The 144,179-nt window shown below is 40.7% G+C and overlaps 1 protein-coding gene across 1 annotated transcript; it reads left to right on the forward strand.

Annotated features, from left to right (window-relative positions):
- The first annotated feature begins 43,397 nt into the window (after nucleotides 1–43,397).
- Nucleotides 43,398–102,887, forward strand: LOC144589758 (uncharacterized). The gene is made up of 14 exons (XM_078394856.1): nucleotides 43,398–43,437; nucleotides 47,184–47,285; nucleotides 52,725–52,826; nucleotides 73,737–73,796; nucleotides 75,663–75,722; nucleotides 77,285–77,344; nucleotides 79,374–79,433; nucleotides 86,275–86,334; nucleotides 89,928–90,041; nucleotides 92,752–92,865; nucleotides 94,779–94,904; nucleotides 96,529–96,662; nucleotides 102,531–102,701; nucleotides 102,831–102,887. Exons 1-14 carry the CDS (start codon nucleotides 43,398–43,400, stop codon nucleotides 102,885–102,887), a joined length of 1,260 nt encoding a protein of 419 aa, XP_078250982.1.
- Nucleotides 102,888–144,179: the final 41,292 nt, after the last annotated feature.

Genomic DNA, 144,179 nt, shown 5'->3' on the forward strand with positions numbered 1-144,179 from the left:
AGTTCAATACAATTGTGATAATTCCGTGCAAAACTGACAAAGGAATTTAAATGCAAAAATATTTCATAATTCCAAACAACTCCAAATATTATCCACACAATTATTAATGTAATCCTTGGCTAACATTTCTTCTTGTCAGTTTAATTTACACTGTTACACTTTACATGCTTTATGACACGATAAGTGTTTAATTTACCTTCCATTTCCATTGCAATATCTATTGATGTCACATCTTCATTTCATTCTCAGAACCAAGCACAACCGCCACTGCATCGACTACATCCGCCACTAGCAGCGAAACAACAGGTACTAGGATAATGCAGCACCAGCATTCACTGATCAGACATTAAAATGATACAATATTTACCTACACATGTGACAAACAACGGTTGATGCTTGATCAAGTCATTAGCCAATCTTTCTCAAAGAGACCAATCTATCAGTCACTTCGAAGTTATTTGCTGAGAATTGTTGAACAATTCTAGAGAAACAACAGAGTGTGGTCAGGAGAATATTGCAAGAGAAAAATTAGTCACTTGAAAAAGAAAAATATTTTGTCAGTTTACGTTCTTCTGTATGTATAATTTCTAATATTATACAGAGTTGCAACTGGGATATAATATTGTGGCCTAACGCTTTGATGTCATTTCTAAAAACATTCATTAGTATAATCACCTCGTTTAATTTAAATAGAAATGTCTTGCAAATAGTCAAATAAACCAAAAATAAGTCAGGCAATTTATATTTTGTATTATCATTGATGCTTCTATGTTCGGAAAATAGTAGTATATATAATGCCCCAGTCATCAATTACATGACTGCAAGATGCTAACATGCATCAATAGATAAAAAGAAACAAATAATTAAAGTCAGTTTTGACTTCCATGGACATTTTACAAGTGTAGACATGAGAGTGCTGCATGTATTTTAACTGAGATTTCTCTGCATATTTGATTCCTCCACTATAAACATTCTGTACATTCACCCTATCTATTCCCATTTGATTTTATTACACCTCCACAAGATAAAACATCAGCCTCCTTTCATCCAAGAAATAAAATCCAAGACTGGACTTTGGCATATACAATATTTTAGTTATTTATACTGCCCACATTCTATCTTCTGGCCTTGATTAACAACAGCAAAATGAAACAAACCATGTTCAAAATATCTATGGGTATTAGGAAGATTTAATGTCGAGTGTAAATAAATCATAGGCAGCGGATTGATAAAAAACTGGCCAACTAATTCAGGTAACTAATTGTTGCAGAATTTAAAATCTGACAGCAAATGCTCAATCAAAATAGCATGTAAAAATCCAATATTTTCAGTTGAAGTATACGACATGAAACTTTGTGCCATAACATGATGACAGTTTGGTGCACAACACAGTGATAACAATTCTGCCTTATGAAATGAAAGGTGTCCAATTTCCTTGAAATATCCATTGATGTCTCAACTTAATTTCATCCACAGAACCAAGCACAACAACTGCCACTACATCGACTACTAGCAGCGAAACAACAGGTACTAGATAATGCAGTACCAGCATTCACTGATCAGACTTTAAAAACATACATTACTTATCACCAAAAGTGACAAACAGTAGATGTTTCTTGATCAAACAATGTTCCTCAAAGAGGCCAAACCATCGGTTCATTCAGTACTAAAACTGTTCATGATTCTTAAGATTCATTAGAACTCCCAAAATTACCCACCCAATTTTTTGTTGAATTCATTGTTCACACATTTCTTGTAGTCAGTTTAAATTTCACTACCACACTTTACCTACTTTAGGAATCATAGTCCAATTTTCTTTCAATATCCATTGATGTCACTTCTTCATTTCATTCTCAGAACCAAGCACATCTGCCACTGCATCGACTGCAGCTGCCACCAGCAGCGAAACAACAGGTACGAGGATAATGCAGCACCAACATTCACTGATCTGAACGGAATATGCGTGTACAAGTTGAATACATTCAGTTGACGACTACTACATTAAAAATTGATCAATACAATTGTGATAATTCCGTGCAAAACAGACAAAGGAATTTACATGCCAAAATGTTTCTTGATTCCAAACAACTCCAAATGTTATCCACACAATTATTAATGTAATCCTTGGCTCACATTTCTTCTCGTCAGTTTAATTTACACTGCTACACTTTACACGCTTTATGACACAAAAAGTGTCCAATTTACCTTCCATTTCCATTGCAATATCTATTGATGTCACATCTTCATTTCATTCACAGAACTAAGCACAACTGCCACTGCATCGACTACGTCCGCTACTAGTAGCGAAACAACAGGTACTAGGATAATGCAGCACCAGCATTCACTGGTTTGACTTTAAATGATACAATATTTACCAACACATGTGACAAACAACAGTTGATGCTTGATCAAGTCATTAGCCAATCTTTCTCAAAGAGACCAATCGATCAATCACTTCGAAGTTATTTGCAGAGAATTGTTGAACAATTCTAGAGAAACACTGTTCATTATACTTAAGATGCATTAGAACTCCCAAAATTACCCACCCAATTATTTGTTGAATTCATTGTTCACATTTCTTGTCGTCAGTTTAATTATCACTACCCCACTTTACCTGCTTTATGAATCAAAAATAGTCCAATTTTCTTTCAATATCCATTGATGTCACATCTTCATTTCATTCTCAGAACCAAGCACAACAACTGCCACTGCATCGACTACATCTGCCACCAGCAGCGAAACAACAGGTACTAGGAGAATGCAGCACCAACATTCACTGATCTGAACGGAATATGCGTGTACAAGTTGAATACTTTCAGTTGACGACTACTACATTAAAAATAGTTCAATACAATTGTGATAATTCCGTGCAAAACTGACAAAGGAATTTAAATGCAAAAATATTTCATAATTCCAAACAACTCCAAATATTATCCACATAATTATTAATGTAATCCTTGGCTAACATTTCTTCTTGTCAGTTTAATTTACACTGTTACACTTTACATGCTTTATGACACGATAAGTGTTTAATTTACCATCCATTTCCATTGCAATATCTATTGATGTCACATCTTCATTTCATTCTCAGAACCAAGCACAACCGCCACTGCATCGACTACATCCGCCACTAGCAGCGAAACAACAGGTACTAGGATAATGCAGCACCAGCATTCACTGATCAGACATTAAAATGATACAATATTTACCAACACATGTGACAAACAACGGTTGATGCTTGATCAAGTCATTAGCCAATCTTTCTCAAAGAGACCAATCTATCAGTCACTTCGAAGTTATTTGCTGAGAATTGTTGAACAATTCTAGAGAAACAACAGAGTGTGGTCAGGAGAATATTGCAAGAGAAAAATAAGTCACTTGAAAAAGAAAAATATTTTGTCAGTTTACGTTCTTCTGTATGTATAATTTCTAATATTATACAGAGTTGCAACTGGGATATAATATTGTGGCCTAACGCTTTGATGTCATTTCTAAAAACATTCATTAGTATAAGCACCTCGTTTAATTTAAATAGAAATGTCTTGCAAATAGTCAAATAAGCCAAAAATAAGTCAGGCAATTTATATTTTGTATTATCATTGATGCTTCTATGTTCGGAAAATAGTAGTATATATAATGCCCCAGTCATCAATTACATGACTGCAAGATGCTAACATGCATCAATAGATAAAAAGAAACAAATAATTAAAGTCAGTTTTGACTTCCATGGACATTTTACAAGTGTAGACATGAGAGTGCTGCATGTATTTTAACTGAGATTTCTCTGCATATTTGATTCCTCCACTATAAACATTCTGTACATTCACCCTATCTATTCCCATTTGATTTTATTACACCTCCACAAGATAAAACTTCAGCCTCCTTTCATCCAAGAAATAAAATCCAAGACTGGACTTTGGCATATACAATATTTTAGTTATTTATACTGCCCACATTCTATCTTCTGGCCTTGATTAACAACAGCAAAATGAAACAAACCATGTTCAAAATATCTATGGGTATTAGGAAGATTTAATGTCGAGTGTAAATAAATCATAGGCAGCGGATTGATAAAAAACTGGCCAACTAATTCAGGTAACTAATTGTTGCAGAATTTAAAATCTGACAGCAAATGCTCAATCAAAATAGCATGTAAAAATCCAATATTTTCAGTTGAAGTATACGACATGAAACTTTGTGCCATAACATGATGACAGTTTGGTGCACAACACAGTGATAACAATTCTGCCTTATGAAATGAAAGGTGTCCAATTTCCTTGAAATATCCATTGATGTCTCAACTTAATTTCATCCACAGAACCAAGCACAACAACTGCCACTACATCGACTACTAGCAGCGAAACAACAGGTACTAGATAATGCAGTACCAGCATTCACTGATCAGACTTTAAAAACATACATTACTTATCACCAAAAGTGACAAACAGTAGATGTTTCTTGATCAAACAATGTTCCTCAAAGAGGCCAAACCATCGGTTCATTCAGTACTAAAACTGTTCATGATTCTTAAGATTCATTGGAACTCCCAAAATTACCCACCCAATTTTTTGTTGAATTCATTGTTCACACATTTCTTGTAGTCAGTTTAAATTTCACTACCACACTTTACCTACTTTAGGAATCATAGTCCAATTTTCTTTCAATATCCATTGATGTCACTTCTTCATTTCATTCTCAGAACCAAGCACATCTGCCACTGCATCGACTGCAGCTGCCACCAGCAGCGAAACAACAGGTACGAGGATAATGCAGCACCAACATTCACTGATCTGAACGGAATATGCGTGTACAAGTTGAATACATTCAGTTGACGACTACTACATTAAAAATTGATCAATACAATTGTGATAATTCCGTGCAAAACAGACAAAGGAATTTACATGCCAAAATGTTTCTTGATTCCAAACAACTCCAAATGTTATCCACACAATTATTAATGTAATCCTTGGCTCACATTTCTTCTCGTCAGTTTAATTTACACTGCTACACTTTACACGCTTTATGACACAAAAAGTGTCCAATTTACCTTCCATTTCCATTGCAATATCTATTGATGTCACATCTTCATTTCATTCACAGAACTAAGCACAACTGCCACTGCATCGACTACGTCCGCTACTAGTAGCGAAACAACAGGTACTAGGATAATGCAGCACCAGCATTCACTGGTTTGACTTTAAATGATACAATATTTACCAACACATGTGACAAACAACAGTTGATGCTTGATCAAGTCATTAGCCAATCTTTCTCAAAGAGACCAATCGATCAATCACTTCGAAGTTATTTGCAGAGAATTGTTGAACAATTCTAGAGAAACACTGTTCATTATACTTAAGATGCATTAGAACTCCCAAAATTACCCACCCAATTATTTGTTGAATTCATTGTTCACATTTCTTGTCGTCAGTTTAATTATCACTACCCCACTTTACCTGCTTTATGAATCAAAAATAGTCCAATTTTCTTTCAATATCCATTGATGTCACATCTTCATTTCATTCTCAGAACCAAGCACAACAACTGCCACTGCATCGACTACATCTGCCACCAGCAGCGAAACAACAGGTACTAGGAGAATGCAGCACCAACATTCACTGATCTGAACGGAATATGCGTGTACAAGTTGAATACTTTCAGTTGACGACTACTACATTAAAAATAGTTCAATACAATTGTGATAATTCCGTGCAAAACTGACAAAGGAATTTAAATGCAAAAATATTTCATAATTCCAAACAACTCCAAATATTATCCACATAATTATTAATGTAATCCTTGGCTAACATTTCTTCTTGTCAGTTTAATTTACACTGTTACACTTTACATGCTTTATGACACGATAAGTGTTTAATTTACCATCCATTTCCATTGCAATATCTATTGATGTCACATCTTCATTTCATTCTCAGAACCAAGCACAACCGCCACTGCATCGACTACATCCGCCACTAGCAGCGAAACAACAGGTACTAGGATAATGCAGCACCAGCATTCACTGATCAGACATTAAAATGATACAATATTTACCAACACATGTGACAAACAACGGTTGATGCTTGATCAAGTCATTAGCCAATCTTTCTCAAAGAGACCAATCTATCAGTCACTTCGAAGTTATTTGCTGAGAATTGTTGAACAATTCTAGAGAAACAACAGAGTGTGGTCAGGAGAATATTGCAAGAGAAAAATAAGTCACTTGAAAAAGAAAAATATTTTGTCAGTTTACGTTCTTCTGTATGTATAATTTCTAATATTATACAGAGTTGCAACTGGGATATAATATTGTGGCCTAACGCTTTGATGTCATTTCTAAAAACATTCATTAGTATAAGCACCTCGTTTAATTTAAATAGAAATGTCTTGCAAATAGTCAAATAAGCCAAAAATAAGTCAGGCAATTTATATTTTGTATTATCATTGATGCTTCTATGTTCGGAAAATAGTAGTATATATAATGCCCCAGTCATCAATTACATGACTGCAAGATGCTAACATGCATCAATAGATAAAAAGAAACAAATAATTAAAGTCAGTTTTGACTTCCATGGACATTTTACAAGTGTAGACATGAGAGTGCTGCATGTATTTTAACTGAGATTTCTCTGCATATTTGATTCCTCCACTATAAACATTCTGTACATTCACCCTATCTATTCCCATTTGATTTTATTACACCTCCACAAGATAAAACTTCAGCCTCCTTTCATCCAAGAAATAAAATCCAAGACTGGACTTTGGCATATACAATATTTTAGTTATTTATACTGCCCACATTCTATCTTCTGGCCTTGATTAACAACAGCAAAATGAAACAAACCATGTTCAAAATATCTATGGGTATTAGGAAGATTTAATGTCGAGTGTAAATAAATCATAGGCAGCGGATTGATAAAAAACTGGCCAACTAATTCAGGTAACTAATTGTTGCAGAATTTAAAATCTGACAGCAAATGCTCAATCAAAATAGCATGTAAAAATCCAATATTTTCAGTTGAAGTATACGACATGAAACTTTGTGCCATAACATGATGACAGTTTGGTGCACAACACAGTGATAACAATTCTGCCTTATGAAATGAAAGGTGTCCAATTTCCTTGAAATATCCATTGATGTCTCAACTTAATTTCATCCACAGAACCAAGCACAACAACTGCCACTACATCGACTACTAGCAGCGAAACAACAGGTACTAGATAATGCAGTACCAGCATTCACTGATCAGACTTTAAAAACATACATTACTTATCACCAAAAGTGACAAACAGTAGATGTTTCTTGATCAAACAATGTTCCTCAAAGAGGCCAAACCATCGGTTCATTCAGTACTAAAACTGTTCATGATTCTTAAGATTCATTGGAACTCCCAAAATTACCCACCCAATTTTTTGTTGAATTCATTGTTCACACATTTCTTGTAGTCAGTTTAAATTTCACTACCACACTTTACCTACTTTAGGAATCATAGTCCAATTTTCTTTCAATATCCATTGATGTCACTTCTTCATTTCATTCTCAGAACCAAGCACATCTGCCACTGCATCGACTGCAGCTGCCACCAGCAGCGAAACAACAGGTACGAGGATAATGCAGCACCAACATTCACTGATCTGAACGGAATATGCGTGTACAAGTTGAATACATTCAGTTGACGACTACTACATTAAAAATTGATCAATACAATTGTGATAATTCCGTGCAAAACAGACAAAGGAATTTACATGCCAAAATGTTTCTTGATTCCAAACAACTCCAAATGTTATCCACACAATTATTAATGTAATCCTTGGCTCACATTTCTTCTCGTCAGTTTAATTTACACTGCTACACTTTACACGCTTTATGACACAAAAAGTGTCCAATTTACCTTCCATTTCCATTGCAATATCTATTGATGTCACATCTTCATTTCATTCACAGAACTAAGCACAACTGCCACTGCATCGACCAGGTCCGCTACTAGTAGCGAAACAACAGGTACTAGGATAATGCAGCACCAGCATTCACTGGTTTGACTTTAAATGATACAATATTTACCAACACATGTGACAAACAACAGTTGATGCTTGATCAAGTCATTAGCCAATCTTTCTCAAAGAGACCAATCGATCAATCACTTCGAAGTTATTTGCAGAGAATTGTTGAACAATTCTAGAGAAACACTGTTCATTATACTTAAGATGCATTAGAACTCCCAAAATTACCCACCCAATTATTTGTTGAATTCATTGTTCACATTTCTTGTCGTCAGTTTAATTATCACTACCCCACTTTACCTGCTTTATGAATCAAAAATAGTCCAATTTTCTTTCAATATCCATTGATGTCACATCTTCATTTCATTCTCAGAACCAAGCACAACAACTGCCACTGCATCGACTACATCTGCCACCAGCAGCGAAACAACAGGTACTAGGAGAATGCAGCACCAACATTCACTGATCTGAACGGAATATGCGTGTACAAGTTGAATACTTTCAGTTGACGACTACTACATTAAAAATAGTTCAATACAATTGTGATAATTCCGTGCAAAACTGACAAAGGAATTTAAATGCAAAAATATTTCATAATTCCAAACAACTCCAAATATTATCCACATAATTATTAATGTAATCCTTGGCTAACATTTCTTCTTGTCAGTTTAATTTACACTGTTACACTTTACATGCTTTATGACACGATAAGTGTTTAATTTACCATCCATTTCCATTGCAATATCTATTGATGTCACATCTTCATTTCATTCTCAGAACCAAGCACAACCGCCACTGCATCGACTACATCCGCCACTAGCAGCGAAACAACAGGTACTAGGATAATGCAGCACCAGCATTCACTGATCAGACATTAAAATGATACAATATTTACCTACACATGTGACAAACAACGGTTGATGCTTGATCAAGTCATTAGCCAATCTTTCTCAAAGAGACCAATCTATCAGTCACTTCGAAGTTATTTGCTGAGAATTGTTGAACAATTCTAGAGAAACAACAGAGTGTGGTCAGGAGAATATTGCAAGAGAAAAATAAGTCACTTGAAAAAGAAAAATATTTTGTCAGTTTACGTTCTTCTGTATGTATAATTTCTAATATTATACAGAGTTGCAACTGGGATATAATATTGTGGCCTAACGCTTTGATGTCATTTCTAAAAACATTCATTAGTATAAGCACCTCGTTTAATTTAAATAGAAATGTCTTGCAAATAGTCAAATAAGCCAAAAATAAGTCAGGCAATTTATATTTTGTATTATCATTGATGCTTCTATGTTCGGAAAATAGTAGTATATATAATGCCCCAGTCATCAATTACATGACTGCAAGATGCTAACATGCATCAATAGATAAAAAGAAACAAATAATTAAAGTCAGTTTTGACTTCCATGGACATTTTACAAGTGTAGACATGAGAGTGCTGCATGTATTTTAACTGAGATTTCTCTGCATAGTTGATTCCTCCACTATAAACATTCTGTACATTCACCCTATCTATTCCCATTTGATTTTATTACACCTCCACAAGATAAACCTTCAGCCTCCTTTCATCCAAGAAATAAAATCCAAGACTGGACTTTTGCATATACATTATTTTAGTTATTTATACTGCCCACATTCTATCTTCTGGCCTTGATTAACAACAGCAAAATGAAACAAAACAAGGTTAAAAATATCTATGGGTATTAGGAAGATTTAATGTCGAGTGCAAATAAATCATAGGCAGCGGATTGATAAAAAACTGGCCAACTAATTCAGGTAACTAATTGTTGCAGAATTTTAAATCTAACAGCAAATGCTCAATCAAAATAGCATGTAAAAATCCAATATTTTCAGTTGAAGTATACGACATGAAACTTTGTGCCATAACATGATGACAGTTTGGTGCACAACACACTGATAACAATTCTGCCTTATGAAATAAAAGGTGTCCAATTTCCTTGAAATATCCATTGATGTCTCAACTTAATTTCATCCACAGAACCAAGCACAACAACTGCCACTACATCGACTACTAGCAGCGAAACAACAGGTACTAGATAATGCAGCACCAGCATTCACTGATCAGACTTTAAAAACATACATAACTTATCACCAAAAGTGACAAACAGTAGATGTTTCTTGATCAAACAATGTTCCTCAAAGTGGCCAAACCATCGGTTCATTTGGTACCAAAACTGTTCATGATTCTAAAGATTCATTAGAACTCCCAAAATTACTCACCCAATTTTTTGTTGAATTCATTGTTCACACATTTCTTGTAGTCAGTTTAAATTTCACTACCCCACCTTACCTGCTTTAGGAATCAAAAATAGTCCAATTTTCTTTCAATATCCATTGATGTCACTTCTTCATTTCATTCTCAGAACCAAGCACAACTGCCACTGCATCGACTACAGCTGCCACCAGCAGCGAAACAACAGGTACGAGGATAATGCAGCACCAACATTCACTGATCTGAACGGAATATGCGTGTACAAGTTGAATACTTTCAGTTGACGACTACTACATTAAAAATTGATCAATACAATTGTGATAATTCCGTGCAAAACTGACAAAGGAATTTACATGCCAAAATGTTTCTTGATTCCAAACAACTCCAAATGTTATCCACACAATTATTAATGTAATCCTTGGCTCACATTTATTCTCATCAGTTTAATTTACACTGCTACACTTTACATGCTTTATGACACAATAAGTGTCCAATTTACCTTCCATTTCCATTGCAATATCTATTGATGTCACATCTTCATTTCATTCACAGAACCAAGCACAACTGCCACTGCATCGACTACATCCGCCACTAGTAGCGAAACAACAGGTACTAGGATAATGCAGCACCAGCATTCACTGGTTTGACTTTAAATGATACAATATTTACCATCACATGTGACAAACAACAGTTGATGCTTGATCAAGTCATTAGCCAATCTTTCTCAAAGAGACCAATCGATCAGTCACTTCGATGTTATTTGCTGAGAATTGTTGAACAATTCTAGAGAAACACTGTTCATTATACTTAAGATGCATTAGAACTCCCAAAATTACCCACCCAATTATTTGTTGAATTCATTGTTCACATTTCTTGTCGTCAGTTTAATTATCATTACCCCACTTTACCTGCTTTATGAATCAAAAATAGTCAATTTTTCTTTCAATATCCATTGATGTCACATCTTCATTTCATTCTCAGAACGAAGCACAACAACTGCCACTGCATCGACTACATCTGCCACCAGCAGCGAAACAACAGGTACTAGGAGAATGCAGCACCAACATTCACTGATCTGAACGGAATATGCGTGTACAAGTTGAATACTTTCAGTTGACGACTACTACATTAAAAATAGTTCAATACAATTGTGATAATTCCGTGCAAAACTGACAAAGGAATTTAAATGCAAAAATATTTCATAATTCCAAACAACTCCAAATATTATCCACACAATTATTAATGTAATCCTTGGCTAACATTACTTCTTGTCAGTTTAATTTACACTGTTACTCTTTACATGTTTTATGACACGATAAGTGTTTAATTTACCTTCCATTTCCATTGCAATATCTATTGATGTCACATCTTCATTTCATTATCAGAACCAAGCACAACCGCCACTGCATCGACTACATCCACCACTAGCAGCGAAACAACAGGTACTAGGATAATGCAGCACCAGCATTCACTGATCCGACATTAAAATGATACAATATTTACCAACACATGTGACAAAAAACGGTTGATGCTTGATCAAGTCATTAGCCAATCTTTCTCAAAGAGACCAATCTATCAGTCACTTCGAAGTTATTTGCTGAGAATTGTTGAACAATTCTAGAGAAACAACAGAGTGTGGTCAGGAGAATATTGCAAGAGAAAAATAAGTCACTTGAAAAAGAAAAATATTTTGTCAGTTTACGTTCTTCTGTATGTATAATTTCTAATATTATACAGAGTTGCAACTGGGATATAATATTGTGGCCTAACGCTTTGATGTCATTTCTAAAAACATTCATTAGTATAATCACCTCGTTTAATTTAAATAGAAATGTCTTGCAAATAGTCAAATAAGCCAAAAATAAGTCAGGCAATTTATATTTTGTATTATCATTGATGCTTCTATGTTCGGAAAATAGTAGTATATATAATGCCCCAGTCATCAATTACATGACTGCAAGATGCTAACATGCATCAATAGATAAAAAGAAACAAATAATTAAAGTCAGTTTTGACTTCAATGGACATTTTACAAGTGTAGACATGAGAGTGCTGCATGTATTTTAACTGAGATTTCTCTGCATAGTTGATTCCTCCACTATAAACATTCTGTACATTCACCCTATCTATTCCCATTTGATTTTATTACACCTCCACAAGATAAACCTTCAGCCTCCTTTCATCCAAGAAATAAAATCCAAGACTGGACTTTTGCATATACAATATTTTAGTTATTTATACTGCCCACATTCTATCTTCTGGCCTTGATTAACAACAGCAAAATGAAACAAACCATGTTCAAAATATCTATGGGTATTAGGAAGATTTAATGTCGAGTGTAAATAAATCATAGGCAGCGGATTGATAAAAAAACTGGCCAACTAATTCAGGTAACTAATTGTTGCAGAATTTTAAATCTAACAGCAAATGCTCAATCAAAATAGTATGTAAAAATCCAATATTTTCAGTTGAAGTATACGACATGAAACGTTGAGCCATAACATGATGACAGTTTGGTGCACAACACAGTGATAACAATTCTGCCTTATGAAATAAAAGGTGTCCAATTTCCTTGAAATATCCATTGATGTCTCAACTTAATTTCATCCACAGAACCAAGCACAACAACTGCCACTACATCGACTGCTAGCAGCGAAACAACAGGTACTAGATAATGCAGCACCAGCATTCACTGATCAGACTTTAAAAACATACATTACTTATCACCAAAAGTGACAAACAGTAGATGTTTCTTGATCAAACAATGTTCCTCAAAGAGGCCAAACCATCGGTTCATTCGGTACCAAAACTGTTCATGATTCTTAAGATTCATTACAACTCCCAAAATTACCCACCCAATTTTTTGTTGAATTCATTTTTCACACATTTCTTGTAGTCAGTTTAAATTTCACTACCCCACTTTACCTGCTTTAGGAATCAAAAATAGTCCAATTTTCTTTCAATATCCATTGATGTCACTTCTTCATTTCATTCTCAGAACCAAGCACAACTGCCACTGCATCGACTACAGCTGCCACCAGCAACGAAACAACAGGTACGAGGATAATGCAGCACCAACATTCACTGATATGAACGGAATATGCGTGTACAAGTTGAATACTTTCAGTTGACGACTACTACATTAAAAATTGATCAATACAATTGTGATAATTCCGTGCAAAACTGACAAAGGAATTTACATGCCAAAATGTTTCTTGATTCCAAACAACTCCAAATGTTATCCACACAATTATTAATGTAATCCTTGGCTCACATTTCTTCTCGTCAGTTTAATTTACACTGCTACACTTTACATGCTTTATGACACGATAAGTGTTTAATTTACCTTCCATTTCCATTGCAATATCTATTGATGTCACATCTTCATTTCATTCTCAGAACCAAGCACAACCGCCACTGCATCGACTACATCCGCCACTAGCAGCGAAACAACAGGTACTAGGATAATGCAGCACCAGCATTCACTGAGAAGACATTAAAATGATACAATATTTACCAACACATGTGACAAACAACGGTTGATGCTTGATCAAGTCATTAGCCAATCTTTCACAAAGAGACCAATCTATCAGTCACTTCGAAGTTATTTGCAGAGAATTGTTGAACAATTCTAGAGAAACAACAGAGTGTGGTCAGGAGAATATTGCAAGAGTGAAATAAGTCACTTGAAAAAGAAAAATATTTTGTCAGTTTACGTTCTTCTGTATGTATAATTTCTAATATTATACAGAGTTGCAACTGGGATATAATATTGTGGCCTAACGCTTTGATGTCATTTCTAAAAACATTCATTAGTATAATCACCTCGTTTAATTTAAATAGAAATGTCTTGCAAATAGTCAAATTAGCCAAAAATAAGTCAGGCAATTTATATTTTGTATTATCATTGATGCTTCTATGTTCGGAAAATAGTAGTATATATAATGCCCCAGTCATCAATTACATGACTGCAAGATGCTAACATGCATCAATAGATAAAAAGAAACAAATAATTAAAGTCAGTTTTGACTTCCATGGACATTTTACAAGTGTAGACATGAGAGTGCTGCATGTATTTTAACTGAGATTTCTCTGCATAGTTGATTCCTCCACTATAAATATTCTGTACATTCACCCTATCTATTCCCATTTGATTTTATTACACCTCCACAAGATAAACCTTCTGCCTCCTTTCATCCAAGAAATAAAATCCAAGACTGGACTTTTGCATATACAATATTTTAGTTATTTATACTGCCTACATTCTATCTTCTGGCCTTGATTAACAACAGCAAAATGAAACAAACCATGTTCAAAATATCTATGGGTATTAGGAAGATTTAATGTCGAGTGTAAATAAATCATAGGCAGCGGATTGATAAAAAACTGGCCAACTAATTCAGGTAACTAATTGTTGCAGAATTTAAAATCTAACAGCAAATGCTCAATCAAAATAGCATGTAAAAATCCAATATTTTCAGTTGAAGTATACGACATGAAACTTTGTGCCATAACATGATGACAGTTTGGTGCACAACACAGTGATAACAATTCTGCCTTATGAAATAAAAGGTGTCCAATTTCCTTGAAATATCCATTGATGTCTCAACTTAATTTCATCCACAGAACCAAGCACAACAATTGCCACTACATCGACTACTAGCAGCGAAACAACAGGTACTAGATAATGCAGCACCAGCATTCACTGATCAGACTTTAAAAACATACATTACTTATCACCAAAAGTGACAAACAGTAGATGTTTCTTGATCAAACAATGTTCCTCAAAGAGGCCAAACCATCGGTTCATTCGGTACCAAAACTGTTCATGATTCTTAAGATTTATTAGAACTCCCAAAATTACCCACCCAATTTTTTGTTGAATTCATTGTTCACACATTTCTTGTAGTCAGTTTAAATTTCACTACCCCACTTTACCTGCTTTTGGAATCAAAAATAGTCCAATTTTCTTTCAATATCCATTGATGTCACTTCTTCATTTCATTCTCAGAACCAAGCACAACTGCCACTGCATCGACTACAGCTGCCACCAGCAGCGAAACAACAGGTACGAGGATAATGCAGCTCCAACATTCACTGATCTGAACGGAATATGCGTGTACAAGTTGAATACTTTCAGTTGACGACTACTACATTAAAAATAGTTCAATACAATTGTGATAATTCCGTGCAAAACTGACAAAGGAATTTAAATGCAAAAATATTTCATAATTCCAAACAACTCCAAATATTATCCACACAATTATTAATGTAATCCTTGGCTAACATTTCTTCTTGTCAGTTTAATTTACACTGTTACACTTTACATGCTTTATGACACGATAAGTGTTTAATTTACCTTCCATTTCCATTGCAATATCTATTGATGTCACATCTTCATTTCATTCTCAGAACCAAGCACAACCGCCATTGCATCGACTACATTCGCCACTAGCAGCGAAACAACAGGTACTAGGATAATGCAGCACCAGCATTCACTGATCAGACATTAAAATGATACAATATTTACCAACACATGTGACAAAAAACGGTTGATGCTTGATCAAGATATTAGCTAATCTTTCTCAACGGGACCAATCTATCAGTCACTTCGAAGTTATTTGCTGAGAATTGTTGACCAATTCAAGAGAAACAACAGAGTGTGTTCTGGAGAATATTGCAAGAGAAAAATAAGTCACTTGAAAAATAAAAATATTTTGTCAGTTTACGTTTTTCTGTATGTATAATTTCAACCTAGTGAACCTACGCTGCACGCCCTCAATAGCAAGAATATCCTTCCTCAAATTTGGAGACCAAAACTGCACACAGTACTCCAGGTGCGGTCTCACCAGGGCCCGGTACAACTGTAGAAGGACCTCTTTGCTCCTATACTGAACTCCTCTTGTTGCGAAGGCCAACATTCCATTGGCTTTCTTCACTGCCTGCTGTACCTGCATGCTTCCTTTCAGTGACTGATGCACTAGGACACCCAGATCTCGTTGAACATCCCCTCTTCCTAACTTGACACTATTCAGATAATAATCTGCTTTTCTATTCTTACTTCCAAAGTGAATAACCTCACACTTATCTACATTAAACTGCATCTGCCATGTATCCGCCCACTCACACAACCTGTCCAAGTCACCCTGCAGCTTATTGCATCTTCCTCACAATTCACACTACCCCCCAGCTTAGTATCATCTGCAAATTTGCTAATGGTACTTTTAATCCCTTCATCTAAGTCATTAATGTATATCGTAAATAGCTGGGGTCCCAGCACCGAACCTTGCGGTACCCCACTGGTCACTGCCTGCCATTCCGAAAGGGACCCATTTATCCCCACTCTTTGCTTTCTGTCTGTCAACCAATTTTCTATCCATGTCAGTACCCTACCCCCAATACCATGTGCTCTAATTTTGCCCACTAATCTCCGATGTGGGACCTTGTAAAAGGCTTTCTGAAAGTCGAGGTACACCACATCCACTGACTCTCCCCTGTCAATTTTCCTAGTTACATCCTCAAAAAATTCCAGTAGATTTGTCAAGCATGATTTCCCCTTCGTAAATCCATGCTGACTCGGAATGATCCTGTTACCGCTATCCAAATGCTCAGCAATTTCGTCTTTTATAATTGACTCCAGCATCTGCCCCACCACTGATGTCAGACTAACTGGTCTATATTTACCCGTTTTCTCTTTCCCTCCTTTCTTAAAAAATGGGATAACTTTTGCTATCCTCCAATCCACAGGAACTGATCCTGAATCTATAGAACATTGAAAAATGATCTCCAATGCTTCCACTATTTCTAGAGCCACCTCCTTAACTGTGGCCTGGGATGCAGAACATCAGGCCTTGGGGATTTATCAGCCTTCAGTCCCATCAGTCTACCCAAAACCATTTCCTGCCTAATGTGGATTTCCTTCAGTTCCTCCATCATCCTAGGTTCTCCGGCCCCTAGAACATTTGGGAGATTGTGTGTATCCTCCTCAGTAAACACAGATCCAAAGTAACGGTTTAACTCGTCTGCCATTTATTTGTTCCCCATAATAAATTCCCCTGCTTCTGTCTTCAAGGGACCCACATTTGCCTTGACTATTTTTTTCCTCTTCATGTACCTAAAAAAACTTTTGCTATCCTCCTTTATATTATTGGCTAGTTTACCCTCGTACCTCATCTTTTCTCCCCGTATTGCCTTTTTAGTTAACTTTTGTTGCTCTTTAAAATAGTCCCAATCCTCTGCCTCACCAGCACGAACCACCTTCGACGTCCTACTTTTCAGTCTTTTTCCTAACTCTCTAAACTCCCGCTGTAGCACCTCCTTCCTCTTCCGCCCGACGTCATTCGTGCCCATGAGCACAACGACTTCAGGTTGATCGCCTTCCCTCACTAGGATTTTCTGAAGCCGGTCCGTGATGTGCTGAACCCTGGCACCAGGGAGGCAACAGACCATCCTCAAGTCCCACCTGCTGCCACAGAATCTTCTGTCCATCCCTCGGACGATGGAGTCACCCACCACTAAGGCTCTTCCTGACTTCAGTCTCCCCTGTCGAGTATCCTTGACAACAGGTCCGCCACTCGAACTGGAAACGTCTTCAGCCCCGACAGTTCCCAAGAGGGTATACCTGTTTGCAATAGGCACAGCCACTGGGGTCTCCTGTAGTCCACGTCCACTCCCTCCTGAAACAGTATCATTGATGCTTCTATGTTCGGAAAATAGTAGTATATATAATGCCCCAGTCATCAATTACATGACTGCAAGATGTTAACATGCATCAATAGATAAAAAGAAACAAATAATTAAAGTCAGTTTTGACTTCCATGGACATTTTACAAGTGTAGACATGAGAGTGCTGCATGTATTTTAACTGAGATTTCTCTGCATAGTTGATTCCTCCACTATAAACATTCTGTACATTCACCCTATCTATTCCCATTTAATTTTATTACACCTCCACAAAATAAACCTTCAGCCTCCTTTCGTCCAAGAAATAAAATCCAAGACTGGACTTTTGCATATACAATATTTTAGTTATTTATACTGCCCACATTCTACCTTCTGGCCTTGAATAACAACATTAAAATGAAACAAACCAAGTTCAAAATATCTATGGGTATTAGAAAGATTTAATGTCCAGTACAAAAAAAATAATAGGCAGCAGACTGATAAAAAAATGGCCAATTAATTTAGGTAACTAATTGTTGTGGAAATTTAAAATCTAACAGCAAATGCTCAATCAAAATTGCATTTAAAAATCCAATATTTTCAGTTGATGTATACGACAAAGAGGTCCTTCTACAGTTGTACAGGGCCCTGGTGACACCGCACCTGGAGTACTGTGTGCAGTTTTGGTCTCCAAATTTGAGGAAGGATATTCTTGCTATTGAGGGCGTGCAGCGTAGGTTCACTAGGTTAATTCCCGGAATGGCGGGACTGTCGTATGTTGAAAGGCTGGAGCAATTAGGCTTGTATACACTGGAATTTAGAAGGATGAGGGGGGATCTTATTGAAACATATAAGATAATTAGGGGATTGGACACATTTGAGGCAGGAAACATGTTCCCAATGTTGGGGGAGTACAGAACAAGGGGCCACAGTTTAAGAATAAGGGGTAGGCCATTTAGAACTGAGATGAGGAAGAACTTTTTTAGTCAGAGAGTGGTGAAGGTGTGGAATTCTCTGCCTCAGAAGGCAGTGGAGGCCAGTTCGTTGGATGCTTTCAAGAGAGAGCTGGATAGAGCTCTTAAGGATAGCGGAGTGAGGGGCTTTGGGGAGAAGGCAGGAACGGGGTACTGATTGAGAGTGATCAGCCATGATCGCATTGAATGGCGGTGCTGGCTCGAAGGGCTGAATGGCCTACTCCTGCACCTATAGTCTATTGTCTATTGTCTATTGACATGAAACTTTGTGCAATAACATGATGACAGTTTGGTGCACAACACAGTGATAACAATTCTGCCTTATGAAATAAAAGGTGTCCAATTTCCTTGAAATATCCATTGATGTCTCATCTTTATTTCATCCACAGAACCAAGCACAACAACTGCCACTACATCGAATACTAGCAGCGAAACAACAGGTACCATATAAAGCAGCACCGGCATTCACTGATCAGACTTTAAAAACATACATTACTTATCACCAAAAGTGACAAACAGTAGATGATGCATGATCAAACAATGTTACTCAAAGAGTCCAAACCATCGGTTCATTCGGTACCAAAACTGTTCATTATTCTTAAGATTCATTAGAACTCCAAAAATTACCCACCCAATTATTTATTGAATTCATTGTTCACACATTTCTTGTCGTCAGTTTAATTTTCACTACCCCACTTTACCTGCTTTATGAATCAAAAATAGTCCAATTTTCTTACAATATCCATTGATGTCACATCTTCATTTCATTCTCAGAACTTAGCACAACAACTGCCACTGCATCGACTACATCTGCCACCAGCAGCGAAACAACAGGTACGAGGATAATGCAGCACCAACAATCACTGATCTGAACGGAATATGCGTGTACAATTTCAATATTTTCAGTTGACGACTACTACATTAAAAATTGTTCAATACAATTGTGATAATTCCGTGCAAAACTGACAAAGGAATTTACATGCCAAAATATTTCATGATTCCAAACAACTCCAAATGTTATCCACACAATTATTAATGTAATCCTCGGCTAACATTTCTTCTCGTCAGTTTAATTTAACCGCTACACTTTACATGCTTTATGACACAATAAGTGTCCAATTTACCTTCCATTTCCATTGCAATATCTATTGCTGTCACATCTTCATTTCATTCTCAAAACCAAGCACAACTGCCACTGCATCGACTACGTCCCCCACTAGCAGCGAAACAACAGGTACTAGGATAATGCAGCACCAGCATTCACTGATCAGAATTTAAATGATACAATATTTACCAACACATGTGACAAACAACAATTGATGCTTGATCAAGTCATTAGCCAATCTTTCTCAAAGAGACCAATCTATCAGTCAGTTCGAAGTTATTTGCTGAGAATTGTTGAACAATGCGAGAGAAACAACAGAATGTGGTCAGGAGAATATTGCAAGAGAAAAATAAGTCACTTGAAAAAGAAAAATATTTTGTCAGTTTACGTTCTTCTGTATGTATAATTTCTAGTATTATACAGAGTTGCAACTGGGATATAATATTGTGGCCTAACGCTTTGATGTCATTTCTAAAAACATTCATTAGTATAATCACCTCGTTTAATTTAAATAGAAATGTCGTGCAAATAGTCACATAAGCCAAAAATAAGTCAGGCAATTTTTAATTTATATTTTGTATTATCATTGATGCTTCTATGTTCGGAAAATAGTAGTATATATAATGCCCCAGTCATCAATTACATGACTGCAAGATGCTAACATGCATCAATAGATAAAAAGAAACAAATAATTAAAGTCAGTTTTGACTTCCATGGACATTTTACAAGTGTAGAGATGAGAGTGCTGCATGTATTTTCATATCATATCATATCATATATATACAGCCGTAAACAGGCCTTTTCGGCCCACCAAGTCCGTGCCGCCCAGCGATCCCCGTACTATCCTACACCCACTAGGGACAATTTTTTTTTACATTTACCCAGCCAATTAACCTACATACCTGTACGTCTTTTAACTGAGATTTCTCTGCATATTTGATTCCTCCACTATAAACATTCTGTACATTCACCCTATCTATTCCCATTTGATTTTATTACACCTCCACAAGATAAACCTTCAGCCTCCTTTCATCCAAGAAATAAAATCGAAGACTGGACTTTTGCATATACAATATTTTAGTTATTTATACTGCCTACATTCTACCTTCTGGCCTTGAATAACAACAGCAAAATGAAACAAACCAAGTTCAAAATATCTATGGGTATTAGAAAGATTTATTGTCCAGTGTAAATAAATTATAGGCAGCGGATTGATTAAAAAAATGGCCAATTAATTCTGGTAACTAATTGTTGCAGAATTTAAAATCTAACAGCAAATGCTCAATCAAAATAGCATGTAAAAATCCAATATTTTCAGTTGAAGTATACGACATGAAACTTTGTGCAATAACATGTTGACAGTTGCACAACACAGTGATAACAATTCTGCCTTATGAAATAAAAGGTGTCCAATTTCCTTGAAATATCCATTGATGTCTCATCTTAATTTCATCCACAGAACCAAGCACAACAACTGCCGCTACATCGACTACTAGCAGCGAAACAACAGGTACCAGATAATGCAGCACCAGCATTCACTGATCAGACTTTAAAAACATACATTACTTATCACCAAATGTGACAAACAGTATATGATTCTTGATCAAACAATGTTCCTCAAAGAGGCCAAACCATCGGTTCATTCGGTACCGAAACTGTTCATGATTCTTAAGATTCATTAGACCTCCAAAAATTACCCAACCTATTTTTTGTTGAAATCATTGTTCACACATTTCTTGTCGTCAGTTTATTTTTCACTACCCCACTTTACCTGCTTTATGAATCAAGAATAGTCCAATTTTCTTTCAATATCCATTGATGTCACATCTTCATTTCATTCTCAGAACCAAGCACAACAACTGCCACTGCATCGACTACATCTCCCACCAGCAGCGAAACAACAGGTACGAGGATAATGCTGCACCATCATTCACTGATCAAAACGGAATCTGCGTGTACAAATTCAATATTTTCAGTTGACGACTACTACTTTCAAAATTGTTCAATACAATTGTGATTATTTCGTGCAAAACTGACAAAGGAATTTACATGCAAATATATTTCATGATTCCAAACAAACCCAAATGTTATCCACACAATTATTAATGTAATCCTTGGCTAACATTTCTTCACGTCAGTTTAATTTACACTGCTACACTTTACATGCTTTATGACACAATAAGTGTCCAATTTACCTTCCATTTCCATTGCAATATCCATTGCTGTCACATCTTCATTTCATTCACAGAACCAAGCACAACTGCCACTGCATCGACTACGTCCGCCACTAGCAGCGAAACAACAGGTACTAGGATAATGCAGCACCAGCATTCACTGATCAGACTTTAAATGACAATATACAATAGACAATAGACAATAGGTGCAGGAGGAAGCCATTCGGCCATTCGAGCCAGCACCGCCATTCAATGTGATCATGGCTGATCATTCTCAATCAGTACCCCGTTCCTGCCTTCTCCCCATACCCCCTGACTCCACTATCCTTAAGAGCTCTATCCAGCTCTCTCTTGAATGCATTCAGAGAATTGGCCTCCACTGCCTTCTGAGGCAGAGAATTTCACAGATTCACAACTCTTTGACTGAAAAAGTTTTTCCTCATCTTAGTATTTCCCAACACATGTGACAAACAACAGTTGATGCTTGATGAAGTCATTAGCCAATCTTTCTCAAAGAGACCAATCGATCAGTCACTTCGAAGTTATTTGCTGAGAATTGTTGAACAATTCTAGAGAAACACTGTTCATTATTCTTAAGATGCATTAGAACTCCCAAAATTCCACACCCAATTATTTGTTGAATTCATTGTTCACACATTTCTTGTCTTCAGTTTAATTTTCATTACCCCACTATACCTGCTTTATGAATAAAAAATAGTCCAATTTTCTTTCAATATCCATTGATGTCACATCTTCATTTCATTCTCAGAACCTAGCACAACTGCCACTGCATCGACTACATCTGCCACCAGCAGCGAAACAACAGGTACGAGGATAATGCAGCACAAACATTCACTGATCTGAACGGAATATGCGTGTACAATTTCAATATTTTCAGTTGACGACTACTACATTCAATATTGTTCAATACAATTGTGATAATTCCGTGCAAAACTGACATAGGAATTTACATGCAAAAATATTTCATGATTCCAAACAACTCCAAATGTTATCCACACAATTATTAATGTAATTCTCAGAACCAAACACAACTGCCACTGCATCGACTACGTCCGCCACTAGCAGCGAAACAACAGGTACTTGGATAAGGCAGCACCAGCATTCACTGATCAGACTTTAAAAAGATACAATATTTACCAACACATGTGACAAACAACAGTTGATGCTTGATCAAGATATTAGCTAATCGTTCTCAAAGGGACCAATCTATCGGTCAGTTCGAAGTTATTTGCTGAGAAATGTTGACCAATTCAAGAGAAACAACAGAGAGTGTTCTGGAGAATATTGCAAGAGAAAAATAAGAAACTTGAAAAATAAAAATATTTTGTCAGTTTACTTTCTTATGTATGTATGATTTCTAATATTATACAGAGTTGCAACTGGGATATAATATTGTGGCCTAACACTTTGATGTCATTTCTAAAAACATTCACTTATATATGCACTTCGTTAATTTAAATAGAATCATCGTGCAAATAGTCAAATAAGGCAAAAATAAGTCTGGCAATTTTACATTTATACTTTGTATTATCATTGATGCTTCTATGTTTGGAAAATCGTAGTATATAAACTGCCCCAGTGTTCAATTACATGACTGCAAGATGCTAACATGCATCAATAGATAAAAATAAACAAATAATTAAAGTCAGTTTTGTCTTCCATGGACATTTTACAAGTGGAGACATGAGAGTGCTGCATGTATTTTAACTGAGATTTCTCTGCATATTTGATTCCCCCACTATAAACTTTCTGTACATTCACCCTATCTATTCCCATTTGATTTTATTACACCTCCACAAGATAAACCTTCAGCCTCCTTTCGTCCAAGACATAAAATCCAAGACTGGACTTTTGCATATACAATATTTTAGTTATTTATACTGCCCACATTCTACCTTGTGGCCTTGAATAACAACGGCAAAATGAAACAAACCAAGTTCAAAATATCTATGGGTATTAGAAAGATTTAATGTCCAGTACAAATAAATTATAGGCAGCGGATTGATTAAAAAAATGGCCAATTAATTCTGGTAACTAATGGTTTGCAGAATTTAAAATCTAACAGCAAATGCTCAAATAAAATAGCATGTAATAATCCCATATTTTCAGATGAAGTATACGACATGAAGCTTTGTGCAATAACATGATGACAGTTTGGTGTACAACACAGTGATAACAATTCTGCCTTATGAAATAAAAGGTGTCCAATTTCCTTGAAATTTCCACTGAGGTATCATCTTCATTTCATCCACAGAACCAAGCACAACAACTGCCACTACATCGACTACTAGCAGCGAAACAACAGGTACCAGAAAATGCAGCACCAGCATTCACTGATCAGACTTTAAAAACATACATTACTTATCACCAAAAGTGACAAACAGTAGATGATGCTTGATCAAACAATGTTCCTCCAAGAGGCCAAACCATCGGTTCATTCGGTAACAAATCTGTTCATGATTCTTAAGATTTATTGGAACTCCAAAAATTACCCACCTTTTTTTTGTTGAATTCATTGTTCACACATTTCTTGTCGTCAGTTTAATTTTCACTACCCCACTTTACCTTCTTTATGAATCAAAAATAGTCCAATTTTCTTTCAATATCCATTCATGTCACATCTTCATTTCATTCTCAGAACCAAGCACAACAACTGCCACTGCATCGACTACATCTGCCACCAGCAGCGAAACAACAGGTACGAGGATAATGCAGCACCAACATTCAATGATCTGAACGGAATCTGCGTGTACAAATTTAACATTTTCCGTTGACGACTACTACATTAAAAATTGATCAATACAATTGTGATAATTCCATGTAAAACTGACAAAGGAATTTACATGCCAAAATGTTTCATGATTCCAAACGACTCCAAATGTTATCCACACAATTATTAATGTAATCCTTGGCTAACATTTCTTCTAGTCAGTTTAATTTACACTGCTACACTTTACATGCTTCAATGACACAATAAGTGTTTAATTTACCTTCCATTTCCATTGCAATATCTATTGATGTCACATCTTCATTTCATTCTCAGAACCAAGCACAACTGCCACTGCATCGACTACGTCTGCCACTAGCAGCGAAACAACAGGTACTAGGATAATGTAGCACCAGCATTCACTGATCAGACATTAAAATGATACAATATTTACCAACACATGTGACAAACAGTTGATGCTTGATCAAGTCATTAGCCAATCTTTCTCAAAGAGACCAATCTATCATTCACTTCGAAAGTATTTGCTGAGAATTGTTGAACAATTCGAGAGAAAAAACAGAGTGTGGTCAGGAGAATATTGCAAGAGAAAAATAAGTAACTTGAAAAAGAAAAATATTTTGACAGTTTACGTTCTTCTGTATGTATAATTTCTAGTATTATACAGAGTTGCAACTGGGATATAATATTGTGGCCTAACGCTTTGATGTCATTTCTAAAAACATTCATTAGTATAATCGCCTCGTTTAATTTAAATAGAAATGTCGTGCAAATAGTCAAATAAGCCAAAAATAAGTAAGGAAATTTTTCAATTTATATTTTGTATTATCATTGATGCTTCTATGTTCGGAAAATCGTAGTATATAAACTGCCTCAGTCATCAATTACATGACTGCAAGATGCTAACATGCATCAATAGATAAAAATAAACAAATAATTAAAGTCAGTTTTGTCTTCCATGGACATTTTACAAGTGGAGACATGAGAGTGCTGCATGTATTTTAACTGAGATTTCTCTGCATATTTGATATCCCCACTATAAACTTTCTGTACATTCACCCTATCTATTCCCATTTGATTTTATTACACCTCCACAAGATAAACCTTCAGCCTCCTTTCGTCCAAGACATAAAATCCAAGACTGGACTTTTGCATATACAATATTTTAGTTATTTATACTGCCCACATTCTACCTTCTGGCCTTGAATAACAACAGCAAAATGAAACAAACCAAGTTCAAAATATCTATGGGTATTAGAAAGATTTAATGTCCAGTACAAATAAATTATAGGCAGCGGATTGATTAAAAAAATGGCCAATTAATTCTGGTAACTAATGGTTTGCAGAATTTTAAATCTAACAGCAAATGCTCAAATAAAATAGCATGTAATAATCCCATATTTTCAGATGAAGTATACGACATGAAGCTTTGTGCAATAACATGATGACAGTTTGGTGTACAACACAGTGATAACAATTCTGCCTTATGAAATAAAAGGTGTCCAATTTCCTTGAAATTTCCACTGAGGTATCATCTTCATTTCATCCACAGAACCAAGCACAACAACTGCCACTACATCGACTACTAGCAGCGAAACAACAGGTACCAGAAAATGCAGCACCAGCATTCACTGATCAGACTTTAAAAACATACATTACTTATCACCAAAAGTGACAAACAGTAGATGATGCTTGATCAAACAATGTTCCTCCAAGAGACCAAACCATCAGTTCATTCGGTAACAATTCTGTTCATGATTCTTAAGATTTATTGGAACTCCAAAAATTACCCACCTTTTTTTTGTTGAATTCATTGTTCACACATTTCTTGTCGTCAGTTTAATTTTCACTACCCCACTTTACCTTCTTTATGAATCAAAAATAGTCCAATTTTCTTTCAATATCCATTCATGTCACATCTTCATTTCATTCTCAGAACCAAGCACAACAACTGCCACTGCATCGACTACATCTGCCACCAGCAGCGAAACAACAGGTACGAGGATAATGCAGCACCAACATTCACTGATCTGAACGGAATCTGCGTGTACAAATTTAACATTTTCCGTAGACGACTGCTACATTAAAAATTGATCAATACAATTGTGATAATTCCATGTAAAACTGACAAAGGAATTTACATGCCAAAATGTTTCATGATTCCAAACGACTCCAAATGTTATCCACACAATTATTAATGTAATCCTTGGCTAACATTTCTTCTCGTCAGTTTAATTTACACTGCTACACTTTACATTGTTAATGACACAATAAGTTTACAATTTACCTTCCATTTCCATTGCAATATCTATTGATGTCACATCTTCATTTCATTCTCAGAACCAAGCACAACTGCCACTGCATCGACTACGTCCGCCACTAGCAGCGAAACAACAGGTACTGGGATAAGGCAACACCAGCATTCACTGATCAGACTTTAAAAAGATACAATATTTACCAACACATGTGACAAACAACAGTTGATGCTTGATCAAGATATTAGCTAATCGTTCTCAAAGGGACCAATCTATCGGTCAGTTCGAAGTTATTTGCTGAGAAATGTTGACCAATTCAAGAGAAACAACAGAGAGTGTTCTGGAGAATATTGCAAGAGAAAAATAAGAAACTTGAAAAAGAAAAATATTTTGTCAGTTTACTTTCTTATGTATGTATGATTTCTAATATTATACAGAGTTGCAACTGGGATATAATATTGTGGCCTAACACTTTAATGTAATTTCTAAAAACATTCACTTATATATGCACTTCGTTAATTTAAATAGAATCATCGTGCAAATAGTCAAATAAGGCAAAAATAAGTCTGCCAATTTTACATTTATACTTTGTATTATCATTGATGCTTCTATGTTTGGAAAATCGTAGTATATAAACTGCCCCAGTCATCAATTACATGACTGCAAGATGCTAACATGCATCAATAGATAAAAATAAACAAATAATTAAAGTCAGTTTTGTCTTCCATGGACATTTTACAAGTGGAGACATGAGAGTGCTGCATGTATTTTAACTGAGATTTCTCTGCATATTTGATTCCCCCACTATAAACTTTCTGTACATTCACCCTATCTATTCCCATTTGATTTTATTACACCTCCACAAGATAAACCTTCAGCCTCCTTTCGTCCAAGACATAAAATCCAAGACTGGACTTTTGCATATACAATATTTTAGTTATTTATACTGCCCACATTCTACCTTCTGGCCTTGAATAACAACAGCAAAATGAAACAAACCAAGTTCAAAATATCTATGGGTATTAGAAAGATTTAATGTCCAGTACAAATAAATTATAGGCAGCGGATTGATTAAAAAAATGGCCAATTAATTCTGGTAACTAATGGTTTGCAGAATTTTAAATCTAACAGCAAATGCTCAAATAAAATAGCATGTAATAATCCCATATTTTCAGATGAAGTATACGACATGAAGCTTTGTGCAATAACATGTTGACAGTTCGGTGCACAACACAGTGATAACAATTCTGCCTTATGAAATAAAAGTTGTCCAATTTCCTTGAAATATCCATTGATGTCTCATCTTCATTCCATCCACAGAACCAAGCACAACAACTGCCACTACATCGACTACTAGCAGCGAAACAACAGGTACCAGAAAATGCAGCACCAGCATTCACTGATCAGACTTTAAAAACATACATTACTTATCACCAAAAGTGACAAACAGTAGATGATGCTTGATCAAACAATGTTCCTCCAAGAGGCCAAACCATCGGTTCATTCGGTAACAAATCTGTTCATGATTCTTAAGATTTATTGGAACTCCAAAAATTACCCACCTTTTTTTTGTTGAATTCATTGTTCACACATTTCTTGTCGTCAGTTTAATTTTCACTACCCCACTTTACCTTCTTTATGAATCAAAAATAGTCCAATTTTCTTTCAATATCCATTCATGTCACATCTTCATTTCATTCTCAGAACCAAGCACAACAACTGCCACTGCATCGACTACATCTGCCACCAGCAGCGAAACAACAGGTACGAGGATAATGCAGCACCAACATTCACTGATCTGAACGGAATCTGCGTGTACAAATTTAACATTTTCCATTGACAACTACTACATTAAAAATTGATCAAAACAATTGTGATAATTCCATGTAAAACTGACAAAGGAATTTACATGCCAAAATGTTTCATGATTCCAAACGACTCCAAATGTTATCCACACAATTATTAATGTAATCCTTGGCTAACATTTCTTCTAGTCAGTTTAATTTACACTGCTACACTTTACATGCTTCAATGACACAATAAGTGTTTAATTTACCTTCCATTTCCATTGCAATATCTATTGATGTCACATCTTCATTTCATTCTCAGAACCAAGCACAACTGCCACTGCATCGACTACGTCTGCCACTAGCAGCGAAACAACAGGTACTAGGATAATGCAGCATCAGCATTAACTGATCAGACATTAAAATGATACAATATTTACCAACACATGTGACAAACAGTTGATGCTTGATCAAGTCATTAGCCAATCTTTCTCAAAGAGACTAATCTATCAGTCACTTCGAAGTTATTTGCTGAGAAATGTTGAACAATTCTAGAGAATCAACAGAGTGTGGTCAGGAGAATATTGCAAGAGAAAAATAAGTAACTTGAAAAAGAAAAATATTTTGACAGTTTACGTTCTTCTGTATGTATAATTTCTAGTATTATACAGAGTTGCAACTGGGATATAATATTGTGGCCTAACGCTTTGATGTCATTTCTAAAAACATTCATTAGTATAATCGCCTCGTTTATTTTAAATAGAAATGTCGTGCAAATAGTCAAATAAGCCAAAAATAAGTCAGGCAATTTTTCAATTTATATTTTGTATTATCATTGATGCTTCTATGTTTGGAAAATAGTAGTATATATAATGCCCCAGTCATCAATTACATGACTGCAAGATGCTAAAATGCATCAATAGATAAAAATAAACAAATAATTAAAGTCAGTTTTGTCTTCCATGGACATTTTACAAGTGGAGACATGAGAGTGCTGCATGTATTTTACCTGAGATTTCTCTGCATATTTGATTCCCCCACTATAAACTTTCTGTACATTCACCCTATCTATTCCCATTTGATTTTATTACACCTCCACAAGATAAACCTTCAGCCTCCTTTCGTCCAAGACATAAAATCCAAGACTGGACTTTTGCATATACAATATTTTAGTTATTTATACTGCCCACATTCTACCTTCTGGCCTTGAATAACAACAGCAAAATGAAACAAACCAAGTTCAAAATATCTATGGGTATTAGAAAGATTTAATGTCCAGTACAAATAAATTATAGGCAGCGGATTGATTAAAAAAATGGCCAATTAATTCTGGTAACTAATGGTTTGCAGAATTTTAAATCTAACAGCAAATGCTCAAATAAAATAGCATGTAATAATCCCATATTTTCAGATGAAGTATACGACATGAAGCTTTGTGCAATAACATGTTGACAGTTCGGTGCACAACACAGTGATAACAATTCTGCCTTATGAAATAAAAGGTGTCCAATTTCCTTGAAATATCCATTGATGTCTCATCTTCATTCCATCCACAGAACCAAGCACAACAACTGCCACTACATCGACTACTAGCAGCGAAACAACAGGTACCAGAAAATGCAGCACCAGCATTCACTGATCAGACTTTAAAAACATACATTACTTATCACCAAAAGTGACAAACAGTAGATGATGCTTGATCAAACAATGTTCCTCCAAGAGGCCAAACCATCGGTTCATTCGGTAACAAATCTGTTCATGATTCTTAAGATTTATTGGAACTCCAACAATTACCCACCTTTTTTTTGTTGAATTCATTGTTCACACATTTCTTGTCGTCAGTTTAATTTTCACTACCCCACTTTACCTTCTTTATGAATCAAAAATAGTCCAATTTTCTTTCAATATCCATTCATGTCACATCTTCATTTCATTCTCAGAACCAAGCACAACAACTGCCACTGCATCGACTACATCTGCCACCAGCAGCGAAACAACAGGTACGAGGATAATGCAGCACCAACATTCACTGATCTGAACGGAATCTGCGTGTACAAATTTAACATTTTCCGTTGACGACTACTACATTAAAAATTGATCAATACAATTGTGATAATTCCATGTAAAACTGACAAAGGAATTTACATGCCAAAATGTTTCATGATTCCAAACGACTCCAAATGTTATCCACACAATTATTAATGTAATCCTTGGCTAACATTTCTTCTCGTCAGTCTAATTTACACTGCTACACTTTACATTGTTTATGACACAATAAGTGTACAATTTACCTTCCATTTCCATTGCAATATCTATTGATGTCACATCTTCATTTCATTCTCAGAACCAAGCACAACTGCCACTGCATCGACTACGTCCACCACTAGCAGCGAAACAACAGGTACTTGGATAAGGCAACACCAGCATTCACTGATCAGACTTTAAAAAGATACAATATTTACCAACACATGTGACAAACAACAGTTGATGCTTGATCAAGATATTAGCTAATCGTTCTCAAAGGGACCAATCTATCGGTCAGTTCGAAGTTATTTGCTGAGAAATGTTGACCAATTCAAGAGAAACAACAGAGTGTTCTGGAGAATATTGCAAGAGAAAAATAAGAAACTTGAAAAAGAAAAATATTTTGTCAGTTTACTTTCTTATGTATGTATGATTTCTAATATTATGCAGAGTTGCAACTGGGATATAATATTGTGGCCTAACCTTTAATGTAATTTCTAAACACATTCACTTATATATGCACTTCGTTAATTTAAATAGAATCATCGTGCAAATAGTCAAATAAGGCAAAAATAAGTCTGGCAATTTTACATTTATACTTTGTATTATCATTGATGCTTCTATGTTTGGAAAATCGTAGTATATAAACTGCCCCAGTCATCAATTACATGACTGCAAGATGCTAACATGCATCAATAGATAAAAATAAACAAATAATTAAAGTCAGTTTTGTCTTCCATGGACATTTTACAAGTGGAGACATGAGAGTGCTGCATGTATTTTAACTGAGATTTCTCTGCATATTTGATTCCCCCACTATAAACTTTCTGTACATTCACCCTATCTATTCCCATTTGATTTTATTACACCTCCACAAGATAAACCTTCAGCCTCCTTTCATCCAAGACATAAAATCCAAGACTGGACTTTTGCATATACAATATTTTAGTTATTTATACTGCCCACATTCTACCTTCTGGCCTTGAATAACAACAGCAAAATGAAACAAACCAAGTTCAAAATATCTATGGGTATTAGAAAGATTTAATGTCCAGTACAAATAAATTATAGGCAGCGGATTGATTAAAAAAATGGCCAATTAATTCTGGTAACTAATGGTTTGCAGAATTTTAAATCTAACAGCAAATGCTCAAATAAAATAGCATGTAATAATCCCATATTTTCAGATGAAGTATACGACATGAAGCTTTGTGCAATAACATGTTGACAGTTCGGTGCACAACACAGTGATAACAATTCTGCTTTATGAAATAAAAGGTGTCCAATTTCCTTGAAATATCCATTGATGTCTCATCTTCATTCCATCCACAGAACCAAGCACAACAACTGCCACTACATCGACTACTCGCAGCGAAACAACAGGTACCAGAAAATGCAGCACCAGCATTCACTGATCAGACATTACTTATCACCAAAAGTGACAAACAGTAGATGATGCTTGATCAAACAATGTTTCTCAAAGAGGCCAAACTATTGGTTCATTCGGTACCAAAACTATTCATGATTCTTACGATGCATTAGAACTCCAAAAATTACCCACCCAATTATTTGTTGAATTCATTGTTCACATTTCTTTTCATCAGTTTAATTTTCACTTCCACACTTTACCTGCATTATGAATCAAAAATAGTCCAATTTTCTTTCAATATCCATTGATGTCACATCTTCATTTCATTCTCAGAACCTAGCACAACAACTGCCACTGCATCGACTACATCTGCCACCAGCAGCGAAACAACAGGTACTAGGATAATGCAGTACCAACATTCACTGATCTGAACGGAATATGCGTGCACAAGTTCAATATTTTCAGTTGACGACTACTACATTAAAAATTGATCAATACAATTGTGATAATTCCATGTAAAACTGACAAAGGAATTTACATGCCAAAATGTTTCATGATTCCAAACGACTCCAAATGTTATCCACACAATTATTAATGTAATCCTTGGCTAACATTTCTTCTCGTCAGTCTAATTTACACTGCTACACTTTACATTGTTTATGACACAATAAGTGTACAATTTACCTTCCATTTCCATTGCAATATCTATTGATGTCACATCTTCATTTCATTCTCAGAACCAAGCACAACTGCCACTGCATCGACTACGTCCACCACTAGCAGCGAAACAACAGGTACTTGGATAAGGCAACACCAGCATTCACTGATCAGACTTTAAAAAGATACAATATTTACCAACACATGTGACAAACAACAGTTGATGCTTGATCAAGATATTAGCTAATCGTTCTCAAAGGGACCAATCTATCGGTCAGTTCGAAGTTATTTGCTGAGAAATGTTGACCAATTCAAGAGAAACAACAGAGAGTGTTCTGGAGAATATTGCAAGAGAAAAATAAGAAACTTGAAAAAGAAAAATATTTTGTCAGTTTACTTTCTTATGTATGTATGATTTCTAATATTATGCAGAGTTGCAACTGGGATATAATATTGTGGCCTAACCTTTAATGTAATTTCTAAACACATTCACTTATATATGCACTTCGTTAATTTAAATAGAATCATCGTGCAAATAGTCAAATAAGGCAAAAATAAGTCTGGCAATTTTACATTTACACTTTGTATTATCATTGATGCTTCTATGTTTGGAAAATCGTAGTATATAAACTGCCCCAGTCATCAATTACATGACTGCAAGATGCTAACATGCATCAATAGATAAAAATAAACAAATAATTAAAGTCAGTTTTGTCTTCCATGGACATTTTACAAGTGGAGACATGAGAGTGCTGCATGTATTTTAACTGAGATTTCTCTGCATATTTGATTCCCCCACTATAAACTTTCTGTACATTCACCCTATCTATTCCCATTTGATTTTATTACACCTCCACAAGATAAACCTTCAGCCTCCTTTCATCCAAGACATAAAATCCAAGACTGGACTTTTGCATATACAATATTTTAGTTATTTATACTGCCCACATTCTACCTTCTGGCCTTGAATAACAACAGCAAAATGAAACAAACCAAGTTCAAAATATCTATGGGTATTAGAAAGATTTAATGTCCAGTACAAATAAATTATAGGCAGCGGATTGATTAAAAAAATGGCCAATTAATTCTGGTAACTAATGGTTTGCAGAATTTTAAATCTAACAGCAAATGCTCAAATAAAATAGCATGTAATAATCCCATATTTTCAGATGAAGTATACGACATGAAGCTTTGTGCAATAACATGTTGACAGTTCGGTGCACAACACAGTGATAACAATTCTGCTTTATGAAATAAAAGGTGTCCAATTTCCTTGAAATATCCATTGATGTCTCATCTTCATTCCATCCACAGAACCAAGCACAACAACTGCCACTACATCGACTACTCGCAGCGAAACAACAGGTACCAGAAAATGCAGCACCAGCATTCACTGATCAGACATTACTTATCACCAAAAGTGACAAACAGTAGATGATGCTTGATCAAACAATGTTTCTCAAAGAGGCCAAACCATTGGTTCATTCGGTACCAAAACTATTCATGATTCTTACGATGCATTAGAACTCCAAAAATTACCCACCCAATTATTTGTTGAATTCATTGTTCACATTTCTTTTCATCAGTTTAATTTTCACTTCCACACTTTACCTGCATTATGAATCAAAAATAGTCCAATTTTCTTTCAATATCCATTGATGTCACATCTTCATTTCATTCTCAGAACCTAGCACAACAACTGCCACTGCATCGACTACATCTGCCACCAGCAGCGAAACAACAGGTACTAGGATAATGCAGTACCAACATTCACTGATCTGAACGGAATATGCGTGCACAAGTTCAATATTTTCAGTTGACGACTACTACATTAAAAATTGATCAATACAATTGTGATAATTCCATGTAAAACTGACAAAGGAATTTACATGCCAAAATGTTTCATGATTCCAAACGACTCCAAATGTTATCCACACAATTATTAATGTAATCCTTGGCTAACATTTCTTCTCGTCAGTCTAATTTACACTGCTACACTTTACATTGTTTATGACACAATAAGTGTACAATTTACCTTCCATTTCCATTGCAATATCTATTGATGTCACATCTTCATTTCATTCTCAGAACCAAGCACAACTGCCACTGCATCGACTACGTCCACCACTAGCAGCGAAACAACAGGTACTTGGATAAGGCAACACCAGCATTCACTGATCAGACTTTAAAAAGATACAATATTTACCAACACATGTGACAAACAACAGTTGATGCTTGATCAAGATATTAGCTAATCGTTCTCAAAGGGACCAATCTATCGGTCAGTTCGAAGTTATTTGCTGAGAAATGTTGACCAATTCAAGAGAAACAACAGAGTGTTCTGGAGAATATTGCAAGAGAAAAATAAGAAACTTGAAAAAGAAAAATATTTTGTCAGTTTACTTTCTTATGTATGTATGATTTCTAATATTATGCAGAGTTGCAACTGGGATATAATATTGTGGCCTAACCTTTAATGTAATTTCTAAACACATTCACTTATATATGCACTTCGTTAATTTAAATAGAATCATCGTGCAAATAGTCAAATAAGGCAAAAATAAGTCTGGCAATTTTACATTTATACTTTGTATTATCATTGATGCTTCTATGTTTGGAAAATCGTAGTATATAAACTGCCCCAGTCATCAATTACATGACTGCAAGATGCTAACATGCATCAATAGATAAAAATAAACAAATAATTAAGTCAGTTTTGTCTTCCATGGACATTTTACAAGTGGAGACATGAGAGTGCTGCATGTATTTTAACTGAGATTTCTCTGCATATTTGATTCCCCCACTATAAACTTTCTGTACATTCACCCTATCTATTCCCATTTGATTTTATTACACCTCCACAAGATAAACCTTCAGCCTCCTTTCATCCAAGACATAAAATCCAAGACTGGACTTTTGCATATACAATATTTTAGTTATTTATACTGCCCACATTCTACCTTCTGGCCTTGAATAACAACAGCAAAATGAAACAAACCAAGTTCAAAATATCTATGGGTATTAGAAAGATTTAATGTCCAGTACAAATAAATTATAGGCAGCGGATTGATTAAAAAAATGGCCAATTAATTCTGGTAACTAATGGTTTGCAGAATTTTAAATCTAACAGCAAATGCTCAAATAAAATAGCATGTAATAATCCCATATTTTCAGATGAAGTATACGACATGAAGCTTTGTGCAATAACATGTTGACAGTTCGGTGCACAACACAGTGATAACAATTCTGCTTTATGAAATAAAAGGTGTCCAATTTCCTTGAAATATCCATTGATGTCTCATCTTCATTCCATCCACAGAACCAAGCACAACAACTGCCACTACATCGACTACTCGCAGCGAAACAACAGGTACCAGAAAATGCAGCACCAGCATTCACTGATCAGACATTACTTATCACCAAAAGTGACAAACAGTAGATGATGCTTGATCAAACAATGTTTCTCAAAGAGGCCAAACCATTGGTTCATTCGGTACCAAAACTATTCATGATTCTTACGATGCATTAGAACTCCAAAAATTACCCACCCAATTATTTGTTGAATTCATTGTTCACATTTCTTTTCATCAGTTTAATTTTCACTTCCACACTTTACCTGCATTATGAATCAAAAATAGTCCAATTTTCTTTCAATATCCATTGATGTCACATCTTCATTTCATTCTCAGAACCTAGCACAACAACTGCCACTGCATCGACTACATCTGCCACCAGCAGCGAAACAACAGGTACTAGGATAATGCAGTACCAACATTCACTGATCTGAACGGAATATGCGTGCACAAGTTCAATATTTTCAGTTGACGACTACTACATTAAAAATTGATCAATACAATTGTGATAATTCCGTGCAAAACTGAAAAAGGAATTTACATGCCAAAATGTTTCTTGATTCCAAACAACTCCAAATGTTATCCACACAATTATTAATGTAATCCTTGGCTCACATTTCTTCTCGTCTGTTTAATTTACACTGCTACACTTTACATGCTTTATGACACAATAAGTGTCCAATTTACCTTCCATTGCAATATCTATTGATGTCACATCTTCATTTCATTCTCAGAACCAAGCACAACTGCCACTGCATCGACTACGTCCGCCACTAGCAGTCTAGTGTAAATAAATTATAGGCAGCGGATTGATTAAAAAATGGCCAAATAATCCAGATAACTAATTGTTGCAGAATTTTAAACCTAACAGCAAATGCTCAATCAAAATAGCATGAAAAAAGCCAATATTTTCAGTTGAAGTATACGACATGAAACTTTGTCCAATAACATGATGACAGTTTGGTGCACAACACAGTGATAACAATTCTGCCTTATGAAATAAAAGGTCCAATTTCCTTGAAATATCCATTGATGTCTCATCTTCATTTCATCCACAGAACCAAGCACCACAACTGCCACTACATCGACTACTAGCAGCGAAACAACAGGTACCAGATAATGCAGCACCAGCATTCACTGATCAGACTTTAAAAACATACATTACTTATCACCAAAAGTGACAAACAGTAGATGTATCTTGATCAAACAATGTTCATCAAAGAGGCCAAACCATCGGTTCATTCAGTACCAAAACTATTCATGATTCTTACGATGCATTAGAACTCCAAAAATTACCCACCCAATTATTTGTTGAATTCATTGTTCACATTTCTTTTCATCAATTTAATTTTCACTTCCGCACTTTACCTGCATTATGAATAAAAAATAGTCAAATTTTCTTTCAATGTCCATTGATGTCACATCTTCATTTCATTCTTAGAACCTAGCACAACAACTGCCACTGCATCGACTACATCTGCCACCAGCAGCGAAACAACAGTTACAAGGATAATGCAGCACCAACATTAACTGATCTCAATAGTTGACGACTACTATATTAAAAATTGTTCAATACAATTGTGATAATTCCCTGCAAAACTGACAAAGGAATTTACATGCAAAAATATTTCATGATTCCAAACAACTCCAAATGTTATCCACATAATTATTAATGTAATCCTTGGCTAACATTTCTTCTCGTCAGTTTAACATATCACCAAGTGTAGACATGAGAGTGCTGCATGTATTTTAACTGAGATTTCTCTGCATAGTTGATTCCTCCACTATAAACATTCTGTACATTCACCCTATCTATTCCCATTTGATTTTATTACACCTCCACAAGATAAACCTTCAGCCTCCTTTCGTACAAGAAATAAAATCCAAGACTGGACTTTTGCATATACAAATTTTAGTTATTTATACTGCCCACATTCTATCTCCTCGCCTTGATTAACAACAGCAAAATGAACCAAACCATTTTCAAAATATCTATGGGTTATAGAAAGATTTAATGTCTAGTGTAAATAAATTATAGGCAGCGGATTGATTAAAAAAATGGGAAATTAATTCTGGTAACTAATTGTTGCAGAATTTTAAATCTAACAGCAAATGTTCAATCAAAATAGCATGTAAAAATCCGATATTTTCAGTTGAAGTATACGACATGAAACTTTGTGCAATAACATGTTGACAGTTCGGTGCACAACACAGTGATAACAATTCTGCCTTATGAAATAAAAGGTGTCCAATTTCCTTGAAATATCCATTGATGTCTCATCTTCATTTCATCCACAGAACCAAGTACAACAACTGCCACTACATCGACTACTAGCAGCGAAACAACAGGTACCAGATAATGCTTGATCAAACAATGTTTCTCAAAGAGGCCAAACCATCGGTTCATTCGGTACCAAAACTGTTCACTATTCTTAAGATTCATTAGAACTCCCAAAATTACCCACCCAATTATTTGTTGAATTCAATGTTCACACATTTCTTGTCGTCAGTTTAATTTTCACTACCCCACTTTACCTGCTTTATGAATCAAAAATAGTCCAATTTTCTTTCAATATACATTGATGTCACATCTTCATTACATTCTCAGAACCTAGCACAAGAACTGCCACTGCATCGACTACATCTGTCACCAGCAGCGAAACAACAGGTACGAGGATAATGCAGCACCAACATTCACTGATCTGAACGGAATATGCGTGTACAAATTCAATATTTTAAGTTGACGACTACTACATTAAAAATTGTTCAATACAATTGTGATAATTCCATGCAAAACTGACAAATGAATTTACATGCAAATATATTTCATGATTCCAAAGAACTCCAAATGTTATCCACACAATTATTAATGTAATCCTTGGCTAACATTTCTTCTCGTCTGTTTAATTTACACTGCTACACTTTACATGCTTTAAGACACAACAAGTGTCCAATTTACCTTCCATTTCCATTGCACTATCTATTGATGTCACATCTTCATTTCATTCTCAGAACCAAGCACAACTGCCACTGCATCAACTACATCCGCCACTAGCAGCGTATCAACAGGTACTAGGATAAGGCAGCGCCAGCATTCACTGATCAGACTTTAAAATGATACAATATTTACCAACACATGTGACAAACAACAGTTGATGCTTGATCAAGTCATTAGCCAATCTTTCTCAAAGAAACCAATCGATCAGTCACTTCGAAGTTATTTGCTGAGAATTGTTGAACAATTCTAGAGAAACACTGTTCATTATTCTTAAGATGCATTAGAACTCCCAAAATTACCCACCCAATTATTTGTTGAATTCATTGTTCACATTCCTTGTCGTCAGTTTAATTATCGCTACCCCACTTTACCTGCTTTATGAATCAAAAATAGTCCAATTTTCTTTCAATATCCATTGAAGTCACATCTTCATTTAATTCTCAGAACCAAGCACAACTGCCACTGCATCGACTACATCTGCCACCAGCAGCGAAACAACAGGTACGAGCATAATGCAGCACCAGCATTCACAGACATTAAATGATACAATATTTACCAACACATGTGACAAACAACAGTTGATGCTTGATCAAGTCATTAGCCAATCTTTCTCAAAGAGACCAATCTATCAGTCACTTCGAAGTTATTTGCTGAGAATTGTTGAACAATTCTAGAGAAACAACAGAGTGTGGTCAGGAGAATATTGCAAGAGAAAAATAAGTCACTTGAAGAAGAAAAATATTTTGTCAGTTTACTTTCTTTTGTATGTACAATTTCTAATATTATAGAGTTGCAACTAAGATTTAATATTGTGGCCGAACACTTTGATGTCAGTTCTAAAATTTTCACTGATATAAGCAGCTCGTTAATTTAAATAGAAATATCGTGCAAATAGTCAAATAAGGCAAAAATAAGTCAGGCAATTTTTAATTTATACTTTGTATTATCATTGATGCTTCTACGTTCGGAAAATAGTAGTATATATAATGCCCCAGTCATCAATTACATGACTGCAAGATGCTAACATGCATCAATAGATAAAAATAAACAAATAATTAAAGTCAGTTTTGACTTCCATGGACATTTTACAAGTGTAGACATGAGAGTGCTGCATGTATTTTAACTGAGATTTCTCTGCATTTGATGCATAATGTAGAGTCAAAGGTAAGAACAGGGCAGTATTTGTGAGGCTCTCATTGATTAAATTTTAAAAAAAACTATTCCGTCACTAAAGAACAGGATCCCAGGTTAGGATGTTGTAACTGATAGAGTCTATTTTCAGACTCATGTTATCCAAGATATAAAGTCCAAGCCTGCTCAACTATTACATATATTTCTGCTGCTCATAGGGGCTACATCCTCAAATTGATTGTAGTTTTGTCCAAAGTCTTTGCTTGAATAACAAAGCTCTCATGAAATTATCCAGGAACAAAATATCTGTGGGAATTAGAAAGAGTTATTGTCTCGGGAGGAGTTGGCTGCGCCTAACGGCTGCGGCTCTCTGGCAGTCTGTTGTCTTTTTTTCTTTTTTTTTGTTTGTGTCGGTGTTGGGATGGTTTTTGTTTCTGTTTTTGGCTGTGTATGTGTGGTGGGGGTGTGTGGTGGGGGTGTGGGGTGGGGTGGGGGGGTGGGGCGGGGGGAAACCTTTATTTTATTAGGTCTCTTCCCCGGGGCGCGGCTCGGCTGCGGGCCTTAACATTGCCGGCGCAGCTCGGCTGCGGGACGTTTCAGTGCCCGGTGCGGCTCGGCTGCGGGCCTTAACATTGCCGGCGCAGCTCGGCTGCGGGACGTTTCAGTGCCCGGTGCGGCTCGGCTGCGGGCCTTAACATTGCCAGCGCAGCTCGGCCGCGGGACGTTTCAGTGCCCGGTGCGGCTCGGCCGCTGGACTTAACATCGCCCGGTGCGGCCGCGGGACGTTTCAGTGCCCGGTGCGGCTCGGCCGCGGGACGTTTCAGTGCCCGGTGCGGCTCGGCCGCTGGACTTAACATCGCCCGGTGTGGCCGCGGGATGTTTCAGTGCTCGGTATGGCCGCGGGACGTTTCAGTGCCCGGTGCGGCTCGGCCGCGGGACGTTTCAATGCCCGGTGCGGCTTGGCCGCTGGACTTAACATCGCCCGGTGTGGCCGCGGGACGTTTCAGTGCCCGGTGCGGCTTGGCCGCTGGACTTAACATCGTCAGCGCTGTTCGGCCGCGGGACGTTTCAGTGCCCGGTGCGGCTCGGCCGTTGGACTTAACATCGCCCGGTGTGGCCGCGGGACGTTTCGGTGCCCGGGGCGGCTCGGCCGGGGGGCCTTCCATCCCCTTGCGGGGGCTGTGTGTGTCGGTTGCCTCGGTAGGGGTCGAGCTGCCTGTCCGTGGGTGCGGGGGGAAGAGAGGGGAAGTTTTGTTGCCTCCATCACAGTGAGGGGGTGTTTGGAGTCACTGTGATGGATGTTTGTGTTGGGGTCGGGTGTCCTGTGTTCTTTTCTTTTTGCTGTATTTTGTGTGACTGCTGAAATTTCGCTCGGTGTTGTGCCGAGTGACAATAAAGTGTTGTTATGTTATGTTAATGCAAAATTATTATATTCAGTGTATTGCTCAGAAATGGCCAATGAATACAGGTAAATAAAGGAGGCTGAATTAGCAAATGCTCAATCAAAACTGCATGCACAAATTCAGTATTTTCAGTTGATGACTACGACATGAAACCGTGCAATAACATGGTGACAATTCTGTGCATTACAGTAAACAATTCTATGCCAAACTTTTCCATTATTTCTAATTTTCATCAGAATTCCAAATGTTATCTCCCAAATTCTTCATTGAATGCTTTGTTAACATTTCCTTTCGTCAGCTTAATTTTCACTGCTGCTCTTGACCTTAATTGGGAAACAAAAAGTCCAATTTCCTTTCTATATCCATTGATGTCATATCTTCATTTCATTCCCAGAACCAAGCACAACAACTGCCACTGCATCGACTACGTCCGCCACAACCAGCGAAACAACAGGTACTAGGATAATGCAGCACCAGGATTCACTGATCAGACTTTTAAATGATACATTACTTGCCAACACAAGTGACAAACAATAGACGATGCTTAATCATTCGATCAACAAATGTTCCTAAAAGCAGCCAAACCATTGATCAGTTCACAGTCACACGCTGTGTATTGTTGAACAATTCTATAGAAACAGCACAGTGCAGTCAGGGGAACGTTACAAGAGGAGAATAAGTCACATTAAAAAGAATAAGATGTAATTTTGTTACGTGTCTGTATAATACATAACATAAAGCCAAAGGCAACAGCAGACCAGTCATCTCTGTGAGGCACTCAAGAAGCACATTTTCAAAGCACCTATCCCATCACTAAACATGGATTAAACATCCAGTTCCCAGATTAGGTTGTCTTATTTGAAGACTCAACTAGTGGCATATTTCGTTTGCTTCACATTTTGACACTTTGATGTTAGTTAGAATAGCAGATGCTAATGTAATCAACCCAATAATTTAAATAGGAAATACCAAGCAAATAGTCAAGTAAGTCAACAAGAAAAGTCAAGCAATTATTCATTTATTATTTGTAAGATTTTGGATGCTCATTTATTTTGGAAAATAGCAGCAGATCCAATGAACCAGTTACCACTTACATGACTATATGTTGCTAATATGCATCATCAGATTTACAAAATCAAATTATCAAATTCAGCTTGGACTCCCAGGGATATTTTACACAATTTACAAGTTTATCCATGAGAGTGCTGCCATGTATATTAACTGACATATCTTTCCATATATGAAGCTTCAACAACTTTTGCAAGCGCAGCAGCGACCAGGTCCACAGAGCAAAGTACAACGATGACACCTTATACAACTGAATCAACATCAACAGTGCCAGGTACCATAAATTGCAACTCGTACTCTAAATGGGTCTAGGGAAAATTAGAAAAAATGATCAAACTTGTGTCAACAGTCCTTAGACCCATAGAGTATCCTATCCTATCTATTCCTATTTGATTTCATACAGCTGTATAAGATCAACGTTCAGCCTCCTTTTATCCAAGAAATAAAGTCCAACTCTATCAATTTTTTACAAATATTTGAGTTCTTGATTGTGGCTACATCCTCAAGCTTATTGTAGTTTTGTTCAAGATACTAGTCACCAGCGAAGGTAAAGCGAAACCAGCAAAATTCAAAATATCTATTCAAATTAGAAAGAGTGAATGTTTAGTGCAAAGAAATTATAGGCGGTGGAATGCTCAGAGTTGACCAATTAATTCAGGTAACTAATGAGTGTGAGTTCTAAAGGTAACAGCAAATACTCAATCAAAACTGCAGGCACAAACTCAATATTTTCGGATGATGACAACCACATGATACATTGTGTAATAGCTCGGTGACAAGTCCATGCATAACACAGAGAAAATAATTCCACATCAAAGTTTTTTGTGATTCTTGTGTATCATCAGAACTCCAAACTTTATCCACCCTTTTATTTGTTTGTTACTTTCATCCCCTTTAACATTTTATCTCATCAGTTCAACTTTCGCTGTTGGATTTTACATGATTAGTGAAACAAAGAGTCCAATTTCCTTTCAATATTCATTGATATCACATCTTCATTTCATTCTCAGAACCAAGCACAACTGCCACTGCATCGACTACATCTGCCAGTAGCAGCGAAACAACAGGTACTTGGATAATGCAGCAACAGGATTCACTGATCAAACTTAAAAATGATTCATTACTTACCTATACAAGTGCAAACAATCGATGATGCTTGATATTTACTTCAACCAATGTCCCTAAAAAATGTCAAACCATCGAACAGATTGCAGTTATTGGCTGAATATTATTAAATGATGCAAATGGAACAGTGCAGTGTGGTGAGGAGAATATTCCAAGCGGTAAATAAGTTGCAAAAAAGAAAAACATGCTGTTAGTTTGCTTTATTATGCCTGTTTGATGCATAATGTAGAGTCGAAGGTAAGAACAGGGCAGTATTTGTGAGCCTCTCATTGATTAAAATTTAAAAAACCTCTTCCGTCACTAAAGAACAGGATCCCAGGTTAGGTTGTTGTAACTGATAGTCTATTTTCAGCCTCATGTTATCCAAGAAGTAAAGTCCAAGCCTGCTCAACTATCTCAAATATTTCCTGTGTTCATAGGGGCTACATCCTCAAATTGATTGTAGTTTTGTCCAATGTCTTTGCCTTGAATAACAACAGTTTCATGAAATTATCCAAGAACAAAATATCCGTGGGAATTAGAAAGAGTTAATGTCAAGTGTAACAATATTATATGCAGTGTATTGTTTAGAAATGTCCAATGAATTCAGGTAACGAAAAGAGGCTGAATTCTAAATATATCAGCAAATGCTCAATCAAGACTGCTTGCACAAATTCAGTATTTTCAGTTGATGACTACGATATGAATCCGTGCAATAACATGGTGACAATTCTGTGCATAATGGTAAACAATTCTATGTCAAACTTTTTCAATATTTCTAATTTTCATCAGAATTCCAAATATTATCTCTCCAATTCTTCATTGAATACTTTTGTTAACATTTCCTTTTATCAGTTTAATTTTCGCTGCTGCACTTTACCTAAATTAGGAAACAAAAAGTCCAATTTCCTTTCAATATCCATTGATGTCACTTCTTCATTTCATTCCCAGAACCAAGCACAACAACTGCCACTGCATCGACTACGTCCGCCACTACCAGTGAAACAACAGGTACTAGGATAATGTAGCACCAGGATTCACTGATCAGACTTTAAAATGATACATTACTTCCAACACGTGACAAACAATAGATGATGCTTGATCATTCGATCAACCAATGTTCCTGAAAGCAGACAAACCACAGTTCACAGTCATACGCTGTGTATTATTGAACAATTCTGTAGAAACAGCACTATACAGTCAGGGGAATTTTACAAGAGGAGAATAAGTCACATTAAAAAGAATAAGATGTCGTTTTGTTTTGTGTCTGTATAGTACATAACATAAAGCCAAATGCAACAGCAGACCAGTCATCTCTGTGAGGGACTCAAGAAGCACATTTTCAAAGCAGCTATCCCATCACATTAAAAAGAATAATCATTGGCTATATTTAAGAGGGAGTTAGATGTGGCCCTTGTAGCTAAAGGGATCAGGGGTTATGGAGAGAAGGCAGATGCAGGATACGGAGTTGCATGATCAGTCATGATCATATTGAATGGCGGTGCAGGCTCGAAGGGCCGAATGGCCTACTCCTGCACCTATTTTCTATGTTTCCATGTTTCTATCACTGAACATGGATTAAACATCCAGATCCCAGATTAGGTTGTCATAATTGATGACTCAATTAGAGTGAGAACGGTGGCATTTTTTTTTTGCTTCGCATTTTGACACTTTGTTGTTAGTTAGAATAGCAGATGCTAATGTAATCAACCCAATAATTTAAATAGGAAATACCAAGCAAATAGTCAAGTAAGTCAATAAGAAAAGTCAAGCAATTATTCATTTATTATTTGTAAGATTTTGGATGCTCATTTGTTTTGGAAAATAACAGCAGATCCAATGAACCAGTTAACACTTAAGGGCCTGTCCCACTAAGGTGATTTTTTAGGCGACTTCCGGCGACTGTCAAAGTCGTAGCAAATCGCTGAAATTTTCTTTTACCCTACGACAATGACCACGACAATGCCGAGTCAGGTCGATACAAGTAACTTTTTTTGTGAAACTAGCACCTGGCTAAGAGATTACAGCGTCTTCGGAAACATCACAAAATTCACATGCTCACCAATGCTTCTCCGGCGTCCTAATTTTTGCTGAAATCACTGACAAGTCTGTAATTACTTGAGAGTTTTGAGATATAACATCTAGTCCAGGTTATTTGAAAACCAAGCTTCACGGTAACAAGGCATAAACTGGATGGATTTCCTGTTTACTGATAGCAATATATTAAGAAATTTAATTTTAAACATGGTTAAATGGATTTTTGTGCATGTGTGGGCATTCTATGAAAATGTATTGGAGATGCATATCTGGTTATTGGGTTGCATACATGTGTTGGGAGCTTACTTTAAAAGTAATCGCTAATGGCCTTAAACATCGAAAAATTCCCACGCTTACCTGACCGTCAAACTGTCGCCTCCAATCTACCTGTCAAATGTCCTGATGGCAAATAAATTGGTTAAACACAAGTATTTTATGGTATCTTCAAATGACTTTACTTAATTTAATATTACGTGCTTCTAAATGCATCTGCGACAACCTAGCAAACCTGGGAAGAGCGTACGACAGCCCCCGCAATAAGCAAAGATACCTGGCGACAAACCAGCTGTCGCCGAGAAATTCCAAGCCGGTTAATTTCTCAGCAACGCGCCGAGATCCACTACGTTTCTTTGAAGACTCCTCACGATCATGCCCACGACACCCCGGCATACTGTCGGCGACAGCCTAGTCGCCGGCAGTCGCCTAAAAATCGCCTATGGGACAGGCCCTTTAAATGAATGCATGTTGCAAATATGCATCATCAGATTTACAAAATTAAATTATCAAATTCAGCTTGGACTCCCAGAGATATTTTGCACAATTTACAAGTTTATCCATGAAAGTGCTGCCATGTATATTAACTGATATTTCTTTCCATAGGTGAAGCTTCGACAACGTTTGCAAGCGCAGCAGCGACCAGGTCCACAGAGCAAAGTACAACAATGACACCTTATACAACTGAATCAACATCAACAGTGCCAGGTACTGTAAATTGCAACTCGTACACTAAATGGGTCCACTAAATGCAGTTGTGCTCGGTTCTGAGAATGAAATGAAGAGGTGACATCAATGAATATTGAAAGGAAATTGGTCTCTTTGTTTCACAAATCATGTAAAATGCTGCAGCGAAAGTTGAACTGGTGAGATGAAATGTTAAAGGGGATGTAAGCAACCAATGAATAATTGGGTGGATAACATTTGGAGTTCTGATGAAACATAAGAATCACAAAAAACTTTGATGTGGAATTATTTTCTCTGTGTTATGCATGGACTTGTCACCGTGCCATCAACCAATGTTCCTGAAAGCAGACAAACCATTGATCAGTTCACAGTCATGCACAGAACAATTCTATAGAAGCAACACTGTGCAGTCTGGGGAATTTTACAAGGGGAGAATATGTCACATTAAAAATAAAAATATGTCTTTTTTTTGTTTAAAAACATACATAACTTATCACCAAAAGTGACAAACAGTAGATGATTCTTGATCAAACAATGTTCCTCAAAGAGGCCAAACCATCGGTTCATTCGGTAATAAAACTGTTCATGATTCTTAAGATTCATTAGAACTCCCAAAATTGCCCACCCAATTATTTGTTGAATTCATTGTTCACACATTTCTTGTCGTCAGTTTAATTTTCACTACCCCACATTACCTGCTTTATGAATCAAAAATAGTCACTGATCTGAACGGAATATGCGTGTACAAGTTCAATACTTTCAGTTGACGACTATTACATTCAAAATTGTTCAATACAATTGTGATAATTCCGTGCAAAACTGACAAAGGAATTTACATGCAAATATATTTCATGATTCCAAACAAACCCAAATGTTATCCACACAATTATTAATGTAATCCTTGGCTAACATTTCTTCACGTCAGTTTAATTTACACTGCTACACTTTACATGCTTTATGACACAATAAGTGTCCAATTTACCTTCCATTTCCATTGCAATATCTATTGATGTCACATCTTCATTTCATTCACAGAAACAAGCACAACTGCCACTGCATCGACTACATCCGCCACTAGCAGCGAAACAACAGGTACTTGGATAAGGCAACACCAGCATTCACTGATCAGACTTTAAAATGATACAATATTTACCAATACATGTGACAAATAATAGTTGATGCTTGATCAAGATATTAGCTAATCTTTCTCAAAGGGACCAATCTATCAGTCAGTTCGAAGTTATTTGCAGATAAATGTTGACCAATTCAAGAGAAACAACAGATCGTGGTCTGGAGAATATTGCAAGAGGAAAATAAGTAACTTGAAAAAGAAAAATATTTTGTCAGTTTACGTTCTTATGTATGTATAATTTCTAATATTATACAGAGTTGCAACTGGGATATAATATTGTGGCCTAACGCTTTGATGTCATTTCTAAAAACATTCATTAGTATAATCACCTCGTTAATTTAAATAGAAATATTGTGCAAATAGTCAAATAAGCCAAAAATAAGTCAGGCAATTTTTAATTTATATTTTGTATTATCATTGATGCTTCCATGTTCGGAAAATAGTAGCATATATAATGCCCCAGTAATCAATTACATGACTGCAACATGCTAACATGCATCAATAGATAAAAAGAAACAAATAATTAAAGTCAGTTTCGACTTCCATGGACATTTTACAAGTGTGGACATGAGAGTGCTGCATGTATTTTAACTGAGATTTATCTGCATATTTGATTCCCCCACTATAAACATTCTGTACATTCACCCTAGCTATTCCCATTTGATTGTATTACACCTCCACAAGATAAACCTTCAGCCTCCTTTCGTCCAAGACATAAAATCCAAGACTGGACTTTTGCATATACAATATTTTAGTTATTTATACTGCCCACATTCTAACTTTTGGCCTTGAATAACAACAGCAAAATGAAACAAACCAAGTTCAAAATATACATGGGTATTAGAAAGATTTAATGTCCAGTGTAAATAAATTATAGGCAGCGGATTGATTAAAAAAATGGCTAATTAATTCTGGTAACTAATTGTTTGCAGAATTTATAATCTAACCGCAAATGCTCAATCGAAATAGCATGTAATAATCCCATATTTTCAGTTGAAGTATACGACATGAAACTTTGTGCAATAACATGTTGACAGTTCGGTGCACAACACAGTGATAACAATTCTGCCTTATGAAATAAAAGGTGTCCAATTTCCTTGAAATATCCATTGATGTCTCATCTTCATTTCATCCACAGAACCAAGCACAACAACTGCCACTACATCGACAACTAGCAGCGAAACAACAGGTACCAGATAATGCAGCACCAGCATTCACTGATCAGACTTTAAAAACATACATTACTTATCACCAAAAGTGACAAACAGTAGATGATGCTTGATCAAACAATGTTCCTCAAAGAGGCCAAACCATCGATTCATTCGGTACCGAAACTGTTCATGATTCTTAAGATTTATTAGAACTCCAAAAATTACCCACCCTATTTTTTGTTGAATTCATTGTTGGCACATTTCTTGTCGTCAGTTTAATTTTCGCTACACCACTTTACCTGCTTTATGAATAAAAAATAGTCCAATATTCTTTCAATATCCATTGAAGTCACATTTTCATTTCATTCTCAGAACCAAACACAACAACTGCCACTGCATCGACTACATCTGCCACCAGCAGTGAAACAATAGGTACTAGGATAATGCAGCACCAACATTCACTGATCGGAACGGAATATGCGTGCACAATTTCAATATTTTCAGTTGACGACTACTACATTAAAAATTGTTCAATACAAAGGGCAGGATGGAAATTGGAGGTGAAGTATATGAAGTCAGTGAGTTCTGCATGGGTGCAAGAGGTAGCACCGATGCAGTCGTCGATGTAGCGGAGTTAGAGTTCAGGGATGGGGCCAGTGTACGTCTGGAACAGGGATTGTTCGACGTACCCGACAAAGAGGCAGGCGTAGCTAGGGCCCATGCGATTGCCCATAGCTACGCCTCTGGTTTGGAGGAAGTGGGAGGAGTCAAAGGAGAAGTTGTTGAGGGTAAGAACCAGCTCTGCTAGGCGGAGGAGAATGTTGGTCGATGGGGATTGGCTGGTTCTACGGTCGAGGAAGAAACAGAGGGCTTCGAGACCATCCTTGTGGGGGATGGAAGTCTAGAGTGACTGGACGTCCATGGTGAAGATGAGGGAGTGGAGACCTGGGAACCGGAAGTTATCCAGGAGATGGAGAGCGTTTGAGGTGTCTTGGATGTAGGTGGGGAGGGATTTAACCAGGGGGGATAGAATGGAGTCGAGGTAGGTAGAGATAAGTTCGGTGGGGCATGAGCAGGCAGAGACAATGGGTCTGCCAGGACAGTTGTGTTTGTGGATTTTGGGTAGGAGGTAGAATCGGGCCGTGCGGGGCTGGGGAACTATGAGATTGGAGGCATTGGAGTGTAGATCACCGGAGATGGTGAGGTCAGTGATGGTGCTGCTGATAAAGGTCTGGTGTTTATCGGTGGGGTCATGGTCCAGGGATAGGTAGGAAGAGGTGTCTGATAATTGTCGTCTGGCCTCGGTCCGGTAGAGGTCAGCACGCCAGACTACCACAGCCCCTCCCTTGTCAGCGGGTTTAATGATTAAGTCCGGGTTGTTGCGGAGTGAGTGGAGGGCTGCACATTCAGGAGGGGAGAGGTTGGATTTAGTCAGGGGAGTGGAGAATTTGAGGCGGCTGATGTCACGCCGGCAGTTTGAGATAAAAAGTTCTAGTGAGGGTAGTTGTGTCGCACCAGGATTCACTGATCAGACTTTAAAATGATACATTACTTCCAACACGTGACAAACAATAGATGATGCTTGATCATTCGATCAACCAATGTTCCTGAAAGCAGACAAACCATTGATCAGTTCACAGTCATACGCTGTGTATTATTGAACAATTCTGCAGAAACAGCACTATACAGTCAGGGGAATTTTACAAGAGGAGAATAAGTCACGTTAAAAAGAATAAGATGTCATTTTGTTTTGTGTCTGTATAATACATAACATAAAGCCAAATGCAACAGCAGACCAGTCATCTCTGTGAGGGACTCAAGAAGCACATTTTCAAAGCACCTATCCCATCACTGAACATGGATTAAACATCCAGATCCCAGATTAGGTTGTCATAATTGATAACTCAATTAGAGTGATAACGATGGCATTTTTTTTTGGTTCGCATTTTGACACTTTGTTGTTAGTTAGAATAGCAGATGCTAATGTAATCAACCCAATAATTTAAATAGGAAATACCAAGCAAATAGTCAAGCAATTATTCATTTATTATTTGTAAGATTTTGGATGCTCATTTGTTTTGGAAAATAGCAGCAGATCCAATGAACCAGTTAACACTTAAGGGCCTGTCCCACTAAGGTGATTTTTTAGGCGACTTTCGGCGACTGTCAAAGTCGTAGCAAATCGCTGAAATTTTCTTTTACCCTATAACAATGACCACGACAATGCCGAGTCAGGTCGATACAAGTAACTTTTTTTGTGAAACTAGCACCTGGCTAAGAGATTACAGCGTCTTCGGAAACATCACAACAATCACACGCTCACCAATGCTTCTCCGGCGTCCTAATTTTTGCTGAAATCACTGACAAGTCTGTAATTACTTGAGAGTTTTGAAATATAACATCTAGTCCAGGTTATTTGAAAAGCAAGCTTCACGGTAACAAGGCATAAACTGGATGGATTTCCTGTTTACTGATAGCAATACATTAAGAAATTTAATTTTAAACATGGTTAAATGGATTTTTGTGCGTGTGTGGGCATTCTATGAAAATGTATTGGAGATGCATATCTGGTTTCTGGGTTGCATACATGTGTTGGGAGCCTACTTTAAAAGTAATCGCTGATGGCCTTAAACATCGAAAAATTCCCACGCTTGCCTGACCGTCAAACTGTCGCCTCCAATCTACCTGTCAAATGTCCTGATGGTAAATAAATTGGTTAAACACAAGTATTTTATGGTATCTTCAAATGACTTTACTTAATTTAATATTACGTGCTTCTAAATGCATCTGCGACAACCTAGCAAACCTGGGAAGAGCGTACGACAGCACCCGCAATAAGCAAAGATACCTGGCGACAAACCAGCTGTCGCCGAGAAATTCCAAGCCGGTTAATTTCTCAGCAACGCGCCGAGATCCACTACGATTCTTTGAAGACTCCTCACGATCATGCCCGCGACACCCCGGCATACTGTCGGCGACAGCCTGGTCGCCGGCAGTCGCCTAAAAATCGCCTGTGGGAAAGGCCCTTTCCATGACTGCATGTTGCAAATATGCATCATTAGATTTACAAAATTAAATGATCAAATTCAGCTTGGACTCCCAGGGATATTTTGCACAATTTACAAGTTTATCCATGAAAGTGCTGCCATGTATATTAACTGATATTTCTTTCCATAGGTGAAGCTTCGACAACGTTTGCAAGCGCATCAGCGACCAGGTCCACAGAGCAAAGTACAACAATGACACCTTATACAACTGAATCAACATCAACAGTGCCAGGTACCGTAAATTGCAACTCGTACACTAAATGGGTCCACTAAATGCAGTTGTGCTCGGTTCTGAGAATGAAATGAAGAGGTGACATCAATGAATATTGAAAGGAAATTGGTCTCTTTGTTTCACAAATCATGTAAAATGCCGCAGCGAAAGTTGAACTGGTGAGATGAAATGTTAAAGGGGATATAAACAACCAATGAATAATTGGGTGGATAACATTTGATGTTCTGATGAAACATAAGAATCACAAAAAACTTTGATGTGGAATTATTTTCTCTGTGTTATGCATGGACTTGTCACCGTGCCATCAACCAATGTTCCTGAAAGCAGACAAACCATTGATCATTTCACAGTCATACACTGTGTATTATTGAACAATTCTATAGAAGCAACACTGTGCAGTCTGGGGAATTTTCCAAGAGGAGAATATGTCACATTAAAAATAAAAATATGGGTTTTTTTTGTTTCAAAACATACATTACTTATCACCAAAAGTGACAAACAGTAGATGATTCTTGATCAAACAATGTTTCTCAAAGAGGCCAAACCATCGGTTAATTCGGTAACAAAACTGTTCATGATTCTTAAGATTCATTAGAACTCCCATTCATTGGTATAATCACCTCGTTAATTTAAATAGAAATATCGTGCAAATAGTCAAATAAGCCAAAAATAAGTCAGGCAATTTTTAATTTATACTTTGTATTATCATTGATGCTTCTAAGTTCGGAAAATAGTAGTATATATAATGCCCCAGTCATCAATTACATGACTGCAAGATGCTAACATGCATCAATAGATAAAAATAAACAAATAATTAAAGTCAGTTTTGACTTCCATGGACAATTTACAAGTGTAGACATGAGAGTGCTGCATGTATTTTAACTGAGATTTCTCTGCATATTTGATTCCCCCACTATAAACATTCTGTACATTCACCCTATGTATTCACATTTGATTTTATTCCACCTCCACAAAATAAACCTTCAGTCTCCTTCCGTCCAAGAAATAAAATCCAAGACTGTACTTTTAAATATACAATATTTTAGTTATTTATACTGCCCACATTCTACCTTCTGGCCTTGAATACCAACAGCAAAATGAAACAAACCAAGTTTAATATATCTATGGATATTAGAAAGATTTAATAGCATGTAAAAATCCAATATTTTCAGTTGATGTATACGACATGAAGCTTCGTGCAATAACATGTTGACAGTTCGGTGCCCAACACAGTGATAACAATTCTGCCTTATGAAATAAAAGGTGTCCAATTTCCTTGAAATATCCATGATGTCTCATCTTCATTTCATCCACAGAACCAAGCACAACAACTGCCACTACATCGACTACTAGCAGCGAAACAACAGGTACTAGATAATGCAGCACCAGCATTCACTGATCGGACTTTAAAAACATACATTACTTAACACCAAAAGTGACAAACAGTAGATGATTCTTGATCAAAAAATGTTCCTCAAAGAGGCCAAACCATCGGTTCATTCGGTAACAAAACTGTTCATGATTCTTAAGATTCATTAGAACTCTCAAAGTTACCCACCCAATTATTTGTTGAATTCATTGTTCACACATTTCTTGTCGTCAGTTTAATTTTCACTACCCCACTTTACCTGCTTTATGAATCAAAAAGAGTCAAATTTTCTTTCAATATCCATTGTCACATCTTCATTTCATTCTCAGAACCAAGCACAACAACTGCCACTGCATCGACTACATCTGATACCAGCAGCGAAACAACAGGTACGAGGATAATGCAGCACCAACATTCACTGATCTGAACGGAATATGCGTGTACAATTTCAATATTTTCAGTTGACGACCACTACATTAAAAATTGTTTAATACAATTGTGATAATTCCGTGCAAAGCTGACAATGGAATTTAATGCAAAAATATTTCATGATTCCAAACAACTCCAAATGTTATCCACACAATTATTAATGTAATCCTTGGCTAACATTTCTTCTCATCAGTTTAATTTACACTGCTACACTTTACATGCTTTATGACACAATAAGTGTCCAATTTACCTTCCATTTCCATTGCAATATCCATTGCTGTCACATCTTCATTTCATTCACAGAACCAAGCACAACTGCCACAGCATCGACTACGTCCGCCACTAGCAGCGAAACAACAGGTACTAGGATAATGCAGCACCAGCATTCACTGATCAGACTTTAAATGACAATAGACAATAGACAATAGGTGCAGGAGGAGGCCATTCGGCCCTTCGAGCCAGCACCGCCATTCAATGTGATCATGGCTGATCATTCTCAATCAGTACCCCGTTCCTGCCTTCTCCCCATACCCCCTGACTCCGCAATCCTTAAGAGCTCTATCCAGCTCTCTCTTGAATGCATTCAGAGAATTGGCCTCTACTGCCTTCCGAGGCAGAGAATTCCACAGATTCAGAACTCTCTGACTGAAAAAGTTTTTCCTCATCTCAGTTCTAAGTGGCCTATCCCTTATTCTTAAACTGTGGCCCCTTGTTCTGGACTCCCCCAACATTGGGAACATGTTTCCTGCCTCTAACGTGTCCAACCCCTTAATAATCTTATACGTTTCGATAAGATCTCCTCTCATCCTTCTAAATTCCAGTGTATACTAGCCTAGTCGCTCCAGTCTTTCAACATATGAAAGTCCCGCCATTCCGGGAATTAATCTAGTAAACCTACGCTGCACGCCCTCAATAGCAAGAATATAATATGATACAATATTTACCAACACATGTGACAAACAACATTTGATTCATGATGAAGTCATTAGCCAATCTTTCTCAAAGAGACCAATCGATCAGTCAGTTCGAAGTTATTTGCTGAGAATTGTTGAACAATTCTAGAGAAACAACAGAATGTGGTCAGGACAATATTGCAAGAGAAAAAGAAGTCACTTGAAAAAGAAAAATATTTTGTCAGTTTACTTTCTTATGTATGTATAATTTCTAATATTATACAGAGTTGCAACTGGGATATAATATTGTGGCCTAACGCTTTGATGTCATTTCTAAAAACATTCATTAGTATAATCACCTCGTTAATTTAAATAGAAATATCGTGCAAATAGTCAAATAAGCCAAAAATAAGTCAGGCAATTTTGTATTATATTTTGTATTATTAAAAAATGGCCAATTAATTCTGGTAACTAATTGTTGCAGAATTTTAAATCTAACAGCAAATGCTCAATCAAAATAGCATGTAAAAATCCAATATTTTCAGTTGAAGTATACGACATGAAACTTTGTGCCATAACATGATGACAGTTTGGTGCACAACACAGTGATAACAATTCTGCCTTATGAAATAAAAGGTGTCCAATTTCCATGAAATTTCCACTGAGGCCTCATCTTCATTTCATCCACAGAAACAAGCACAACAACTGCCAATACAATTGTGATAATTCTGTGCAAAAATGACAAAGGAATTTACATGCAAATAAATTTCATGATTCCAAAGAAACCCAAATGTTATCCACACAATTATTAATGTAATCCTTGGCTAACATTTCTTCACGTCAGTTTAATTTACACTGCTATACTTTACATGCTTTATGACACGATAAGTGTCCAATTTACCTTCCATTTCCATTACAATATCCATTGATGTCACACCTTAATTTCATTCACAGAAACAAGCACAACTGCCACTGCATCGGCTACATCCGCCACTAGCAGCGAAACAACAGGTACTAGGATAATGTAGCACCAGCATTCACTGATCAGACATTAAAATGATACAATATTTACCAACACATGTGACAAACAACGGTTGATGCTTGATCAAGTCATTAGCCAATCTTTCTCAAAGAGTCCAATCTATCAGTCACTTCGAAGTTATTTGCTGAGAATTGTTGAACAATTCTAGAGAAACAACAGTGTGGTCAGGAGAATATTGCAAGAGAAAAATAAGTAACTTGAAAAAGAAAAATATTTTGTCAGTTTACGTTCTTATGTATGTATAATTTCTAATATTATACAGAGTTGCAACTGGGATGTAATATTGTGGCCTAACACTTTGCTGTAATTATGAAATAAAAGGTGTCCAATTTCCTTGAAATATCCATTGATGTATCATCTTCATTCCATCCACAGAACCAAGTACAGCAACTGCCACTACATCGACTACTAGCAGCGAAACAACAGGTACCAGATAATGCAGCACCAGCATTCACTGATCAGACTTTAAAAACATACATTACTTATCACCAAAAGTGACAAACAGTAGATGATTCTTAATCAAACAATGTTCCTCAAAGAGGCCAAACCATCGGTTCATTCGGTACCAAAACTGTTCACTATTCTTAAGATTCATTAGATCTCCCAAAATTACCCACCCAATTATTTGTTGAATTCATTGTTCACACATTTCTTGTCGTCAGTTTAATTTTCACTACCCCACTTTACCCGCTTTATGAATCAAAAATAGTCAAATTTTCTTTCAATATCCATTGATGTCACATCTTCATTTCATTCTCAGAACCTAGCACAACAACTGCCACTGCATCGACTACATCTGCCACCAGCAGCGAAACAACAGGTACGAGGATAATGCAGCACCAGCATTCACTGATCTGAACGGAATATGCGTGTACAAGTTCAATACTTTCAGTTGACGACTACTACATTAAAAATTGTTCAATACAAATGTGATAATTCCGTGCAAAACTGACAAAGGAATTTACATGCAAAAATATTTCATGATTACAAACAACTCTAAATGTTATCCACACAATTATTAATGTAATCCTTGGCTAACATTTCTTCTCGTCAGTTTCATTTACACTGCTACACTTTACATGCTTTATGACACAATAAGTGTTTAATTTACCTTCCATTTCCATTGCAACATCTATTGATGTCACATCTTCATTTCATTCTCAGAACCAAGCACAACTGCCACTGCATCGACTACGTCCGCCACTAGCAGCGAAACAACAGGTACTAGGATAATTCAGCACCAGCATTCACTGATCAGACTTTAAAATGATACACATGTTACAAACAACAGTTGATGCTTGATCAAGATATTAGGTAATCTTTCTCAAAGGGACCAATCTATCAGTCAGTTTGAAGTAATTTGCTGAGAATTGTTGACCAATTCAAGAGAAACAACAGGAGAAAATTGCAAGAGAAAAATAAATCATTTGAAAAAGAAAAATATTTTGTCAGTTTACGGTCTTATGTATGTATAATTTCTAATATTATACAGAGCATTTAAAAATCCAATATTTTCAGTTGAAGTATACGACATGAAATTTGTGAAATAACATGATGCAGTTCAGTGCACAACACAGTGATAACACAGGGCTGACTTAAGGAGGCGGTGAAACCGCTCCATGGGCCCACGGGCCTCCTTCCACCGCCGATATCCATGCGGGCAAACGCGGCCCCCTCCTCACTGCGGCGAACGGGAGCCCCATCAGCACTTATGGGGTCCGCAAGCTCGCCCTTAACTACGGCCATAGCTGGTTTTCGAGGGGGTTTGTCATTGCCGACGTTTCCCAGCCGCTGCTGGGCGCTGACTTCCTGCGAGCGCATTCAATGCTCGTGGATGTCAGGTGGCAGCGCCTGGTGCACTCCAGCACGGTGAGGCTGGTCCCTCAACGTTGGACCCCGGTCGTCCGTTGATGCAACTTACACGCTAAACCTGGCGGATTTCAGGGACATTCTTGAACCCCACTTCCGCTCCTCCGCTCCCAAGCACGGGGTGCAGCATCATATCCCCACCACCGGGCGGCCCGTGCATGCCCAAGCGCGGCGTCTCACTCCAGACAAGCTCCTTCTAGCTCGGGAGGAGTTCCGCCGGATGGAGTCAATAAGCATCGTGCGCCCCTCCGATAGCCCGTGGGCGTCACCACTCCACTTGGTCCCCAAGGTGGGCGGGGCTGGTGCCCACATGGGGACTACCGTCGCTTGAATGTTGCGACCATCGCCGACAGGTAACCGGTCCCGCATATCCAGGGCTTTAATGCCCACCTGGCCGGAGCATCGGTGTTCTCCAAGGTGGATCTTGTGCGCGGGTATAATCAAATCACGGTCCACCCCGACGACATCCCCAAGATTGCCATCATTACACCGTTTGGCCTGTTCGAGTTTTTACGGATGCCGTTCGGGTTGAAGAACGCCGCACAGGCCTTCCAATGGCTTATGGACTGTGTGTGCCGTGGCCTGGACTTTGTTTTCATATACTTGGACGACGTACTCGTGGCTAGCCGCTCGAGGCAGGAGCACTGCACCCACCTCTGCCAGCTGTGCCAGCGCCTCAGTGAGTACGGGTTGTCCGTCAACATGTCCAAGTGCCGTTTTGGGGTGACGGCCATCGATTTCCTCGGCCATCGGGTGACCCCACAAGGGGTGGTACCTCTTCCGGACAGGGTCAACGCTTTCCGCCGGTTCCCCCGACCGACCACTGTCAAGGGCCTGCAGGAATTCGCCGGGATGATTTCCTTCTATCACCGCTTCCTTCCGGCGGTAGTCGGAGCTATGCGCCCACTCTTCCATCTCATGGCTGGTCGTCGCAAGGAGGTCGAGTGGGACGACGAAGCAGGAGCGGCGTTTCAGCATGCTAAGGAGGCCCTGGCCAGGGCCACGATGCTCGTCCATCCCAGGGAGGATGCCACCACTGCCCTGACCATGGACGCATCTGAGGTGGCGGTCGGTGCGGTGCTGGAGCAGCTCATTGACGGGTGCTGGTGGCCACTCACTTTCTTTAGCAGGCACCTCAGCGGAGCCCAACGGCGTTACAGAGCCTTCGACCGTGAGCTCCTAGCCCTCTACCTCGCCGTACGCCACTTTCGGTACTTCTTGGAGGGGAGGCACTTCACCGCATTTATGGACCACAAGCCACTCACCTTGGCGTTTGCCAAGGTTTCGGATCCATGGTCTGCTCGGCAACAGAGGCAGTTGGCGTACATGTCTGAGTACACCACCTCAATCTGTTTAGTGGAGGGCAAGAACAACAGGGTAGCCGACGCCTTGACTAGATCCGCGGTCCACGCCGTTCTACAAATGGCCGGGGGTATTGACTATTCCGCCCTAGCAGCCGCACTGCTGGGAGACGAGGAGATGGCCAACTATCGCACGGCCGTGTCGGGCCTGCAGCTAGAGGACATTGTCTGTGGCCCAGGGGACGCAACGCTGTTGTGTGACACCTCTACTGGCCTGCCGCGGCCCATCGTCCCCGTCGCCTGGCGGCGCAGGGTTTTCGAGGTGCTCCACGGGCTTTCTCATCCTTCCATTCGGGCGACGGTGGCCCTCGTAACCTCCCGCTTCATGTGGCATGGGCTACGTAAGCAGGACGCACACTGGGCACGCACCTGCATCCCGTGCCAGACCGCCAAGATCCAGCGACACGTGCGTGCGCCTCTGCAGGAGTTTGGTGTCCCTAGACAGCGGTTCGACCACATTCATGAGGACATCGTGGGGCCGCTGCCGTCGTCCCGGGGCATGACCCACCTCTTCACCGTGGTCGATCGCTTCACGAAGTGGCCGGAGGCCATTCCACTGGCGGACACCTCGACAGCCACCTGTGTTCGGGCCTTGGCGGCGCACTGGATCGCCCGGTTCGGGGTGCCACTGGACATTACATCGGACCAGGGGCCGCAGTTTACTTCGGAACTGTGGTCGGCTATGGCACGCCTCTTGGGAGTCCGCCTACACCACACTACGGCGTACCATCCACAGGGGAACGGTTTGGTGGAACGTTTTCACAGCCAGCTGAAGACTGCCCTGAAGGCTCGGCTCACTGACCCAGATTGGGTGGACACCCTGCCGCAGAGTTGGTGTATGGGGCCCCTTTGACGGTTCCCGGGGAGTTCATTCCATCGGAGCAGGGTTAGGTGGAGCAGCATTTGGACACCCTGCAACGTCTTCGGCAGATGGTGGGCAGGCTGGCGCCGGTGCCTACGTCTCGTCATGGGACCTTCCATCTGCACGTCCCTCCTGCTCTGGAGGACTGCCAGTTTGTTTTTCTGCGCAGGGACGCTCATCGGACACCTCTCCAGCGGCCGTACGAGGGCCCCTTCCGGGTCCTGCAACACGGCTCGTCCACATTTGTTCTGGACATGGGGGCCGCAGTGAGACTGTTTCATTTGCACGGCTGAAGCCGGCACAGGTGGACGTTGATCAGCCGGTGCCGGTTGCGCAGCCCCGCCCGTGCGGTCGCCCTCCATCCACGTTACCCCCGCCAGTGTCTGCTACGTCCCCTCCACCTGTCGGTCAGTCGCCGGTCCCTGCGCCGGGCGCGGTGCGCACCCAGGCTGGTCGCCTCGTGCGCCCTCCTGTCCGCTTCATACCTCCAGATCTTGGGGGGGGGGGCTGTGGCGGTCCCTGGGTATCAGGCCACTCCTAGGGTCAGCCCCCTCGGCACTTGATGGAGAGGCTTAAGGGGTTAAGACTCAGGCCATTAGGGGGAGTGGTTTATCCCTCGGTGGACTTCGTTGTGAGTGGAGGCTCACAACCAAATAAAGAACTTTCTAAACCTGCCTGGCGTCCAGCCTTTTTCTGGCCTCCGCCAGGCCATTACATTGTACAGTTTCTAACATTATACAGAGTTGCAAATGGGATATAATATTGTAGCCTAACACTTTGATGTCAGTTCTAAAAACATTCACTGGTATAATCACCTCATTAATTTAAATAGAAATATCGTGCAAATAGTCAAATAAGCCAACAAAAGTCAGGCAATTTTTAATTTATACTTTGTATTATAATTGATGCTTCTATGTTTGGAAAATAGTAGTATATATAATACCCCAGTCATCAATTACATGACTGCAAGATGCTAAGATGCTGCACATTCACCCTATCTATTCCCATTTGATTTTATTACACCTCCACAAGATAAACCTTCAGCCTCCTTTCAACCAAGAAATAAAATCCAAGACTGGACTTTTGCATATACAATATTTTAGTTATTTATACTGCCCACATTCTACCTTCCGGCCTTGAATAACAACAGCAAAATGAAGCAAACCAAGTTCAAAATTGCTATGGGTATTAGAAAGATTTAACGTCTAGTGTAAATAAATTATAGGCAGAAGATTGATTAAGAAATGGCCAATTAATTCAGGTAACTAATTGTTACAGAATTTTAAATTTAACAGCAAATGCTCAATCAATGCGCAAGTGGAAGCGGAAGTGGCGGCGCCTAACGGCTGCGGCTCGCTAGCAGTCTGTTCGTCTTTTTTCCTTTTTTTTGTTGTGTGTCGGTGTTGGGATGGTTGGTTTTTTTTTTTGGTTGTGTATGTGTGGGGGGTGGTGGTGTGGGTGGGGGGGTGGTGGTGTGGGTGGGGGAAACCTTTCTTTTTTAGGTCTCTTCCTCAATGCACGGGGTGCGGCTCGGCCGCGGGGCCTTCCATCGCCCGGCGCGGCTCGTCCGCGGGACTTTTCATCGCTGGTGCGGCTCGGCCGCTGGACGTAACATCGCCCGGTGCGGCTCGGCCGCTGGACTTAACAGTGCCCGGTGCGGCTCGTCCGCGGGGCCTTCCATCGCCCGGCGCGGCTCGTCCGCGGGACTTTTCATCGCTGGTGCGGCTCGGCCGCGGGACTTTTCATCGCTGGTGCGGCTCGGCCGCTGGACGTAACATCGCCCGGTGCGGCTCGGCCGCTGGACTTAACAGTGCCCGGTGCGGCTCGTCCGTGGGGCCTAACATCGCCCGGCGCGGCTCGGCCGCGGGACTTTTCATCGCTGGTGCGGCTCGGCCGCTGGACTTAACATCGCCCGGTACGGCTCGGCCACTGGACTTAACCTCGCCCGGTGCGGCTCGGCCGCGGGGCCTTCCATCGCCCGGTGCGGCTCGGCCGCGGGACCTAACATCGCCCGGCGCGGCTCGGTCGCGGGACTTAGCTGCGCACGGCTCGGCCGCGGGACGTTTCAGCGCCCGGTGTGACTCGGCCGCGGGGACTTCCATCCCCTTGCGGGGACTGTGCGGGTCGGTCGGGGACGAGCTGTCTGTCCGTGGGCGTGGGGAAGAGAGTGGAAGTTTTGTTGCCTCCATCACAGTGAGGGGGTGTTTGGAGTCACTGTGATGGACGTTTGTGTTGGGGTCATGTGTCTTGTGTTCTTTTTTTTTGTATGTGACTGCTATGTAGTTTCGTTCGGTACCTTGGTACCGAATGACAAATAAAGCTCTGTTGACTGTTGACTGTTGACTGATAACAGTTTGGTGCACAACACAGTGATAACAATTTATGAAATAATGAAATAAAGGGTGTCCAATTTCCTTGAAATATCCATTGATGTCTCATCTTCATTTCATCCACAGAACCAAGTACAACAACTACCACTACATCGACTACTAGCAGCGAAACAACAGGTACCAGATAATGCAGCACCAGCATTCACTGATCAGACATTAAAAACATACATTAGTTACCACCAAAAGTGACAAAGAATAGATGTTTGATCAAACAATGTTCCTCAAAGAGGCCAAACCATCGGTTTATTCGGTACCAAAACTGTTCATGATTCTTAAGATTCATTAGAACTCCAAAAATTACTCACCCAATTATTTGTTGAATTCACTGTTCACAGTTCTTGTCATCAGTTTAATTTTCACTACCCCACTTTACCTGCTTTATGAATCAAAAATAGTCCCATTTTCTTTCAATATCCATTAATGTCACATCTTCATTTCATTCTCAGAACCAAGTACAACAACTGCCACTACATCGACTACTAGCAGCGAAACAACAGGTACCAGATAACATTTCTTCTTGTCAGTTTAATTTACATTGCTACACTTTACATGCTTTATGACACAATAAGTGTCCAATTTACCTTCCATTTCCATTGCAATATCTATTGATGTCACATCTTCATTTCATTCTCAGAACCAAGCACAACTGCCACTGCATCGACTACGTCCGCCACTAGCAGCGAAACAACAGGTACTAGGATAATGCAGCACCAGCATTCACTGATTAGACATTAAAATGATACAATATTTACCAACACATGTGACAAACAACAGTTGATGCTTGATCAAGTCATTAGCTAATCTTTCTCAAAGTGACCAATCTATCAGTCAGTTCGAAGTTATTTGCTGAGAATTGTTGAACAATTCTAGATAAACAACAGAGTGTGGTCAGAAGAATATTGCAAGAGAAAAATAAGTCACTTGAAAAAGAAAAATATTTTGTCAGTTTACTTTCTTCTGTATGTAAAATTTCTAATATTATACAGAGTTGCAACTGGGATATAATATTGTGGCTGAACACTTTGATGTCAGTTCAAAAAACATTCACTCGTATAATCACCTCGTTAATTTAAATAGAAATATCGTGCGTCTATGTTCGGAAAATAGTATTATAGATAATGCCCCAGTGATCAATTACCTGCTGCAAGTTGCTAACTTGCATCATTAGATCTAAAAAACAAATAATAAAAGTCAGCTTGGACTTCCAGGGACATTTTACAAGTGTAGACATGAGAGTGCTGCATGTATTTTAACTGAGATTAGTTGCAGCCTATTTCCATTGTGGATGAAACAATTACTCTCTGAGACTAAGGAAGCTGGTCAAGACAAGTCTTATTGTTATTTCTAAATTTTCTTGTGCAGATTTTGAGTTCAAGTTGTAATTTATGGTACCTGTCTCTGTTGATGTTGATTCAGTTGTATAAGGTGTCATTGGACTTTGCTCTGTGGACTTGCTTGCTGCTGTGCTTGCAGAAGTTGCCGAAGCTTCACATATGCAGAGAAATGCCAGTTAAATTACATGGCAGCACTCTCATGGCTACACTTGTAGTTGTGTAAAATGTCTCTGGAAGTCCAAGCAGACTTTAATTATCTGATATTTTATCTGATGATGCCTTTTAGCAACATGCTGTCATGTAAGTGAGAACTTGGACATTGGATCTGCTGCTATTTTCCAAACAAAGAAGCATCTGTGATATTACAAATGATAAATTAATAATTGCCTGATTTTTATTATTTGTTTATTTGAATATTTGCATGCTGTTCCGACAAAGTATTGGGGTGATTATAATAACTTTTATAACTGACATCAAAGTGTTAGGCAACAATATTATACCAGACTTAAGACTCTATTCCCATCATCAATGGCTTTTGTTTTAAGCCTTTGGCTTTATATTATATCCTTTGGCTTTATATTATTTATTATGCAAATATATGAAGGCAAACTTTCATGTGACTTATTTTCCTCATGTAATAGTCTCCTGACTAAACTCTGCAGTTTCTATAGAATTGTTCAATAATACGCAGCAAATAACTTGAATGACTGATGGTTTGGCCTCTTTGAGGAAGATTGGTTATTATATTGATCAGGCATAATTTATTGTTTTGTTACTTGTGTTGGTAAATATTGTGTCGTAAGTCTGATCAGAGAATCCTGGTGCTGCATTGTCCTAGTACCTGTTGTTTCCCTGCTGGTGGCAGATGTAGTCGATGCAGTGGCAGTTGTTCTGCTTGGTTCTAAGAATGAAATGAAGATGTGACATCAATGGATATTGAAAGTGAATTGGACTATTTTTGGAAATAGTCTCTATGCTCAATTTGTCCATGCCACACATGATAAGGCATCAAAGCTGCCTCCATTTCCCAGCGGTGATTATATATCGCTCTAAGCCTTTCCTGTCCAAATGTCTTTCAGTTTATCATTGTCTTTCAGTTTATCAACTACTTCTTCGGGATGTCTGCTACATATCCATTCCTATCACCTTCTGTGAAAAACATCACTTCAAGTTTCTGTTATAATTTTTCCCATCTTTCTATGAGACTCCAGTTCTTGACTCCTTCACCCTGGGATAAAACTGTTCATTCATCCAATCTATTCGCATATGATTTTATAAACCTCTGTAAGATCAACCTTCAGTTTCCTTTTATCCAAGAAATAAAGTCCAAGCCTGCCCATCTTTTGTGTATATTTCAGATCTTTACACTGCCCACATCCAAGGTTCTGGCCTTGATTGATAACAGTAAAATGATAACTTCTGACAATTGATGACTACTACTGGCAATGCCATGCATAACACTTTGAAAACAATTCCATGCCATCATTTTTCATGATTCCTAAGTTCCAACAACAACTCCAGATGTTATCCATCGAATTATTCATTGAATACATTTTCTTCTCATTAGATTAATTTTCACTGCAGTACTTTCCATGCTTTATGCAAAATATCCATTGATGTCACAACTTCATTTCATTCTCAGAACCAAGCACAACAACTGCAACTGCATCGATTACGTCCGCCACTAGCAGCGAAATAATAGGTACTAGGATAATGCAGCACCATCATTCACTGATCAGACTTTAAAAAGATACAATATTTACCAACATAAGTGAAAAACAATAGATGATGCTTGATCTTTATATCATCCATTGTATCGCATAAAGGCCAAACGATCATTTAACAGTTATTTGCTGAGTCTTATTAAACAATTCTCTAGAAACAGCAGTGTGGTGAGGAGAATATTTTGTGGAAAATAAGTTGCATTTAAAAAAAGCATGCTATTAGTTTGCTTTCTTATGTCGGTATGATGGAAAATGTAAAGTCGGAGGTAACAACAGGGTGGTTTTCTGTGAGACACTCAACGACTCCTTTGTCAAAACGCCTCTCCCAATACTAAATATTTTGCACAATTTACAAGTGTAGCCATGAGAGTGCTGCCTTGTATTTTAACTGACATTTCTCTGCATCTGTGAAGCTTCGACAACTTCTGCAAGAGCAGCAGCGACCAGGTCCACAGACCAAAGTACAACAATGACGCCTTATACAACTGAATCAACATCAACAGAGACAGGTACCATAAATTACAACTCCTACTTCAAATCTGTGCAAGGGAAAATTATAAATAATTATAAAACTTGTCTTTCAACCTATCTTGGACTCAGAGAGTAATTGTGTCATACAGAATGGAAATAAGCTCTATGTCCCAATTTGTCCATGCCACGCATGATCAGCCATTGATGCTAGTACTCTTTTCCCACGGCGGTTCCATATCACTCTAAACCTTTCCAATCCATGCACCTGCGCAAATGTCTTTTCAACATTATTACTGCTCCTGCCTTCTACTTCATCTGGATAATTGTAGGTTAATTGGCTGGGTAAATGTAAAAATTGTCCCTAGTGGGTGTAGGATAGTGTTAATGTACGGGGATCGCTGGGCGGCACGGACTTGGAGGGCCGAAAAGGCCTGTTTCCGGCTGTATATATATGATATGATATGATATGATACCCAGAACCCTATTTAAAAATGTTATTTGTTGCACGTGCATCAACAATTTCATATAGATCCGTGCTTCGTATCACATTTTTTGACAAAGTTGCCCTTCAGGTTCATATTATTTCCCATCTCATCTTACAACTATGCCCTCTAGTTCTAAATGCCCCCATTCTGGGATAAAGTTTAAAATATCTACGGAAATTAGAAAGGGTTAATGTCTTGTTCAGTTTAGTTTAGAAATAGAACGTGGAAACATACCCTTTGGCCTGCCGAGTCTGCACCGACCAAGGATCCTCGCACACTAACAACACCCTACACGTACACGAGGGGCAATTTACAATGTTACCAATTAGCCTACTAACCTGTACTTCCTTGGACTATGGAGAGAAACCAGAGCACCCGGATTAAACCGACACAGGTCACAAGGTGAACGTAGAAATTCCAAACAGACAGCACCCGTAGTCAGGATCGAACCCAGTTCTCTGGCGCTGTTAGGCAGCAACTTTACCGCTGCGCCACCATGCTGTCTAATGTTAATGAATTGTAGGCAGTGGATTGCTCAGAAATGGCCACTTAATTCCGATAACTAAAGAATGCAGAATTCTCAATCCAGTGGAAAATACTCAATCAAGACTGCATACACACATTTAATATTTTCATTTGAAGAATATTACATGAAACATTGTGCAGTAACACGGTGAAAACATTCTGTGCATAACACAGAGAAAACAATTCCATGCCAAAACTTTTCATGATTCCTGATACTCATCAGAATTCCAAATGTTATCCACCCAATGCTTTGATAACATTTCTTGTCGTCAGTTTAATTTTCACTGCTGCACTTTACCTGAATTGTGAAACAAAAAGAGTCCAATTTCCTTTCAAAACATTTTATGTCTCATCTTCATTTCATTCCCAGAACCAAGCACAACAACTGCCACTGCATTGACTACGTCCGCCACTAGCAGTGAAACAACAGGTACTAGGATAATGCAGCACCAGCATTCACTGATCAGACTTTAAAATGATACATTGCTTGCCACCACAAGTGACAAACAATAGATGATGCTTGATCATTCTATCAACCAATGTTCCTGAAAGTAACCAAACCATTGATCAGTTCACAGTGTATTATTGCACAATTCTATAGAAACAGCACAGTGCAGTCAGGGGAATATTACAAGAGGAGAATAAGTCACATTAAAAAGAAAAATATATCTTTTTTTATGTCTATATAATACATAATGTTAAGCCAAAGGCAACAGCAGACCAGTCATCTCTGTGAGGCACTCAAGAAGCAACTTTTCAAAGCACCTATCCCATCACTGAACATGGATTAAACATCCGGATCCCAGATTAGGTTGTCATAATTGATGACAGAAATAGAATGATAACTGGGGCATTTTTTTTTTGCTTCACATTTTGACACTTTGATATTAGTTAGAATAGCAGATGCTATTGTAATCAACCCAATAGTTTAAGCAGGAAATACCATGCAAATAGTCAAGTAAGTCAATAAGAAAAGTCAAGCAATTATTAATTTATTATTTGTAATATTGTGGATGCTCCTTTGTTTTGGAAAATAGCAGCAGATTCAATGAACCAGTTACCACTTACATGACTGCATGTTGCTAATATGCATCATCAGATTTACAAAATCAAATGATCAAATTCAGCTTGGACTCCCATGGATATTTTACACAATTTATAAGTTTAGCCATGAGAGTGCTGCCATGTATATTAACTGACAATTCTTTCCATATGTGAAGTTTCGACAACTTTTGCAAGCGCAGCAGCGACCAGGACCACAGAGCAAAGTACAACAATGACGCCTTATACAACTGAATCAACATCAACAGTGCCAGGTACCGTAAATTGCAACTCGTATTCTAAATGCGTCAAGGGAAAATTAGAAAAAATGATCAAACTTGTGTCAACCGTCCGTAGACCCAGAGAGTATCCTATCCTATCCTATCTATTCCTATTTGATTTCATACACCTGTATAAGATCAACGTTCAGCCTCCTTTTATCCAAGAAATAAAGTCCAACCCTACCCATTTTTTATGAATATTTCAGTTCTTGATTGTGGCCACATCCTCAAAATTATTGCAGTTTTGTCCAAGATACTAGCCATGAATAATAACAGTAAAGCAAAACCAGCCAAATTGAAAATATCTATGGAAATTAGAAAGAGTGAATGTTTAGTGCAAAGAAATTATAGGCGGTGGAATGCTCAGAGTTGTCCAATTAATTCAGGTAACTAATGAATGTGAATTCTAAAGCTAACAGCAAATACTCAATCAAAACTGCATGCACAAATTCAATATTTTCAGTTGATGACAACTACACGATACATTGTGTAATAGCACGGTGACAAGGCCATACCTAACATAAAGAAAATAATTCCACATCAAAGTTTATCGTAATTCTTAAGTTTCATCAGAACTTCGAATGTTATCCATCCAATTATTCGTTGGTTGTTTTCATCCCCTTTAACGTTTCATCTCATCAGTTCATTGTTCGCTGCTGCATTTTAACAAAGTGTCCAATTTCCTTTCAATCTTCATTGATGTCACATCTTCATTTCATTCTCAGAACCAAGCACAACTGCCACTGCATCGACTATGTCCGCCACTAGCAGCGAAACAACAGGTACTAGGATAATGCAGCACCAGGATTCACTGATCAGACTTTAAAATGATTCATTACTAACCTACACAAGAGACAAACAATAGATGATGCTTGATCTTTACATCAACCAATGTCCCTAAAAGATGCCAAACCATCGATCAGTTTGCAGTTATTTGCTGATGCGATAGAAACCAGCACAGAGTGGTGAGGAGAATATTCTAAGCGAAAATAAGTTGCAAAAAAAGAAATGCATGCTGCTAGTTTGCTTTCTGATGCCTGTTTGATGCATAATGTAGAGTCGAAGGTAAAAACAGGGCAGTTTTTGTGAGGCAGTCATTGATTAAATTTTCAAAAAGCCTTTTCCGTCACTAAATATCAGGATCCCAGGTTAGGTTGTTGTAACTGATAGAGTCTATTTTTAGCCTCATTTTATCCAAGAAATAAAGTCCAAGCCTGCTCAACTATCACATATATTTCTGGTGTTCATATGGGCTACATCCTCTAATTGATTGTAGTTTTGTCCAATGTTCTTGGCTTGAATAACAACAGTCTCATGAAACTATCCAAGATCAAAATATCCAGTTAATGTCCAGTGCAAAAATATTATATGCAGTGTATTGCTCACAAATGACCAATGAATTCAGGTAACTAAAGGACGCAGAATTCTAACTATATCAGCAAATGCTCAATTAAAACTGCATGCACAAATTCAGTATTTTCAGTTGATGACAACGACATGAAACCGTGCAATAACATGGTGACAATTCTGTGCATTACAGTAAACAATTCTATGCCAAACTTTTTCATTATTTCTAATTTTCATCAGAATTCCAAATGTTATCTACCCAATTCTTCATTGAATGCATTGTTAACATTTCCTTTTGTCAGTTTAATTTTCACTGCTGCACTATACCTGAATTGTGAAACAAAGAGAGCCCAATTTCCTTTCAATATCCACTGATGTCACATCTTCATTTTATTCCCAGAACCAAGCACAACAACTGCCTCTGCATCGACTACGTCCGCCACTAGCAGCATGATGTTTGATCATTCTATGTTCCTGAAATGGCCAAACAATTGATCAGTTCACAGTTATACACTGTGTATTATTGAACAATTCTATAGAAACAGCACAGTGCAGTCAGAGGAATATTACAAGAGGAGAATAAGGCACATGAAAAAGAAAAAAAAGTTGTCAATTTTTAATTTTTTATATCTACATCAACAAGGAAAGGTACCATAAATTAAAACTCATACTCCAAATGGGGCAAAGGAAAATTAGAAATAATGATAGAACTTATGTCAACCTTCCTTATACTAAGAGCGTATCCTATCTATTCCTATATAATTCAACCTCCTTTTATCCAAGAAATATAGTCCAGCATACTAATTTTTTGCGAATATTTCAGTTCTTGATTGTGGCTACATTCTCAAACATTTCAGTTTTATCCATGATTCTGGCTATAAATAACAACAGTAAAATGAAACTAGCTAAATTCAAAATATCTATGGAAATTAGAAAGTGTTACTCTTTAGTGCAAAGAAATTATAGGCAGTGGAATGCTCACAATTGGCCAATTCAGGTATCCACTGGATGAGAATTCTAAAGCTAACAGCAAATACACCATCAAAATTACAGGAACAAATTCAATATTTTTCAGTTGATGACAACTAATTGAGGCATTGTGCAATAGTATGGACAATTCCATGCATAACACAGAGAATACAATTACATACCAAAGTTTCATCAGAACTCCAAATATTATCCACCCAATTATACATTTCTTCTCATCAGTTCAACTTTCACTTCTGCACTTGACACGATTTGTGAAACAAAAAGCATCCAATTCCCATTCAATATCCATTAATGTCTCATCTTCATTTCATTCACAGAACCAAGAGCAACAACTGCCACTGCATCGACTACACCCGCCACTAGCAGCGAAACAACAGGTACTAGGATAATGTAGCACCAGCATTCACTGATCAGATTTTTAAAATGATTCATTAATTACCTGCACAAGTGCCAAACAATAGATGATGCTTGATCTTAATATCAACCAATATTCCTCAAAGAGGCCAAACCATCGATCAGTTCACAGTTATATATTGAGTAGCACTGAATAATTCCATAGCAACAGCACCATGCGGTCAGGAAAATATTACAAGAGCAGAATAGGTCACATGAAAAAGAAAAGTATGTGTAAATTTGCTTTCTCATGTCTTGTATAATACATCATGTAAAGCCAAAGGTAACATCGGAGCAGTCTTCTCTGTGAGGCACTCAATGATCAAATTTTCAACGCCTCTCCCATCACTAAACATGGATTAAAAAGTCGGATCCCAGATTAGACTGTTGTAATTGATGACAGAAATATAGTCATAACTGGGGTATAATTTTGTTGCCTAACACGTTGATGTCAGTTAGAAAAGCAATTGCTTTTATAATCACTTCAATAGGTTAAGTAGCAATATCATGCAAATAGTCAAATAAGCTAATAATAAGTCAAACAATTAATCATTTATCATTTGTAATATCATGGATGCTTCTTTGGTTGTAAAATAGCAGCAGATCTAAATCAAATATTCAAATTCAGCTTGGACTTTCAGGGACATTTTACACAATTGACAATTGTAGGCATGAATATGCTGCCATGTATTTTAACTGACATGATTATATAGTCCAAAGTCAGCATGGAATCACGAGTGGCTCCAGACTATTGGAAATTTGCAAATATTACTCCGCTGTTAAAGAATGGAGCAAAGCAGTGTAGTGGAAACTGTGGCTGGTGAGCCTGACTTCAGTAGTTCATAAGATTTTAGAGTTCATTATAAAGGATGAGGTTTCTGAGTACTTACAAGCACACAATAAAATAAGCCAAAGTCAGTATGGTTTTGTGAAAGGGAAATCTTGCCTGATGAACCCATTGAAATTCTTTGCTGAAGTAAATAGCAGGATAGGCAATGGAGAGTCAGTGGATGGTATTTACCTGGGATTTCAGGAAGCCTTTGATAAGATGCCGCACATGAGACTGCTAAAGAAGATGAGATCTGGTATTCTAGGGAACATAGTAGCATTGATAGAAGGCTGGCTGAATGGCAGAAGGCAAAGAGTGACAATGAAGGGGGCTTTTTCCGGTTGGCTGCCAGTGACTCGCGGAGTTCCGCAGGCGTCGGTGTTGGGGCTGCTGCCCTTCACGTTGTATATCAAAGATTTGGATGAGGGAATTGATAGCTTTGTGGCCAAGTTTATGGATGATGCAAAGATAGGTGAAGGGGAAGGTAATGTAGAGAAAGCAGGAACTCTGCAGAAGGACTTGGACAAGTTGGGAGAGTGGGCAAAGAAGTGGCAGATGGAATACAGTGTAGCAAAGTGTGCAGTCATGCATTTTGGTAGTAGGAATAAGGCATGGACTATTTTTTAAATGGCAAATGGATTCAAAAATCAGAGGTGTAAAGGGGAGTGCTGGTGCAGGATTCCCAAAAGGATAATTTGCAAGTTGAATTGGTAGTAAGGAAGGCAAATGCAATGTTAACATTTATTTTGAGAGGACCAGAATATAAAAACAGGAATGTAATGCTGAGGCTTTATAAGGCACTGGGCCGACTGCATTTGGAGTATTATGAGCAGTTTTGGGCTCCATATCTGAGGAGGGGTGTGCTGTTCTTGGAGAGTCTCCAGAGGAGGTTTACGAGAATGATCTCGGGTATGGCTGGGTTAACATATAATGTCCCTTTGACAAAACCGGGCCAGTATTCACTAGAGTGCAGAAGGATGAGGGGAAACCTCACCGAAACATATTTATTACTTTCAAAGAATTATGTTGCCTTTAAAATCAATGTATAAAATCAAAGTGGGCAAAGAACAAATGCAAATATTTTAAAAATGTAGTTAGATTCCAAGTTCTAATAAAACAGCATTTTGTTCAAGTCATTGAGCAATTCTTCACCAAATTTAATTATCTCTTCAGTATTTTAAAGGCTTTGTTGTAGAATAAAGTGTTTTATTACTTTCAAAGAATTATGTTGCCTTTAACATCAATGAGTGTTTTCTCTTCTTTTTTCCATTTTAGAGCCAACCACAACTACTACTCCACCTGCAACCACGCCCGCCACAAGCAGCAAACCATCAGGTATAATTATGCATCAACTCTCTCCATTGTTCATCTTCTCAGACATATTTGTCCCCAACCTTATAGTTTCCAAGCACCGCATGGCCCAGTTTTACCTTCTCCTCAAAATCCATGCACACAACTGCCCTGGTAGACCCATTGTTTCTGCCTGCTCCAGTCCCACTGAAATGAATTCCACCTACCTGGACTCCATCCTATCCCCCAGGTCCAAACTCTCCTGCCCTCCACTAATACTCTACTCCCCTGGTCCTCACCCTTAACAAGTTCTCCAGCTCCTCCCACTTCCTCCAAGTCCAAGGCGTAGCTATGGGCACCTGACGGTTGACACAAAATGCTGGAGTAACTCAGCGGGTCCCGGCATCTCGGGAGAGAAAGAATGGCTGAATTTTCGGGTCAAGACCCTTCTTCAGACACCCGCATGGGCCCCAGCTATGCCTGCCTCTTTGAAGGATTCGTTGAGCAATCCTTGTTCCAGGCGAGCACTAGCCCTATCCCCAAACTCTATGTCCATTACATTGACGACTGCATCGGTGCTACCTCCTGCACCCATGCAGAACTCATGGACTTTATTAACCACTAACATCCATCCTGCACTCAAATTCACTTGGGCCACCTCCGACATCTCCCTCCCCTTTCTTGATATCACCGTCTCCATCACAGGAGATAGACTATCGCCTGATGCCTATTACAAACCCACTGACTCCCACAATGATCTAGACTACACTTTTCCCAAACCCTGCTTCCTGCAAAGACTCTCTCCTCTACTCCCAATTCCTCCGTCTACACCGCATTTGCTCCCAAGATGAGATGTTCCATACCCGGGCATCCTAGATGTCCTCATTCTTTAGGGAATGGCGGTTACCCTCTCCCATCATAGATGAGGCCTTCACTCATGTCTCCTCGGTGCCCCACAGCTCCACCCTTGCTCCCCCTCCCCCGATTCGCAACAGAGACAGACTCCCCCTAGTCCTTACCTTTCACCCCAACAGCAATCGCATATAACCTATAATCCTCTGACGTTTTTGCCACCTCCAACGGGATCCCACCACAAGTCACTTCTTCCCATCTTCACACCTATCCGCCTTCCAGAGAGACCGTTCCCTCCGCAACTCCCTGAGTAACTCATCCCTTCCGACCCAAACCACCCCCTCCCCAGGTACCGTCCCCTGCAACCGCAGGAGGTGCAACATCTGTCGCTATACCTCCTCCCACGATCCTGTCCAGGGACCCCGACAGTCCTTTCAGGTTAGGAAGAGGTTCACTTGCACCTCCTCCAACCTCATCTACTGTATCCGTCGTTCAAGATGTGGATACTTATACATCAGCGAAACCAAGCGTAGACTGGGCGATGGTTTCATTGAACACCTTCGCTCAGTCCACCTGGTCCTACCTGATCTCCCGGTTGGCCATTCACTTTAATTCCCCTTCCCATTCCTACACTGACCTTTCTGGTAATGTGTTTTATTGCTATAAAATAGTTATGTTGCCTTTAACATCAATACTAAATAAATTCATCACATTACAATAACATCACAAATGTAAATTGAAACCTGCAGACAGAATTTCAAAGCAGTCACGACCAGAAGTCCAACTTTTTCAGTGTGGAATAACAAGTGACCTTTCATGCGTAAGACCAAGAACAAATTACAATACATAGCACTTACCTAACAATCAAGAACATAGATTTAGTTAGATCTCCAAGTTCCAATAAAACAGCATACCGATCAAATATTATTGAGCATTTCTGCACCAAATGTTATTTTCTTTTTAGCAGTAGAAAGGTATAGAATAAAGTGTTTTATTACTTTCAAATAATTATGTTGCTTTAAACATCAATGTGTCTTTTGTCTTCTTTTTCCATTTTAGAGCCAACCACAATTACTACTGCACCTACAACCATTCCCACCACAAGCAGCAAAACAACAGGTATAACATCCAACTGAGTCAACAGCAATCTTGAGAGGTTCCTTGTTATAGTTATGGTTATTCCAAAAGTGGACTAAAGCCAATTAACAATTGTTAAAAAAATGTGACTTGTTAACGTGTATTCCTCGGCTATTATCAACAGTCAACAGTCAACAGAGCTTTATTTGTCATTCGGTACCAAGGTACCGAACGAAATTACATAGCAGTCACACAAAAAAAAAAAAAAGAACACAAGACACATGACCCCAACGCAAACGTCCATCACAGTGACTCCAAACACCCCCTCACTGTGATGGAGGCAACAAAACTTCCACTCATCCCCGACCGACCCGCACAGTCCCCGCGGCCGAGTCGCACCGGGCGCTGAAACGTCTCGCGGCCGAGCCGGGCGATGGAAGGCCCCGCGGCCGAGCCGTGCGCAGCTAAGTCCCGCGGCCAAGCCGCGCCGGGCGATGTTAGGTCCCGTGGCCGAGCCGCACCGGGCGATGGAAGGCCCCGCAGCCAAGCCGCACCGGGCACTGTTAAGTCCAGCGGCCGAGCCGCACCAGCGATGAAAAGTCCCGCGGCCGAGCTAGTTCTAGTTTCGACAGTCATCCCCAAATTAAAACCATCTAATGTTGTATGGTCCATGAAATTTCAACCTGTTAAAGTTCTGATTCAAGTATTTTACATGCAATTTAATACTCAGCAATGTGTAAAGAATGTCACTACTTAATAAATTCATCACATAACAATTACATCACAAATGTAGATTGAAAACCTGCAAGCAGAATTGCAAAACATTCACAACCAGAAGACCAAACTATTTTCTGTGGAGTAACAGGTGACCTTTCATGCATAAGAGAAAAAGGAAAAAAAAATCCCGGGATGGCGGGTCTGTCATATGAGGAAAGATTGGAAAGACTGGGCTAGTATTCACTGGAGTTTAGAAGGATGAGAGGAGATCTGAAAGAGAAGTATAAAATTATAAAAAGACTGGACAAGCTAGATGCAAGAAAAATGTTCCCAATTTTGGGGAGTCCAGAGCCAGGGGCCACAGTAAAGGTGAGGCCATTTAAAACTGAGGTGAGAAGAAACTTTTTCACCCAGAGAATTGTGAATTTGTGGAATTCTCTGCCACAGAAGGCTTTGGAGGCCAATTCACTGGATGAATTTAAAAGAGAGTTAGATAGAGCTCTTGGGGCGAGTGGAATCAAGGGATATGGGGAGAAGGCAGGCACAGGTTACTGATTGTGGATGATCAGCCGTGATAACAATGAATGGCGGTGCTGGCTCAAAGGGCCAAATGGCCTCCTCCTGCACCTATTTTCTATGTTTCTAAGACCAAGAAAATATTATAATCCATAGCACTTACCTGACAATCAAGAACAGAAATTTAGTTAGATCTCCAAGTTCTAATTCAACAGCATACTGATCAAATCTTATTGAGCATTTCTTCTCAAAATTTAATTTTCTCTTCAGTAGTTGAAATGTTTTGTCGCAGAATAAAGTGTTTCATTACTTTCAAAGAATTATGTTGCCTTTAATATCAATTTGTCTTTTCTCTTCTTTTTCCATTTTAGAGCCAACCAAAATTACTACTGTACCTACAACCACTCCCACCACAAGCAACAAAACAACAGGTATGATTATGCATCAACTGTATGCCTTCTTCATCATCCTAGTCATATTTAAGAAAACACTGAAGAAGGGTCTCGACCCCAAAGGTCACCTAATCCTTTTCCACAGAGATGCTGTCTGACCTGCTGTTACTCCAGCTTTTTGTGTCTCCATTCGGTTTAAATCAGCATCTGCTGTTCCTTTATACACTAATATTGCTAAAACATGCCAAAACAATTGATCAAAGTACAATCTCATGCCGACCATCAATCACCCATCTCACGCTAGGTCTGTTATCATGCTTTCTCATCCACATTTTGCAAAGCAAGAGAAAAGCAATAGAAAAAGATTGATTATTGTTTTTGCCAACTTACTTCAAAATGTCAGCAGGAGAAGGGAAAGACATTGTGGCCTTCCATCACAGTGAGGAGAGGACTGGAGGAGACTCACTGTGATGGATGTTTCTTTGATGGATGTTTCTTTTTTTGTGTGTTTTTGGGGTTCTGTAATTTTAATGCCTATTTAATGCTTTTATTGTTGGACTGTGGGTGACTGAATTTCGTCCAATATTGGATGACAAATAAAGCTATCTTGAATCTTGAATCTTGAAAATGGCCAAACTTCAAATGATCACTTCACACAATTATTGTAATAAATGAAGTAATTATATAGATGTAGCTAAATGTAGTCAGGAGATTTTTTAGAAAATAATTCATTCCACTAAAAGAAGAAAATTATGATGTACATTTGCTTTGTTACATGGCATATAGTCAAAGACAACAATAGCTGAGCCATCACTGTTAACCACTCAATTATCATATTTTCCCAGCTCCTCTCCAATCAGGAAGCATAGTTTAAACATTACGAACCACACATTAGACCGTAGTGATTGGTGGTACATATGGAGCCATTTCTCAGCAATAATTTGCATGCCTAACACATTTGTCTCATAGAAACGTCGAATCATAGAAAATTGGTGCAGGAGTAGGCCATTCGGCCCTTTGAGCCTGCACTGCAATTCAATATGGTCATGATTGATCAACCTAAATCAGTATCCTGTGCCTGCTTTCATCTGACTCAGATGGAAATCCAGTCAATATTGTAATCCCCTCACCAAATCATGGAGCCTTTGCCAATTGGAAATCAGCTGCAGTTCCATGGCTTAGTTAGCAGGTAGCTGATTACAAGATGCTAATATTTGTCTTCATAACAAAAACAAATAAATGTATTAAGCTTAGAATATTAGGGATACTTTATATAACTTCTAAGAGTAGATATCCTAGTACAGCCCAGTATTTTATAAGATGCCAATATTTGTCTTCAATAGGAAAACAAATATCTAGTCAGCTTAGAATTTTAGGGATACTTTATATAATTTCTAAGAGTAGATATCCTAGTAAAGCCCAGTATTTTTTGTGCATAGGGAAGCTTTGGTCAGTTTGACTTCTTAGGCAACTGAGTCAACAGCAACCTTGACAGGCACCTTGTATTGCAAAGATTTTTAAAACTTTGTGTTGTTAACAAGTATTCCTACGCTATTATTCAAAGTTTGAGTTTTGACTATCATCCCCAAATTAAAACCGTTTAATGTTGTATGGTCTGTGAAATTTCAACCTGTTAAAGTTCTGATTCAAATAATTTACATGCAATTTAATACTCAGAGATGCATAAAAAATGTCAATACTTTATAAATGCATCACATTACAATTACATCACAAATTTAGATTGTAATCTGCAGGCAGAATTTCAAAGCAGTCACTACCAGAAGTTCAAACATTTCACTGTGGAATAACAGGTGACCTTTCATGCATAAGACCAAGAACAAATTACAATCCATCGCACTTACCTGACAATCAAGAACATAAATGTAGTTAGATCTCCAATTTCCAATAAAACAGCATACTGATCAAATCTTATTGAGCATTTCTTCTCAACATTTTATTTTCTCTTCAATAGTTGAAATGTTTTGTCGTAGATAAAGTGTTTTATTACTTTCAAGAATTATGTTGCCTTTAATATCACTGTGTTTTTTCTCTTCTTTTTCCATTTTAGAGCAAACAACAACAACTACTGCACCTACAACCACTCCCATCACAAGCAGCAAAACAACAGGTATAATTATGTATCTCTCGTTCATCTTCCCAGACTCATATTTAAGAAAATACTGAAGAAGGGACTCGACCCCAAACGCCACCTTTACCTTTTCCCCAGAGGTGCTGTCGGACCCACCTAGTGACTCCAGCTTTTTGTGTCTAACTCTGGTTTTACCCAGCATCTGCAGTTCCTTTCTACACTGATATTTACTATCTACACAATACAAAAAAATATCTTTTATTGTCATTGTACAAGTACAACGAGATTGAGAATGTCATTTCCATATCGATGCTAGTAAATATATAAATAAATCACGGCGAAAATGAAAACAACAAAAGGGGGGGGAACGAAAAAAGGAGGAACAAGGTAAAGTGCAAACAAAGGTTCATGCAGGGGTCAGTTGTGCCAGATGACCCTGGGGGCAGAGACAGATCATGGCGGGCTCTCAGCAGGACCGATTCAGAGCAGCTATAGCTCTAGAGATAAAGCTGTTTCTTAGTCTGGAGATGCGGGCAAAGAAGGCCTTGTACCGTCTGCCAGATGGGAGTAGTTCAAACAGATGGTGGCATGGGTGTGTGGAGTCCTTGTAGATGCTGATGGCTTTCCTGAGGCAGTGTGCATGTAGATGTCCTCCAGGGCTGGTTGCTGTATCCCAATAATCCTCTGCGCTCTGCAGACGACCCGCTGAAGAGCTTTCCTATCCGCTGCTGTGCAGCTGAGATACCACACATAGATGCCGTATGTCAGTATGCTCTCTGTGGTGCAGCGGTAGAAGGTCATCAGAAGCTGTTGTGGCAGACCGACCTTTTTTTAACATTCTCTGGAAAAACAGCTGTTGCTGTGCATTTTTGACTAGTGCAGCAGTGTTTGTGGCTCATGTGAGGTCCTGTGAAACGTGTGTGCCCAGTAACCTGAAGCTGGACACTCTCACCACTTCGTCCCCATTGATGAGGACTGGAGCGTATTCCCCATTCTGTGACCTTCTAAAGTTGATAATTAGCTCCAAGGTTTTTGATGTGTTTAGGGACAGGTTGTTCTCTGAGCACCAGCTCGCCAGGTTCTGCACCTCCGCTCTATAAGCTGATTCATCGCCGTTGGAGATCAGCCCGATCACCGTTGTGTCATCCGCAAATTTGACGATGGTGTTGGTGGCGAATACATGGACACAGTCATGTGTGAAGAGGGAGTAGAGGATGGGGCTCAATATACAACCGTGCAGTGTACCGGTACTCAGGGTGGTGGTGGAGGATAGGTGGCGGCCCAGTCTCACTGCCTGAGGGCGCTCCGTCAGGAATTTCAGGATCCAGTTGCACATAGGCGAGCTGAGGCCTAGCTGGTGGAGTTTGGAGGTGAGCTTGGTGGGGTGACTGTGTTGAAGGCAGAGCTATCGTCTATAAACAGCATCCTCGCGTATGTTCCCTGTCTCTCCAGATGAGTCAAGACGGTATGAAGAGCCAGAGAGATGGCGTCCTCTGTGGATCTATTTGCTCTGTATGTGAATTAATGTGGATCTAGTGAGGCAGGGATGGTGGCTTTGATGTGGGAGAGGACCAACCTTTCAAAGCACTTCATAATTATCGGTATGAGGGCAACTGGACGATAGTCATTCAGGTTGCTGATGCTTGCTTTGTTCAGCACCGGCACTGGTGGCTGGCTTCAGGCACTTTGGGACCGTTGCCAGAGATAGAAACAGATTGAAGATCTTTGTGAATACTTCAGCAAGCTGGTCAGCACAGTCGTTAAGTACCCGTCCTGGGACTCCATCCGGGCCTGCAGCCTTGCGTGGATTGATCCTCTGCAGCGCGCGCTATACCTCATGTGTGCTCAGTGTGAGCACCTGATCATCCTCCGAGGCTGGAATTTTACCGCTCATGTTGTTGATTCCGGTTTCAAAGCGAGCAAAGATGTTGGCCAGTGTGACATCACTTTGTGTCAGGCAGGGTTGCTCTTGTAATCAGTGATATCCCTGATGCCTTGCCACATGCTTCTGGTGTCAGTGCTTTTGAAGTGGTCATCCACGAGTAGTCTGTGGAGGTCTTTGGCCCTTTTTTATGCCTTTTTTCAGGTTTGACCTGGCAACATTGGATTTAAAGGCATTTTAGCAGATTTTGTACCTCTTTATTCATCCACGGTTTACGGTTAGGAATCTTCTTGTCCTCTGTGACATTCTCCACACAGCTGTTGATGTAGGAGAGCACAGTGGATGTGTACTCCTCCAAGTCTACCTCTGTGCCATGGGTGCCTGTTGTGCAAACAGGTCCCAGTGGGTGCGTTCAAAGCAGTCCTGGAGTTGTAAGGTGGATTCCTCAGGCCATTTTTTGACTGTCTTTATTACAGGTTTGGTCTTGCGGATGAGAGGTGTGTATGCTGGCATCAGGATCAGTGAAAGGTCGTCAGATTGTCACAGGGGTAACCAGGGGAGAGCTTTGTATGAGTCCTTGATGTTAGTGTTTAATTTGTCCAGCGTGTTTGAGCCCTTGGTAGGCACTGCACATGCTGGTGGAATTTGTGGAGCACAGCTCATAGATCGACCTGGTTAAAGTCTCCTGCAACAATGAAGGCGCCCTTGGGGTGAGCATCCTGCTGCTTACTGATGGCCAAGTGCAGCTGTGCTAACGCAAGATTAGCATTAGCTTGTGGAGGAATGTATACAGCCATTATGATAAATAAAGAGAATTCCCGAGGCAGGTAAAACGGTCTACATTTAAGCAGTAGGTTTTCCAGATCTGGGGAACAGTACCTCTCTATTTCAGTGTGGTTGGTGCACCAATCACTGTTAATGAAGATACAGAGCCCCCCAACCTTGCTCTTACCGGAGTCCTTTGTTCTGTCTGCACGATGTAGTGACCGGTTTGTGAGCTCCACAGCCCCATCGGGAACCAGCGCGTTGAGGCACGTTTCCATGAAGATCAGTGCGCAGTGGTACCAAACCATATACCAAACCATGGGCGATGCTTGATCGTGGTACCTACAATTTTTCTAAAACATGCCAAAACAATTGATCAAAGCACAATCTCTTGCCGACCATCAATCACCCATTTCAAGGTAGTTCTATGTTACCACGCTTTCTCATTCACATTTTGCAAAGCAAGAGACAAGCAACAGGCAAAAATTGATCATTGTCTTTGGCAATTTACTCCAATTGCCAAACTAGAGATCACTTCAGACTTAAACAATGTAAAAAATTGAGCAATTCTATAGATGCGGTTAAATGTAGTCAGGAGATTTTTCAGAAAAAATAATTATTCTAACCAAAGAAAATTATAATGTACATTTGTTTTGTTTCATGGCATATAGTCAAAGACAACAACAGCTGAGCTACCACTGTACACCACTCAATTTACCCCTGGAGTGGGGTAACGGGCCGACGAGATCCACATGGATGTGGAGGAATCGGACTGCGGGGACTGTGAACTGCTGGACGGGGTGCCGAGTGTGCCGGTGGACCTTGGAGGTTTGACAAGGGATACAGGAGCGGGACCAGGCGGCCACCTGCCTCCGCAGCCCGTGCCAGACAAAGCAAGCCGCAACCAGAGCCGAAGTGGCCCGGATGGACGGATGTGCCAGGCCGTGAATGGTATCAAAAACCTGGCGCCGCATGGAAGTGGGCACTACCGGGCGGGCGCGTGGCAGAGAAATATCGCACCAGAGTTTGGTACCAGTGAGACCACAGGCTACCTGTGCCAACCGCAACCCCGAGGTGGTGTGGGGGTACAGGGAGGGGGTGTCTTCCAGGCGCTGAGCCTCCGCGAGCTCCTGGAAATCCACCCCGGAACTTACCTCGGCAACCGCTGAAACTGTTGGTCTGGACAGGGCATCCGCCACAGCGTTTAGTTTACCCGCAATGTGCCGAACGTCGGTGGTAAATTCCGAAACGAAAGTGAGGTGTCTCTGCTGGCGGGCCGACCACGGATCGGATACCTTCATAAAAGCAAACGTCAGTGGCTTGTGGTCAGTGAAGGCCACGAAACAGCGGCCCTCTAAAAAATAGCGAAAATGACGGATCGCCAGGTAGAGGGCCAGGAGTTCCCGATCAAAGGCACTGTAAACTATCTCGGGGCGAGTGAGCTGGCGACTGAAAAACGCCAAAGGGTGCCAGAGACCATTAACCTGCTGTTCTAAGACGCCTCCCACCGCCACGCCGGAGGCATCGACGGTGAGGGCGGTGGGGGCAGAGGAGTGTGGGTGGACGAGCATGGTGGCGTTCGTGAGGGCCAGCTTGGCCGCCGCGAAAGCCGCGTCGGCAGCAGGGGACCACACGAGCTCGGTGGGGTTACCCGCGAGGCATTGGAAAAGGGGGTGCATGATCCGAGCAGCCGCCGGGACGAATCGGTGGTAAAAATTCACCATTCCTACAAATTCTTGTAAGCCTTTGATAGTGTCGGGGCGGGGAAAAGAGCGGATAGCAGCCACCTTCTCGGGCAAGGGAACGGCACCGGCCTGTGTGATCCGATGACCCAGGAAATCGACTGAGGATAGTCCGAATTGGCATTTGGACGGGTGTAGGATCAGACCGTGGTCCTGCAACCTTTGGAATATGGAGCGCAGGTGGGACCGGTGTTCGTTAGCCGACCGACTTGCCACGAGAATATCGTCCAGATAGATGAACACAAAAGACATACCCCGACCCACATGGTCCATGAGGCGTTGAAACGACTGGGCGGCGTTTTTTATGCCGAAAGGCATCCGCAGCCACTCAAAAAGCCCGAACGGGGTGATCGTGGCGGTCTTAGGGATGTCTGCAGGGTGAACCGGGATCTGGTGATACCCTCGGATTAAGTCCAGTTTTGAGAATACCGTGGCACCCCCCAGGCTGGCGGAAAAATCCTGAATATGCGGGATCGGGTATCGGTCAGCCGTGGTGATGGCGTTCAGACGTCGGTAATCGCCACACGGTCTCCACCCCCCAGATGCTTTTGGGACCATGTGTAACGGTGAGGCCCATGGGCTGTCTGACGGGCATATGATCCCCAGTCGTTCCAAAGTGAGGAACTCTTCGCGAGCGACTGCCAGCTTATCAGGGGGTAGGCGTCGGGCTCGGGCGAAAACAGGCGGTCCCTCCGTAGGGATGAAGTGCACGACTCCGTGCTTGGCGGCAGGTGTGTCGAAACGCTGGACTAGGAGCTCCGGGAATTCAGCGAGTATCGCAGCAAACGGGTCGGAGGTCGTGGTCGGAGGGTCAACGCTACTGGACGACGGTCGCAGGCACTTCCCGCGGACGTCAGGGTTCAATGAGAAAGCCCAAAGGAAATCCGCGCCCAGGATTGCCTGGCCTACATCCGCGATGATGAAAGTCCAGTTGTAGGTCCTGGAACCAAAGGACAGGGACATGTCCCGTGTTCCGTAGGTACGGACAGGGCTGCCGTTCACCGCAATGAGTGGGGGGCCGGTCTTAACTGATCGAGCTTCCTGGCAGGATACAGGCACAATGCTGACGATCGCCCCGGTGTCCACGAGGAAAACGGTACCGGTATGTTGCTCAGCAAGGTAGAGGCGATGGTTCTGGCCGATCGAGATTGCCTCTACATTTGATCGGCCGAGGCATTTCTCGAGAACGTGCAGGGGCTTCTACAGTTGCGTGCCGCTGCTCCCCACCGTTTATGAAAGAAACACCAGCCGCGCTGGTGTGTTTCTATGTCGCGGGCCTGTTTCAAAATGACCGCCGTCGACGTAGCAGTTTGGCGGGTTTTTTGAAAAGTGGCGGGCGGATGGGCGCCATCTTGGCCGCGCGGTCGGTCGCTCACCGGTGTGGAAACCCGATTTACTGAGCCGGGGAGCCTCGTCTTTGCCGCGACCAGTGCGTCCGCCTTTTCTGCGAAATCCATCGGGTCCCCGAAAGTAACGTCTGCTAGGACTACGCGGACGTCCTCTGGCAGCTTCTCGCGGAATGCCTCCTCGAACATGAGGCATTTGGTGTGCTCTCCCGTTAGAGTCATCATCTCCGTCATGAGGACCGACGGCGGTCGGTCCCCGAGCTCAGGTAAGTGCAGGAGTGTGCTGGCCCGCTGTTGTTGGCTGCGGCCGAAGGTTTTCAGCAGCAGCGACTTGAGGCCCGCATACTTGCCGGTTTCTGGCGGGTCGGTGACGTACTGCGCGACCCGTGCGGACGTCTCCGACGGCAGGACGCTCAATAGATGGTAGAACCTGGTTTTGTCCTCCTGTATGCCCCGGAGGTGGAACTGTGCCTCCGCTTGGGCGAACCACAGGTGTGGTTGGTGGGCCCAGAACGGGGGCAGATGAACGCCGACTGCGTTCGGTGTCGATGCCTCCCGATGGGACATCTTGGTGATCTGTGATCACGTCGGGGTCACCACTATGGTGAGTCGTAAGGCGATGTGCGTTGAGGTAGACGTTTATTAGAAGATTAACAACCGTGACAAAACCAACGCTGTAAACGACTAACAACCATAAATCTTACAGTCTCTCTTGGAGTTCTAAACCAGTCTGCCTGGTTCCTTTACCTGCGCACCACCTCACCTCTTCTACCAATCAGAGGGTTCGATGGTCTGGACCAATCCCTGTGCCCCTACAGCATCTCATTACAATTATATCACAGCGTAGATTGAAATCTGCAGGCAGAATATCAAAGCATTCACTACCAGAAGACCAATATTTTGCTGTGGAATAAAAGGGTGACCTTTCACGCATAAGACCAAAAACAAATAACAATCCATAGCACCTACCTGACAATCATTAGCATAAATGTAATTAGATTAAAACCTATTGAGCAATTCTTCACCAAATTTAAATATATTCAGAATTTTAAATGCTTTGTCATGGAATAAAGTGTTTTATTACTTTCAAAGAGTTGTGTTGCCTTTAACATCAATGTGTCTTTTCTCTTCTTTTTCCATTTTAGAGCCAACCACAACTATTACTGTACCGATAACCACTCTCATGACAATCAGCAACACAACAGGTATTTGCATCAACTATATCCCTTGTTCATGTTTCCAGAGTAATATTTACTATCTACGCAAGTACAAAACTATAGGCCATGCTTGATCATGCCACCCACAATTTTTGTAAACATGGCAAAACACTTGATCAAAGCACTTGATCTCATGCCGTCCATCAATTATCTATTTCACACCAATTTAATGCAGAAAAATGTGAGGTGTTGCTTTTTGGGAAGTCTAACATGGGCAGGACCTACACAATGAATGGTATTTCTATGGGGAGTGTTGTAGAGCCGAGGGATCTAAGAGTGCAGGTGCATAGTTCCCTGAAGGTGGAGTCGCAGGTAGATCGGGTGGTCAAAAAGGCATTTTGCACATTCGCCTTCATCAGCCAGAGTATTGAGTATAGAAGTTGGGTGGTCATGTTATAGTTATCTCAGACATTGATGAGGCCACATTTAGAGTATTGAGTTCAGTTCTGGGTACCGTGTTATAGGAAAGATGTTGTCAAGATGGAAAGGGTGCAGAGAAGATTTCCAAGGATGTTGCCAAAACTAGAGGGTCTGAGCTTGAGGCAGAGGGTCTGAGCTTGAGACAGAGGTTGAGTAGGCTGATACTCCAATCTTTGGAGTGCAGGAGGATGAGGGGTGATCTTATATAAGTGTATAAGATAATGAAACAAATAGATCGGCTAGATGTACAGAGTTTCTTGCCCAGAGTAGGTGAATGGGGGACCAGAGGACATTGGTTTAAGGTGAAGGGGAAAACATTTAATAGAAAGCTGAGGGTTAACTTTTTCACACAAAGGGTGGTAAATGTATGGACAAGCTGCCACAGGAGGTAATTAGGGTAGGGACTATCCCAATGTTCAAGAAGCAGTTAGACAGGTACATTGGTAGGACAGGTTTGGAGGAATAGGGACCAAATGCTGGGGGGTGGAACTAGTGTAGATGGGACATGTTGGCCGGCGTGGGAAAGTTGGGCCAAAGGGCCTGTTTCCACACAGTATCACGTTATAACTATGAATCTAAGTCTCTGAATCTAGTACTTCAACTGTTGTCCTTCTCCAGCATGCAGGTTAATTGTGTACCATCTTACAGAAATAAACCATGTTTTATCTAATATGCGATATCTCAACTGTGTTTTGTCTCTGTAGTATTAGGTCACATTGGCACCACTTTCCGCAGATCAGTCCAAAACCTTTCTCTCACTCAAGTCTCCCTTGACGTATTCTTTCATCATTAGCAATTCCAAATTCAAATGTTCCAAGCAAAAAAAAACACCAAATCAATATAAAATGTTCAACCCTTTTTCTGATCCCATGGAATTTCCTGTTTTGAACTGTGGCTTTTAATTCTTCCTTTCAATAAGATATACCTTTTCACATGACATGGCACAGTGAGGCATTGTTATGCCACTATGCAGCATAGGTGATACTTCACTACTTATAGGTTTTGCCTGGGATTGGCCCAAAGGTAATTTCAGAGTGTGCCCGAAAGAATCACCACCATGAATTTTGGGGCAGCATGGTGGCACAGCGGTAGTGCTGCTGCCTTATTGCGCTTACTGTGCCGGAGATCCTGGTTCGATCCCGACTACTGGTGCTGTCTGTACAGAGTTTGTACCCTTGTCCGCGATCTTCAGTTTCCTCCCACATTCCAAAGACTTACAGATTTCTAGGTTAATTGGCTTGGCGTAAGTGTAAATTGTCCCTAGTGTGTGTCAGATAGCGCTAATATGCGGGGATCGCTGGTCGGTGCGGACGGTGGGCCGAAAGGCCTGTTCTCGTGCTGTAGCTCTAAACTAAACCATGCAGACACTGAAAGCTACAATTGAAGCACTGTACCATATAATATGAATCCCAGATTCATCTATGTTACTCCCTCAAGCATGAAGATGAACAAAGAACAATGATTGGAGGAATTCAGCACGTCAACCACCATCTGTGGAGGGAAATGGACAGTCAATGCTGCAGATCCACTTCCCTCCATAGATGCTGCTCGACCGGCTGTGTTCCTCCAGCAAATTGGTTGTTGCTTCAAATTCCAGCATCTGCAGTCTCTTGTGTATCAAGACGAACCCCTTTGCGTTCACCTCAATTTTCATCCTGTCAACCCTATCGATGCTTCTCATTAATTTATGTGCTTCTGTTAGGTGTGGTATTCAATTTCATTAAGCATTGTAACATAAGTGTACAAGCTAATTTTGGTTAAACAGCTTGAACTGTTCAGTTTGGCACATAAGCAAAACTTCCTTCTGAGGTCAAGGAGCTTATCCGTATTGTCAAGCAGCACATGTTATTAACCATACTGGCTTCAGACCACACTGACTAATGAGATGATATCTGAAGTTTTTGTAATAAGGAGCAAAGGAAAAATAGGTTGAAAATTCATGTTTACTCTATATTTCTTTCATTCCGATTGTGTTGATGGTTTTACTGGCTGATTATGTTTAGAAGGTAAGCTTAAGGAGATTTGACATCAACAAAAGAACCTTTGAGTAGGAAAGAACTGCAGATGCTGGTTTACACCAAAGATAGACACAAAGTGCTGGAGTAACTCGGCGGGACAGGCAGCATCTTTGGAGAGAAGGAATGGTGACGTTTCGGGTCAAGACCCTTCTTCAGACTGCTTGAACGAGGATTGGGGAGGAATGAGGAGAGAGAGAAAGCAAGGGTTATTTGAGGTTAGAGAAATCAATATTCATTCTGCTGGGTTATAAACTGCCCAAGCAAAATATGAGGTGCTATTATACTTGCAGTTAACTTTTTTGGTTTTGTTTTAACTTTTATAAAAGCTTTAACTACTTGATCCCCATTCCCTAAATCACTCTTTTCTATACTAATTGCTTCACCTCTTGCATAAAAAATATCCAGGTCTCCAACAGAAATGGTCATAATAACCTTGTGAGTTTTACACTTCATTTACAGGAAGTTTAAAAATGATACACCCACTAAATCAACATTTTTTTTCATGAAAAATGAAGAGGAAGTGCTACGATATTTCCATATCAGTTCGACTTTCAGGCAAACATGTTGTTCACATTAAAAATGGACTTCCTATTTACAAACCATGTAAAAGGCCTATGTAATTGTGGATTCAATTTAACAACATATGCAAGTTAGATTTTTTTATTTTTGAAGAGCATTGAACCAAATGGATATTAATTTTGACTATCATTTTCCAGACATAGATGAATGTCTCTCTAGCCCATGTATGAATGGAACATGTTCAAATATACGAGGAGGTTACCAATGCGTATGCAGAAGTGGCTACACAGGAACGCTCTGTGAAATTTGTAGGCAGTACATTCTGAATTCTACCGTTTTTGTAAAGCTTGAAAAAATTCATAAACCTACAATGCAGGACACTGTCATATTACAAACATAATCAGATATTAAACCTCTATCTGCCAAGTATTTGGTAATGATGATCTTTCCTTAGAGAAAATTATCTGTACCCAAGATGGCATAACAATTATTTAAATTTGTGTAGAGATCTGAGTGATTTCATCACACATGTTTCACTGTCCTTGGTTTATTGGGAGTCGCTTACCTTTTGGTAGAAACAAATAATTTTGAATATTTTTAATTTTATTTTTCTTCACTTCTCAGATATTGACGAGTGTTTCAGCCAACCATGTCTGAATGGAGCGACCTGCATTGATCACGCAGATGACATTCAATGCGTCTGTTTGCTTGGATATACCAATCGATATTGTCAAAGTGGTGGGAATTTATTTATTTTCAGTACAATTTATTAAGGAAACAATTCATTGTTAGATAGTGTGCAAAGAATACTCATAAAATATATTAATTGCTTCATAAATAATATTCCCTATTACACCTATTACTGCTGCAAATTTTATTAGACCTTTGCATAACCTTATTGCCCTTCTCTGTATTTCTGCAGAATATTTCAAACGTGTCTCCTAAAAGATCTTTTGCCAATTCTAGCATGATCTAAGTCATCTGATTTTGTTGCTATTAACTCAAACCATGATGTACAAAATACTATTTCCACAATGTAGATGACTGTTTGGTGCATTCAAACAATTAGCTGCAATGGGGAATGTGATACTCCTGTAAGTAGAGCTCACAACTCATTGCCTCTAATATTCTAGGAATTAAAGGAGTTGTCTGACGCACTGACTTATATCCAATGGACACTGAAGGAGAGGACTTCTTAAAAAACAATGATATCCAAGATTTCTCTCCTTTAGGACCATTCTGAGTATCCCTTCGTACTTGATCTGCAATAACGCTTTTGTGCTTGAAGCAGGGTAAACATGGTAGTACAATAAGGGGAGCTGTGATGAGAGCCAACATTTAACATTCACTCACCAATAGCTTGTTGCTCCTCTTGAGAAAGGTGTCCAAAATAGCATTGATTACAAACATGTACATCGGAACAGTGGTTTTTGCAGATCTGTTTCAATATATATTTTTAATTGAATAAATATTGTGCAATTGATTAATAAATTGCACAAATGAAAACTGATTTAAGCCGAGTCCGCACCAACCAACGATCCCTGCACACTGACACTATCCTACACTCACTGGCGACACTTTTACATTTATACCAAGCCAATTCACCTACAAACCTGTACGTCTTTGGACTGTGGGAGGAATCCGAAGATCTCGGAGGAAACCCATGCAGGTCACGGGAAGAATGTACAAACTCTGCACAGACAAGCACCCATTGTCAGAATCGAACCCTGTTCTCTGGTGCTGTAGGGCAGTAGCTCTACTGCAACGACGCCATGTCGCACGGTGAAATGTAAAAATGACATACAGTATACTTCCTTCAATGATTGGGGCAATGAGTATAAGAAACATGAACACATGTTGCTGCTTCATAAACTTAAGTCAGATCAAATTTGGATTATTCTGTGTGGTTCTGTTCACCCCATTACAGAAGGGATGTGGAGGCTTTGAAGAGCTTGCAGAAGTGGTTTACCAAGATACAGTCTGGATTAGAGAATATTAGTAATAAAGAGAGATTGGACAAATATGGACTGTTCTCTCTTGTAGCGTCGAAGGCAGAGAGGAGACCTGATCAAAGTAAATAAAATAACGAGTGGCTTAGATAGGGTGGACAGTCAGAATCTTTTGACAATGTCAAAGAGAGAAGGCTTGGCTTTAAGGTAAAAGGAGGAAAGTTTAAAAGAGATATGCGGGGGAAGTTTTTTTTACTCCGCGTTACAGGCACATGGATCTTGCTGCTGTGGGTGGTGGTGAAAGCTGGTGTTATAGTGGCATTAAAGAGGCTTTTAGATGGGGGCACGAATTTGCAGGGAATGGAGGAATATTGATCATGTGCAGTGAGTAGGGATTAGATTAATTGGCATCATGTTTGACATGGACATCATGGGCTGGAGGACCTGTTCCTGTTCTATGGACTATGTAATGTATTGATCAGAACTGCACAGAACTTCATAATTCTAATGCTTTTTCACATTTACATCTCATCCAGATCCATAATTTCTTTCGGCTGTTCCTCCCCTTTTCTCAATCTGCCATCATATCTTTTCCTCTTTAATATCTTCTCCATCTTGAGCTCTCACAAGCCTTTCATTTAGGCTTCCTCTTCACCCTCTTCACAATATCTCGGTATCCTTAAACCTGCAACATCTTTTTACTGTTACCAGTTTTTCTGTAAAGTCTTAGCCTTGAAACATCAACAGTCTCTTGCTCTCTCTCTCTCGTTCTCTACATCTAAATTCCCAATATTTCTATTTACATTACAAAGTACGGTGAAAAAAAATCTTGATCGCACAGCTTCTAAGGCAGATTGACTTGTTTACTCTCTTGAATATGAATTCCAGAGTATGACCATTATCAATAACATTAATGCAAATGCCTTTCCGATTTTAAGTAATGCTGATCTCAGGAACAAGAATGGAACACATCTGAATGTTTCCAACATTTTCCACGTGTAGAAGTATATCGCAGATATCACAGATGCTGACAATCTGAAATTAAAACAGAAAATACTGAAAACACTCAGCTAGCTATTGTGATGAGAAAAATAAAGTTAATGTATCAGGTTAATGACCTTCCATAAGAACTGACGGAAGGCTGGGATAGTGCAAGGCAATAATAATGCAGATTATAGCAAAAAGAAAAATTAAAAGGGAATTTAAACAAATGCTTAGGTTTAGGTTTATTAAGTTCACATATACCCAGGTACAGTGAAAGGCTTCATTTTACATGCTATCCAAAAAGATCATATATATCATACATAGATACAAGCAGTCCAAACTCAAACACAATAGAATACAGCAAAGAGGAAAATGCAGTGTACAGAATTAATTTATCAAATGAAAATTTGCTTGGTAAACAATTGCTGACTAAAATAATTTGTCTTGTTAATTTAATAAATCCTTTTCTATATTTCAATTACCTGATTAACGTTTTTTTTTCTATTTTAAAACAGTAATTAGTAAATGTCTTAGCAATCCATGCCAAAATGAAGGTGTCTGCCAGGACCGCTTTAACAACTATACTTGCATATGTCCTGACAATTGGAAAGGTCAAGACTGCACAACAGGTTTGTTAGAAGATATATTTTACTTTATTTACATAAATCAGATTTACTATTATTTAAACATAAATACAATGGTAGTAATACTCACATAAATCACAATGAAAGCATAGTCAAGGAGTCAGAAAGAGATACAGCATGGAAATTAGCCCTTCCTTGCCCTCCATTAACCATCCATTTACATGAACTTTACACTTTTATTCTCCCCTCATTGTCATTAACAATCCCCTCTTACTACAACTTACTGACACACTCAGGATAATTCGCAATGGTAATTTTAACCTACCAACCCATACATTTTTGGAACGTTGGAGGAAACCGGAGCACCTGGAGGAAACCCACACAGTCACTGGGAAAACATGCAAGCTCAAAGCAAACGTTGAAGTTTGAATCCAGGCCTCTGACACTGTGAGGCAGCAGGTCTATCAACTGCATCACTGTGCCTGCCACCCAAGGCAAAATATAACAACAGTTTTGATATTTCTTAAAGCAATCAGTTGTACATATATTCACTGCTACTTAGAATTATTGAACACATTTAAATAGGAATGGCTGCAGAGCTAATCCATTGTTAGGAATATATAGAGGTGTACAACAAAAATGTTTTGGATTCCACTCCACCAATGCAAGTGCAATACTGAAAACTTCTTTTCACTTTAACATGATGGACAAGGTCATTGGTATAACAGGGGCTGTTATTGGCAGCACATCATTGGCAGCTGGCTTAGCTATAACTAATCATCTCTCCCAAGTACGAACAAAACTCTGCAAACGACAAACTGGTCAATGTATAAAATAATTCATATTCCACCATTATCTGAAGCCACTCCAATAAGAGATTAACTCTCTCCAAGATCTATTAATTTATTTTAGTGAATGTTTCTGAGAATTATTTGGTGTCGGTTCATATTGCTTGTATTGCGCAAAGCTTGAACTCCACTTTTAAGTAAGAGACAGGTCGAAGATCAAGATCCAGATCCAGAACCAGAATTTTAAATTTGGCATATTTGAGGTGGAACTGAGGAGAAATAGAAATGTGTCCTCTATATCTATTACATCTATCCAGATCAGATATTTTGTGGTCTAGGTTCAATGGTCTGGACTTTGAATCGATGAATTTCTAAGTCATCTTTTAATTGAAGAAAAAGCCGGCAAGAAATATTGTCATATTTATTTATCAGAAAATCAAAGACAACGGTTTGTTTTCCTGGGAGAGAGCGCTGTGGGTGACCTGATTCAGATATACCAAGTTGTGAAGAGCTTGGATAGTGTATGCAGTGAGAAACATTTCCCATTTGGGTGGGTGCCCAAAAATAAGGTGCATCAGTAAAAGTTAGGGGTAAGACATTTTGAAGGGGCTTGAGGAAGATTTTTTTACCAAGAGGATGTGAAATCTGGAGTGCACCTCCTGAAGGAATAGTGCAGCATTTAGAGGAAAAGACTAGAGACATCGAGTAGAGTGCTGGAAATGGGATTTGTTTAGATAGGTAATTTATGGCTGACATGGGAACTGTGGGCCAGTGGGTGAATCCCATGCTGTGTGGCTCTAGGACTCCAGAGAGGAGATAGCTTCATGTAATTCTCACTAATGCATCACTTGTGCTCTTGTCACAAATAATAATGCAGGGCATGAAGATCCCAGAAACACTGTTATGATGGAGGATAATTTGTTTTTAACGTTTCTATCCTAAAAGCAGCCTAAATAACTGTGTACGAGTTTTATTGCTTTGACATATTGCAAGTTATTGCTCTGAATTTTTAATCTCTCATCTGGACTTCTTGGGAATGGTTGTAATATAGAGCATAATTTTTTAGATCATACTTTTTGAAACTTTTTATTAATTCATAAATGAAGCACCTAAATCATATTATTTTATAATAAGTTTTTACATTTTTAACATCATTATGTTCTAATTCAGATGTGGATGAGTGTGCTCTAAATACTCACAACTGTGATCGGCGTGCTGGGATCTGTACAAATACACTTGGATCGTTCAACTGCTCCTGCAGGGAAGGGTACGAAGGTGATGGATTCATTTGCAGAGGTACAGTTTCATTGCAATATTAATTTAATTATTGGAACCAATATATTCACGGTTTTGTTTTATGATTACAAATCTTTGTCGATAAATTGTAATTTTTATATACTAAAAATGTATATATGAAAGATTTTTAACCTTTTGGTACTGCTTTTCACCCAGAGAGTTGTGAATCAGTGGAATTCTCTGCCACAGAAGGCAGTGGGGCCAATTCACTGGATATTTTCAGGAGAGAGTCAGATATAGCTCTTCGGGCTAACTGAATATAGGGATATGGGGAGAAAGCAGGAACAGGGTACTGATTTTGGTTGATCCGCCATGATCATATTGAATGGCGGTGCTGGCTCGAAGGGCCGAATGGCCTCCTCCTGCACCTATTTTCTATGTTTCCCTGAAATTGAAGTTAAAGTGCCAAATAGCACCCTAAATATTATGGCCAAATGAGAAAAAGTAAAGTAAAGCTTTGATTAAAATAATGAAGTTAATTAATGTGTAAATTTATTTTTAATTTTTTAATTTTGATATTTCATTGGTTTAGTAGAACTTCTGCCATAATTTATGAATGAACAATGTGCCCTTTTTATCGGCATATATTGATCTATGATTATCCTTAAAATAACATTGCATTTAGAAACAGATCATTTATGAAATGTCAGAATTATAACTCAGGCCAGTTTTGGGCATGCCTGCAGGAAATTGTTAATTTGAAGCACATGATGCAAAATGCATTATGTGTATGAGAGTCGTGAACTTCAGGACTCCTTTACACAATTTCAAATAAAACTGCAAAATTGAACTGAAACGTAAACTTAATGCACAATCTCTTCGCATTATCCAAAACAAATCAAACTGCTAGTTCTCAGCAGGTGCAGATGCTTGGGCCCTTGAACTAATAAACTAGTGTGAAGGCCTGGTCTTATGTTTAAAGCCAACACCATTTGCCAAGTCAGTATTAGTGCTGCAAAGCGCACCAATTGTGCATTGCACATAATCAACATCACTGCAGCAAACTCAGAGGCTGTAATGCATTACCAGCTCAGTTCAGTTCTGAAGAAGTGTCTTGACCTGAAACGTCACCTATTCCTTTTCTCCAGAGATGCTGTCTGACCCGCTGAGTTACTCCAGCATTTTGTGTCTATCTTCAGTTTAAACCAGCATCTGCAGTTCCTTCCAACACCAGTTTAGTTTAGTTCAGTTCAGATTAGATTAAAGAATGTGCAACTAAGTTAAATTAACAGGCAATAATTTTTTTGATGATCACATATAAAGGACTGAAAAGTCTATTTCTGCTTGGCATTCAAAGTAACTACCTATAATTCCTAAGAAATTATCAAAGCCTTTGTTGAAATAAACAATTAGAAAGTTCTGCATTTTCATGTCTCACTCTGTGAAGGGTTAATGTTCAATGTGATTTCATATTAATTATGTTAATTAATTTGAAATAAAAACAGAAAATTATGACAATATTTAGCAGATCACCATAACACCCTTGGAGATGCTGCCTGACCTGCTGAATAGTTCCTGCAGTTTCTATTTTTATTTCAGATTTCCACCGTCTTCCATATATTCCTTTTGTATGTACTTGCAGCTGTATTTAAATGGCAATTACATTCATTTTTTCTTGAAACAGAGAAACGACTATTTGATTACGGAAAATCATTTGGAGATACAAAAATCAACAGAAAGGCATTGGACGTTAATTCTCCAATCATCAATATCCCAAATGGCTTTCCATTTGATAATGTCTTTTATTACAGATTATATGTAAGTTGAAGATTTTTATTTTCAATAGCCAATTTTATAATACAAACTGAACACTCGTTTGCTTATTTAAATGCTTATTTAAAACTCACCTCACTGCATCTATTTATTTTATGCACAGATTCATATGTGCAACACAAGGATATAGATATGATTAGCACAAAGCACGGGGCTCAGAAAACCTTACTGCTTCAAACCTTGCTTTTGGCAACAGAGATTTTCCAGTCCTAAGCACCATCTATTGGTTTTTGAAAGGGGTACTTGCTTGCAGAGTGCTGAATTTTTGTAAAAGGTGCAACCATTTGCTGAAGATAGACACAAAATGTTGGAGTAACTCAGCGGGTCAGGCAGCATCTCTGGATAGAAGGAATGGGTGACGATTCGGGTCGAGATCCTTTTCCAGAGATGCTGCCTGGCCCGCTGAGTTACTACAGCATTTTGTGTCTATCTTCGGTGCAAACCAGCACCTGCAGTTCCTTCCTGACCATTTGCTAACCACTGCTGTATAATTTGTCACATTATCATACAGCACAGAAAAAGACCACTTGACCTTTCCTGAGTCTACAAGCAATATGAAAGATTAATGTAATATTTTACTTTCTGTCGATCCCTGCAAAAGTTCTCCTTTCCAATTTTAAATCTGTGGCATCTTTTAGAGCTAATATTGAAAAATATTTTCAGCATCTTAAATGAAAGTGGTGATGCATAAAAATAATTTTCCTCATTTGCTTCCTTGATGTTTAGGCAACTATTCGGTACTTTGGTTACACCACTGGAAAAGGGTTTCCTCTATCTGTTGTATTGAAATCTTCATATAACTTTCAGCATTTCCTTAAACCTCCCAAATGATTCACATCTGAGTTAAGGTCTGCTGATGAATGTTTGGAAAAGGACAGGTAGTTTGAGTGAAAGGAGAGAAAGAGGAGAGTGGATTGTAACTGGGTTTCCCCATTTTACCTTGTTTTAAAAGCATCAGTCCAATTACTGATCAGGATCATAGAGGACAAAATAGAGAGAAGGTAGATGTTGTCCCCATGCTTATGCTAAGATCATAATCAAATTGGAGTCTGTAATTTAAAGTTTGATGGTACATCACTTTGCAATGATCCGCTAAATATATTTGGCATCATTTTGTCCTTCTTACATAATTCTAATACAACACCAACAGGTTTAAATTTTGATGTTACTTTGAGATAGTTTTGGGTGGGACAGAAACGGAACCTCAGCTCTACCAGTGGAGCTACAGAAATGGGCAGAGAAATGACGGATGAACTTTAATCCAAGCAAGTCCTGAGGTGTGGATGTTGGGAGGTCAAATGTAAGGGGAAAACATACAATGAATGGCAAGACCCTTAACAGCATTGATGTACAGAAGGATTTGGGGTCCAAGTCCATAACTCCCTGAAAGCAGCGACAAAAGTAGACAGAGTGGTAAGGAAGGCATTTGGTATGGTTGCCTTTATTGGTAGAGGGCTTTGAGTATAAAAGTCAGGAAATTATGATGCAGTTTTATAGGACTTCAGTTAGGCCGCAGTTGGAATCTGGTCTCACAAATTACAGGAAAGAGATGGAGGCTTTGGACTGGTACAGAGGAGGTTTATTAGAATGATGCTTGGATTCGGAGCGGTTGGACAGATGTGGATGGTTTTGTCTGGAATGATGGAGGTTTAGGCGAAACCTGATAGAAGTACTTAAAATTGTGAGAGGCATAGAAAGGGTGGACAGTCAGAACTTTGTTCCCAGGATGGAACTATCGAACACTAGAGGTCATAGCTTTATCGTGAGAGGGGCAAATTTTAAAGGAGATGTACAGGCTAAGGCAAATGAGGGTGGTGAGTGTCTAGGACTCGCTGCGGACAATGGTGGTAGAGGCAGATACGAGAGTGGCATTTAACAGACTTTTGAATAGGCACATGCATATGAAGAGAATAGAGGGATATGGACTATGTGCTGGCAGATAAGAGTTGGACTTGGCATCATGTTTGGCACACACATTGTGGGCCAATGGGCCTGTTCCTGTGTCGTTCTGTTCTACTTTCTATGGAGCCTATAATTTTAGCATCTGCCCAATTAATTCTCAGCAAAACTGTAATTGCCAGGGATTAACAAAAAGATAATGATTTAATTCTTAATATCTTAATCTTAATATGCCTTTATTGTCATTGTACGAACAGTACAACGAAATTAGAAGTGCTACATCTGAAACAGTGCGACAGTGCAAAACTTTCAAAGACAATCGTACAAACATAGGAACCAACACAACAAATACCAATATCAATAAAAAACAATAAAAAACCTAATAAACAATGAATGAGTTTTACACCTAAAATGCTGAAAATATTTAAAAAGTGCGACGAAAGTGAGAGTCACATCAAGTCAAGTGTTTCCATTCACAGTTCTTATGGCCCAGGGAAAGAAACTGTTTTTAAGTGGGTTTGTGCTGGCCCTTAGGCTCCTGTAGCGCCTCCCAGAGGGCAGGAGAGCAAACAGTTCATATCCTGGGTGTGTGCTGTCCTTGATTATATTTCTGGCCCTGTTTAGACAACGCGAGCTGGAGATGTCCTTCAGAGAAGGTAGTGGACGGCCGATAATTTTCTCTGCTGTCTTAATAACCTTCTGGAGGGCCTTCTGGTGTGCAGCTGAGCAGCCAGCATACCACACAATGGTGCAGTATGCCAGTACGCTCTCAATGGTGGAGCGGTAGAAGGTCACCAGCAGATTCTCCTTCAGTTTGTTTTTCCGGAGCAGTCTTAAGAAGTGCAGTCTCTGCTGTGACTTTTTAACTACCGCTGTAGTATTTGCAGTCCAGGAGAGGTCCTGGGAGATGGTGGTCCCCAGGAACTTGAAGGTGGAGACCCTCTCCACTTCCTCCCCATTTATAAGAAGTGGGGTAGGAACCGCTCTGTGTCTCCTAAAGTCCAGTACCATTTCTTTTGTCTTACTGGTATTCAGTGCGAGGTTGTTTGCCTCGCACCATTTGGACAGAGCACACACCTCGTCTCTGTATGCAGACTCATCTCCTCCAGTGATCAGACCGACCACAGTTGTGTCGTCTGCAAATTTGATGATTGAATTGGAGGGGTGAATAGGAGTGCAGTCGTGTGTATACAGAGCATAGAGGAGGGGGCTTAGCACACAGCCCTGCGGGGAGCCAGTGCTGAGCGTAATGGTGGAGGAGCTGTGGGGGCTGATCTTGACAGATTGTGGGTGGTTTGTGAGGAAGTCTCTTATCCAGGCGCAGATGGATGGAGGAAAACCCAGGTTATTATACAGCTTGTCCACTAGTATGCCTGGGATGATCGTATTGAATGCCGAGCTGTAGTCTATGAAAAGCATTCTTACATAGGTCCCCGGGCTCTCTAGGTGGTTCAGTTCAGTGTAGAGGGCTGTATTGATGGTGTCTTCTGTAGATCTGTTTGCTCGATAGGCAAACTGATGAGGGTCAAAGCTGGGAGGAAGGTTGGCGTTGATGTGTTGTGCCACAAGTTTCTCAAAACATTTCATAACAACCGATGTAAGGGCTATTGGTCTGTAGTGATTTAGACTACTGACAGAAGGCTTTTTGGGGACAGGGATAATAGTAGTCGATTTTAAGCAGGATGGGACGGTGGCTTGTGTCAGGGAGATGTTGAAGATCTTTGTGAGGACCCCTGAGAGCTGGTCAGCACAAGCTTTCAGTACTTTACCAAGTACTCCATCAGGTCCTACTGCTTTGTTTGGATTCACCATCTTTAGTACACGTCTCACTTGGTGTTCCTGTAAAGTGAGCGTGTTGGGTGTAGTAGATGGTGGGGGCAGGATGGCTGTGTGTGGCACTGCAGTCTCAAAACGGGCAAAGAAATGATATAGTTCCTCTGCCAGTGAGGTATCCACGCTGGGAGTCACAGATGTTTTGCCCTTGTAGTTGGTTATCTGCTGTAAACCCTGCCACACCTGCCGTGGGTTGTTCTGAGTCAGATGGTCCTCTATTTTCCTCTTGTAATCCTCCTTGGCTGCTTTGATGCCCCTCCTCAGCTCAGCCCTTGCCGTGCTGTATTGTGCTCTGTCTCCAGACTTGAAGGCAGAGTTGTGTGCTTTCAAAAGACACTGTACCACTCTAGTCATCCAGGGTTTGCGGTTGGGGTATACCCGGATGTGTTTGTTAACAGTCACATTATCAGTGCAGCTTTTTATATAGGACAGAACAGTTCCTGTATATTCCTCTAGGTCCTGGTGTTCAAATATTGTCCATTCTGTGCGTGCAAAGCAGTCCTGAAGCTCTGTGAGTGCTCCCAATCGCCAGGTTCTTATAACCTTTGTGTCTGGCTTAGTTTGCCTCCTGAGTGGGATGTATGCTGGGATCAGGAGCAATGTGAGGTGGTCTGAGAGACCCAGATGTGGGAGAGGTACTGCTCTGTAAGCATGCTTTAATTTGGAATAAACATGGTCCAGTGTGTTTTCCCCCCTGGTGGCACACTGTACATACTGTACAAATTTGGGGAGTACTGTCCTTAACAATGCTTTATTAAAGTCCCCAGCAATGACATGCACTCCTTCAGGGTGAGCCTGTTGCTGTTTGTTTACAGTGTCATGCAGTAGGGTGAGAGCTATGCTGGCGTTAGCATCTGGTGGTATGTAAACAGCAGTGATGAGTACTACAGTGAACTCACGCGGCAGATAGAAGGGTCTGCACTTAACAGTCATTGCTTCCAAATCGGGAGAGCAGTGGCTGTATATAATGTTACTGTTAGTGCACCAGTCATTGTGTACGTAAATACACAAGACCCCCTCCTCTGCTCTTACCAGAGTCACCGTTCCTGTCATGCCGGTGGATGGAGCGCCCCACTAGCTGTACTGCTGCATCCAGGATTAGCAGGTGTAGCCATGTCTCCGTTATAATCGTCACACAACAGTCGCGGATGTTGGAGTTTCCAGCGATTAGCAGCTCCAGTTTGTCTGTTTTGTGGACGATGGATCTGGCGTTGGAGAGGAAGATGCTCGGTACCGGTGGCTTGTGTGGCTGTTTCCTCAGACGAGCTAGTAGGCCCGCTCGACAACTGCGCTTCCTCCTGCGCTCACAACGCCGCCTGCGCCGCCTCCCTGGTACGGCCGCAATCCAGGTAGATCCCGGTAGCCTCGCTATGTTCTGCGGGATGTCATGAGCTCGGTTGAAAGTGCTCGTAACATCGGTCTGGCACCGCAGTCCAATGTTTAGCAAGACCGCCTGACTGTAGACGTAGGCGTATCTTGCTTGGAAACAGGTTCTTACACACACTGCATTCACTATACATACAATCAAACAACACCATATCAGAGAGCTAAAAGCTGCTGCGCCCGTGCGCGCCGCCATTTTCTAAATTCCAGTTGTGGTGAACAAGTAACAGGATGTCTTTTTGGCCATCATCCTGTTTTAATCAATCACATCAATCAATTGACCTGGTAGGAAATTTCCAGCCTCCTCTCATGCAGGACATCAAGTAAAAGCCGCAGATAGACACAGAATGCTGGAGTAACTCAGCGGGACAGGCAGCATCTCTGGAGAGAAGGAATGGGTGACGTTTCAGGTCAAGACCCTTCTTCAGACTCTTCAGAAGTAAAAACTGCATTTGGCCTTCAGTGATGTTGCGGTGTCCAATCTGCTGATGTCACGATAGGCTGGTGGGCTTTGCATGGCTGTCCTTTCCTGTGGTGGCAAAAACTGGGATAACACCCAGTGGCTGTGCAGTGACAAAGTCAATTGAGGGGAATTAGCTGCCCATCTCAAGCAATCTAAACTTTTCCTGTCTTTACTCATGGCACAAGTATTACTGATGATTCTCAAGAGAACATAAGCAATGATTTTCCTCCTCATCCATCTGAAGCAAAATTGTGTAACAAACTGCCTTTGTTCAGTTTTCAGATAACGGGCTGATTGTATTTCAACGCAACAATTTTTATGTACGATCGATATATGCATATCCATTCTATGAATTCAGTGCGTTTTTGCCTAACACGCCATCAATGATTGCTGTGTTCTGGGATGATGCTGACATGAGAAGAGGAACAGGATGTATGTACTATCAGGTAAGGAAGATCACACGTCACCTTTCAACTGGAATTGCTTTTTTTAAAACAATTTGAGGATATCCGAATAAGTCGATTATGTTTTAAAACTTATTTAAGTTTTCAATATTACAACATTTCCCTTTCTAGGAAATTACACTGCACTCTAAAGGGATTGGAAGATTCATTCTTTTGCATCAAAGTTAAATTTCAAACCGAGCTTTGGTTGCAACAAACCAGGCATTGCATAATTCTTCAATCCATTTTGTCACCTAGTTGTTGACTCGATAGAGAATAGGCAATAGACAATAGACAATGGGGGCAGGAGTAGGTCATTCGGCCCTTCGAGCCAGCACCACCATTCACTATGATCATGGCTGATCATCCACAATCAGTACCCTGTTCCTGCCTTCTCCCCATATCCCTTGACTGTGCTATCTTTGAGCTCTAGCTAACTCTCTCTTGAAAGCATCTCCGTTCTAAATGGCCTACCCCTTATTCTTAAACTGTGGCCCCTGGTTCTGGACGTGTCCCCCAACATCGGGAACATGTTTCCTGCCTCGAGCGTGTCAAATCCCTTAATAATCTTATATGTTTCAATAAAATCCCCTCATCCTTCTAAATTCCAGTGTATACAAGCCCAGTCACTCCAGTCTTTCAACATATGACAGTCCTGCATCCTGGAAATTAACCTCGCGAACCTACGTTGCACTCCCTCAATAGCAAGAATGTCCTTCCTCAAATTTGGAGACCAAAACTGCACACATACTCCAGGTGCGGTCTCACTAGGGCCCTGTACAACTGCAGAAGGACCTCTTTGCTCCTATACTCAACTCCTCTTGTTATTAAGGCCAACATGCCGTTAGTTTTCTTCACTGCCTGCTGTACCTGCATGCTTACTTTCAGTAACTAATGAACAAGGACACCTAGATCTCCTTTTCCGAACTTGACACCATTCAGATAATAATCTGCCTTCCTGTTCTTGCCACCAGTGGATAACCTCACATTTATCCACATTAAACTGCATCTGCCATGCATCTGCCCACTCACACAACCTGTCCAAGTCACCCTGCATCCTCCTCACAGTTCGTACTGCCACCCAGCTTTGTGTCATCTGCAAATTTGCTAATTATACTTTTAATCCCTTCATCTAAGTCATTAATATATATTGTAAATAGCTGTGGTCCCAGCACCGAGCCTTGCAGTACCCCACTAGTTATTGCCTACCATTCTGAAAGGGACTCGTTAATCCCTACTCTTTGTTTCCTGTCTGCCAACCAATTTTCTAACCATGTCAGTACCCCCAATAGCATGTGCTCTAATTTTGCCCATTAATCTCCTCTAGCCACTGGTACATCTGGGAGATTGTTTGTGTCTTCCTTAGTGAAGACAGATCCAAAGTACCTATTGAACTCGTCTGCTATTTCCTTGTTCCCCATAATAAATTCACCTGCTTCTGTCTTCAAGGAACCCACATTAGTCTTAACTATTTTTTTCCTCCTCTTAAGAAGCTTTTACTATCCTCCTTTATATTCTTGGCTAGCTTACCTTCGTACCTCATCTTTTCGCCCCGTATGGCCTTTTTAGTTATCTTCTGTTGCTCTTTAAAAGTTTCCCAATCCTCTGGCTTCCCGCTTATCTTTGCTATGTTATATTTCTTCTCTTTTATTTTTATACTGCCCTTGACTTCCCTTGTCAGCCACGGTCACCTTTTACTCCCCTTAGAATCTTTCTTCTTCTTTGGAATGAACTGATCCTGCACCTTCTGTATTATTCTCAGAAATACCTGCCATTGTTGTTCCACTGTCTTCCCTGCTAGGGTCTCTTTCCAGTCAACTTTGGCCAGCTCCTCCCTCATGCCTCCATAGTCCCCTTTGCTCAACTATAATACTGGCACTTCCGATTTTCCCCTTTTCTCAAATTGTAGATTAAAACTGATCATATTATGATCACTACCTCCTAATGGCTCTTTTACCTTGAGTTCCCTTATCAAATCTGGTTCATTACACAACACTAAATTCAGAATTGCCTTCTCCCTGGTAGGCTACAGTACAAGTTGCACTAAGAATCCATCTCGGAGGCACTCCACAAACTCCCTTTCTTGGGGTCCAGTACCAACCTGATTTACCCAGTCTACCTGCATGTTGAAATCTCCCATAACCACCATATCATTGGCGACATGCCAATTGTAACTCTTGATTCAACTTGCACCCTATATCCAGGATACTGTTTGGGGGCCTGTACATAACTCCCATTAGGGTCTTTTTACGCTTACAATTCCTTAGCTCTATCCATACTGATTCTACATCTCCTGATTCTATGTCACCCCTTGCAAGGGACTGAATATCATTCCTTACCAACAGAGCGACCCCACCCGCTCTGCCCACCTGTCTGTCTTTTCGATAGGAAATATACCCCTGAATATTCAGCTCCCAGCCCTGGTCCTCTTGCAGCCATGTCTCTGTAATTCCCACAACATCATACGTGTCAATTTCTAACTGAGTCTCAAGCTCATCCACTCAGGACTAATAAAGGTCATCATTGGCACAGTCCAGCAATATTATAGCGTTGTTGGAGATCATTTGGGGACAGAAGGGGTTAGATGGCGCATGGTATGATGGTGAAGGGAAGGGAGAAATGAGAGGAACAGGTTGGGTAGATGCACAGTCTCTTGCCCAGAGTAGGTGCATCGAGGACCAGAGGACATAGGTTTAAGGTGAAGGGGGAAAGATTAATAGGAATCTGAGGGGTAACTTCTTCACACAAAGGGTGCTGGGTGTATGGAACAAGCTGCCAGAGAAGGTAGTTGGGGCTGGGACTATCCCAACATTTAAGAAACTGTCAGATAGGTACATGGATAACACAGGTTTGGAGGGATATGAACCAAACGCGGGCAGGTGGGACTAGTGTAGCTGGGACGTGTTGGTCGGTGTGGGCATTGAACTGTAGGGCATGTCTCCACACTGTATCACTCCATGGCTCTATGTGCACACGTGTGGGGGAAGAGGAGGAGCTCCACAGACACATGAGTAGAGAGAGGAAAATCAAATCCCCCAAAAACGTGACCAGCACGGTGAGAATCAAAGTACACGGCATTTTTTTGGCAAAGGGATTGGAGCAAGAAGGCAGAGTTGAGGCATTGAATAAAAGAGAAGGAAGGTTATGCTGCGATGTTATAACACGTTGGCCGTACCTCGGCTGGAGCACTGCATGGTACTGGTCAGCATCTACAGGAAGGGGGCGATAGTACTAGTGAGGATGCAGAGCAGATTCACCAGGATGTTGCTGAGGATGGAATGGTTTAGCTCAGAAGAAACTGCAGAGACTGGGTCTGTTTTCCTTCGAGTGGTTAAGAGTGGACATGACTTAGAAACATAGAAACCTAGTTGGAGGAGTAGGCCATTCAGCCCTTCGAGTCAGCACCGCCATTCAATGTGATTATGGCTGATCATCCAAAATCAGTACCCTGTTCCTGCTTTCTCCCCATATTCCTTGACTGCATGATCTTTAAGAACTCTATCTAACACTATCTTGAAAGCATCCAGAGAATTGGCCTCCACTGCCTTCTGAGGCACAGAATTCCACAGATCCACAACTATCTGGGTGAAAAAGTTTTTCCTCATCTCAGTCCTAAATGGCCTACCCCTTATTCTTACACTGTGACCTCGGGTTCTGGACTACCTCAACATCGGGAACATTTCTCCTGCATCTCGCCTGTCCAATGCCTTATGAAAATGTATATAACTTTATAAGGGGTTGACTCCAGGAAACTTTTCAGTTTTTCAGAAACAGATATGAACACTGTCAGATATAGATTTAAGATAACGGATAAGAGATAAGAGATGTAGAGGGGATCTGTGGGGTACTTTTTAACCAGAGGGTGGGAAGTACCTGAGTGGTAGAGGCAGAGATGCTCATAGCATTTAAGAGGCATCTAAATGAGCACTTAAGGATAGAAGGCTCCTGAACTAACTAGCTAAGCAATCCATAGAGTAATACCTGTAGTGAGTAATACCTATATTGAACTTCACTTCAGAAATTCCAGTACAAAATTTCAGAAGGATAGCTCAATCTGCCTACATTATTGTAGATATCATGCTACACCAAAACATACATTTCTACTCTTCTATGTTTGAAATAATTCCTGCCTTGCCATTTACGAATTGTTGCTCATAATAATTTGCATGCAGTTCACAACTTTACATGTTTCACAAAGTACTTCAGTATATGTACATGGCAGAAGTAAACTAACCACAGCATATTTTCAATGACGTTTTAGGCATTTAATTTTCAAGTCAGGAAAGATATTCACAGTCAGAATTTTCAGAAAAATCTTAAGACGGTAGTCAATGAACTTTACGGATCAGAACCTGGCATCCAGAGCTTTGAACCTATATGGGCACTGAGGGTCACCTGGGAAAATATACTTCCTTTCACTGGATATATCAATGGAGACGATCAAGAGGTATGTATTTATTCATTCCATTCCCATTTCTGCCTGAATTTAAACAAACTTCAACGGGCTCAGGTATACCATAAGATAGGAGAACTGCTCAGAGCCCAGTTTTACAATCAAACTTGTTGGGGCATTTGTACATATTTATCTGCACTTTCTCTGCCCCTGCAACGTTATATTCTGCACTGTTTACTCCTGTTGTACTGGTGTATGGTCTGACTTGCTTGGACAGGACACAAAACCAAGTTTTTTTACAGCATCTTGGTACGTAACAATAATAAACATCACTGTTCAGCATACACTCGAACATGAGAAATAATAGCAGGAGTCAGCCATTTACCCCCCCCCCCCCCCATACCTGTGTAGGAAGGAACTGCAGATGCTAGTTTAAACTGACGATAGAAACAAAACCTGGAGTAACTCAGCGAGGTTTTCTTTAATTGAATATTTTTAATACATTTATGCGTGTTATTTAACAATCATTAAAAATATTACCAGTGAAAAACCTATACTAATAGTTTCAGATATCTTTTTGAAGATCTTAAAATCAATCAATTTGGTGGCAAGGTGCTGCAGCGGTAGAGTTGCTGCCTTACAGCGTCAGAGACCCAGGTTTGATCCTGACTACGGGTGCTGTCTGTACAGAGTTTGTATGTTCTCCCCGTGACCTGCATGAGTTTTCCCCAAGATCTTTGGTTTCCTCCCACACTCCAAAGGCATTGGCTTGGTATAAATGTAAATTGTCCCTCGCGTGTGCAGGATGGTGTTAGTGTGCGGGGATCACTGGTCAGTGCGGACTCGGTGGGCCGAAGAACCTGTTTCCGCGCTGTATCACTAAACTAAACTAGACAATTTTCACAGTTCCAAAATCTCCTCACCACCTCCGCCCATCCATCTTGGCACCGCCAGCTGTCTAAGCTTGCTTGGACACAGCAGGGGTGGGGCCTCTACACTATACTGTCTGCAGCCCATTCTGCTAGACTGGAATGTACAATGGGATGTGAACTGAAGCTTCAGTATTTGGTTCCACACAAGTGCAGATGTGCTGGAACCATGGAAAGTGTTCCCGGGCAGTGGAAGCATTCCAACATGACACCTTAACTCTACATGAATGAAATGACATGGCTGACTTATTTTCTCTTTCAGACCAATACGTACCAAGCAACTTTAGTGACTGATGGTATATTCTCCTTCTGCTTAATTCAATTCAAAGACGGTGGAATGAACTGGAACTATTTTGCAAGACCGACAGAGCAACCTAATGCCTTAATGGGATTTTACAGGTACAAGAACACAATCGGGCTTGTGAATTGTAATAGAGATTTCTGAGGCACAAGTTGCTAGTGTGGGAAGGAACTACAGATGCTGGTTTACATCGAAGATGGACATAAAAAGCTGGAGTAACAGCTGGTCAGTCAGCATCTCTGGAGAAAAGGAATAAGTGACGGTTTGGGTCTAGACCCTTCCTCAGATTAATATTGGTATGAATTTTCAATATCAATAATTGAGAAATAATCAGTGAGCCACAATTTTGATTTGCTAATTGGGGGATCTTCAGCATCTTCACGTGTTTGATTACAGAAATATCGATGCTGCAAACTGAGCTCAGGTGTTGAACATGGAATCTTCAGGCCCATCGCAACTTAGGCTAAATGTCCAATACTTATAATTTCATAAGTTCAGAAGTGATCGGAGCAGAATTAGGCCTTTCGGCCCATCAAGTCCACTCCGCTATTCAATCATGGCTGATCTATCTTTCATCTTTCACCCCAGTCTCCTGCCTTCTCCACGTAACCTCTGAAACCCTTACTAATCAAGAACCCATGGAAGTAATTCACTGAAGAACCCACATCAGATCTGAGAAACTGTAGGAGGTGAAAGACCATTGATTTTAATGGAATAGATTGGCTGTAAGAGACCCAGATAACAGCATTTAAGTTACATCTTGATACTTTAGGAAGGTTTCTCATGGTTTTTATAAATTATTAGCCCATTATGGGCCCATTCCACATAGAGGGGGGACAAGGAAGGGGAGAGGGTGCCACTCACCTCGCCAGCGCTGCAGCCAGAGCGAGCCGTGGACCCAAGGTCTAGCACCCCCACCACTCAATCCCCCTTATCCCTCCACCCCCAACTCACCCACTCCATCCCCCTACCCCACCCCATTCCCCTCTACCCCCACTTCCCCCTCCCCTCACCCCACCCCCACTTCCCCATCCCCTCAGGTTCGATCCAGAGTACGGGCGCCGTCTGTACCGAGTTTGTACGTTCTCCCCGTGACCTGCGTGGGTTTTCTCAGAGATCTTCGGTTTCCTCCCACACTCCAAAGACGTACAGGTATGTAGGTAAATTGACTGGGTAAATGTAAAAATTGTCCCTAGTGTGTGTAGGATAGTGTTAATGTGCGGGGATCGCTGGATTGTGCGGACTCGAAGGGCCGAAGGGCCTGTTTCCGCGCTGTATCTCTAAATCTAAAAATCTCCCCCCACCCTTACCCCCCCCACACCCCAACCCCCTCCCCCACCCCCCTACAGTCCCTCAACCCGAGCATCAGTCGAACCCCCCACATCACACTCCCCTGCATGAGATTAATATATATTGAAACAGATACAATATATTTTATATTCTTATATGACCCACTCCATCCCCCCTTCCTCCCCCCACTCACCCACTCCTCCCCGCCTCAACCCTCCATCTCCCCTACCCCACTCCCCTCGCACCCCTACTCCCCTCCACTCCCCTCCCCCCACCCCACCTACCTCCGACTTTCATCCACCTCCATTCCCCCCTTCACCCTCCATTCTCTAACTCCCCCTCCACTCCCCCCTCTCCCAACTCACCCTCATCCCCACCCCACTCCCCCTTGTCCCCTCCCCACACCCCCTCCTCCCCTTGGGCCATCAATCCAACCAATCCGTGCACTCGTTAGTGAGCGGGGAGCGTCCCCCGGGGCCGTGACGGGTGCAGCAAACCCAACCGATGCGTGAACCCGTTGACGGTGTAAGCCACCTACCAGTGCCCCATGCGTACAGCGCTGATCGCTGGCGAGCGGCGGTGACTGGGTCCCGGCGGGAGCTGGGACTACACGTCTGGGGGGGCAGCGCGGCGGCGGGAGGCGTGCACAAGATGGCGGAGTGGGAGCAGGAGGAGAAGCAGGAGAGTGGCTGTCATTTTAGTGGAGTCGTCGACGACGCCGTCAGTTCAAGGAGGAAACGCAGGAGGAGGATGAGAAGCTGCCCGCTGGGGGTTGTATTCCGGTGATGGTGCGGGGTGCTGGGCTCGGGCGGGAGCGGGGACTCAATGACGCCGTCGGTTGAAGAGGGCGCTAGAGGAGACGGAGGCGAACGATGAGACGACGGGGATGATGACCATCTGTCTTCTGCTTGGAGTCTCCCCCGGGGCCGGGTGTGGGCGAGGGGGGAGAGGTAAGGGGAGAGGGAGCGATTCACCTTGCCTTCTTGTCACGGGGCGAAGTTCAGGCGCGAGGCATGCGGGGACGGGTGGCGGTCCTCCCGCTGATCCTCCGGGGGGGGGAGCGCATTTGTTAAAGTCAGTTTATTGGCTGCGACTCCCTGGCCCCCCTCCCTCATTGGCTCGCACTTGTGTGGGTCCCGTTGTGACGTCACACGCTGAAGATCATCATAAAATGGGTGGCCGTTAAAATCTCATGTTAATTTCAATCGGTTCGAAGTTTTGAAGGTTATTTTTAGTATCTGAATTCCAGTTCCAGAGGATGACACTTTTACATTTGCAATGACATTGATGGCCACATCATAGAAAAACCTCTCCCAGCAATTTACAAAAGATAATGGTAGACACAAAATGCTGGAGTAACTCAGTGGGACAGACAGCATCTCTGGAGAGAAGAAATGGGTGACGTTTTGGGTCGAGACTCTTCTTCAGACTGATCTGTCCGTCTGAAGAAGGGTCTCGACCCATTGCTTCCCTCCAGAGATGCAGTCAGTCCCACTGAGTTACTCCAGCATTTTGTGTCTACTTTCGATTTAAACCAGCATCAGCAGTTCCTTACAAAAGATAATGCTGTTTTCATCAAAAGTCAATGATGAGCTTTGTCAATTCACCAGTGATTGCAGAATCTTGGCCATTATTTTATTTGCAGTAGGATCTAATTATCAGAAATAAGATTTCAACTCCAGCTACTTGTTCTTGTAATTATTCTTCAACCCCTTTTTTTCTAGAATTCATTCGTAAAGCTAATTGAATGACCTTGCCTGGCAATTGTGCATTGGGAAACCAGTTGAGATAAGAATTTCAACTAAAAAATAAAATTTCTGACAAATATTCTGATAAATATTTAAACGCGACACCGTGACAATTTGTCTGGAAAGTTCCATTGTTAGAAATGTTCATTCAATCAGTGGAACAATTGTATTTTCAACTTTTCTGCTTGGCCCACAGTCATTGTCTTGCAAATTGATACCATTGCATTTGTTTCTGTTTACAGTGAAACGACATCCTTGTTTTTTAATGGCCCTACCACCGGATCTGGTGCATCACTTGAACAAATCTACCGCCCGGATAAGTATCCTGGCCATAAAACAAGTAAGTCACATTCATCATTAAAGTAAAATGCAAGAAGGTCCACTGATGCGAAATGTGGACGCAGCCCAGACCATCACACAAACCAGCCTCCCTTCCATTGACTCCATTTATACCTCATGCTGCCTCGGCAAGGCCAGCAGCATAATCAAGGATGAGTCGCACCATGGCCACTCCCTCTTCTCCCCTCTCCCATCAGGCAAAAGGTACAGAAGTGTGAAATCGCACACCTCCAGATTCAGGGACAGTTTCCTCCCAGCTGTTATCAGGCAACTGAACCATCCTACCACAACCAGAGAGCAGTGCTGAACTACTATCTACCTCATTGGTGACCCTCGGACTATGTATGACCCGGCTTTGCTGGCTTTACCTTGCACTAAACGTTGTTCCCTTATCATGTATCCGTACACTGTTAATGGCTCGATTGTAATCATGTATTGTCTTTCCGTTAACACGCAACAAGAAGCTTTTCACTGTACCTCGGTACACGTGACAATAAACTAAAATTGAAATTGAAACTGATGCACTGCTGTTTTAAAGGCCAGTTGTTTGCAGACACTATTCACTTGAACAATGTACAGTCAACCCTTGTTTTAATCAGCCCCTTTGTAATGGATGATAGATATAGTGGACGGACCTGCCAGTGCCACCACGGTTTATACTGTCTCCATGGCCGCTTAGAGCCCCGGCTTCCATCTCCACTCTCGACTCGCAAGGTGCACCAGCGAGCTCTTCTTCACCCACCTCACGGTCCAGTGACACACCTGTTGTTGCGGCTCACATTGTAGCACCTGGGGACAGCGCATTCTTTGGGCCGCCACACCCAACAGGGCGCTGTGGAGCTCCCTCCCCTCTCACCAGCTGCTGCTTCTTGCCATCGGCGGTAGCTTTGGCCCCTCCTCCCTTCTCTCTGTCCACTCGGCCTCTTCCCCTCATCCCGTACCACCTCCTCCTTCTTCCCTGGAGTCGCCAACGTTACCCACCTCGGAGGCGGCAGTAGATGAGAGAGGAGGGAGAGGCCCCACGGTGACCGAGCGTGTCCTGCTGTAGGCAGCGGCCTGAAGAGAGCGCTGTTCTACGGGCTACAACGTGAGCCGCTATAACAGCTGTGGCAGCCGGTGAAGACGGGCTCGCTGGTCTGCACCAGTTTCATTGTTTCAACTGCACACAATGATAATACCTGACTTGCTTATAACAGACAATCGGCAATAATGGACACCATCCCCCCCCCTCCTCTCCATGGTCCATTATAACAAGTTTTACTGGAATCTAAATTTGAAAAAGTTGTCAGTTATTTAAAGATGTTCAGCATATAATACAATTTGGGATTAGTAGACAATGCTTGCAATAATAATTTGATTGTAACTATGAATCTCCCTTCCAACAATTATTTTCCCTGTGTAAAATGTCCACTGGAATTTGCTTGTTAATGAGATCAGTGTTATTCTTTAATTATACTCTCTTGCATCTTAGAGTCAATGAGTTATAGAGTCATCCAGAATGGGAAAAGGCCCGACTTGTCCATGCGGGCCAAGATGCCCCATCTACACTAGCCGTACCTGCCCATGTTTGGCCCATATCCCTCTAAACCTTTCCTATCCATGTACCTGTCCAAATGTCTTCTAAATGTTGTTGTAGTACTAGCCCCACCTACCTCCTCTGACAGCGTGCTCCATATATCCACTATACATAGGTTACCCCTCGGGTTCCTAGTAAATCTTTCCCCTCTCACCTTAAACCTCTGCCCTCTGGTTCTTGATTCCCTTACTCAGGGTAAAATATTCTGTGCCTCTACTCCAATTATTTCCCACACGGTCTTATACACCTCTATAAGATCATCCCTCATCCTCCTGCACTCCAAAGAATAAAATCCCAGCCCTTCTAACCTCTCCCTATAGCTCAGCCCCTCTTGTTCAGGCAACATCCTTGTGCATCTGTTCTGCTGTTGTTGCCAGGACTGGAGGATTTGAGTTATTAGGAGAAACTGGTTGGGCTGGGACTGTTTGCCATGGACTGAAGTAGGCTGAGGGATGACATTATAGAGGTTTATAAGATCATGGGACAACATTCTAGTCATATTACTATTTATGGGAACTGATTATATGCAAATTGGTTGCTGTGTTTCCTGCATTATTGAAGTGACTATCCCTCTGAACCATTTCTTTGGCTGAATAGATCCTGAAAGGACATTTGGAAAGGGACCAAGTAATTCTTTGTAATTGCTAATCATTTCCGAAAGTGAAAAATAATTGAAAACATTATTCAATTAATTACGTGGACCTGACCCTAATAAATGGTGGCCAAACTCTCTGCATGGGGTTTGTCCAATGATCTGCGAGACTCCCGACTTGCAATGATTCTTTTCCTCACCAAATCCTTATTGAATCTTAGACACATTGAGAGCACTGAATTATATTGCCATCATGATTTGGTGTATTGACCTTTAACCAGAGACCCGGGCTCAATCCTGACCTAGGGTGCTGCCTGTGTGGAGTTTGTATGTTCTCTCTGTGACTGCATAGATTTATAGACAATAGACAATAGACAATAGGTGCAGGAGTAGGCCATTCAGCCCTTCGAGCCAGCACCGCCATTCAATGCGATCATGGCTGATCACTCTCAATCAGTACCCCGTTCCTGCCTTCTCCCCATACCCCCTCACTCCGCTATCCTTAAGAGCTCTATCCAGCTCTCTTTTGAAAGCATCCAACGAACTGGCCTCCACTGCCTTCTGAGGCAGAGAATTCCACACCTTCACCACTCTCTGACTGAAAAAGTTCTTCCTCATCTCCGTTCTAAATGGCCTACCCCTTATTCTTAAACTGTGGCCCCTTGTTCTGGACTCCCCCAACATTGGGAACATGTTTCCTGCCTCTAATGTGTCCAATCCCCTAATTATCTTATATGTTTCAATAAGATCCCCCCTCATCCTTCTAAATTCCAGTGTATACAAGCCCAATCGCTCCAGCCTTTCAACATACGACAGTCCCGCCATTCCGGGAATTAACCTAGTGAACGTACGCTGCAAGCCCTCCATAGCAAGAATATCCTTCCTCAAATTTGGAGACCAAAACTGCACACAGTACTCCAGGTGCGGTCTCACCAGGGCCCGGTACAACTGTAGAAGGACCTCTTTGCTCCTATACTCAACTCCTCTTGTTACGAAGGCCAACATTCCATTGGCTTTCTTCACTGCCTGCTGTACCTGCATGCTTCCTTTCATTGACTGATGCACTAGGACACCCAGATCTCGTTGAACTCCCCCTCCTCCTAACTTGACACCATTCAGATAATAATCTGCCTTTCTATTCTTACTTCCAAATTGAATAACCTCACACTTATCTACATTAAACTGCCATGTATCCGCCCACTCACACAACCTGTCCAAGTCACCCTGCAGCCTTATTGCATCTTCCTCACAATTCACACTACCCCCCAGCTTAGTATCATCTGCAAATTTGCTAATGGTACTTTTAATCCCTTCGTCTAAGTCATTAATGTATATCGTAAATAGCTGGGGTCCCAGCACCGAACCTTGCGGTATCCCACTGGTCACTGCCTCCCATTCCGAAAGGGACCCATTTATCCCCACTCTTTGCTTTCTGTCTGTCAACCAATTTTCTATCCATGTCAGTACCCTACCCCCAATACCATGTGCCTTAATTTTGCCCACTAATCTCCTGTGTGGGACCTTGTCGAAGGCTTTCTGAAAGTCGAGGTACACCACATCCACTGACTCTCCCTTGTCAATTTTCCTAGTTACATCCTCAAAAAATTCCAGTAGGTTTGTCAAGCATGATTTCCCCTTCGTAAATCCATGCTGACTCGGAATGATCCTCCGGGTGCTCCGTTTCCTCACACATCCCAAAGACAAGCAGGTTTGTAGGTTTAATGGCTTTTGTAAATTGTCCTTAGTGTGTCGGTAGAGGATGCAAAAGTGGGATAAGATAGAACTCGTGTGGTAGGTGATCGATGGTCAGCGCGGACTCGGTGGGCTGAAGGGCCTGGTACTATGCTGTATCTTTAAACATCAGATAAGCTTCTCAAGCCAAGTCTCAATAACAACCCAAATATCCTAATATCACATGGCTTTTGTTTCCTTTTAATTTTTGCAATCTTACTCTATTCTTAGATAAAAATGGACGCCTGGCCTATCGTTTGGAAAATAATGATATCTCTACCAGAAACCCAAGACAAAGATGTATTGATTGGTATTTACACGAACCTTTCCCATATTGGGTCTTCTTCAGTTCGCCTTGTCCCTGTTCTCTTTGGCAAGCTGTTTTCGATAACGCCTTTATATTTGGAAACGTTATCATCAACCGTTTTCGATTTGAAGTGAAAAGGCCTCAAGGTAATGATTCATTTCATTATTTAGTATATATGTAATCAGAAATATTAGCAGAAATGCTGAATAGCAGAAAACATCCAAAATCTGGGTTTGCCACTTGCAATATTTTAGGCTTGTGCACTTTCTGAATGTTCTGCCATTTAATAGTATGTATTTGAGCCTTCATGCTCAATAAATTGATTATTGTAAGTTATTTTAATTTCAAATTTACATTCACGTCATTTGCTTTTAACCAATGTGCACAAGTTGTTGCCCAGCACTTTTGTAAAGAAACTAATAAGACTGGGAATCAATAGACATCAGTCCAGCACAAGTACAGCAGCAGATACTGAATAATAGAAGGTACACAACAAAATGGCCAGCTTTTTGAAAGGGCTTTCCAGCAATTCCTCTTTTACAACTGCGCACATGTCCCCTCTTTAACTATTTATCCAATTCCCTTTTAAAGGTTATGCTTGAACCCATCTCCAATACTTACAGGGAGCCAGTGCTTTCTTTGTGACGGTCGGTGCCGTTACTGCATATCAGCACCTCTAAAGAGTTAAAGGTCATTGTTTTGTTTTCCAGCCTTGTGACACAGATGTTTATTAGAAATGTGGACAGTACTTTTGTGTCTGCACAGAAGACTGCAGGTACTGCATTCATGGAACATAGAATAGAATCCAACAGTACAGCACAGAGTGTGCAGGAAGGAACTGCAGATGCTGGTTTACATAGACACAAAATGCTGGAGTAACTCAGCAGGATAGGCAGCATCTCAGGATGGAAGGAATAGGTGACGTTTCGGATCGAGACCCTTCTTCAGACTGGTCAGAGAATTGAGAGTCACAGAGCCCTTCGGCTCAACTCATCCATGGCGACCAAGTTGCATAATTCAGCTATTCCCACTTCCCCGCAACTGGCCCATACCCCTCCAAACCGTTCCTATCCACGTAGCTGTCTGAATGTCTTTCACATTGAATTAGAAACATTGAGGGAACATGAACTATTGCAAATTAAGTTTAGAATGACTTGATGGACAAGTTAAAGTTTCCAGGAGCTGCCTGGATCAGATACTGTGCATGCAGGCAGAGATTTATGTTTGGCATAGACAGCATTGCTGAAGGGCCTCTTCCAGTGCTGTGCTGATCAATGTTCTATGTTCTAATTGAGAGCAGTCACTTGAAACAGATATTTTGGAGATGAATTAATGCAGACTGTAAGGCAAGACAAGTGAGCAGATAAAATATCTCATGCAAATCAAATGTGCTAATTTCTTTCTTAGAGATATTTATCACATTCCAAAGCCGATTTCCAAGCAGGTTGGGTTCAGGAGTGAGATGTTACTATTCAAGAAATGGAGGTCTAATCTACGGTGAAAATGAACGATTCCTTCCAACACCGTGGACTAGCTTCAATCGATTTGCTTGGCTCTGGAGAGGATTTTCATATTTTAATCAACGAAGGAATAATTATTTCAACAACGTTTTACCAAGTTTGCAAACTTCCTACAAAGGTAAGAAAAACCGATGTTACTGACCCTCTGCGTCCAGTTTATGCACTCTCAGCCTATTAAGCCAATTAGTCCATTGTCACCAATTTCCACTGAAGAATTGAGGAAAGACGGCTGAATGTTTTGGCTGTTCCCATCAGCAAAATACTTTAGTCAATTACATTGTGGAGAACCCAGATAGAAAAAAATATATTAAAAAATTTACAGGTAATGTAATTTGTTGAATTCACAAACACTGCAGATACTAGAAACCAAAACCGAGAATTTTGGAAACACTCAGTAGGCCGGTCAGTATCAACGGAGAGAACTAGTAAACAATCCACGTCAAACACCTGACGATTCTTACAAATGTATCGGTATAAATCTTGTTTGTTCATAAAAAATGTTTTTTTTCCTCAGCTCTTTTCAATTCACCCACCTCTTTCTTTCAGATGTTTTAAATAAAGATCCATGTTCTCTTGTCGCAAGCAGGGTAGAATCTTGATCATTTTTTCATCAATTCGGAGTTAAATAATCATGACTGTCTAAAGTAAAACCTGAAGGGATGGAGACATTCAAAGGAAGTATCACAATAGTGATGTGGGGCTCGGGATCTGAGAGTAGCTCAAATTATCTGCAGACACAAAACTGACTCCAGTATTTTTATTGGGATTCCATTCTTTAGGAGAAGGCATCCATTTTAAGGAAAATTCTGTAGGAAGGAACTGTATATGTTTGTTTAAACCGAAGATAAACACACAAAGCTCGACAAACTCAGCAGGTCAGACAGCTTCTCTGGAGAAAAGGAATCGGTGACGTTGCGGGTCGAAACCCTTCTTCAGAAGAGTCACCTATTGCTTTTCTCCAGAGATGCTGTCTGACCCACTGTTACTCCACCTTTCCGTATCTATTTCAGGAAAATTCTCCTTTGTTCCCAGAACCTTACGAGGATGTTGCCTGGACTCGAGGGTCTGAGCTATAGGGAGAGGTTGAGTAGGCTGGGACTCCTTTAAGCACGGTTGGATGAGGAGTGATCTTATAAAGGTGTATAAAACCATGAGAGGAATAGTCCAAGTTGGTGCACAGTGTCTCTTGCCCAGTGTAGGAGAATCAAGGACCAGAGGACATGAGTTTAAGGTGAAGGGGAAAGGACTTAATAGGAATCTGAGGGGTAACCTTTTCACTCAAAGGGTGGTGGGTGTATGGAACAGGCCACCAGAAGAGGTAGTTGAGGCTGGGACTATCCCAACATTTAAGAAACAGTTAGACAGGTACATGGATAGGGCAGGTTTGGAGGTATATGGACCAAACGCGGGCAGGTGGGACTATGGTAGCTGGGACATGTCGGCCTGTGTGGGCAGGTTGGGCTCGAGGGCCTGTTTCCACGCTGTATCACTCTGACTCTAACTAATATTGGAAATATATTTGATCAGCATTTTTCCAAGTGGTGTAGGACATGTTTCATGTTAATATGAACGCTTTCTATCATTAATCATTTTTCACTGTTAAACTATAGAAATGGAAGTTGATCCATACAATGACTGCTGCAGAGACTCTGGTGATGGTTATTTCTGTTTACTTTACCGGCTGGTGAGACCTAGCGACCATTGCTTTGGATACAGACCCCCACGGATAGGTACTGTATTTCATTTAAAGTATTTGAATAAATTGTGTAGGAAAGAACTGCAGATGCTGGTTTAAATCGAAGATAGACATAAAATGCTGGAGTAACTCAGCGGCACAGGCAGCATCTCTGGATGGAAGGAAGGGCTGACGTTTCAGGTCGAGGCCCTTCTTCTGTGGAATTGATCCTTGGGGGGAATGTTTGGCTCTGAATTTGTAATCCTGGAGTCACAGCAAGTGAACAGATCAGCCACCAATATCTGGCCATTTTTTATTTCTCAAACATTATTTTTACAGAGATCAGCAAGTGTTCAACTTGATTTTAAATAAATATGCATGTTTAACTGCATTCTTTAATGAATCCCCATCTTGAGTAGCAGAGTACATTCTAATGTATCTGCTATTTATGCATTCAAAATTCTCTTGCAACTAACAACAATTTCTAACAAGTCTAAATCTCTTCTGCCTTCCACTTCAGCTCAATACCATTAGAGTGTCCAGAATGCAGTGAATAGGTTGCACTGTGCTCTTCGGATTAAGTATTAAGTATTAGCCTAATCAAAACCAAGCTGTGAATAAAAGTCCATGGATAGCCTACATAAGATTGATTTGTTCTTAGTGACAATAAGCTCAAATGTAAAAATTTGCATATTTGTAGATTGGATATTTTTAAGGCAGAGATAGATAGATTGTCCATTAGTGTAGGTGTCAGAGGTTATGGGGAGAAGGCAGGAGAATGGGGTGAGGAGGGAGAGATAGATCAGCCATGATTGAATGGCAGACAAGACTTGATGGGCCGAATGGCCTAATTCTGCTCCTATTCCTTTTGACCTTAAAAAGCATGTTTAGTTTATTTACATCCATAAGAGCAATGCAGTTGTAGTCTGATAAGCACCAACATCCCCTTTGATGATCTGGCATCTCATGTGGTAGTTATCAAATTGGGTTATTTTTGCTGAATTTTATATTAATGCCATTTAGACTTTGAATATAGAATTGCAGCATTGCCGATTGTTCTTTAAATTATAAGGAGATGACATCAAGTTCAGAAATTTATTTTAAAGTTTATGCTGTAACCTTACTGTATACCACTGTATGTCACTGTAATTTATGCATAAAGTATGTTATGTGTTGCATATTTTGAGCATTTCTCATGCGACTGGCATCTTCATGAAACTGCCAACCCATTCCTCATGGATTTTGGATGGCTGAGAATATCCTGTTTTGGAATGAAACTTGGAGACATCATTGTGACATCAACAATGTGTTTGCATGGGCAACGGTCATTTTTATTTTTCGCTCATTTACTACAAGGTGTTGGTAACAATATAATTCCAACATTTAGGAAGGAGATGAGGAGGAATTTCTTTAGTCAGAGGATGTCGAATCCGTGGAATCCTTTGCCACAGAAGGCTGTGGAGGCCGTCAGTGGATATTTTTAAGGCAGAGATAGATCGATTCTTCATTAGTACGGGTGTCGGGGGTTGTGGAGAGAAGGCAGGAGAATGGGGTTCGGAGGGAGAGATAGATCATGCACGATTGAATGGCAGAGTAGACTTGATGGGCCGAATGGCCTAATTCTGCTCTTTGCACTTATGACCTTATGACCTGATGAACATACCATAATCCTCTACCTCGCTTATCTCAGCTATGGAGAATATTGAAAAATAAGTACTCAACACATGGTTATTGATAGGGCGCAGTGGTAGAGTTGCTGCCCAACAGCGAATGCAGCGCCAGAAACCCGGGTTCGATCCTGACTTCGGGTGCTTTTCCGTACGGAGTTTGTACGTTCTCCCCGTGACCTGCATGGGTTTTCTCCAAGATCTTTGGTTTCCTCCCGCATTCCAAAGATGTACAGGTTTGTAGGTTAATTGGCTTGGTGTATGTGTAAATTGTCCCTAGTGTCTGTAGGCTAGTGTTAATGCGCGGGGATCGCTGGTCAGCGCGGACCCAGTGGGCCGAAGGGCCTGTTTCCATGCTGTATCTCTACACTAAACTCAACTAAATTGCAACTACAATTTACAACCAACATCCAGTGAAAAAAACAATGTGAATGAAGAACTGCAGATGCGAAGAGAAAATTATGGTGCTGCCTCTGCTTAAACCCTAATTGAAAAGGAATCAAACAAGGTTGTTTAATATATTTTATGTGAGTTGTTCTTAACAGAGTGCTGTAAGCACTTCAGCTATTTCAAAATCAGTGCAAAATGAACAAAATATGGAGCCTCTCCAATTTAATTGCTCACTGATGCTATTTCGATGCATCAAATGGCTACATCTTAATTTTAATAATAGACTTTAAAGTTACTTTTTTGTTACACTTACCAGGTTTCTTCTTTGGAGATCCTCATGTGGTGACCCTGGATGGAACAAAATACACATTTAATGGTCTGGGTGAATTTGTTCTATTAAATGTGAAAGATGAAAATAATACGTTTACCTTCCGTCTACACGGTCGAACCCTCAGAGCTGGAGAAAATAGAACATCAGAGGCAACAACCTTTGTAGCACTGGCAGCACAAGGACCCAATGGAACAAAGGTATTGGTTATATGGATTCATAGTATTCTGCATTATTCTAATACAAATCTTGCCATCTGTGAAGTGGCATTTTAGTTCAGCCACTCATTCTGTGGCAGCTGGAATTTCATTGATCGCTTGCTGTGCGCAGAATGCTTTTTCATACGTTGGCAATAATGTTTCCGGGGACAGTTGTACAACCAAATAAATGTTTCCAATTGATCCAACATCACATCACATATGGCATGAAATAAATTCAGTTTGTATCAATGAATTGTAAAGGTCTATTTAAATCTTGGTATTTGTCTGTAACATAGCTACTGCGTATTGGAAAAGCCCAAATAAATTGCCAGCAGTGAGTCGAATGTGTTTTCATGCAGTTGGCAATAACCTATCCTAAGACGGTTATACAACCAAATAAACGTTTCCAATCAATTCAACATCATGAAATAAAAAGCTTACAAATCAATTGTAAAGATGTGTTTAAATATTGGCAATTGTTTGTAACATAGCTACTGTGTAGTGGACTAGGGGAAGCTAGAGAGGAAATAGCAGGTGTTCTGACTGAGATATATGATCATCATTAGACATAGGGGAGGTTCTGAAAGACTGGAGGGTGGCTAATGTGCCACTATTTCAGAAATGCTGTAAGGAATAGCCTGGGAACAGTAGACTAGAGGGCCTAACATATGTGGTAGGGACATTACTGGAGAGTATTCTGAGGTAAAATATATATATGCATTTATATGCTTTCATTCAAGAAACTCATTTACTCTCCGATGAATTCATCCCTTTAAGAAGGAGATAGCCAGCTCAAGTCATATCCGCTTCATATTCTTCTTACGCAAGAGGAGTTGCAATACTTGTGCACAAATCTGTTCCACTACAGATTTATAAAACCATACAGGATCCAGCAGGCAAATTTGTAATCATTCAGGGCTCATTACTAAATCAAGAAATAAATTTAGTAAGTGTATATGGCCCTGATAGCAACGATACAAATTTTAATAATAATCTGTTTCTTACTTGATCAACATTACATGGTTTCATCAGTATAGCAGGAGACTTTAACTGTACTCTTAATCCAAAATTGGATAAATCCTCAGGCGTGGATACTTCTCATATGCAGTGTCGGAAAATAATCCAACAGTTTATGTGTGAGTTGATTCTTTGTGATATTTGGAGATATAAAAATCCTTCAATATTCAAGGCGGGAATATTCATGTCACTCTGCTGCTCGTAATTCCTATTCACGCACAGATTATTTCCTCATTTCTAAACCAATGATAACCTGTGTGAACGATTCAATGTATAAAAGTATTGTTATTTCAGATCATGCTTTACTACTAGTTAATTATAGCGTTAGGACAGCTAGTAGAGGCCTTGCTGTGTGGAGATTAAGCCCACGATGGTTACATGATAAAAAAATCCTAGAATTTATTGGAAAAAATATTGATACTTATTTCCAACTGAATACAACTCAAACTTCAGCATCAACTAGATGGGAGACATTTAAAGCCTATAATCGAGGGCAAATGGTCAGTTATACAAGTAGCAGCTCAAATAAACAACACCTGAAATTGATAGTTAGAAAAAGATATTAAAGAACTTGAGATAGAAATTAATCTTTACGATATAAAAGAGACCAGACAGAAATTGGCAATTCTCAAAGCACAGTATTACGAATTGTCCACAAATAAAGCAACATCCAACCTAATGAAACTGAAACAGACATTTTGTGATTAAGGAGAGAAGGCAGAAAAGCTATTGGCCTGGCGTATAAAATCATTGCGAAATGAAAGATCAATTTTGGAAATTGAATCTGAGAAAGGGACAACAATAATAAATCCACAAGAAATCAACAATATTTTTTAATCATACTACTCAAAACTCTATACCTCAGATGTTCCAGCCATTTCACAGACCCTCCACAACCTCCTAGACCAGTTAGAGATACCTGTTGTAGAAGAAGGAGCTAAAGATGAGCTTAATTGTCCAGTTGTACTATCAGAACTGTCGGAGGCCATTGTCAGTATGAAAGGAGGAAAGGCATCAGGGCCAGACGGTATACCTATTGATATTTATAAAAAGTTTAAGGACAAGCTACTCATCCCATTATGAGACATGTTTGAAGAATCGGTTGGAAAGGGTGAGCTGCCACCATCACTATGGAATGCACTTATAACTTTAATATTAAAGCCAGGAAAGCCCTCCACAAAGTGTGAATCCTTTCACCCTATCTCTTTGATCAACTCCGATGTGAAAATAATAGCAAAAGTTCTTGCACAGAGGCTTGAGAAATGCCTGCCATCTATTGTTGCTCTACATCAAAATGGTTTTATTAAAGACAGGGCTTCCATAATATACGTAGAGTGCTGAATATTATGCATGCAAAGAGGCACCAGATGAGGCTGTGGTAGGACTTGATGCTGAAAAAGCCTTTGATAGGGTCGAACATGAATACCTATTTGAAGTGCTTAATCGTTTTGGAATTGGCAGTTACTTCCTCAGCTGGATCAAAGTCTTATATTATGATTCACGGGCTTCAGTAATGACCAATTATATGGGATCAGAACAGTTTTCCCTCTTCAGAGGCACACGGCAAGGGTGCCCCCCGTCACCTCTACTTTTTGTTCTGGCCATTGAGCCTTTAGCTATTGGAATTAGAAGCAATAGCGGGATAGCTGGTATTAAAATTAATGATATTGAGAATAAAATAGGAATGTATGCGGATGATATAGTACTTTTTTTAATGGATCTGAAACAATCGATACCCACTTTACTAGATTTAATTGAAACATACCGAAGTTTTTCAGGTTATAAAGTTAATACATCTAAATCTATGATCCTATTTCTTAAAAGTTCTGGAAGACTAACCCCTCCGCTACGTACTCCTTTCAGAAATGTTTTGGAAAGTTTTACATATCTTGGAGTAAAAATCACTCCAACAATAGAATTCATTGTGCCCACTAACTATAATCCGGTTGTTGACTCAGTGGTAGAATCTATTAACAGATGGAAATCCTTACCATTATCCATGATTGGACGTATTAATGTTCTCAAAATGAACATCTATCTATCTATTATACTACTAAAACTCAGATCTTGTGTATGAATAAATATATATATATATGAATATATTTCTTTGTTTGTATCAGTGATTTCGGCTAATTAAGGCAAAACGGTGAACCGTAGCGCCACAATTTTTGCACCGCCTTAATCACCACGCTGAACGCTGGTCGAAAATGATATTTTCATTTAATTTGGTCATATATTTTTTAAGTTACAGAGGTTTTAAAGTTAAAACATTTTATTTCTAACCGATTTTTTCAAGGTCTTCAGCGTGTGACGTCACAATGCCCCTGTGAGATGAGCTCGCGCTGCTCCCCCTCCCACTGATTTATTGAAGGTTTTCAGTGTGGTGCTGCTGTGCGTCTGTGCGTATGACGTCAGCACGCACGCGTGGCCTCTCCTCACTCGCACCAACAACATGGACGCAATTAGCGGAGCCGCCCGCTCGCGATCACCGGCTCCCCTCTCCTCTCTCCCCTTGCTTCTCTCCTCTCTCCCACACCCGGGAGACCCTCTCCCCGCTATCGCCCAGAACCAGCGCGCCGCCGCCCTATCCATCTCCAGTAGTCCGGGATCGGCCATGCCACAGTAACGGCCGCGCTCCGCAGCTCCCTCCTCCTCCCTGCATGATCCGTAAGTGCTTTTCGCCGGGACCACAGGGGGGGCGGGGGTTGGTAGGGAAAGGGGGTGGGGGAGAGTAACGGAGGGGGCGACGAGGAGGGTGGGAGGAGGAGAGAGTGGGGGTGGGAGGAAGCAGAGTGGGACTGGGGAGGGGGACAGCAGGGGTGGGGGGTTGGTGCTGGGGGAAAGAGAGAGTAGGGGAAAGGGGTGTGCTGGGGAAAACGGGGTGGGGGAGAGTAAGAGTGTGTCTGGAGGAGATAGAATGAGGGGGTCTGAGAATGGGGACGGGGAGGGGGACAACAGGGGTCGTGCGGAGGGGGTTGGTGGTGGGGGAAAGAGGGGTACTGGGAAAAGGGGAGGTCGTGGGGAAAAGGGGGGTGTGGGGAGAGTAAGAGTGGAGCTGGGGGAGGAGAGAATGGGGGGTGTGGGAAACTTTGCTAGTTTATTACTAAAACTCTGTGTCAGTGTGTTTGTGTGTTTGTCCGTATGTGTGTACAGCTTAACTTTTGATGCTCGCGCAGACAAAACGGTACACCATAGCGCTACAATTTTTGCACCACCATATTCACCATTATCCTGGCCATATATTACAATTACGTTCATTCAAATTGAAGCTACATTTTTAAAGCTAGAGAGATTTTAAAGTTTAAATTTTTCATTTCTAACCCATTTTTTGAAGGGCTTCAGCGTGTGACGTCACAATGGCACCCGTGCGCCTATGAGAGATCAGCTCGTGCTCTGCGCCGGAGGGGAGGAGGAGGGGGAGGAGGAGGGGGAGGGGGAGGAGGAGGGGGGAGGAGGAGGGGGGGAGGAGGAGGAGGGGAGGAGGAGGAGGAGGGGAGGAGGAGGAGGAGGGGAGGAGGAGGAGGAGGAGGGAGGGGAGGAGTAGGGGAGGAGGGGGGTAGGAGGAGGAGGGGGAGCAGGAGGGGAGGAGGAGGAGGAGGGGAGGAGATGGGGGAGGAGGAGGAGGGGGGGAGGAGGAGGAGGGGGGAGGAGGGGGGAGGAGGGAGGGAGGAGGGGGGGCTGGGAGTAGGAGGAGGGAGGGAGGAGGGGGGGTTGGGAGTAGGAGGAGGGGGGAGGAGGAGGGGGGGAGGAGGAGGGGGGAGGAGGAGGGGGGGAGGAGGAGGGGGGAGGGAGGAAGGGAGGGAGGAAGAGGAGGGGGAGGAGGAGGAGGGGGGAGGGAGGAGGGGGAGGAGGAGGGGGGGAGGAGGAGGGGGGAGGAGGGGGGAGCAGGAGGGGGAGGAGGAGGAGGAGGAGGGGGAGGAGGAGGGGGAGAGGAGGGGAGGAGGGGGGGGAGGAGGAGGAGGAGGGGGGGAGTAGGAGGAGGGGGGGAGGAGGAGGAGGGGGAGGAGGAGGAGGGGGGGAGGAGGAGGAGGCGGGGAGCGCACTCCATTCCCACCTCAACCCCCCTCCATTCCTACCTCAACCCTCTGTTGAAACTCCCCCAAACCTTTCCTGCATTAACTGAAATTGGCTTGGGGAGATGGAGTGGGTTAGTAGGGGGAGGAGGGGGGGATAAGGGGGGATTGAGTGGTGGAAAAGGTTGAGAGGAATGTGGGCCAAATGCAGGCAGGTGGGACTTGTGTAGATGGACAGTATGGGCAAGTTGGGCCAAAGGGCCTGTTTTCTTGTTGCATGACGATGACTCTATAACTAGGACTAGGTTTGAAAATAATTTAGAATATTATTGTAACCTTGGCAATGAGCAACCTTATTTGCCATCAGCAACTGTGACAAAATCACAAGCACACTGCACTCTTGTTCTTCTTAGTCCGCAATTAAATCTACACACCTGGTCCTCAAATCAGATCGGTGTGAAAATAACTGTATCATGGGTCTTCACTCTGGTCTCAGATTAACATGGCAAATTGGGCCGTAATAAAATTAAGGCCCAACCATTTTTTAAAAACATCCTGTTGGATTACTGCTGTTTCACTTCTTAGTGCAGAATAAAATTATTTGAACTGAATGAAGGGGGAACATCTGTTGCAATAATCCATCTCCCTCCCCTTCCCCACCTCCCATTAAATCTTTCACCACCCCTCACCTCAACACAAACTAATCTCACCCAGGTGACTAGGTTAAAATCAAGACATCAGTTTGTGCTCAAAATATCTATTCCGAATAACCAGAGAATTTTATATTCAGCTTATTCTTCAACATTTTCAAGAGCGCTTTTTAAAAAAAGAATTAAGGGAATCTAATTAAGATGTTTACCAGAATGATCCCAAGAATGAGTAGTTTGAGTAGCTCACCTACGATGAGCGTTTGATGGCACTGGGCCTGTACTCGCTGGAGTTTAGAAGAATGAGGGGGACCTCATTGAAATGTACAGAATAGTGACAGGCTTGGATAGAGTGGATGTGGAGAGGATGTTTCCACTAGTGGAAGAGTCTAGGACTAGAGGTCATAGCCTCAGAATTAAAGGATGTTCATTTAGGAAGGAGGTGAGGAAGAATTTCTTTAGTCAGAGGGTGTAATTCTTTGCCAAGTCAGTGGATATATTTAAGGCAGAGATAGATTGATTCTTGATTAGTGCAGGCATCAGAGGGTATGGGGAGAAGGCAGGAGAATGGGGTTAGGAGGGAGAGATAGATCAGCCATGATTGAATGGTGGAGTAGACTTGATGGGCCGAATGGCCTAATTCTGCTCCTATCACTTATGTTCTTATAATACAATTATGTTTGCAAATATTTGGCACCCATTTTTTTAGATGCAGGCAATGAAATAATGTTCTTTTTACAGGTTGAGTGGAATCTCAAGAATGAAGATGAACTAACGCTCCTGGTCGATGGGAATATTGTAACTGTAACAGGTTGGAATGAATAGTCCTTGCCTTAATTAATTCCTATTGCACAATAAAATTAAAATAGCTGCTACAATATGAAATAATCCTGGACTGATATTTAGCAGAAATGTATGTAATAGAGATTCTGTTTGGGTACCAAATGCGTATCACCCTATCAACGGATCAACTGGTCGGCCAGATCAAAATCTCTTTCACGTTTCTTCCTCATTTCAACTATTCTAATGAATTCCAGTAGCAAAGAGATCACTAGTTTGTCTATGAGGGCCACATTAGATACATTGTCCTCTCCTCTCCTTACAGATGTAGCCCATTATTGCTCTCTATGTAAACTGGAATATAGATCAAGAAGATGCTTCAGCACAGCATTGGCCGTGGGTCACATCAGCCATCGCAAGGGCACATTAAACCTGTTGACCAGGTTCATTCCCTGTTCAACAGGGAATGCTGTTGCCATAAACCCAGTTCCTGCTTCTCCACAGCTACACGATGCGCCCACATCTTGGTGCATACCTGGCTTCTCTGAAACCTGTAGCTTCAGGTAATTAGACCTGACATTGAAGGAAGCAAGGATTTGGTCAGGTCCTCTGCACACCTATGATGATGATAATGATAGCTAGGTGCAGTGAAATCCCTTGTTTTTCCGTGCAAAATACACAAAAGAGTCACCACAAAGATGCCGTCAAAGTTATACAAAGCACTCGTCCCTTCTTTGTCTGGCCCCCACGCTGCGTCCCCCTTTGTCTCAGCGACAGGTCCCGTGTACCTCGGTCCGTCCACCATCTCGGCCTGACCTCGACCTCGGTCCGTCCATGACCTTGAAGCTCCGTCTCTGGCCCAATTCTGTTTGAGACTCTGACCCGACCTCGAGGTTCCGACCCAACCTCGTCTGCAGGGTCTCTGACTCGTCGCCGGCCCAACTCGACATCAGAGCTCGACCCGACCAGCGCGTCTCGACCAATCACTCTGCACTGGCGTCTTGGCAGCCCATGGTGCCCACAGGGGCGAGTCCTCCCCAATCGTCTGACTGCAGCGTCGAGTCGGGCCTGCTCACTGGGAGTGCCCCAGCCCACTGCTCAATCCCGCCTCATCTGCTCCCAAGGTGGGGATTTCCATAGAGGAGCTTCTGAGATATCCTCGTGTTTTAGTGATTGTGCCCCCCCCCACCCCCCCGCCATTGATGGGTCCTCTGTGGCCTCCCGTTCTGCTTTCCGCTGAAATGTTGGTCATTTTCCCCCCTTTGCTTAGAATGAGACCAGTTACACAATTTCTGCAATTCTGCTCTTTAGATTTCTGTTCAGGTTCGATGTCTCTTTGCCGGATTCTGGTCTTTCAGTAGGTGATAGCCGACCAGCAGCAAACAATAGTCAGACACAAACATGTTGGTGGACGTGACCGTGAACACAAACTAGAAACCTCTTCAGCCCCGACTGACTCAGCAGGTCTCCTGCAAGTGCACATCAGCAGCCGAGCTTGATCATAATGTAGTAATACAATCTTAGTTGACAATTTTTTCTCTTTCATATGTTTTAAGTTTAAGTGAGTTTTGATATAATCACTGTTCCTTAAGAAGTCCTGTTGTTAAATGAATTCAATTAATATTTATTTTCCAGTGTCGGTCAATATGTATTCAAGAGAGTTAGATATAGCCATGATCATATTGAATGGCGGTACTGGCTCTAAGAACCGAATGGCTTACTGCACCTATTTTCTACGTTTTTCTATGTAATATAGCTTAAGATTTTTTGTTAACAGAAAATTCTACCTATATAAATCAAGTAACCCTGCAGAGGACAACCAACAATGAGACAGTCGCCAGTTTTGAGGGGGGAATATCTCTTACAGTTTCAGGAAAAATGGGAGCTTTGACTTTCACTACTTCATTGGAAAATGCTTTCATAAATAAGACAGAAGGACTCTTGGGTGAGTAACATCACTGTTGACCCTATTACCTCTAGAGTGTATTAACTGACATGTCGAACAAAAGACTAAAACAAGGTTTAGTTTAGTTTAGTACAACTTAATCTTTATTAACACTCGAGTAACTTAAACATGCATGCAAACTATTGACTTCTAATAACTTTTCATTTACTTTACTATTTCAACTTATCACTTTTTAAACTAAATCACCAAACTCATGACTTGGAGTCAGATATTACCCACATGAGTGATTTGGCCAGATTCACTCTGTTGGTAGGGGGTCGTCTTCTCTGAGCTTCAAACTCAGGTCCCTCCTTCTTGCCATGGTTGTTCCCGGCTTGTCACTCCCGATGTCTCTTCTTTATTCTAATTTTCCTTCCATCTTCGAAGGGAAGCCTTTGTTCTAACCCAAAGCCCTCATGGCTTTACGGTGAATCATTTCAAGCTGTCACTCCTCCAAGGGTTGAATAAACAAAACACATCTTCATTCCTTATCAGGCTGGGGAGTTCTTAATTACGTCGCTTGTTCACATCTCCTTCTCATTATAGAGTTATTTTGCAATATGTCCGGTCCAGGCACTTTATCTTCTCAAGGCCGTGCTGCCTAGTCGTGAAGTTACCTTCAGCTCTGCTCCCACCAGAGGTCAATGACGTGACCATTTTCACTGGGCTCCTTTGTTCTCCTGGCTCCAGCATTTCGCTCTGTCTGTCTTTCGCTAGTAGCATCCTCCCAAAGCCTGTCGGGATACTGGCCATCCTTCCCAGGCCAGATCACCATATTGAGAAACATTGCTGTTCTTTTCTTTGAAAAACAACAATCATGAATAGTCAACAAAGTAATCAAATTGTCAAAATAATCCTTTCTTATTTAGTCTTGTGACCAGGAAAGTCTCCTGTCTGTCGGCAACTTTTCCTTGATCTGATGCAGCAGATCAGGCGAGGTCCTGCTGACCGTGAGATCTTGCCGTGTGATGAGCCTTCAGGTGGAATCCCAGTCCCGCCGACCGACGAGTCTTCGGGTTGGGCGTCGCAGGCGCGGCACCTTGGGAAGGCCTCCGCCGCTCAGTGCCTCCATAATATATCGATTAATGCCGAATGAATTGCTCTGACCCGAACCCATTCACATGTGTTGCAGCTCAGTGCTTCACCTAATCAAATCTTGTTTGATATTTTAATCGGCAAATATTTACACTTATTTAATATCTACTTTGTTTATTAATTAATTTTTATTAAAAGTTATTGTCTGCATTATTTTAGTTTAGTATTAGTATAAAAATAAAACTTGCAATAAATTCAAATCTTTCCAATCTGAAGCTAAAGTGAAACAAACATGCTACCACAAAGATTGAAGGCAAATGGCAGCATCTCTTTCCCTCTGCACCAAATTTCCAATGCTGACCAAATTGCTATCTGATCAAATTTGTTATAATGTGCCTCGATGGAAGAAACAAAGCTTTAGAGATGAAATTTCAGAATAGCGGGGTTGGTGGTGGTGGGGGGGGGGGGGATTGTGTTAATGTTTTCACCTGAATGACAAAATGAAATTATCTGGCTTGGATCACATTTAGGACTAGAAGACCTGTTCAAACCAATACACATTGCACCCATTAGAAAAGTAATACAATCAAACACAATGAACTGACTATAAAGTTCTTTGGAATTAGGTCATGAAAGGTTTGACCTGCAGCAAACTGTTTCTCATGTCTCTGCTAAGAGTTTAGACTTATTTTAACTGCTTGTAAATTCACATTTTCTGGATGTTCAAGAGTGTTTTAAGTGTCATATGTCCCAGATAGAACAATGAAATTCTTACTAGCAGCAGCACAACAGAATTTGTGACATAGTACACTGTAAACAGTATAATAAACGAGAAAAAGTTTATATATATATATATATATATATATATATACACACATAATAATAAAAGAGAAAAAGTATTTATATATATATATATATATATATATATATATATATATATATACACGCGCACACACACAAACACACAGGCAAATACACATAAATTCACATAAAAGCTAAGAAACAATAATTGTGCAAAAAGACAAAACCAATGCCCCCAAGTTCTATGTAGTTCAGATCTTATTTGGAGGTTGTAGTGTTTAATAGCCTGATGGCTGTTGGGAATTTCCTGAACGTGGGCATTAGTTTTCATTTTACAGTTCATTTCTCCTCAATTTAGTTGGTAGTATAAAGACATTTTAGAAGTTTTGAACCCAAGTAAAGTATTGGAATAGGTGGTATAACTACAAAATTCTTTCCCGTTTTTGTTTCTAGGAGTCTGGAATAATGACAAAACAGATGACTTTAAAACTGCTGATGGACAATACCTTGAATATGATGGAATTAAATTGCCCAATGACACTCAGATTTTCTTTGACTTTGGTCTTACATGTAAGCCATGGTTTTCATGTACATCAATATATTGTTCTAGTTAATGAAATGACTTGCCTAGTATTTAATTAATTTCCTAATTATATCATAATTCTGATTACATTTCTCTGTTTGTGTTTTCTAGGGAAAACAACAGTGAATGACAGTATATTTACATATAACACAACTGCTGGAGAGACTTGGTTCACTTACAACAACAACAGTTTTGTGCCTAAATTTTATGATGAGCTTTTGCAAACTACAGACAAAGAGAGAATCAGCAAAGCTAATGAAACGTGCCAAGGAAATGATGATTGCATTTTTGATATTTTGAGTACAAACGATTTTTCCTTTGGAGCAGCAACATTACAAAACGTGAATTCATTTGCAGCACAGAACAGCACAATGAGTATGTATTGTGTCTATGTTTTCTTTGCTAATGTTATCATTGACACTGTTATTCATGATGTTGGAGCTGGTGATGGATTATTAGTCCAGATTTTTCTTTATTCTTAATGGCAGATTTGTTTTGTTACACTTGCCCGTTAGATGGGTTTTTTTGCATGGTAAATTGTTGAAATTGTGGGCTGCTTACAATACAGTGAGGGAAACTGGGTTGTGAGAGTCAATGTGAACAGGACGAACAACCATTTATCTAATTGAACCAATCCATTTGAAAGTGTCAAAAATAAATTGTGAGTATTCAGTTTTAGAGTAAAAGAGTCACACAGCTTGGAAAGCCCATCGGCCCAACTTGCCCATGCCGTACATAGATACATAGATACAAAGACAATAGGTGCAGGAGTAGGCCATTCAGCCCTTCGAGCCAGCACCGCCATTCAATGTGAACATGGCTGATCACCCACAATCAGTAACCCGTTCCTACCTTCTCCCCATGTCACTTGATTCCGCTAACCCTAAGAGTTCTATCTAACTCTCGTGAATACATCCAGTGAATCGACCTTCACTGCCTTCTGAGGCAGAGTATTTCACAAATTCACAACTCTCTGGGTGAAAACGTTTTTCCTAACCTCAGTTCTAAATGGCGTACCCCTTATTCTTAAACTGTGGCCCCTGAATCTGGACACCCCCAACATCGGGAACATGTTTCCTGCATCTAGCGCCTCCAATCCCTTAATAATTTTATATGTTTCAATAAGATCCCCTCTCATCCTTCTAAATTCCAGTGAATACAAGCCCAGTCGTTCCATTCTTTCATCATATGACAGTCCCGCCATCCCGGGGATTAACCTCATGAACCTACGCTGCACTCTATCAATAACAAGAATGTCCTTCCTCAAATTAGGAGACCAAAACTGTACACAATACTCCAGGTGTGGTCTCACCAAGGCCCTGTACAAGTGCAGAAGGACATCTTTGCTCCTATGCTCAACTCATCTCATTATGAAGGCCAACATGCCATTAGCTTTCTTCAGTGCCTGCTGTACCTGCATGCTTACTTTCAGTGGCTGATGTACAAGGACACTCAGGTCTCGTTGAACTTCCCCTTTTCCTAACCTGATACCATTCAGATAATAATCTGCCTTCCAGTTCTTGCCACCAAAGTGGATAACCTCACATTTATCCACATTATACTGGATCTGCCGTGCATTTGCCCACTCACCCAACCTGTCCAAGTCACCCTGCATCCTCATAGCATCCTCTTCACAGTTCACACTGCCACCCAGCTTTGTGTCATCTGCAAATTTGCTATTACTTTTAATTCCTTCATCTAATTCATTAATGTATATTGTAAATAGCTACAGCCCCGGCCCCGAGCCTTGCGGCACCCCACTGGTCACTGCTTGCCATACTGAACATGCCCCATCTACACTCGTCTCACCTGCCTGTGTTTGGCCCATATCCTTCTAAGCCTGTTCTATCCATGTATTTAATTAAATGCTTCTTAAACATTGTAATAGTACCAGCCTCAACTACGTCCTCTGCCAGCTCATTTCATACATCCACCACCCTTTGTGTTAAAAAAAAGTCACCCCTCTGTTTCCTATTAAATCTTTCCCCCTTCACCTTAACGGCATGGTAGCGCAGCGGTAGAGTTGCTGCTTTACAGCGAATGCAGCGCCGGAGACTCAGGTTCGATCCTGACTACGGGTGCTGCACTGTAAGGAGTTTGTACGTTCTCCCCGTGACCTGCGTGGGTTTTCTCCGAGATCTTCGGTTTCCTCCCACACTCCAAAAGACATACAGGTATGTAGGTTAATTGGCTGGGTAAATGTAAAAATTGTCCCTAGTGGGTGTAGGATAATGTTAATGTACGGGGATCGCTGGGCGGCACGGACTTGGTGGGCCGAAAAGGCCTGTTTCCAGCTGTATATATATGATATGATATGATATGATGATATGATAATCTTATGTCCTCAGGTTCTCAATTTCCCTAATCTGGGCAAAAGACTCTGTGTTTACCCAATATATCTGCCTCATGATTTTGTACACCTCTTTAAGATCATCCCTCATCCTCCTGTGCTTCTAGGAATAACATCCTACCTGCTCAACCTTTCCCTATAGCTCGAGTCCTGGCAACATCCTCGCAAATCTTCTTTGCACTCTTTCCAGCTTGACAACACCTTTCCAGTAACATGGTGACCAGAACTGAACACAATACTCTAAATGTGGCCTCATCAAAGTCTTTATATTAATGCAGCATAACCTCCCAACTTCGAAGCTCAATACTCTGACTGATGAAGGCCGATGTGACAAAATCCTTTTTGACCACCCCTATCAACTGTGACGCCACTTTCAAGGAACTGTGTACCTGCACTCCTAGACCCCGCTGCTCTACAACACTCCTCAGAGCTCTACCATTCACAGCTATGGTGCTGCCCATGTTAGACTTCCCAAATCCAACACCTCACTTTTCTCTGTATTAAATTCCACCAACCATTCCTCAGACCATCTGCCCAACCTATCAAGATCCTGCTGCAATTTTTGACAACCATCTTCACTGTCTACAATATCACCCACTTTTGTATCATCTGCAAACTTGCGAATCATCCAAATCATTGATGTAGATGACAAACAGCAATGGACCCAGCACCGAACATACCACTAGTCACAGGCTTCCAGCCTGCAAAGCAACCTTCCACCATCACCTTCAGCTTCCTTCCATGAAGCCAATTTTCTATCCATTCGGCTATCTTGCATCACATGCAGTCTAACCTTCCAGAGCAGCCTACCATGTGGAACCTTGTGGAATGCTTTGCTGAAATCCATATGTACAATGTCAACAGTAATGTCCTCATCAACCTTTTTGGTCACGTTTTCAAAAAACTCAATCAGATTCATGAGACACGACCTCCCATGTACAAAACCATGCTGACTATCCCCTAATCTGCCATTGTCCATCTAAATGCATGTATATCTTATCCCTTAGAATACTCTCCAGTATCTTTCCGACTTCAAATGCCTTGTTAACTGATCCCAGGCTTTTTCCTGTAGTCCTTCTTGAATATGCAATGATAATTTATTGTCACGTGTACCTAGGAACAGTGAAACGCTTTGTTTTTCATACAGCAAACCTATCTCAAGCAAGGACCCAGGCACATTTGGTGTCGACAAAGTTACAAAAGGTCACAGAGCAGTCCGATCTACCGCCTACCGCTGCCCAATCCTCATGTTTTTCTCCATGGTAAAAACAGAGGATTTGCCCATCTCCTGTGGCTCCACACAGAGTTGACCGCTTTGATTCCTGAGGGGTTTCATTCTCTCTCTCTGCTTACCCTTTTTTCTTTTATGTACATAAAATCCTTTGGGATTATCCGTAATGTTATCTGCCAGAGCATTATCTGCCAGAGCGTTCTCCTCTTCTCTTTTTCCCCTCCTCGTCTCCTTTCGTAGCTTGCACCTCAGTTCCTGGAACTCCTCCGGGGATACACTTGACCTCAGCTGCTAATACCTGCCCCACGCCTCCTTCTTACTCTTGACCAGACCATCAATTTCATCATCCAAGCATCCTTAGGCTCACCTTCCTTGCCCTACACTATAACAGGAACATGCATGTCCTGGACTCTTGTCGGCACACATCTAAAGACATTCCACATTCCTGGCGTTCCTTTTCCTTCAAACAACCTGCTCCAATCAACTTGAGCGAGTTCCTATCTTATATCTTCAAAGTTGCCCATGCCCCAGTTTAGAATTGTAACTCATGGGCCCACCCTGTCGCTACCCATAACTATCTTAAACCTGATAGAACAGTGGCCGCTGGTCCCAAAAGGCTCATTCATGAACACTTCTAACACCTTTCCCTCCCAATTTCCCAAGACAAGATCAACGTTTCCCTTTCCCTCGACACATTGCAGGAACTTTCCTGAACACATTTGACAAATTCCACCCCGTCTACACCTTTCATACTATTCCATACCCAGTCAATGTTGGGAAAGTTAAAATCCCCGACTATGACAACCTTATTAGACCTGCAGCTGCCTGCATTTCCTGGCATAGTTGCTCTTCTAATTTCTGTTAACTATTTGGGGTTGTGTAGTAAACCCCCAACAAGGTGATCATCCCTTTCTTGTACCTCAGCTCTACCCATATAACCTCACTAGACGAACCGTCAGTAATGTCACCTCTCAGCACTGCTGTGGCATCCTCCTTGACCAATAATACAACACCTAATGCTCTTTTACCCCCACGTCTGTCTCTCCTGAAGCACCTGTACCCTGACATTGAGCTGCCTGTCCTGCCTCTCTCTTAACCAGGTTTCCGTAATGGCCACAACAACCCAGTCACATGTACTTACCCATGCCCCAAGTTTATCTGCCTTAACCGTCAGGCCACTTGCATTAAAATAAGTGCAATTTAAATCAATATTCCTTCCTTGTTCCCTGCCTTTCTCCTCCCTATTCTGACCTCTAAACTTTCTCTCATCACCCTCCATACCAACTTTTAACCTCACATCTGCCTCGCTCCTGCATAGGATGCCACCCTCCTGCCAATCTAGTTTAAACAAACCCGTGTGGCTCCAGCGAACCTGCCTGCCAGGATATTGGTTCCCCTCCAGTTAACGCACAACCCATCCCTCTTGCACAGGTCGCCTCTACCCCAGAAGAGATCACAATGGTCTAGAAATCTGAATCCATGCCCCCTGCACCAGCTCCTCAACCACACATTCATCTCCCCTATCCTCGTGTTCCTACCCTCACTAACACATCTGGAGTATTGTGTACTGTTTTGGTCTCCAAATTTGAGGAACGACATCCCTGTAATTGAGGCAGTGCAGTGTAGGTTCACGAGATTGATCCCTGGGATGGCGGGACTTTCATATGAGGAAAGATTGAAAAGACTAGGACTAGGACTATTCACTGGAGTTTAGAAGGATGAGAGGGGGTCTTATAGAGACATATATAATTATAAAAGGACTGGACAAGCTAGATGCAGGAAAAATGTTCCCAATGTTGGGGGAGTCCAGAACCAGGGGCCATAGACTTAGAATAAAGGGGAGGCCATTTAAAACTGAGGTGAGAAGGAACTTTTTCACTCAGAGAGATGTGAATTTGTGGAATTCTCTGCCACAGACGGCAGCAGAGGCCAAATCAGTGGATGAATTTAAGAGAGAGTTAGATAGAGCTCTGGGGGCTAGTGGAATCAAAGGATATGGGGAGAAGTTGGGCACAGGTTACTAATTGTGGACGATCAGCCATGATCACAATGAATGGCGGTGCTGGCTAGAAGGGCCGTATGGCCTCCTCCTTAATCTATTTTCTATGTTTCGATGCAACACATGTCTCTGGGATCAATCCCAAGATCACTACCCTGGAGATCCTGCTTTTTAGCCTTTTACCCAAGGCTCCATACCCACTTTGCAGAACCTCCTTCCTTTTCCTTCCTATATCATTTGTGCCAACATGCACAACGACTTCCAGCTACTCCCCCTCCCCATTGAGGATGACATGCAGCTGCTCTGAGATGTCCTGGACCCTGGCACAAGGGAGGCAACACACCATCCTGGTGTCTGGACCCCTAACTATAGAGTTGCCAACAGCCATGGCTCTGCCTGACGTTACTCTTCCCTGCTGAGCCTCAGTGCCAGGGTTGCTGCGTCGTCTTGATGCATCAATCCCCCCCAACAGCCCCCAAGAGGGTGTACCTGTTGTGATGAGGGACAGCTGCTGGGACCACTTGTACTCCACGTCTAATTCCCTTCCTCGGGGTCACCCACCTTCTCTCTTCCTGGACCTTCAAGGTGACAGCCTCGCTGTATGTCCTGTCCAAGAGCTCTCATTTTCTCGGATGGTCCAGGGGTCATCCAGCTGCTGCTCCAGTTACTTAATGTGGTCTCTAAGGAGCAGCACCTGGACACAATTCAGATTCCATGTCTTCCCACATCCATTTTGCAATTAAAGGACGTTCTTTTAGGAAGGAGATGAGGAGACGTTTCTTTAGTCAGAGGGTGGTGAATCTGTGGAATTCTTTGCCACAGAAGGCTGTCGGGGCCATCAGCAGATATCTTTAATAGACAATAGACAATAGGTGCAGGAGTAGGCCATTCGGCCTTTCGAGCCAGCACCGCCATTCAATGTGATCATGGCTGATCATTCTCAATCAGTACCCCGTTCCTGCTTTCTCCCCATACCCCCTGACTCCGCTATCCTTAAGAGCTCTATCTAGCTCTCTCTTGAATGTATTCAGAGAATTGGCCTCCACTGCCCTCTGAGGCAGAGAATTCCACAGATTCACAACTCTCTGACTAAAAAAGTTTTTCCTCATCTCTGTTCTAAATGGCCTACCCCTTATTCTTAAACTGTGGCACCTGGTTCTGGACTCCCCCAACATTGGGAACATGTTTCCTGCCTCTAACATGTCCAACCCCTTAATAATCTTATACGTTTCGATAAGATCCCCTCTCATCCTTCTAAATTCCAGTGTATACAAACCTAGTCACTCCAGTCTTTCAACATATGACAGTCCCGCCATTCCGGGAAAGATAGATAGATTCTTGATTCGTGCAGGTGTCAAAGGTTATGGGGAGAAGGCAGTAGAATGGGGTTAGGATGGAGAGACAGATCAGCCATGATTGATTGGTGGAGTAGACTTGATGGGCCAAATGGCCCAATACTTCTCCTATCCCATTTGACCATGTGATCCTGCAGGAGGAGCATTGTACCAACTTACCTGCCATCAACACTGCAACTAAACCAATAATAAAATCATGACTCACACAAAAGACCAGATGAATCCCGATCCTCCCAGCCATCTCTAATAGTCTCCTCACCAGACTCCTGAGCCAGTCCCACATTGATCCTCCCCACAGGCACCTCACCTCTACACAGCCTCTCCCCCAAAACGGTAGCTCCACTACATCTTTTCCTTACTTTTATTTGCTGCTCAATTAACCAATTTGGATGCTGCAGCCACTCCAACGGTTGTCTTTAAATTACACCTTTCAAATTCCCCCGCTCTCTTGACACTGAAAGTTGGAAGTAAAAAATAAAATGGATTCAATGTTAAAACAGGTCCAGAAAGAGTTTATCAAGGTTAAGGAAAGGCATAACTACTTACTAAATTTAACATTAGACAGTTTTAAAATATCCTGTCAACAATTAATATTTGTAATGAAATTATATGCGTGTAATTTTAAAATTTGGGTGCCTGAGTGAGTGAATAGAAAATATTATTGACCTGGTATTTGGTTTAGTTTAGTTCAGAGATACAGCACAGAAACAGGCCCTTCGGCCCACCATGTCCGCACTGACCAGCGATCCCCGCACATTAACACTATTCCTATAAATTTACATTTATACCAAGCCAATTAACCTACAAACCTGGACATCTTTGGAGTGTGGGAGGAAACCAAAGATTCCAGAGAAACCCCACACAGTCACGGGGAGAACGTACAAACTCCGTACAGGCAGCACCCGTAGTCGGGATCGAACCCGGGTCTCTGGTAGCAACTCTACTGCTGCGCCACCATGCCGCTCTGTATTGTGACAATGAATTTTAATGCAATAAATGTAAGTGATAGGATGCTAATATAATGAGGTATGATCTGTTCAGTATTCAGTATGAGTAATATAATGAGGTATGATCTGTTCAGTAATATAATGAGGTATGTTCAGTAATATAATGAGGTATGTTCAGTAATATAATGAGGTATGTTCAGTAATATAATGAGGTATGATCTGTTCAGTATTCAGTATCTGAAAAGTGGCATAAAACATGATATTGCAATTTTATTTCTCTGTTACTGTGAACTTGGAAACCAAATGAAATGTTTCCAGGCTGGAATTTCTGTTGCATGCCAAAACACTTTAATTGTAATAACCAATAGCTCACCTAAAGCAATTGGCAGCTGTGTGAGCAGACAGCACACGGTTATAAATTGTGTTGCTATCCTCAAATCTCACCTGGATCCTTTAGGAGTTACCAAACCAATGTGTATTTTAACCCACTGATGAATTTCTGGGTCCCCAACACTGAATTTGTTTGAATTTTTCACAAATGAAATCCACATACATCTTGATTTTGCGTATGATGCCTTAAATTTGTTTTCACATTGAAGGTAACATAAGAGCGAAGACTTTGAATAACAGTTGTGTCTTTTTCACAGATAATTTCCCTCCTAACATCACTGGAGAATCATCCCTTCAGACCCATCTCAATGAACCAGTTTTCATTCTTTTTACTGCTACTGATGCCAACAATGACAATGTAACATTTGCAGTCCTGACAAATTCATCAGATATCACAATGACAAGTAAGGATTGGGTATCCGTGACTTTTGCCACATTTATTTACCACTCTAGTCACTTATTAGGTTGACATTCAATCAACACCGAAGATGATATTTTGACTGTGGGTGCTTGACCATCTGTATGTCCAGCAGTAGCAAAGGAGATACTTGAGTAAAACTGGGAACTTCAAGAGAGGAGGAATACAATTGCTTAGCTCATATTTGACACAGCAGATGAGACAAAGCTGGGTGGCAGTGTGAGCTGCGAGGAGGATGCTATGAGGCTGCAGGGTGACTTGGATAGGTTGAGTGAGTGGGCAGATGCATGGCCGATGCAGTTTAATGTGGATAAATGTGAGGTTATCCACTTTGGTGGCTAGAACAAGAAGACAGTTTATATTCACTGGAATTTAGAAGTATGAGAGGGAATCTTATAGAAACATATAAAATTCTTAAATGATTAGACAGGGTAGATGAAGGAAAAATGTTCCCGATGTTGGGGGAGTCCAGAACCAGAGGTCACAGTTTAAGAATAAGGGGTAAGCCATTTAGGACTAAGATGAGGAATTTTTTTTATACCCATAGTTGTAAATCTCTGCCACAGAAGGCAGTGGAGGCCATTTCACTGGATGTTTTCATGAGAGAGTTAGATATAGCTCTTAGGGCTAGTGGAATCAAGGGATATTGGGAGAAAGCAGGAATGGGCTACTGATTTAAGATTATCAGCCATGATCATATTGAATGGCTGGCTCGAAGGCCAAATGGCCTACTCCTGCACCTATTTTCTATGTTTCCATGTTTCTTTTTATGATTTAGTCCAGAATTTATTTAAAAAGTCATCAAAATGTATTGTTTTCCCAGTGGTTTTCTATGTTTGTAATGTTGTTCTCCTGAGAAGTCAGATGACTCTTTCTGGAATCAGAGAATGTAGATCTAGTTTGGTTGATTGGTTACCTTCTTTAGTTAACAATATTTTCTTTTCACAATCTGTGTGTTCCCCGGCTTTTTGCAATGTTGTGATCTCTAGGGGCAAAACCAGTGTTTATGGACCATCTATAATTGCTTTTATGAAGGTGGGAATGAGCAGCATTCTTGTACCACTGCAACCTTTCTGTTGAAGATATTGTCACAGTTCAGTAAGGAGTTGCAGGATTTGAATCCAGTGGTGATGAATGATTGGTATTGCCAAGATGGTGTGTGATGTGGAGGGGGATCTGCAGATGGTGGTATCTCCAATTTTGACAGTGAAGGATGTGGGTGTGTTATGTATTGCTGGAGTAGCCTAGGCAAGAAACCTCATTGAATTTTGTACATGATACATATCAGTTTCATTTCAGTTTAGTTTATTATCACGTGTACCAAGATACAGTGAAAAGATTTTGTTGTGTGCTATCCAGTCAGTGGAAAGACAATACAATCGAGCCATTTACAGTGTATAGATACATGATAAGGGAATAACATTTAGTTCAAGATCAAGCCAGTAAAGTTCGATCAAAGATAGTCCGAGGATCACCAATGAGGCAGATAGTAGTTCAGGATAGCTCTCTAGTTGTGGTAGGGTGATTCAGTTGCCTGAAAGCAATGGGGAAGAAACTGTCCCTGAATCTGAAGGTGTGTGTTCTCATACTTCTATACCTTATGCCCGATGGGAGAGGGGAGAATAGGGAGTGGCCAGAATAGGGAGGGGAGAATAGGGAGTAGGAAGTTACTCATCCTTGATTATGCTGCTGGCCTTGCTGAGGAAGCGTGAGGTACATTTGTAGCCAATGGAAGGGAGGCTGGTTTGTGTGATGGTCTGGCCTGTGTCCGCAATTTAGTGCAATTTCTTGCGGTCTTGGACGGAGCTGTTCCCAAACCAACCAGTGATGCATCCTGATAAAATTGCAGTCTCTATGTGCGGATGGCAAAGGGAATAAACATTCAGGGGTTTTGAATTAGTTTGTTATTATTGGCACATGTACAGAGACACAGTGAAAAGCATGTTCTGCATGCTATCTAGACAAATCATACTATATATCAGTTTCATAAACCTTCATCTGGAATAATCATGTTCTGGCACCATCTAAGGTATCACAAAATGCTGGAGTAACTCAGCAGGTCAGACAGCATCTAGGAGAGAGGGAATGGGTGACGTTCGGGTCAAGACCCTTCTTCAGACTGGCACCATCTCATAACTTCCTAGTCTCTGAAAAGTCTGATCTTGGCCTAAGGAGATACACAATTTCTTGTATTCCCATGTTAAGGGCTGGTCTCCTGGCAGCATTGAATGGTGAAGTGGGGATTGGCCTGGCCCTGGTGATGCAGTCGGTTCCCTCCACTGCTGTGCGATGCGACTGTGCTCGATCTGAAGCTCACCCAGCTGTAGGGACTCCAGCAGCTGCCTCTGCAAACACCACGACCACCAAAGTCTGAGCAAGTGTTGCCACCCCTCTGCTTTTATATGTCCCACTGCCTTGCCCCACTTCCTGATCCATCACGGAAAGCCAATTTCATTAAAATAATTTCATTAAAATGTCATTAAAATTTGAGTATAGAGGTTGGGAGGTCATGTTGCAGTTGTAGAAGACGTTGGTGAGACTGCATTTAGAGTATTGTGTTCAGTTCTGGGCACCATGTTATAAGAAAGATATTGTCAAGCTGAAAAGGGTTCAGAGAAGATTTACGAGGATGTTGCCAGGACTAGAGGGTGTGAGCTATAGGGAGAGGTTGAGAAGGCTGGGTCTCTATTCCTTGGAGCGCAGGAGGATGAGGGGTGATCTTTAGAGGTGGATAAAATCATGGGAGGAATAAATCGGGTAGGTACACAGAGTCTCTTGCCCAGGGTAGGGGAATCGAGGACCAGAGGACATAGGTTCAAGGTAAAGGGGAAAAGATTTAATAGGAATCTGAGGGATAACTTTTTTGCAAAAAGAGTGGTGGGTGTGTGGAACAAGCTGCCAGAGGAGGTAGTTGAGGCAGGGACTATCCCAATGTTTAAGAAACAGTTAGACAGGTACATAGATAGGACAGGTTTGGAGGGATA

Source organism: Rhinoraja longicauda, unplaced genomic scaffold, assembly GCF_053455715.1.
Source record: "Rhinoraja longicauda isolate Sanriku21f unplaced genomic scaffold, sRhiLon1.1 Scf000073, whole genome shotgun sequence".
NCBI lineage: Eukaryota > Metazoa > Chordata > Chondrichthyes > Rajiformes > Arhynchobatidae > Rhinoraja > Rhinoraja longicauda.

What these genes read in the sequence shown, in the direction of transcription:
- LOC144589758 (XM_078394856.1), top strand. Translation starts at nt 43,398, where the DNA reads ATGACACCTTATACAACTGAATCAACATCAACAGTGCCAG. An exon ending in CACAAGCAGCAAAACAACAG is followed by an intron (nt 79,434 to 86,274) that starts GTATAATTATGT and finishes TTTCCATTTTAG; the next exon opens with AGCCAACCACAACTATTACT. An exon ending in CAGGATGTATGTACTATCAG is followed by an intron (nt 102,702 to 102,830) that starts GTAAGGAAGATC and finishes TTCCCTTTCTAG; the next exon opens with GAAATTACACTGCACTCTAA.